Raw genomic sequence first — 114,618 nt, 5'->3', positions numbered from 1 at the left:
AGATCCTCTGTTACAAGACTCTGGAAAACAAAGTCCCCAAAGGTTTCTTGTGCAACTCAGTGAAGAGGCATGAGCACAGCCAAGCTGGAGAAGAAACTCTGCATGGGAAAATGTGTGAGTTGTAGTTCATATGTAATGGATATTGCACAAGAGTGTAAACTTACACACCTAGTAACAACACAAGAGAGGACATAATGGACAAGTCTCAGGTGTGTCGTTATTGTATAAATGAGTTAAGAGGAAAAACACACATCTGAAGATTTTAGTAAGTGTACTTTAAGATGGCAAAGCATCTTCGGGCCAACATCACCATACAGATACCACTACTGTTGTGGCTTTTGCACTGCAATTCTCAAGAAGACAATGTACCAAATCCCTTAATGCTGCTGTGATTTTTGCATTAAATTGGCAACTAGAATACCTGCTACAGATGTATGTAGGACTTCCAGACTTGTGTTCAAGACATCCTAGAGAGATATTTCTATTTATGCAGCACATATGCCAGATACCAGACATTCCCCAGCTGCTTCAGATTTGCTGTGAATGTACAGATCAACTGTGCAGCCACCATGCAAGGGATGAATGTCTGCAGTAGTCCAGGCAGTTGTTTTGGTCAGGTCCACTGGCCTCAGAAGCATTTCCATTGCCTGGAATGCCACAAATTTCCTGAGATCTCTAGTTGATCTGCTCATGCACCACCAGCCATCTGCCAGGGGCTGCCTGATTTCTAGAAATGCCAGAAAAATAGCCGGACTCTGCTTTTTCTTCTAGGACTTCCACTGCAGGAAGGAAAAGAGGGCCTGCCATTCAAAAAATTAATCTATAAGCAAACATACTGAGAACAGAAGTAAAGCTGCATTATAAATACAGTATAACCACTGCAGTCTGGGGACTGGCCCATGTGTTAAGGCAAGTTGCCTTTATACATGATCACATATTTGATCAAATTATCATTTAGTTCTTTGTTCTGATGCTATCTGTGTTTTGAATAGTATTCATTTTTTGCTTTTTCTACTGTCAGTTCCTTCCATTTCTGTTTTCATCCCTGTTTCTAAGTAGTAGCCATGTTAATGTTTGTGTGCTGATTAAAGCCCAGGCACAACTGAACGTGATAGTGGCAGTGGTATACGCAAGGTGTGAATTTTATGGTATGGGATACAAATAAACCCTAACAGGCAGACTATAATGAGGCTTAAGGTACTAGTCACCTTGGCATAACTCTAATGACTTTGGATGGATTATACCAATAAAACAAAAAAAAATGACTTTCTTAATATGAATAAAAAGGTATGCAACATCTGTCAATGGGAGCCACATGTAAGAGAGACAACTGCAGTTTTAAGGGTGGTCATTCAAAGACAGCATACCCATAGCTCTATTTTATCAGTGCTTGGGCGAAGAACAGATGCTTACAGGTTGTGCTATCATGTCCTTAGTGGGACTGTATCCTGGTCTAAGACTTGGAGAGGTCTTTAATCTCAGCTCTGATGTAGAGATCCTTTCTGATCAGAAGCAATGTGCTTAGCCTTTACTTGACTCCATTCCTCCACATTTTAAAAAATGGCTCTGCATGGCTAGAAACTTGGACTGACACTATTTTCTAAAGAATCTTAAGCTCTACTTAAGTTAGTCTTACACAAACATTCAGAAAAACCTGTCTTTTATGAGAAAAGCTGTGTTTGACTGGGATTAATTTTGCCCCTTCCTACCAGGACAGTGTCAGGCTGCATCATTTTCTTCTGAGAAGAATTCTTAATCCTCATGCAGATGGGAAGTAACAATAAACACCATCTGTTGCAAATCAGGTTACTCTCATAGCAACGAGTGAGATCAGGCTCCGTCTCAACCTTCCATTTTCTGTGCTGAAATACTCACTGGCACTTCAGCCTGTAACAGAGCAAGTGATCAGAAAGGCAGTGGAAATGAGAAATGAAAAATCTTTCTTCCTCCCCTCCTGGCAAGGTCCTTCCAGTCCCTGCCAACCCCACGAGTTTATTGCTGTATGCAGAGCTCTGCTTCTCACCCTACCTTCCTCTGGCCCCCAGCTCCTCCCAGGGGAGTGGGAGCAGCATCATGAAATGCTGGCAACCTCTCACGGCTGCTAGGTGCTGGGAGCCAGCCCCAAAAGTAAACAGCATCAGAAGGGGAGGACTTTGTATCAGTTGAGAGGTGATTTAAAGCTGTCTACTGCTGGCAGAGCTCATGGGGAAGAGGGCCAGCAAGGCACTCAATTGCTACCTGGCCTCCTCGGGCAGGACCTGTCCCCTGGCTGCCCCGTGGATGCTGTTTGTCTCCCCAGCCAGCCATCACCCTTCTCCTCCCCTGCTTCACCCCAGGACTGCTCAATGATTACAGCATGTCAAGTTGTTTAGGACAGCGGGTGTCGGAGCAGATGCTTGTCATTAACTTGTTGTGGCATCTCTCCATGCAAGGCTCTCTGTCCTGCACTGCAACAAGGTGATTTTAAAAGAGAATGGTCTGGGTTTTTCTGTTATTTTATATGGCATCTGATCAGCCCTGTCTGTTGGTAATGTTCCTGAGGTGTCCACCAGGTTCAAGCAGCCCTTAATTCAAGTGCTGTGCAGATCACAGATTGATATGTGCTCTCAGAAGATGGAAATTCACGGTCTTCAGAAGTCATTTAAAGCATCTTTCTGATGCAGCTATATAAGGAAATGTTATCTTTGCCTGAAATCACCAAAAATACACTTGTAGATAAAGGACTTTAATTTGACTCACTGCCAGGTGAGAGATCTCTTTGCTCTTTATTGAAATATTGGTGAAAAAATCTGCACATCTTGACAGTTTCAAGAAGTCCTAATAGAAATACTGCATGTGTCATTCCTTTTTCATATTTGTCATGCTACAGTTTCCAGTTAACACACCGATATGTGAGCGTTAGCACTATTAGTCACTAGGAACCAACATTTTTAATCTGCTCAGAAAATCTTACTGGCTCTGTACTGGATTTGTTAAACGCATGTGACACTCCATAAGTTGTGAGACCCAGCTAATTGCAATGAGCCACATAGAGGAGTCAGTGCTTCTGTATTGTCACACTATTGAATGTGCACACGTGCTAATCAGCTGATGTTTCTGAAAAGACTAGGATTTATGGGCACATGTGATGAACTATCCACAGGTCCATGTGTTGGTCCTGCAGGTCAAGCTCTGTACATATGATCTACTGATATTCTGAGGAAATATGTCAGCTTTTTGAATATACAATAAATACCCTGGTTGGAGCTAGTGAGAAATAACGCCAGCTGCCTAGAAATCATAGGCAAATGTGAAAGATCCTCTCATTCTGCCCAGGCAAAATGTTTAAAAGGTCAGAGACCATATCTGAGATGTATAGTAACCTGAACAACTCATAGGATGCAGGCTGTGAGTCACTGTTGCTGTCTAATGCTCTACAGTTAGAGTTAGGAACAAAACAAGGCTATGATTTACAATCCTTATTCTGTCCTTAGGCCACCTATGTCAGATTCTCACTTAGGCTACCAATTAATTTACAGATGGCAATAAATGATCAGACATGAGCTCATATTTTCTTTTGATTCCACCATTTTCTGCTTGTCCTCTGCTGTGTAAACGTAATGAATGGCTCTTGTCAGGACACTTGTGCAGCCAAGTGCCTTTGTTCAAAAAAAGTTCCCTTGACCTCAGCTACAGTATAGAAAGACATCGTAATTGCAGATGAAATTTTCAGTAAACTAGTTTATTGTGCTTTTGGTTTATATAGTTTCTAACACTTCAGAGGGACCACATATTTAAAAGCCATGCCTGAGGCTTCTTATGAATCAGATCGCTACAAGATGGATCAACAGTCAGCATCTCAAAAGCAAAGCAGGCAGAATCATGAGTAATTTATTAAAGAAGTAAAACTTATCTGTATTTTCCAGCAGTGTAATTATGTGCACTAGCTTAAGAAAATTATTTTTATTAAAAATAATATTTAGCATGCACCCTCCTGTGATATAAGCAAAGAAATTAGCAATAGAAATTACCTGTTTGGTCATTAGGTCCATCCCTTCACAGCAGGATAATTGCTGTGCAATAAAGAACACAAATAGCTCAAATAAGCTGAAATTTCTCATGGATAAGACTGAAGGCAAGATAGTACTTCTTTATACAGATTATAAGGACTTGCCTTGATGAAGTGGTCAGCGTTTGTTATAAAAAAAAAAAAAAAAGTGCCAAGAAGACAAAGCTCAGCCTGACCCAGTTTCTGAAAAGCAAAAAACATGGCTTCATTTTTTCTCTGTCTTTGAGTATATTCTGTGAGATATGGTAAGGGTGTGCTATGGAGACTGATTAGAGACAGGAGTGCAAAATAACATTTATTGTGAAGAACTCCCTCCCTTAATGATCAGACTTATTTGCCATTCTCCACTTTTTTAGCAAATATGTGTGGTCCTACCCTGTAGAGGGCAGGGTGCCCAAGGTGCACACACATTACCAGCGGCCCTGTTGGCTAAACTAACTGAGCCAAATACCCCCAAGTCACCCCACTGTGGGGGAGCTGCCAGTGTGGGGGAGGCATTTATGTCAGCTGCTCACAGGGCTCCCACATGTGCTGCTTGCTGGAAATTCTTGTTATGAATCTCACAATACAGCACTTATTTCCTTGAGTTTCTATTTCACTTTTCTTCAGCATAATGAAACGGCAGAATAGACAACAGCTGTTTTTCAGTAGTTGGATGAATCCTTGGGGACATGTACAAGGGACCAGGCAAAGACATTTGATGGACAATTAGACAATTTAGGAGCACTTCTGAGCACGAGATCAGAGTTTCACACCTCCCAGATGTGGAGGGCAGCCCAGAGTTGGACTGACAGGTGGTTTTGAGTGTGCTGTCTGGGTTACTCTCTTTAAAAGGTTGTGGCACTGAGGAAGCCCCAGAGTATATTGAGCACTACTTCGCTTTTTAGCATATTTGTATCTCAGCTAAGGAGAGCAAGAGAGCTAAAACAGAGGAAGAAAGATAAGGAAGGAGCCAGAGTGGTCTGAACTTACCCAGTAAACCTAGATATAGGTGCTGCTTATGTGCCTGAGAGTGCTGTGTGAAGCACTTGAAGTAAAGGAACCACAGGAAATTAGCCTGGAAGAGTTACAGGACATCTGGGCTTGATGAAGAAAGTAGATTGAACTCAAGGGAAGGGATAGCTCCTGTCCAAATAATGGGAGAGGCTCATGAGGAAAACAGTGAGTCTGTAAGACTCTTAAGCCTTTCTGAAGCCCACCTCTAAGTTGTTGCCTTCAAAATCCTTGGCAGTGCTGAGTCATCTGGTGCTCTGCAGTGACTATTTCCCTTGCTGCTCATGGCTTGATTCCACTTGACCAGGTAACTCTAGATCTATCTCTATTGCCTGATTGGTTTTGTGTCCACCTGATGTTTCATAAGCTGTATTTCACAAGGCTATAGTAAGTGATTCCCTACTGGGTGTCTTGCCATCCACAACAATGACATTGTTTGAAAAAGAGAGAAAAGAGCCTGGGAGAATTTTCAAGGTTGAGGTATGTTTTGAGTAGATATAAATAGACTAAATCTATCATCACACCTGCTTCTCTTCTCTAACAGTCCCTCACATCACAGGCTCTAAGTGTCACACTTGGCAAGGACAGGAGAATATAAAAGAAAGGAAGGAGTACTTCTGGCAATGTAAAAATTACAAGGTTTAAATTTATTTCTGGCTCACAGGACCTTAACTATGAGTATTTTGTGAGTTCAACCATGAAAGCACTTTGGGTCACCTTGCTGCCAATATACTCACTGCTATTTTCTCTCATTGTCTCATAAAGTATGGCAGGTGATGTTTCAGATCTGCTTTTCTCTTCCAGCTATCTCCCATTCTGCAGTATCTATCTCTGAAAATGTTTTCTCTAGTCCCTTCAGTAAATCAAAATGTTTCCAGTTCAGCTTTTTAGGGATTTTTAATGTTTTTTTGGAGGTTGTGGGGTTTTTTGGTTTTGTTGTTGTTGTTGTGTTTGTTTTATTGGTTTTCATTTTGTTTGGGGTTTTGTTTGCTTGTTTTTAAATAGCAGTTGCTACAGAAAGTCTTGGCTGGCCCCACATTCTGTCTCTGATGATGTCTAAAACAAACAAGGATATTTACTAAATTCCTGAAAGAAAGCTACTCTTCTGAAATCTCTCCCTAAGTAATTCTCAAAAGGGCTTCGATGCCTCAAAGCAAATTAACAACCTGAGATGTCAAAAAAACCCAAAAACTCTTCATATCCCAAACAGTGATTGCAGTGTCCCCATTAATGAAACAGAAGACCAAGACTTAGGCTTACAGTTAGAACCAGCTTCAGGCATAAATACTCCAATGACTGCCATGACCATGTGCTTGTAAGGACCCTGCCATGTGCAAGCCTGCCCAGTCCTGCATCCTATCAAGCTTTCCCTCTGCAGCAACTGCTAATGGGGAGGCTGTAATTAAGGATAATTGAAAGCCTCTTTCTCTTTTAAGGAAATTCAGCCTCATGTGCTCTGTGGCATAAGACTGTAGCAATACTGAAGCAACAGATGTGTTCTTGTGGGAGGTGGTGGGTTTGCAGCTCCCAGATCTCTTCAGTAGCATCCTGTGCAAAGACAGAGCCAGTGTTAGGACCTGCACTGCTCTGTGAAAGCACTGATGAGGCTTGGGAAGCAACATACAGGATGGGGCAAGGCACTGGAGGTGAGCGGAGAGAGCACGGGAGAGGTGGAAAGGATGAAGACACCTGTGGGATGGGCTTCCACCATGTAGTGGGAGGTAAATGTGCTTATTTTAGACCAACTTAGAGCCTGAATCCAAGTTTGATGGGTGGCCTAGTTTTACTTCAAGCCAGTCTTTACAGCACACATTCACTCCTCACTAGAGAAGGAGAATTTTCTTAATAACATCTGAGCTAACAGGACCAGCTGGAAGAAGACAGAGTGGAAAAGGAAAGGGAGACTTTGAACTGGTCTTCTCTGGCCTGCTTGATAGCAATAATGTAATTTGTTCTTTCAGTTCAGAGGCTCTGCTGAGAGCTTTGTCTCGTCACCATCCCAATTTGTCTTTATGACCCCAGGGCAGAAATCTGTGCTTCTATTTTTTTCATTGACCTCTCAGATTTTTTTTATTTTAATTTAGTTTATTTTTATTTTTAAGAGATAGCACGGGAAATTCCACATGCTCTAACAACATTTGCTGTTTATTATCCTCCATAATTCAGATTATGACTTGCAGCTTCTGTGCACTGGGGAAGTCTGCAGAATAGTTTCAGTTCACTTGTTAACAGTAATTATTTTTTCCAGCCTCTCTTTTGATGTAAGCTGAATAGCTTGGTCTCTAAGAGATGTAATTAGTGATTCTGCAGTTTGTTATGGAATGGGGCAATTGCATCATTAAATTCAAGATAAATCTTAACTTGGTGTTTGAGGCATTCACATAACGTGTTATGCAACAAGGGAATAAAAGCTACATGATCCTGCCCTTAAGAACTTCACCCCAGTTATTTCTGCCTCTCTGCAGCTCTAATGCAAAGAGAGAAACACAGATTTACCCTTGCAGATGAAGGGATATCAGCTGCCCAGATAGCACCAGCTGGCATGTCATTGGCTCGTGTGACACTGGGTGAAGCAGTGCAGCTCCCCCCACTCCCCTCTGCCTTTCAGCTTTTCATCTGAAAGAGTCTGGATATAACATGTGCAGTAGTAAAGACTAGAAACGATACTGATCTCAGTGAAACAAACAAACCCAACAAACCAGTCCCAGCTTATTTGGAAGGAATTTTATCTGGAACAGCCAGATCAGTCATTCAGGAGTGTTGTTATTTACTGTTTTCTCTCAGGTTGTTTATTGTCTTCTGTGGAAACACAGTTACTGGGGTGCTAGAATGAAGAGCTGCTCCCTAATATCATGCAGCTTTACCAGTTCCCTACCTTCTTTTTTCACCCCAGTAAGAAAAGAATTCAGAAAAAAAAATCCAATCACAGAGCAAAACTTTAGAGTTTTATTTAGTAATATTGAAATCTACTATTTAAAATATTTACTGTTGTTATAATTATTGTTATTTCATTCTGCCTCCAACTTTGCAAACAATTAGTGTTGATTTTAAGGTAATGATTCCCGAAGTTTATGTATAATCTCCTTGAAAATGTCCATGCTTTTGGACTCCCCTTTCTTCAGAGTCAAGTGGCAGCCCTGTGACAAGGCAGTGTTGTACCTGTACGCAGACATCCTAACACTGCCACAACGATCGATAGGATGCTGCCACACAGGCAACAGGAGCACGTTTTAAACAAACTGTGGTTCTGTCTTAGGATCTGAACTGCATGACACTAAAGAGGAGTGTCAACTATGCCAAAACTTATCACTTTTATTTATGTCCCCCCTCCCCTGAAAGCTAATACATAGCTGGATAGGTGTAGCCAGTGTTTCTTATCAAACAGCAGTTGTTCAAACCATGGAAAATGCTTATAGTAATTCTTTTACTGTTCCCCTAAGTGCACCAGCATACTTCCATTCCACAACCGTAAGAGTTTTACTACAGCTAATGCCTTGTCCTTCTGACATTATCAGAAAGCAGAGAGAAAGAGGAATAAAAATGTTCTCTTCCTTCATTATGTTGCCTTTTCCCACTTGTTTTTGTTTAGTGTATCTCTTGCCTACATTTATCTTCTGGCATTCCCTAATTGTCTCTTTTTTGCTGCCTCTTTTTACCTGTTCTCCGACAGTTTTCACTCCCTTTTCTCTCCACTCTTCCACTCTAATTCTTCATTTTAACGTTCCTAGAACGTTCTGGCCCTTTGAATACTGAGCCAGATTTGAAATCCATTTTAAACAAGGGAAATCTCTCAATTTCAGCTATAGACAAAAATAGCATAACAAGAACTAGAGATTGGCATATCTGGTGTCTTCTTCCAAAGCACAGAGCACACACTGGAATTTGGCAGCTCTGCCCCATATGTTGGTTTTTAACTTTGCAGAGATACAGTCCATTAGTGGGGCTTGTGCATGTTTCCCCAAGTCTGAACTGGCCAGAGCTCCTTTAATTGTAACACCCAGACTCTCTCATAAACAAGCCTTATTACAGCAGTATCAGTAATTCCTTGAAGATAATATCCATTGCATTTTTTACTTTCTTGGACAAACTATGTCATGCCTAAAACCTGGAATCAGTATTTGAAGGTGTCTTTTTAGAATCAATTAATTTGTCTATCTTGTTTCATGTGTCATGTAATTCCTGTTTCTTGGCATAGCCAATAGTCAAGAGAAACATATCATTCCTCTAAAACTTGCTACCACAGAGGTCAAGCCCAGCTTCTTAGAACGATTTATGGAGTATGCTTAGCTGTACTGAGGTAGCTGATCTTCTTTTCTCTTCCCCACCACTGCCTGTTCCGTCGATGGATGCACATTCTTGGGATCTATGATGTGAGGACTGTGCAGTGTGTCTCTTTCCAACTTTAGTTCGCATGATCCTTCCATTCCATCAAGGTGTGCACAAAAGGAAAAAAAACAAAACCAGTTTTTTTAAGCTCCAATTAAGCTGGGAACAGAGGCTGTCCTGGAAACATATGTGAAGGGCAGCTCTGATTGCATTCCCAGGAAGCTCAGCTACCCATAAATGTTAATTAGCTAATTGGCATCTACATTAGTGTCTGACAGCATGTGATTCAGCTGCATAGAGCACAATGGAGAAGCCAGTCAGCAAGCTAGGAAGACCTCAAGTCACTCTAAAGAAATTTGGCATCAGCACAGCATTGGAAGGTACTGTTCTACAGTGTCAACAAGCAATGACAACTTCTGTGGGAGTGAAAGGGCATGAGGGTCTCATCATATGTCAGGGAACAGGAGGCAAGCGTTGCTTGCTTCAGAAATGTTGATTGGGCCGTTTTCTTCTTTCTCATTCTTTTCTTTCACCACATCTCTTAAAAACACAGACCTCTCATCAATTTTCAACATGAGGCAGTTCCACGGAGAGCACTGTCTGTCTGTGGATGATAAAGGCCATGGTCCACCCCTGGCCTTTCCCTTTCTTCTCTCCTTAAGCTAAGGCTTAAGGACTTGCAGCTCTGAGAGAGTAGCAAGGCATTAATGCAGTTCAACGTTCAGCAGAGTTGGCACAAGAAGAGTATCAGAGACAATGGAAGTGTGACTGCCCTGGTGTTTTGACATTTTTTGGTCCTGCAGCTGCTGTAAGCTGTCATACTCCCCCAGAATCAGCACATCACTCAGTACAGGTTTCTATGTTGTTATAAAGGCTTCTGTAAAGTAACTGGATAGGGAGGTTTTAAAAGCACAGCTGTGGGGATTATTCACTCACTCAGTGCTGATACAGCACTTCCTTACACCTGAATCTACTATTGCATTTGCTTAATTTTGTTACCACAAGAAGTACCGAGTACAATATCTTCTATTTTTTGTTTTCTTTTATGTGATGAACTGCGTTGCTAATGGAAAAAACATGCCTTCTTGTCTATGATGTGGATTCTGTGCATCAGCTATCGGTCCTTACAGGTGATGTTCTTGACCACCAGAGTAGAAAACAGTCTGAACTTCATTCTTTTTTACGGAGGACAGGTGTGTGATTGTTTGCCTTATAGTTCCTGTTTCCTAGTTCCTGCAAAGCTCTTCACCTTTGCATGGGAGGTGGTCAGGAACATTGCTTTTACATGTGCAGGTGGTTCTACCTTGAACAGATGTTCCCCACCCAGGACTCTGCCATGAAGATTTGCACAGGTTGCACATGACACCAGCAGCTGGCTGGACAGAGCTTGCTTGCATAGATACTTACACCAGCCATGCGCCACACTGTCCAGTTAATTAATCCTTCACAAAGCCACCAGGAAAAAGAGCTTAAAAATATCTGAAGGTTCTGGTTGTCACTATTTCCTACTCTTTCTCAAAGCCAGAGGCATCACCTTCCAGGTCAATGCATGTGTAGGCCCAAATCCAAAGGGTAGAATGCAAAACTCCGGAGCAGCAGCTCTTTGGTGTCCCTTTAGGACAATAGAGCTACTAAAAAACCCTCCACACCAGCTACAGATTGTTTTGTAGAAGTTATTTTACAATCATCTCAGGAAATAACTTCTCTGTTCCTTGACTATTGCAATGACTTTACAGTTTGTGAGAAGCCTGGACTGTGCTGTTTTGAATGATTTGTTATAGTATCCTCACTTCTTAATTTTTTAATAAAGTGGCTTAAGAAAGTTCTAGTAACTACGTTATGTACAGTTTGGGGTTTTTTTTGTTTTGTTGTGTTTTTTCCCAGTGTGGCTTAGACACTATTTTTTCTGCAGTTTCCTTACTCTGATGAACAGCATAAACTGTCAGTTGTATAGTACTGTGCTGGGGGCACGTTCTTCAAAAATGTGAGGAAGAAGCCAGTTACTATAGAAATTATTTTGGATAGCCAAAGAAAGCTGCCTTCATATGCCAAACTTAGCTGTCTTGACAAGTCATTAATATTATGTTGGCAAACCCTCTCTTTTTCCTTTTAATCTGTATTTTTTTAATGTAGCACCCTCATTGATTTTACGGAAGACTAGTACCAGACTAAGAGAACCAGTATAAAATCAGGGCACAAAGTCACACAGATGAAACAATAAAAAGGAGAAGAAACATGAAAGAGCATTTTGTGGCAGGGACTAAATTCTTATTGCTGCCTGTAGGTCAGGCTGCCTGACACTTCCCAGATACAACTACTTTCTGTTGACTGGTTGATGTTCACCATCTGGAACAGTAAATTCCTGAATGGCACCCTGTGAACTGCGACTCTCCAGAAAAGCCTCCTTAATGGGTTATGATGTATGCAGCTATTGGCATGACGTTGTCATTTGGGCCCAACATGACCACAAAGGAACAGCCCCATGGCTGCTCACTCAACCCCCACACACACACTCTAGGATGAGGACAAAGCTCCTGGGTTGAGACAAAGGACAAGGAGGGTTCTTCACCAATTAAGGTCCTGGGCAAAACAGACTCAACTCGGGGAAAAAATAATAATTTAACTTCACTAATCAAACACACACAGGACACAGACAACACAAAGAGCAGGGCTTGCATATGTTACCCCACCCCTCCCTTCTTCCTGGGCCCAAATCACTTTGTTCCCGGTTTCTCTCCCTCCTTCCCCCCAGCGGCACAGGGGGACAGGGGATGGGGTTTGGAGTCAGTTCACAGGCTGGTGGTTCCTGCTGCTCGTTCCTCCTCAGGAAGAAGGATTCCTTACAGTCCTTCCCTGCTTCCCCACAGGGTCCCTCCCATGGGAGAGAGTCCTCCATGAACCTCTCCCTCTGTTGTAACTGGGGAGCAGTTGCCAGAGCAGAACATGTGCTGTTCCACCACAGTAGAGATTTGGAAACTCCACGAGGTCTGGAGCTGCTCCAGCCTGGGCTTTCCACAGAGTCAGGGGCTGCTTCAGGAACAAACTCCCCTGGCGCCGGGGTCTTCCAAAGCTGTGTAATCAAAGTCCACAGGCAGCAAATCCTCTGGCCACAAAATCCAAGTCCAGTGGCCAAGTTCACCCCTCCTGGCGCCTTCAGGGAATGTTCCACCACGTTTCTCCATGAGTGCACAGGGACAGCTGCCATCCCACCATGGGTTGCAGGGAAACTTCTGCCTGGGCACCTTTCCCTTCTTCCTCACCAACCACCAGCACCACCAGCACTGCTTTTCTCCTCCAGCACAGCTCTTCTCCCTTAAGTGCTTCTCTGCTCAGGTGTTATATCAGTTCTTTCGTGTGTTAATCAAAGAGGCTCATCTATTGTCCCTCTGATGGCTCCTTGGCTGGGTTTGAAACAGGGGGAGCTTCTCAGCTTCTTATTGAAGCCAGTCCTGGGGCCCTTCCCCGGCTACCAAAAAACCCACCAAACCAAACCAGAACATATGAGCAAATAGAAAAGCTGCCTGTTTCTTTAACCTAAGTAGCTGTGCCCTGGTCTTGGAAACCTGTCTCATTCAGTAACCTACCCATTTTAAGGGACCAGTGTTCCTGTGATGGAACATGACAACTTCTTAGCTACACAATTACATTAGATATATTTTTCTGAAACTCAAGGAATGCAAAGGTGAGCAGCCTTGCCAGGAGGAAAGACTAAACCTCTATATGTATTTTCATCACTGCAAGAGACAGCTGCAGTCCATGTTCGGATCTGCAGATGCAGCAGTGTATCTTTGGTTGAGGAAGCAGCCAGACTGTGCAGTCTGGCTTTACAAGGTGACTGTTCCTCTGTGCTTCAAGACTGGTGCTCCAAAAGTGCTTTCTGACTTCATCTGCCAATGGCTCGGATCTCCTAGGCAGAGGCATGAATTGCGAGAAGATTGTCACTCTACCCCCCTTAGCTTCTCCATCCCTTTCCTCAGCTGTCACCCCCACGTATGCTCACATTCGTTATGGTTCATGTTCATCCTTCAGTTTATCCATGTCCACTCATGGTTCATGGTGAAGGATGGATCCTTCCTGTTGCTGTAAATGCTGCCCACAGCCCTTAGCTTCAGCTCCCTCTGCAGAAAGCAAACAAACCCACTCACTTCAGGGATCTGCAATCAGTGACCTATTTTGGCAGGGTAACTTCAGTTCTGCAACATATGAAAGACCTGGACCTCATTTCCAGTGAATAGAGAGTGTCCAATGGGCCAATGGGAGGCACACAAACCAGAGAGAAGCCACAGCAGCCTTAGGAACTGGTCCTTACTTCTCTGAAGTGTTTGTGGGTTATATAAGCGTATAAAGGACATGCTGACTTTGGAAGTGATGCTCCCATTTCAGTTTTATTAAAAACTGAAGAAATTAGTCATGACACAAATGAACTCACTAAAGTAATACTTTTTCTAAGCATGACTTCTGAAGATGAAAAGCTGAGCTTTTCTTTCTTTCTTTTTGCATTCTCAAGGAATGTAGAAAATCATCATACAAATCCTTGTATGATGTAGAGAACATTTTGAGCTCTGATACCCTGCTCACAGTCACATTTTTAATATGGCAATGATGAGGCTTTGCTTGGATACATATTATTGCCAGTTCTACCAAATCAACTAAGTAAAGCCAAAAAAATGGGCCAGTCATAGCTGAATTCAGAATGCTGGTCTTTAAGTACACCCTGAGCTGAAATTTCTGTTACTGATAGCAGTGCTAAAAGTTGCCAGATTTTGAATAATTTTATAGCTCTTGCCTTCAAATCTTGATTTGGTACTGAACTTTTGGAAAGAAAATCTTTGAACTAGATGGCTTTAAAGTACTTGTCTGTTACTTTGGTTATCTGAATTTGCATGTCACCTACTTTTGCATTTTCTTAGGTTTTTTTGTATTATTGGGCACTTATAAACCTCATCAATTTCCAAGCTTCTGGTACCATTGCTTTCAGAAAATGTTGTGACTGCTTAGCTCTTTGGGTGAATGGAAGTGAATTGAATGTTGTTTTCATAAGGGAGTAGTTGATGAAATTTCCAGACTTTGCAGTACTTTAGGTAGGTTGTTAATTGTGATTCAATAGCAAAGAGGAAGATGAACTTTACCATCTGACATGACATGTTCCACCATTCAGTCTCATTTAAAAATCTTTCACTGCATCCTTTCAAAACACACTGTACCAGATAGCTTTGGAAAGTAGAACCAATACCTTCACACAGACAGTTCCTCTCATTGGATGACAAGAATTCAGGCCTGATGCTGTGACTAACACTTCCCACCTTATGTCCTGTAATGCAGCATCCTGTTTGGATCATTTCTTGTTTCCTTATTCTTCCCCCCATAGTTATATAAACAGCTTTTGGCCTGTCTCTTAGGTTTTGGCTAATCGTGTTCAGAGCAAACCCATGGCAACAAATACATGTAGCTCATATTTCCTTCTGTTGCTGCCTGCTTTTTACACCTGACACAAAGCCTGGCCCATTAGCAAAATCATCATTGTGTATGCTCTATTTTTCCTCCATGAGAAGTTGTTATTGTTCCTCATAATAACTAATCTCAATTGCATCTATCATGTGACTTGTTTATTTAATGTCCTTCAGTTTATTTATAGCTCATTTGAAATAATCATCAGCTCCTCCTTCATGCAGCGGAGTATTTGTGGAAGCTGGTTCACAAAATTGCCCTGAACAGGACGGCTCACACAGACTCTTGCATTAACCCTGTGTCCAAAGATCTGTGCAATGCAAGATCTGAAGAAGACTCTTCCTTGGCTAGAATTTTCTTTGGTCGGTTCTGTGTTGAAAATGTACTTTCTGCACTTCCAAATATCACTGCCATCTATGTAATCCCTTTGGAGGCTGCATTGAATACATATTGGAAATACCTGAGTTGAACATTGTTTATTTCTCTTCAGTCAATGCATAAAGGCGCTTTTGATCAACAGTTTGCATATAGTCTCTTCTTAATTGCAGGAGGATGCCAATGTGGAGTGAGAAGTTAGACTCATCTAGCTGTGCATCGTGTCTCTGACACCGGCCAATAACAGATACTTAGAAGAAGAAAATAAGAAAAAGGGCAAATATAAACCAATATTTCTTCTACTTCTTGATGCGTTAGCTGTTGAGGCATGAAGAGCTGGAGGATTTTTGACAAATAAGTTTTCTTCACTTTGAAGGCTTAACTGGAGTATGGTAACATTAAATAACCCTTGGTGGACTTCTGAATTAATTAATGTGTCTGGCAGGGTTTTTTACTCCTTTATACTTCAGACTTTTCAATACCTGTGGCAGAGTTCCATGGTTTAAGTATCTACCATACAAAAAAATCCCACTTATTTTTGTTTTATTTATACTTGCTGCCTGATATTTTGTTTGGATGCTCTTTCATTCTTTCATTATGAGAAGCAGCGAAACTCTGTTCTTCTTTTCCGAACCATTATAATTTCATAAACCTCAATCACATTTTCCCCCAGTCATCTCTTTCCCAAGTTAAAAGGATCTAAGCTATTTTCATAGCTTTCAACAAACTTATTTCCTTTGTCCATACATTTTCTAAAATTATTTTTTTCTCTGAAAAAATGTGGGCACACAGTGTCTTTATCTAATTAAGGATGGCTTCTATTTGTGAATTCCATTTTCCCCAAAGTCAATAGCTAATTTAGAGCCCATTCACTTTTACATATACTTAGAAGTGTTTTTCCCACATGTGATGATCTTAATGTTTAATCTGCCATTTTATCTTGGAGCTATTCAGCATTGTGAAATCCCTCAGCCATTTTTTTTTCTTTAGTTAGCTTTAGAACTGATTTTACTAAATAATTTTTTATCATCTCAAAAAGTTTGACACTTATGCATGTACCTCATTTTCCTGTCATCTGTAACTCTTTCACAAGTCCCAGGACATAACCTTTGGGATTCTTGGTGGTAATTTCCCTTATGAAAAGTGACTGTTCCTATCATCTTTATCCTATGTGATAAGCAGACTTTAATGAGAAGAGTTTCTTCTTTTCCGTGTCATGATAACTATATTCCTTTAAGATCTGTCTGTGCGAGTTTACTTAGAAAGGAGCTGTGGAGCAGGGGTGACCTTTGAGAGCTGAGGAGTCAGATTACAGCAGCAAAGCATCTGGGTCAGCCGGAGGGAGCTAGAGCTGCTGAAGGTCATGACAAAACAGCTGGAGAAAATACTAAGGCAACCTAAACTAAGGTATGGCTGAGAGGGAACAGGTTGGAGAGGCTAAATGATCAGCCCATATCAGGTCTTGCTCAGAAAGCTAATTCAGATTAAACCATGCTCTGTGAATGCAAAGAACTGTATTAAAATCATGTCACAGAAAAAGGATTAGATGACTTGAGGGAGAGGCTGTATGTTCCTGTTTGACTGTCAGTTTAAATCTGAATCAGGGCTGTGTTGCTCAAGACTAGTTAGTATCCTGTGGCCCATCTGAATACACTATGAATCTCTATTTACAAGCACTAGTCATTCAAATGGGGACGACACAGAATTTCCTCTGGATGTCTGCTCCATCCCTGGGCCAGTTCTCATGACCAAGCCTGTTAGTGTGTATGGATGGCACTTTGTCTTAACATGCTATATTAGAAACAAGTAATTCAGAGGGGGGAATGGCTCTTCAGAGAGATAGTGGAGGTGGGTATCTTAGTCTGTCCCACAATAAATGTTTAGGAGTCAGAGCCCAAATCTGGTTTTCTCAACAGTCTGTTGGTGATGTATGGTGAATAGTATAGTGAATTACCTGTGTCTAACTAAGACTTGGTAGCATGGACAGGAGGAGCAGCCTGTGGATCTCTCACTGTACAGCAGGGCACTGCTCTTCTTACTGACTGGAGATAAAATAAATCATCCTCAAAGTTTGGCGAATAATATGCCATATATCTACTTCTCATGAGGAGTCAGGCTGGTTGAAAATTGAGTTTCCAATGAAAAAAATAATTTAATAGTAAGACAAGCTTTCAGCTCAAGGTGCTGTGTTTCAAGGCAAAACTTTTGTCTAGAACATCTTTGTCCCGAACTTCCCTTCAAAAACCTCCCTGCCATCTTCTCTGCCTTTACCCCAGAAAATTTTCTGTTCAGTTTTCCTTTGGAACTCAACTGCAAGGTGGCTGAAGACACCCAATCTGGAAATATCCTTTCACTCCCTCTCATTGCCAATTCACTCACACTTTCCAGGCAGAAAGAGAAAAATAAAAGCTGTGTGTTCAGGTGGGATAGTGTCAGTTAGTGGAGTAGGTAGAAGGTGAGAGAGACAAACTGACAGAGGTAAAAAGGATGTTTGAAACAATGGCTAACCAAGGTACTATTTAAAGGGAAACATGAGTTTAGGTGTTTTAAAAAAAAAAAAAAAAAAAGAGAATAAAGATAAAAGCAAAAATGCTAGGACTGAGGGAGGAAAGGGGGAAAGGAAAATTACCATTCAGACAGAAGGAAAGAATAAAACTGTAGGGGAAAAAATAAAAGAGACTAAAGCCTAGAAGAATGGTATTAAAAAAACCTCACTATTTTCATGATGAGAAAGCAATTTGGTTTTATGCCCATGTGTTAGTGAATGAAGTTGGCTGTGGTGCCAATTAGTTTCTGAGGGCTTACAACTTGCCCTCGTTTTTCATTGCACTTTTCCTCTCATCTCAGCTGCAGTTTCATTTAATGAGCACAGCTGTAAGTCTCTTTTCTCTTGCTGAAGCTCTGGGAACCATGACCTGCCCTGCCACCAGCATCTCACTGGATGTGCATGGAAAGCTGTGGGGGCCATCGAAAGCAGGACATACAGTGGCTGTCTTTAGACAGAGCTTCTTCAGCACTCCCTGCACATTCCTCAGATTAAAATCCAAACTGATCAGGGTCCAACTCATCTTTGTAACTGCTGGCAGGGTCTCAAATGGCATTACTGCAATCTGGGGCTTCAGAAATGAATCATCTGGCAGGTTGTAAATTCTCGGTGTCCAGCTCTTTAATGTACTATGTATATTATAGTACTAATGTACTGTTTTTCAGAGGAGTTGATGTGCTTTCTGTAGCACATTCTGGGGAATGCGTATTTTTTCAATGAAAATTATGGTCATTTTAAGATTAATTACAGTTTAACTCCATTTAGACACTTGAGTACACTTTTGTAGCTAGAGATCATTTAGGGGGAGTTCTTCCTAAGGCCACATGATGTTGTGCAGAAGGACAAGAGCAGCAATTCTAAAGTGTTGGGGTTTTTTTTGGCATAAGGAATAAAAATTATGTATTAACCAAAGAAAGGAGCAATTTGTCATGCTTTCAGCTGCAGAGAGCATAGCAGGCATTTCCAGAGCTTCCTGAAAAAAGCAATGAGCTTACCTGTGCTGCACTGCTGTCTCTCAGCCCCCCTTTTACTCTGAAAGCAGGATACCCTATGACCAGTTTGTTTAGCATCATAAACTTCCTTAATTCCTATTACATTGTAAAATATCAAAATTCGTGGTGAGACAACACAAGTTTCATTTAAAAAAATAACAATTAGATAAAAGTGTAGTAGTTTCCTTGTGCATGAATACTGTAGCAAGAGACTTTCTGGAGAGCATTTTCATTAACAGCAACAATAATAAAAGTAATAATGATAGCAAAAGTTAAGACATGCATTTTGCATTTATACAAAAGATACATTCTGTAGGAATTTTCTTCCAAAACTGATGTTCTCCTAGTCCAGGGACATGCACTTAACACGTTATATAAATATGTAATTAAATTCAGGCAACAATGCTCTAGTTTCAGATATCATATATTTTTAAGGAGCTGTACAAGAATAAAATCCATCTGACAATAGCATTAAGAACTTGCAGGGGCAGGCTTTACTAATCTTTATTCCTGCTGATGAGCACTTAGTCACATGAGTTATCCTACTTAAACGAATGAGTGAATAGTGTAGAACTGCTGTACCTTCAGAGATAATTATTCATAATTTGGGGAAGAAATCATATCAATGCTGTCTTTGTTCCTTCTTTAACCAATGAGGATGGCTAACCAAGACATTTGTAAGTTATGTGTCCGGATTTGTAAACAGTATCTGAAATGAAGAATTTAAAACCATCTTCTTTTGGTTTTGATCCAATTTTGGGCAGTGCACAGTAAACATGCCTATTAATTTAGCCCTTGTGTTGACTCCAACAACTAACATAGAATGCATTCTGCTTATCAATAATGAAATGCTTTCCCTTGCGTTAATGGGAAACTGCCATGTAGTGTCAGATTTGCATGGCAGAATCCTGAGTCTGTTTTCCCTCTGACTTTGAGCCCCCCAAAGTTCTCTTAATGACTCAAATGGTCAATATACATTATAGGTTCTGTGTTCCTTCGTTTACATTTCAATAATGAGATTATTATTGTTATTACATACTGTGCTTCCTTGTTCAATGTGTTCCCTATTGACAAGAAGAATGGATGTTGCAGGTTCAACAGAATATTTCTAAAGTCCATGCTTATGCAATTATTTACATCTCTGTCCAGTCTCTATTACCCTTGGGTTTTTTAGATTCAGGGAAGGTAAATGATTAATCATTACATAGATTGCTAGAAACAGCAATAACATCAAAACCCTTTGATTATTTTTATCATGTAGTAAATTCTTATATTTTGATAGCTTTCCAGTGTAAGTTAAATTCTGCTCAGAACTAACTGTCAATTTCTTTTTAGATTGTAACCATGCAGGTATTACACTGGGCTTTTTTTCAGTTCTGGAGAAGTTAAGATATCTGCCTTTTCCTTCATTGATTTGCCTCTGGCATGCCATGTACTTCTCTCAGCAGAACTACTGACTTAAGCTAAGTTAACCACAACAAACACGCAAAGCTATTGCACCCACACAGCAATTTCTGCCTGGTATCACACACAAATGACAAATGCCTATTTATGCCAATCACCTAAATTCTTCTCAACAATTCGAAGCCTCTCATCATTTTTCCTTTCATAGGTAACTCTAACAACCTCTCCATTGCTGCAACAATTAAATGAGCATGCTTGCCCGTCAATGCTGAGACTCATTTTGAGTGGGCATTCTGCTCAGGTGGAGATGTGAATGGGTGTAAGTATCAAAGAAGATTTTTCTGGTAACAGTTCTCCTACATGAGTCAGATTCTACATGGGCCTGGAGGATATAGATTGAAAGCCTCTCCTCTGACTTAATTCTGTACATTTTCTCTACTTTTCCAGCCTACGGTTGTAGGCGGGCATCAGTAGCATCTGCAAAGTGTGCCAAGATTCCAAATGTTTCAAAATAAAGTAGTTAGGAAGGACATTAGAAAGCCATTGAAGCTATGTATAAAGAGAGCATTCAAATTTTGTGGCATCCAGACTCATTTGCACTTACAAAGGACCTTCAAATTAGTATTAGATATTAGTTTTTAGAACTAGCTCAATTTTTTTCAAAAATATCTGTTCCTTAACCACACTGGCCTGCTTTCTTTTGAAACGTCTCTGGCAAGTAAAAGGAAATGTGCTGATGAAAATAATGATTTTGCCTTCTCATTTGACTAGCCCATTACCTGAGTTCAGCCTTGGGGCCTGATCACCATCTGAATTTGAGTCCCCTCCTCTGGAGACATTCAAAACCCGCCTGGGTGCAGTCCTTAGTAATGTGCTCTAGGTGATCTTGCTTTAGTGGGGAAGTCAGACTAGATGATCTCTAGAGGTCCCTTCCAACTCTGGCAGTTTTGTGATTCTGTGAATTTTGTTGCTTGAAGACATCTTTATTTTGTGTTCGAAAAACATTTACAGATGGAGTGAAAAAGTACTTCTCCTGCAGCGAACACTCTTCTCTCTGTGCTACTTTCTTGTTTCTTTCACAGTGATTTTTCCTTTTTTTTTTGGGTAGAAACAACATTTAATGCTGAGCATTACCATAATGTTTTCTAAAAGCACTTTCCATGATTGAAGAGACCGCTGCTGGATTCCTCGCAGACCCACTTGGTAGCCTTGCAACAAGCTAAAAAAATAAGAAAAAGGAAAAGTAGGGTAATGACAGAAATCTGCAAACTGACATAATTCCCCACATTAATAAATATTTCAAGCCATGCCACTAATGATGCGATTTTCTAAGAATACCAAGAACCTTTCATTAATGACCTCTGCTAATGCCTTTTCCTGGCTCGAGTCGTTCCTCCCAGTCACACTAATAGCAACATGACAGACAGGCCAGTAATGGCATCCTGGGGGCCACGGCCACCGCAGGCCAGCTGGGGCCTTGTTCCAAGGAAAGAGGGCTGGAGGCAGCCCTGACCTTCCCCTCATGGTGTCCAGGGAATTGTCGTCAGCCCAGGAGGCCTCTGCTGGGATTGATCTGCGAAGGAGTGGTGCCCATGGGAGAACTGGGATGATCCGAAGAAGGGGAAAGGCAGGAAAGCCTATGAGCTGCCCTGGATTATACAGGGGACTGATCTCACCCAGGGCTGCTTCAGCAACAGAGAAACAGTGAAATAAAGTTGTAAAAGCCACTTTGTCCCCACCTTGTTTGCTACACTCAGAAATACTGTCCAACGTTTTTAACATAGTATTTACCTGTGATGTTAAATCTCCAAAGAGTACAAGGAACTAGGAGCAAATTTAATCTGCAAAACAAAGGTTTAAAAGCATCCAGATTTCGGTCATTATCACTCATCATTTCAGCCTCTGTATACAAATTAGTGGATTCTGATCTCTTCTCTTGAAACATTTCTCATGCATTTTCCTTGTACCTATTGAAAATGTAGTTATGCTTCTACCCCCATGGGGGCCACTGAGGGGTGGGAACTGTCATCTGACTCTGGGGAGGAAAGCCCTGCTGCTTTGTCAGATGCTCTGGGACATGTTCCTGTGGAGCAGAGGGGGAGGAAAAGGCTGAGAGTGACAGCAGCAGCCTGAATATGTCCATGGCTGTCACTGAGGTGGGTGGAGGGCCCTCTGGGGGAGTCTTTCACTCCTTAGGAGCTCACTTTGCCACTGGCATAGAACTCACTGTCAAACCCAGTGTTCTCTGTGCATCCGGGAATACAACTCACCAACATTTCTTTTGGAAGTGCCCAATTTTCACTAGCAAGCTTGCCAGGGGAGACTTTGGGGTCACAAGGGACATTGGGACTAACAGCTCTACCTACAAACACAGGTATTGTCAGCCATTCCCCAAACTACCGTTCCCCCAAGAGGGGCTGTGTGTTAGATCATGCCCAAGCATGGCCAGTACAGGAGGGTGCTGGCTCTTTACTGGGCTTGAGCTGATCCCAGGCTGAAGTCATATTAGGTCAGCAACCTGATGGCAAGCAACAGAGATCTCTGAGTCCATGCTTGCAGCAGTAATGTCTAAGCTGCCTGTGTGTTCCAGGGACAAACATGACACTGCTCTTAACATTTTCCAGCACTATCCATCATTCAGGCAATTATTGGCAAATAGCTGCAAGTGATGAAATACAAACGCACCTGCTGTGCATCTAGTGCTGTAATGCCTTTCATCCATTCAACATATCAGTATCTTTTCAGACAGATGCCAAACAGTTCTTGCAGGGGTGTTTTTTCAAAGAGGCTTATGGTGTGAACATCTTTTCTTGGTTCTCCAAGTGAAAAAACATAGGTCTGTAGCTCAAAATGATCAATTTTGATCTGATCAGGTTTTTTCCATCTTACAATTATCAGAATAGCTTAGAAGCAAAGAAGTTAAAAATCCTAGTAAACTGAGGTTTTCTTCCATATTCTCCTTAAACGTGGAAATAAAGGGAGGAGCTGAAGGAGCAAAGTTTATTCAAAAGTAATGCAATACAACAGGTGCTTTTGACAGACATGTCAGACATGCCTAACATCAAACTAAGGTGAAAACAGCTTTGCAGTTGTGTTGCATCTCCAAGGGAGGAAGAAATTTGAAGGACATCTTTTTTTTGCTTGCTCTATACTGAACAATTTCGGTGCTTTAACACACATTCTGAGTAACGGCAGGACAGCAGCCAATGACAGGGCATGATAAGGAACATGAAGAGTGAGCAATCAGAAATGCAGAGCTAACTCTCTTCACTAGCATGTGATTCAAAACAGTGGCTCCCATCTGCATCTGATAAAATTAATTTAATTGTAAGCCAAGGACAACACTAGTTCATTTGCTTACAGGGCATGGCCATTGCTGTTCCAACACATTCTTGAGCAATGCACTAGAGAGTATCACAGGCTACCTCTTCTGTTGTGGCTTTGGATTAATACTTTGATTAATGCAACATGTGTACCTCTCAGGGATATCAAGAAAAAAGTCAATACAGAAGAAGTTCTGGTTAGTGAGTTTCATATGTTCCACTTCCTGATACAGAATCTGACAAAAATGCTACCTGTGAAGCCCCCCCAAATGCTAAATTAAAGTAACGTTTGTCTTGATTTTGAGATTAAAAATAGTAATTAATTCCTTTTCTTTAAATGCTGCCCTTGATGAAGGTTATTTTTCCTTGCAGCAGCCTTAATCTGATAGTTTTTTATAAAGCAATGAGCTATAGCAGTTCCTCCTCTGGGTGAACTCTTAATGTTTATTAATTGTTCATGAACTAACATCAGCATTTACCCAAGGAACAGAAAAATTATATTGCTTTCCTGGTTTTACTAACAAGATTGGGAACCTAGATTTGCCAGATTCAGTGGAAGGACCAGCTGTGGTTGTGATTCCTGTCTGTCTCCCTCCCCTCCCTAGGCTGGGTTCCTTCTTGTTGCTGTGAACTCGGGAGCGTTTTGCATCAAAAGAGGGAATCACCTTCATTTCTAGCATTTCATAGAGCTGCATGCATGATTAGTGCAAATTTGGATCAACCTAAAACCATTAACAAACAGCTCTTCAGGAATAGTAATGTTTCCACTAAAAAGTACTGGTGTTTTTGAAAAGCTGATGTAATTCTCCTCCAACTAGATATAGTGTGTTAGCTTTTAGAAGAGACATATGGACTCAACCAAATACAAAAAAGCAAGTTCTTTTCTTTCCACTGCTCTACAATTAATGTCTCTAATTTCTAAATTGGTGAATCTTAAATTATGTATAGATGAAAGATTCAGATGGCCAAAGAAATTGCTTAAGCTTAAAAACAAGAAGTCAGATTGGGTTGAGACTTTCAAAGCCTCAAAACATGAGTTGATCACAGTTGTGATTGCCTGAATTAAATAAGAAAAGTATTTTTCTAGCATATAATAGAGTTCCTTAGAGAGTTTTTTAACAGTCAAAATGAATGCATTTAGGAAAGGTACTGTGTGGAAGTAAACTCCCCTAAAGACCAAATTTTTTCTCATTGAAGCAGGTTTCCTGTGGTATAATCCTGATTCATTCCAGCTGAAACTCTTTGCAGGAAAGTGTCAGTTCTGGCAATATTTTACCGTCAAACATTTTCAAAAGTGATTTTAAAAAATTTCAACATAATTAATTTTCTAATTTCAGTGTATTTCCATTATGTTTAGAGGGATTCCCTACATTGAAATAAAACCCATGGTTTGAGTAAGATAATTGTCAAAACTGGGTAGAAATATTTCAAAGTTTTTTGGAACAAAAAAAAAAATTACACAAACTAAGTTTGTTTATTTGTTAAAAAAACCCTACAAATCCTAGGATTTGACCTCTTTGACTACAATAAAAAGGAAATTGTTTGTTTGCCTTTTTTTTTTTTCCCCCATGGGAAATGTCTGGGATATTCTATCTACATCTAGTACATATGTTGGCCAAAAGTAACAGTTTCAAAATGCTGACTAATACATCCATTTGTACCTTTTTTTCCCCAAAAGAGTCTGATTAAGCTGTGCAAGAAGCCAATGTCTTAAAGTTCAGCACCACAAGGAAATTACAGGTGGTGAATCAAGCCCATGAGAGACTCTGCAACAGAAGGGAATGGGGCTGTAGCTTGTCAAAAAAAAATATAAAAATAAAGGTCTAAAAATTCCAGTGTGAATTGTATAGGCTGTTCTTAACCCTCCAGCAAAAATTAGCATCATGAAAATTTCTGCAGTTGAGAGCTTCAAGACAAGTCTCAAATTCTACTATTAAATATTAGAATCAGTGGTAGTACTGCAGAGTGCCCTAGTAGTGACTAATCATAACCTATTAATAGCAACTGATTTTTTATGATGCTGCACTTCCTCGTCTTGGCAATTAGAGGATCAGTTTGTGTCATTCAACCATCTTCTGTTTCAAAACAGCATCAAGTCACTTCCACCACCTCCTGCACTTTGGCACATTAACCCCCCTGAGCAGTAGTTCTCATACTTTGGCTATATTGATCTAAATGCGTGTGTCTTCAAGAAGCAAGAGGTGGTCTGGAGCATGATTGTTTATTGGTTTAGCCTGGTTCTGAAAACACTAAAATGCAGACACATGTATGACAGGCATATATGACAGTCACATATATGTTCCTGCCATGGCCCACAAGGCAGTATTCATTTCTCTTGGCTGAAAAGCTAATTTGAGTCATAACTGAGCAACTCCACTAGCATGGCAGAGACTAAGAAAGGTATAACCAAGACTGAATTAATCTCCATTTGTAATTGCCCATCTTACCCTGGCACCTTTCACTACTGTACTTTGTGTTGTGTTTGTGTATTTGTGTTCACAGCATCTTTAACAAACAATGCCTGCATTCAGTTGTTTGCCTGGTTAGAAACAGAAAGATGGCAAATAGACCAAACATGAGACCATCTTTGCAGGTGAACAGGATCTGTCTCTTCCTGAAGGACCTCAGTCCTGTATTCTGTCAAACATATTGATGAGTGAGCTGCTACCTGGTTTACAATATGATCAGATATGATCCTTCCACAGTGGCCTTGTGCCAAAGCTTGATTTGATTTCTTGGGAGTGCAGGTTCTTCCCCACCTCCCTAGACTGTCCTCAGCAAGACAGATGATCAGTGCTTGCATGCTGACAGTGTGGTGACAAAATGGCCTCTCAACTTCCTCACTTTCCTTTCTGTAATCTGTTACTGTCCTTGTCTGTTTAGTGACGCATTTTAGAGTGGAAGCTGATTCATTTGAGCTTAGTAACACAGCCAAGCTGCTTTCTGGCATTATCCCAGCATAATCACTATAATTCCTTCTGTTTCCAATATAGGTCAAGTTATGCCTGATTCAATAAAATACCATCTTAAAGTAAGCATCATTCGTCTTTGGGTGCATTAGTTTGTTTCATTTTGTTAATTGGTATCTATCATTTTTGTTTGCTTTTTCAAATTTTCCTTGCTCTTTAATTCTTAAATCACATGATGGATTATTAAAAAGATTAATCCCTGTTAAATAAGGTGACCATATACAGAAATTTCTTCACAGTTCAATTTCCATTCTTTCAGGTTTCAGCATTCATGCTGTCTTGGAGCTAAGAAAAGAAGCGAGAAGTTCTGATTTTCTATTATAGGCATAGAGAAGAAGAGGAAAGAGAGGGTCTAGTAGTCAAATCTGATATTTAATAGAAGAGACAGTAATTTAAAAAAAAAAAAAAACTGGACTAGCTGGGAAGGTTAGAGGGGGTCAAGGGACTGGAAATCTGGTATTTCTCTGTGTGGCATGTGGAAGACATCACCCATGTTGAAGAGGGAGAGGGACAGCTGTAAGTGTATAGGATTATACTTCTCTTTATTATTAGGTGTTTTTAAGCCTCAACTCCAAAATGGCAGACATGCAAGTCAAAGAGATCAGTAATCAAACTGAAAAGCAATATTCACAGCTTTTGTTATTATAAGTGACTCCAGCCTAAAGGAGGCCTCTCCACCACAGAGGCTCCTCAGCAAGTGAGGGTTCTATATGTGAAGATTTATATTCAAAGGAAGCAGTTTTTCAGAAAGTTCTCCATATCCACAGAAAAGATGCATGACAAAAATTGTATCTGAAAAATAACTTGGCCTGTCAGCACAGCTAGCAAGCCTGAGGAACTGGTCTTTTCCTCCCTTCCCACACTCCTCAGGCAGCTCTTGCCCACCTGCTCTGCATTTCTACCAACTGGTAAGGAGGAAGGGCATGGGGTGGCAGTGCAAGGGACAAGAAAGAACAGGGACAGAGCAAGGAGAAAGAAATGGGGGTGGATGTTTCTGAGCATTAACGATCTGACCCAGCTCCTGCTGGAATCTCTTCATGGCACTCTGAATCTACTTACATGTATTTCTGATGGTTAGGAGAGGAAACACAGGGTAGATAGTGACGTAGGAAAAGTGTAGGGCTTTAAACTCTTACTGTTCCTTACAACGTGCAAGGAGAATACATTTTTTCCTTAGGACAGAATGTATAAAATCTGTGGCAGCAGTTCTGTTTCAGACTGAACTCAGGCTGTAAATGGAGGCTGTCTCAGCTCAGCCACCTGTTTGAGTCTCTCATGCTCAAAGACAGTTCTTGTGTTTTTTCAGGTAAGACTGTCTCTTTCTAGAGTGGATCACCTCTTCCTTTTAGGGTAGAGCAAGGACACCAAAGTAGGACAAGTCCTGCATTATGCAGCTGGTTTTACTCTTGACCCTATCCCTGTGAGCACACAGACACATGGACAAAAATTCTGCAGCTTTTCCTTTGAATTGCAAACCTTGCTCTTTTGGCTTTGCTGTTGGGCAGCAGGCTGCCAGTATCACCAGGCTGATACAGAATATTGAGGCTGTCTGGGAGCCTTTGACAGTCATTCTCCAGGACTTGCACCAGATGAGAAACCTTAAGTAGCATTTGTAATCCCAGGAACTGGGATTACAAATCCCAGAACAAATTTTGCCCTGCATTGCCCAGATCATAATTCTCACTATGCTTTCATACTCTTTTCGTCCTTCTGTTTAGCCAAATAAACCTAAGAAGACTCCTGGTTAAGAGGCCAGAAACATTTGTGTTCATTTGCACACCACCATCTGGAATCATTGCTCAAATTAATTCAATTTACTTCAGTGGACTAACACTGGTGATCATTTGGCCCACACCTTTTTTCTGGGTTGGTCTAGAGAGACTTCAGCCACACCGAAGAGCAATTCAAAATTATGTGGTTTCTTACCCTGATTAAGTCTTTGAAATGACTTCTTGAGAGATCTACTCCTCTGGAGATAATAACTGTTTTATGTAAGTGTGCTGTGATTTTCAAGTGCATTCATGTGGAAAAAAAAAAGGCAAATTCCTCTCTTATCAGGGACTGCAATTAGGGTTGTGAGTTCCTGAACTGGCAGCTACTAGCTTTTAGTTACCGTAGAGAATGACTGAAATCAGAATATGAGAAAGGTTGCTGTGCAAGAGGTGATTTTAAAAGTAGTTAAGGCAGGATTCAAATAACAAGTGAAGTGGAAATAGAGCTGTGTTGAGGAAGAGAAAGCCTTGAACTTCAGACTTTCCATAGTGTTTTATATTATGCACTCCAATTCATGAAGGCCCAAGAGACTTCATAATTTCTCCAGGGTCTCTGCTCATGCAGTGGAGCTTCCGTCAGTGGCAACAGTTTCTTGTTCTGAACACAGAGCCTTACCCCAGGCACTGGAGGAGATGGGGTTACACTGTTTCATTGCCATTCATTATAGTGTGCATGTGACTAGTGCTCCAAGGTATCAAACAGTTTCCCTATGACATCAGTGAAACATGGAGGCTAGCCTGGTTTCCCGATCATACTCACCCAGCATAGACATATACATATATATATTGGCCTGAAGATGCCCCCTTCTGCCAGGGTGACTGGGCACTCCAAATGGGAAGCAGAAATATCCAGGCTTGCTGGATGCTGTAGCCTGTACCCAACATCTCTTTTGGTTGGACTGGGTGGCCTCAGTGCTGGCAGAGCTGGGCACACACCAGCTCAGCTCACCCACCCTGAGTAGAACTCTGCTAAAGACTGAGGAGAAGCTCCTAGCCATGGACAGCCACGACCAGCCTTGTGGATTGCTACAGGGGTGTGGTGATAGTGTTTCACACTTCTTAGGGACAACAAGACGCACTGTGTTGTCTTTGTTGTCTTCACCAGAGGGGAAAAAGGGAAAATTGCCAGCAAGGCACAATAGATTTTCCTCTTTTAAGATTTTCTGTCTCTGGAGCCCAGGGGACACCATCAGAGGACTATAAGGGCCATTCATTATCTCTGTGCGAGACCTCTAGTGAAGTAGTCACGAGTCAGGTACTCTCCAAACCCTGGGGAAATCTGCTGTAATTCTGTGTCCTTTCTAGACAACAGTGAGGTGTTTGCTTTTTTTAAAAAAAAAAACAAACCACTGCCTTTTTCCACTCTGACCTATCTACATAAAGGGACAGAATAAAACAGTTTTACAAAGATGTTATTACTGCCTGGATTTTTTTAGTGCTGGCTTCTTTCCCCCATTTAAGCCTGCTTTTGAGATGCCTTTTAAGTCTGCTAATGAGTAAATTCATCACAATTCCCAAATAATTTTTTTGTAATTCATTGACTTGACCATTCTGGATATTGCCACATTATGCTAAACAGTTCTTTTAAAGCAGAGATAACTGGGGAAAAAAAAAAGTTTATTTCCATAAGAATGTCCATTTTCTTTCAGGCTTTCCAGATTGATGTTTATTTTTTTTTCTTAGACTTCAAAATAACAAGGAGTAACTAACTGAATCCAAACAATTAGTCAGTTAAAAATAATAAATGAGGACAAATCAGATTTGTAACTAAACAGGGAGAAGCTCTCTGGTCTCCATCCTGCTCCTAGTCTAGTATGTAACATCTTTTACTAGAGTAATTGGGAGAAAAACAGGTTAATTTATCCATCTAGACATTCATGGTATCAACAGAGAAGTATAAAAACCACTTTGGCTGATGGTCATCTCCTTGCAAAGGTCTGAAACAAACTATTCAGATAAGTATAGCACCATCATACGTGCGCCATAAGCCCCTAGGTGCAATAAAGATCAATAATACTTGGATCACACAATTTTCAGATGAAATATTTTAAGTCAGAACTGTTGGCAGCCTCTTAAGGAAGTAATGGCTGTAAATTCACGTTATTCATTAGCAGAGTCAATACATGGCATGTAAAGAACCTCGCTGTCACTAAGCATGTGGAAAATTTTAATCAAAATAAGTATTTTCACTTCATCTTTTCACAATTAAAAAAACCCCAAACAAACAGAAAGGGAGCTTGACACTAATCTTCTAGTGTTGCATTTATTGTTAGTGGTACTGTGTGCTTCAGACAGGCAGAAGCACAATAATCAAAATGAGGCTGTTTATCCTACCAGCTGCTGACATTCACCCCTTGCTTCCCCGGTCTTCCTAGACTGAACCTGGGCCCCTCTGACAAGTGCTCCCTGGTGCAGTTGTGTGTTGAATAGCTACATCATTTCTTCTCTCATCTTCCCATCTCCTCCTGTCTCCACTGAAATGCCATAGTTTTCACAATTATGGCATCTTTGATTATTTTCTCTCCTCATCAGGAATTACACTATGTGCTGTTATTCCTCATTGATAATATCTACTTCATCTAAGTGTTAAAAGCAAGATTGTATGGTCCATATCTGGGTCATCTCTTACCTTTCCCACTGCAATTTGCTTCTCTGTAGCTTCCTCTCATCCAGCTACCTGTTTTTTCTGAAGTTGGGCTGAGGGAAAAAAAAAAAGTGTATCACTTATCTTCGTATCAGTTCATGCATCCTTGTTTCTTTTTCCACATTTTTCTCTGTTTTTATATTAAAGCACCTCAGTTCTGAAGTTCTGCACCTCATTATCCTCCAGTCAGCAACTATTATGCTTGAAACAGAATTTGGATTTTTTCTGTATAATTCCTGAAGACATCAGTTCAATATTCAGCATCCATGAAATAGGAAAATAGCAGGCTAAAAACTAGTAAGAAAGGAGTAGAAAATATTATAGAAAACATCAATAGGCCATTGCCAAAGTCTGTAATGAGCTCACATCTTGAAAACTTCATGCAGTTTTCATGAATCAGTCTTTAAAACGATATGGTAAAACTAGAAAAGGTACAAAAGAATATTAAATCATATAAAAATACTAGAAATAATTCATATATATATATATATACATATATATATATATAAATACAATAATGAACACCACAGAGAAAATCAGTGGGGAATAATTATTGACTGTTTCTTACAATGCAGGAACTGAGGGACATCAGATGAAATTATCAGGTGGCAGGTTAAAAACAAAGGTAATGCTTTACAATCTGTTCTAAAATTGTGGAATTCATTGCCAAAGTGTACTGCAAAGGGTGTTGAGAAAGCCAAAAGTACAAGTCTGCTTAAAAAGCAATTAGAAAAATGATTGAAAATTAAGCCTACCAGAGTCACTAGACAGAGAGATGTGGTTACATTCAACTCTGAAATTTCCTAAGGAGACAAGATCTAAAGGCTGGGGCCTAACAGTGGTAGCATGATGGCATTGTCCCACTAGGCTTTTCCTCTAAGCTTCTACTACTTGACACAGAGAGCATGTAGGCAAGAGACACCTTTGTTCTGCCCCACCATTATAATTCTTTCTTTCCTCCCCTCTTGATGGGACCCTTTGTCATTTTGTCTTCTCCACTCAGTCACCTTTCCTACTGTAAACCTCCCATATCCTCCCCATCTTTCACAGGAATTCCTGGGTATTGAGTCATCCTGCAAACATATAATGATTAGCCTTACACCTTTAGTGCATATGTCATAATCTGAACTAAAGCATCAACTGATTTGGGAAGGTGTCATCCTTTTTTATCATTTGTAGATTGCTGAAAATGCCTTCAGGGACAAAGAAATGTCACTGTATCTTCCAGCTTCAAAATATCATGCCCGCATCTCACAAACTTTCTTGTGGTAGGAGAGATCAGCAGAAAAGCAGAAATAGGAGAAATAAATAAATGAGAGATGGATGGATGCACTCTGCATTCCACAACGATCAAGGGAATGAGTTTTGCTTCTGAGTTAATGCAGGCAAAGATAAGACAGTGCTGGAGATGTCTGAAATCCTGCCCAGTGGAGCCTTCATAGAAAGAAGGCTCCATCATCATGCCAGAGAGGGATACTTCCAATGGAGGGCTCATAAACATGGTCCATCTCCTGTTCTGTGACAGAATGTTCATGCAACATTTGGGCACAGCATCTGACACTCTCCGTCAAGTGACTCGACACATACTGATCACCCACTGACAACATCAATCTCTTAATTAATGTGACAGTCATACATCCAGTCACTCGGAGACGGCTGTCACTGTTGGAACAACTTGTCCAGCCAGCAACCAGCTTTCACTGCATCTGAAGAGCATTTATGAAAAAACAGGGCAGAACATTTGTGAAGGAAGAAACAGCATGGATAAGGGGGACCTTGTCAGTGGCTCCCAGGTGGGCCTGATGAGTCTGTGTTTCTGTGCTGCTCCCCATCCTGTGCAAGAGGCAGAGGAGGGAAAAAACTGCAGATACAAGCACTGTCAAATAAGGAGCTTCTTCAACATGATCAGCATGCATCTTCCAGCCTGATAAAGCTAATAGGGCTGAGTGTTATTGGATCAAACAGCTACAGCCCCAGATTATCCGGCTTAACCTGTTGATCGATCTCACTTAGTACTTGCTGCAAACGCATACCCTCATCAACAAGAAACCATTCATTGACGTGGCAAATGACATATATGGGATCTTTAGGTGATGAAGGAGCAGCCAGGCTTTCCTTAAAACATTAGTGTCATCTCCACAATTATATACATTCAGTCCTGAAGAAGTGCAGATACACGGTCAGCTCTTTTGTCAGTAGCCTTTACTTATTATTTTCTTTCAGTGGAATCAATATCTCTTTACTTAAATCACCAGTCAAAAGGTGCCCAGTACTGAACAGATCTGTTTAAGAAGCTTTGTAAGATAATTCTTGCAGTATATGTATTTGGAAAGACATTTCCAAGACAGCTAAATGCTCAGATTTTTCTTTTATCTTTCACTCTGCTTTTTTGTGTTTCCAGATCAAGGAGATGTGTGGGATTTGAGCTCACAGAACCATTGTTACAGCCAACAGCTGATGATTTGACCTCTGCTCATCCTTGTAGAGTGCTAGGAAAAAAAGGAACTGAAATGAAATAAAGCTGACTTTAAAATATAAATTCAGCTACATTCATCATACTGTACGTTTAAGGTTGTGAAATGACTGAACATTCAAAAATAACCCTAGTAAGTGTCCTTGGAAAATAATTGTATCAAATTATTAATCTTCACTAAATAAATTGGTTTGACTCGTACTGCAGCTGCCTGCAGCAGATGTCTATTTTACCAAGAAGTTCAAGGCTCCAGAGAAATGTAATTTACATACCAATTTTTAAGTACTGGTAAGACTAACTGTCTTTAGGAGGGGAGCATAATTCTGGCAGTATGTTCCTGAGGTACCATCTTGCTAGGAGGTGTTGATGCTGTTTAAGATATCCAGGATGCAAAAGCAGTTGTGGAGCTCTCATGGAGAATACAGAAGCCAGAGAAGGCACCTAGTAGTGTCTGCCTAGTACTACCTAGTAGTAGATTTTGCCTTGTCTCTGGAATGCAAAGAGGTAGCTTATGTTGGAAAATGGGAAAAAAAGAGCCCCAGGAAGGGCAGGTGCAAATTTAACCAGGGACAAAGAAAGGAGAGAAGCTACAGGGCCTATAGCCACAGCACTTGGTTAACAGCATGGTGGTAACATTTCTTGGTGACCTGGTGGCTGTGCAATCCTTACTTGTGGGAAGGGTAAGCTATCACAGAGTACAGCTTGTGAAGGAAGGTTGTGTCTACAGAGCAGCATGATTTCCCCTCTTTAATGGGTAAGGAATCGCAGTCAGATGAGAATGTTCCCTTTGTAGTTGTAGTCATACACTAATAAGGATGACCAGGGTGAAAATCAACCATGCAACTGTTTTTAAGAGTAATGACTATACATAAATAAATAAATAAACCCCAGAAGAGTTTTTTTATGTCAGTTAAGCCAGTTAAACATAATGTACCGACTCCTCATTGCTCCCCAAATAGACACCAGGCAGTGATATTAATTTGTAATTTCTTTTCCATATTTGGAGCATGGAGAGTAAGAGAATTTGGGGAAAAAAAAAACAAAAAACACAAAACCAAAAACACAACAAACAACTGTAGGAAAAGACTGCTAAAATAAAAAAATCGTCCAGAAGAACCTTACAAGGAAAATTAAGTCCACAAACTCATTTAAATCCATGACAAAAAACCCTACTGATCCTAGGGAGATGAGTGGACCGAATGAGATCAGGGAGACTGATTTGGGGCTCTGTGTAAGAGAAATGCAGGGAACCAGTGTGTCCTCAGCCTACAGACTGTGAAGGAGGCTCTCATCTGTGACACCAGGCTTCCCAGAGGAACAAGCAACAGTTGCATACAGTGGGGAAGATGCAGATGTGTAAATCAGGAGCGTAATACCACATTTCTATATGTTACTTGTGTAATCTCCTCGAGGGACTAATCTTACACCTAAAGTATTTTGAAAAGGATGGTGACCCAAACGAGGAAAACTGGGCACCACAGTGAACAAATGAATGGTTTGACAGCAAGCAGCTGGCATATTTCGCATAATATCTATTTTCAGCTTCAATAGCTAAACTGGCCTTTCTCTTTCTTTTTTTTCACTAGGCTCTCTGTGTTACACAGCAACTCTGAGGGACTAATGGTCAAGTTCTCTGGCAAATATCAATGTCACTCCAGAATTTAGTGAAGACTCAGTGCCTTTTTCCCCTGCGGTTTCTCATTTGCTTCATGAAATTAAGCAGATTAGGATGTGACACATGAAGCACTGTCAGATTTACAGCAGTAGCTGAATTTTCATGAACATTCTGCTGCTTTCAGCATACATAGCTTTGCCAAGAAAACAATCTCAGCAAAGCAGTGCTCACCTAGCAGGACGACTTTTTTTAATTTATTTTTTTTTTATAAAGATAAAAAAGAAGTGTTTTGTCTGTCCCTTTTTTTGAGAAAGCAGACAACAGAGAAGGCTGATGCCGAGATGTCAGAGAAGGTGCCTGTTCAAATCCAGGCCAATGTGTTGGTGCCTGATCTTTGTAGATTTCTGGTGGCTGGTTGATGCTCTGACTGAAACACTGTGATGATACTTCAGACAAATAACAACTTGAGTGTCTGACCAGTGATAGAATAACTACAGTGACTGAAGTGATCCCTACAAGCAGTCTCTGCCACCTTAAGAAGAGTAATCCCCAAGCAAAGCCACCAGGAAATGCTCCAGGGTCTGAGGACTAGATTGCTCTGCCATGAAGTCCCAATGAGCAGCAAGTTAACTCCATACCATGGGACAATGAGCTGTAATAAACTCAGATACAGCAAGAAACAGTGGCTTTATAACTCATATGTTGGATTTAATCTGTAGGTTGGCTCTGTCAGGGAGAAGACAATGCAATAGCTGGGGCGTTGCTGGCAGCTCTCTGCAGTGGTGATTCATTCAGTGTTCCACTGTGTAGCAACCATACTGCATACATGAAAGCGCAGTGTTCTGGCTTGGGCCTTGCTCACCAGCAGTGCTTTAATGTTTCTCAGACTCCATCATCTCCCTGCGAAAAAGGATCGGAGCAGGATTCCATCACATACGAATGTTTTCACATGTTTTCTTTAAATAGTGGAAACAGGCTTTTTAAAGAAAATGTTAAGCTTCTCTTGAAATGTCATCAACTCAACACACAACAAAGTCACCAAACTGTGAAAAAGGAAGGCAGTTTGTTAGGATGTGCGTATGTGAATGAAACTAACAGACATTAATCAAATTATCTGAGATACACAAAGGAAAAAATGCAAAGGAAAAACATAAATCTGAAGTAAAAGCCAATCTGGGTTTTTTGTTGGTTTTTTTTTTTTTTCATTTTTGTAAAATTATTTTCAGCCTTACATAGAAGAAACTTCTAAATATGTCTTTCAGTTAATAGTTTTCTCCATTTTGCAGTACCAAGCAGTCTGATTTTTATTTTGACAATGTTCTTTGAAAATGTTCCTCTTTCAAATCCTGACTGCATATTTGGAGAAAAACTGGCATGCAAATAAACAATTTTTGACAGAGGATCACAAACATTTGTTCCAGTTGTCTTTTAAATATCCTATTTCTAACAACATTATGACCTATTTAGAGACTAGAACTTCTGGAATTGGTGGCTTCCATTGGTGCATCTCAGAATAGAAATTCAGAGAGTGCCGAGCCAGCAGTCATTTTCGTGCCCTGAAAGGACCGTTTGATGGGCCAAATACTTAGAGCTGGGAAGTGTTTGTCCATTTTTTTTCACTGCTGCAAATGTTCAATTACCCTCAAGAGCAAAGCCTGCTTATTTTGTGATGGTTGAACTTTCAGCCTTCACTTGGAAAATTATTTCCTGAAGGGTAACAGTTGTCAAACCAAAGGTATTTTAGAGACTAACAATTATTTTTGTTAATTAAATGAATCTCTTTCACTTTCTTCTTCCCTATCCCCTCACACATTTTCAATATTGCAGCCTTTTATGATGAGATTTTGACTTCTGAAAGACTTTTTTTTGCTGGAGTTAACTGGGAACTGGTCTCTCTTGTGGCTGTATTGATTGAACGGAGTGGGTAAACTCTCTGAATTTAACGGTGATGCACAGCCATCTGCCATGCTCAGTGACTAACATTACCCCATTTTTGTGGGAAGATGTGATTCCATTTCAGATCCTTAAGCAATTCAAATCACCATATACAGAAGAAATTTTGCTTCTTTAGCCACTTTTTTTTTTTTTTTAAATTTCCCCTAGAGAGAAGTTGAATCCCCTAAAAAATGTGATTGAGGAGGCTGCTTTTGATGAAAACATAAATGAATGTTTGGTATCTGGTGAAATGCAACAGATCATCAGTCTAAACTTAATTTGCTCACCTCTGCTACTTTGCATGGACTACCCATTTCAATAGGATTATAACTGACTACTAGCATGCAAAAAAAAGAGCTAAGCTCTTACAAAAAGGTTTAGCATGAGTTGTTGACAAATTGAACCTGATGTAAATAACACTAATCAATGCATCTTGGCAACTGCCAGATGGGATACTGTATTTCCTGATGGCTTCAAAGAGCATTTTAGAAAAAGATGCTGAAAACCAGAATGCATTTCAGCATAGAAAAGGAAAGTGGTGGTAGATGGCAAGGATGAACAACACAATTAACTGGTTTTGGGCATTTTGCCTCTTCTACCCACTTGTGGGCTATGTTTTCTGTCTCAAACATTGCTAATAATGTTAGTGTATATTTGGGACCTCTTTTCAATAGCATCTTATTTTACACTACTATTATTCTATAGTTTAATGGTTTGTTAATAATATCAATGAGGTAACTATTGACTAATAATTATCAAGTATTTGTTATCAATTATTAGTTTTTGCAACATTTAATGGTATTATCACTCTACTTCTGTGTTGGAAAGGTAAATTTACAAGCCAATACACAAAAATAATGAGCAAATTCTGGAACTGAAGAACTCTCCAGCTTGAGCTGCAATGGGAACAATAGAGACTGGTAAGCCTGTAGAGCAATAGCTGGAATATGGCTCTACAGAGGCACCTGACTTGGCAGCTGAAGCATCTTTCTAGGAATGTCTCAAGAAGGTGAACTTGGAAATCTGCAAACTAGTAGTGATAAAGTGAGGACAACCATGGCAGAGCAAATGCTATGCAAGACAGCAAACTAGGAGACAACCTGGACAGGATCCTGTTCTCTAATCACCTGCTTCATGCCTTGCAACAACATGGCTTTCTCTGAAAAAGCTTTTTTGCTTTTACTGAGCTAATCAACAAGTAGGATAAGAACTGAAATTGCCACTTACAGCAAATTTGGTTGTAGTTGAAAGAAATGCAGGTATGTTTGAATAAGTTACATGCATAGTAAGGAGCGAACATGTTATCATGGACGTGACTGAGTTGTAGGTCCTGAGGAGCAAAGTTTCTGTCATTAGCTTTGGGCATCATGTCCTGCAAAGTTAATGATCCTGAAGAGTTTTTTGGTAGAATTAACTAGCTATACAAAAAGCCTCCAGAAGCTACCACACTCCCAGTTCCAGGGACTTCCTATGTTCCACTCCCACTTTGATCAAAAGCTGAGCATAATTTACAGTGTGGGGGACACAGGTTGTTGTAGAGCATTGGCTTAAGGACTGCAGCCTTTAATGGTGCTCCCATGAGGCTCTGCCTTACTGGATCACATCTGACTGTGAAAAGTGTGCATGGGGTCAGCCCGTCAAAAAGTGCATTTTAAAACTGTGTGATGTTCAATTAAAAATAAGTGCAGCATTAAGGCACTCTGATTTTTAAGATACAGAACAGTTCTGTGCTTATGATCTACTGGATATAGCTTCTGTTCCATGCAGTCACTGGGGAGAAAGACAGGTCTTTTGCAGACCATTGCAGCATACTGTACGGACCCTCCATAAATTATTGATGAAGCAACAAATTTTCCACACATGCATGAGCAACACACCTTATCTTTCCCTTTGGAGCTTGGGTGACAGTTGTTCATAATACAGCTTTTGCTAAAATGTATTCTGCATGCACAAAATAAGGTTTTCAAAGGGTCTTAAGCCAAACAAATCAAAAGTGTTCATTATTGAAATACTCAAATTTATCTGCTAAACTTTAAATTTCAGCCCAAAACTTTTTCAGTGTTAGAAGTGTCAAAAATCACCTCTCCCTTTCATATTATGAGAAAAAGATATTTGTCCCCTCCCTCTCACTTGAAAATAGCAGCTTTCTTTTTCCCTTGAGCTTTGAGTTAACATCATATTTGGGCAATGTGAAATATCAATCCAAGAAACAGAGGGTTCAGACACTAATAAGAAGCTGACAACCAGAAAGCAAGAAGGAAATATCTAGACAAGTGTTGTTATATCTTATCAACATCCCATACACTGTAAATACCTGAGGAGTTGAAAACAAAACCAAACCCACTTATTAACAATGTTGCTTCCAACAGGATAATTGTAGGGGGGAAGAGAAAGAGCTCCACAGCTCAGTACATGGAGTAAGTATTTTAGGTAGGGCAGAGCAGTAGCAGTCAAGCCCTGCAGAGCTGATTTCCCTGGTGCCATGCAGGCAGGCATGTAACAGAAGCCTTTATTCCAGAGTGTGAGGAGCAATGTGACTTGACTGGTTGTGGTTGTATAGATTTTGTCCCAGCGAAGCAGGGACATCAGATGGTGGTGTGCTGAGATACAGCCTGATCCATGTCTCTCCTAGGAATGAGACAGCTCCTGCCTGCTTCTTTTCAGGGGCTTGGGAGGAAACTGCACACTGCCTCCAAGTTATCTTTGTTTTCAGTATTGATGAAGCCTTTTTCCCAAGTTTTCCTGATCACCTGGGGCAGTGCAATAATGGAAGAAGGAACCTTCTTGAGGCCTGTTGACCTCACGTTGGATGAACAAGCTGACTCTGACTCTCCGGACTCCTTTTAGGAGGGTATTGAGATAGAAGACAGGTTGAAATTCAGATTCTGGGCTGCATTTGCAGAACAGGGGATTTGAAAAGAATAATTTTGTAACCTGACTTAAATATTATTCCATCTCGGTGTATTTGTGCTCTCAAAGGACCAGGCACACAGAAAGGCTTAGGTCTACAACCTCCGTGAAATCAATAGGAAGTGAGGAAGCTTAGATAGGAAATATTCTCTTGTATCTGGGTCAAGGTTTGACAATGTGAACTACTGTGAAAAAATGGCACAAGATCCTGCACCAAAGGGCTTGATGTGTAAATATGAAGAGAAAGTTACTGAGAAGTGAGAAATTCAGGACTTCTCACTGCAGGCACAAGGCCTCACTCTTTTTATCCTATTAAGTTTTAATAGAATAATAGAATAATAGAATTTCTTGAGTTGGAAGGGACCTAGAAAGGTCATCTAGTCCAACCCCCCTACAATAAGCAGGGACATCTCACACTAGAACAGATTGCTCAGAGCCCCATCAAGCCTGACCTTGAATGTCTCCAGGGATGGGGCTTCCACTACCTCTCTAGGCAACCTGTTCCAGTGATCCACCACCCTCATATTATAGAACTTTTTCCTAATGTCCAACCTAAATCTACCCTTCTCTAGCTTAAAACCATCACCCCTTGTCCTGTCGTTACATGGTCTTGTGAACAGGTCTTTCTCAGCCTTCTTATAGGCCCCTTTCAGGTACTGGAAGGTCACTATGAGGTCTCCCCGGAGTCTTCTCTTCATCACGCTGAACAACCCCAATTCCCTCAGCCTGTCTTGATAAGAGAGGTGCTCCAGCCCTCTGGTCGTTTCTGTTGCCCTCCTCTGGACACACTCCAACAGGTCTACATCCTTCTGGTGTTGGGGGCTCCAGAGCTGGACACAGTGCTCCAGGTGAGGTCTCACCAGGGCAAAGTAGAGGAGCAGAATCACCTCTCTCCATCTCTTGGCCACACTTCTTTTAATGCAGCCCAGGATGCAGTTGACCTTCTGGACTGCAATTGCACATTGGTGGCTCATGTCCAACTTTTCATCCCCTGGGTCTTTTTCCACAGGGCTGCTCTCTAGTATGTCTTCCCCCAGCCTGTACTGATCACATTGCCTGTTGGTTTAACAGACCTGCTCAAACGAGTCCACAATTCATTTTTTTTTGTAGGATGTGAGTCTTCAGTGAGAGATTACCACCTCCTGAAATGCATGGAATAGAACTACAAGAAAAATCCAGATACATTTCTAACTATCATTAAACACTATAAAGGGAACTGGCTAGAGCAGAAGAGTTAGAAACTTACGATTTGCCAACTTTCAGTGGTTCAGTTTCTCAGCAAGAGCTCTTCAGACAGCCCACAACTGATTTGCAGTAGCTATAGAACACCAAAGCAGGCAAATGTAAAACTGATGTGGTTTTCCTCAGCAACCCAACTGAGAAACTAAATAAGGGCCCACTCCCACCAGAGACCATCTGGATCATGGCAATGGAAGCAGTATGAGGCGCAAAATAAACATAAAGGACCATCTGGCCAATAGTGCTGACACTGCTCAGTGGACCCTGCTATGCATGATGTGATCCAGTATGCATCTTCCTCAAAATGTTTTATCACTTAGCTGAAGGAAAATTTAAGGAATCAGCCACTGACAGTTGGTTATTTGGTCTGCAAGAGAAGTGTCAAAAGACTTCCATGACCTCTTGCACAGGATGAGAGGCTCAGGCCTATCGTAGTCTTAACCTTCAAGGCTGGCAGGATCAGAAGGAGCATATAGAAGGTACCATTGCTATTGCAATAAAACCAGAAAACTTCAAAGAAAAAAAATTACATTTTTTTCTGAAGGCAAATTAAAAGTGGATCCACAGGTTGCCAAGGATACAAAAGCCCATTTACTCCATTAGTATTTTCTAGCAACTAAGCAGAAGTGATTAAGAAGAAAATACAGCTATATTTATAATGTTCCATTAGGTTTACAGGATTAGTTCTTTCAACTGCAAACTACCACTGGTGACCTTTTTCTCAACTGCTCATAAAAACCCAGTGGGCTGATGAGACCCATTTTAGAACCGCCTGTCCTATCTCTGCCTCTCCACAACCATTTGGGATTAAATGCCTGCAAGCATGTCATACATGGTAATTTTCACAAGACAGAACCCTCACTTTGGGTTACAATAATCCAACTGGCAGTTTGTATAGCTGATCTGAGAGGAACACATGAACAAGTATGTCTTAGACCATAAGCAAGCTGAAACCGTAGGCACACTGCTCTGTGTGGGAGCCTCTATACTCCTGCCTCAGAAAAGTGACCTTATTTTCCCACACATGCATGAGAGACTAAAGCAATCTCTCTGCTTGTGGGACAAGCAAAAGAGCTATTTGTCTTTTTTCAGACTAGGCTGAAAGAGGAGAGAGTTCCACCAACAAAAGGTGCATGTGTGCATGGCAGGAGACTCCATCTTTAAAATGTTACGTTGGATTGGTAACTGCAAGGGTCATTCCTGCCTCTCTCCGTTGGTGTTGGCAGTGGTCTCCTCCCAGAGCTCTTGTGTCCAGCACGCCCTTCATAAAAAGGAAAGTTGAGTTTTTGACATGTGGCATGCCCTTAGGTAGGAAGATCCTGGGGGTGTCCTTCAGCCAGCTGTCATGGGAGCCTGCTTTTGGTGTGAGGTGTGCAAGAGTTCTGAGAAATTGTGTTTGCTGCAACCAAAAGCTAGAGCGGGCTGGGTGGGTTTCTTCAGTTTCTGGAGTGTTCCCATTAATATTTTACTGGGAACTCATTCTGAATAACCTTCTTCTGTGCTGGACTTCAGGACGGGCCTTCCCACTGCTGTGTTTTATTGAAAAATAACAAGTTTAAAGACATGTCAGTGTCCATGGACAATCTCACAGAAGCTGGGTGCCAAGGTGAATTCTACATCACCTGGATGGAGAGATCCACTCACAAATCAAAAGTTTATTTCAGTGTCTTCAGTACAAAAAACCTGTTGACATCTTTAAAGTGCTTTTTCAGTCTTAGGAACCGTTGTGTGAGAAGGTCATCATGGGGTACCGCTACCTTTTCTTTCATGGGGAACCACTACTTTTTGTTTCATGGGGACTGGACATAAAAGAAACTACATTTGTGAAAAATAATCTGTGGCTTTATTTGTGCCAGCCCAGCAAACTGAATTTGTGAGGTTCAAGTTAGTCTGTCATCGTTACCAGCAAGGAAAATTCTGCAAGTCCAGTTATGCCTTGCCATCAGGGTATTCTGGAGACACAGAGTGGCATGGATGCAATGAAAAGGATGGTTTTGCCTACAGAGCTATCATTTCTGGTAACGAGTGAGAAGAAACAAACCCAATATGATGCCCAAGTTACAGCCTAAATTGACAGAGCTTTTGGTAAAGAAAAATATTTAAAGTCCATTTGTATATAAATGTAGTAATTTTTTAATATAATCAATAAGACACTTAGGATATTTTTAAAAGTAGAAATATGGCTTAAATCTCACCCCTCAAATTTCACAGGGCTTTTCTGTTTGCTTAAGGACACACAGGAGATGGATTCTTTTCTCTGAATTTGGCTGTATGCACTACACAGACCTCGGCAGTTTTAATGAAGACATTGCAATTTAAAAATATCTGAATAGAACATAAGAATGGACTTTTAAATATTTACACAGTCCAGCTTTTATCATATTCCAGGTTGTGCTACAGTCCTTGAGAATCATAATCAGGACATTAATCTTCATTTTTTAAAAGACGGAAACATTCAGTATTATAACATCTGTAAAATCTGTAGCCCTAACAGATCTTCAGATCAACCCTACAAAAAATACAAATAATACATCCCCCTCTCACTTGCACACAATCAATCCACAGGATCTGATTACCGTTTGTTTTGGAAGCATGCTATGAAAGGATAGGCTCCATGGCTGCTGTCGCTGTTGGCAAGAAGGGAGGCAGGGACAGTCTTCTTAATGAGTGTTTGTACAGTAACCAGCACAGTGGGACACCAATAGCGATAATACTAAACTTCAATCAGAGATTTAAAGCATTCCTGTAACATCAGACAGACTGTTCTGACTGCTGCATGACCAGGGGCTTCAGCTGCTGTATGAAATCCTTAGATTCCTCCAGGGATATTTCTGAACCTTGTTTAACTAACCCAGTGAGGGTGTGGGTACTTCCACTTCCCTCGTTTTTCTCGTGCCGCCACGTTGCTTTCAAACCAGCACCAACTTGAGGAAAATGGTTACTTTACACTGCACTTGCCCCAGAAACCAAAGCACACGCTGCAGCTCCTGTGCCCCAGTGCTGGATCCAGCAGCGGGCAGGAGGATGCGTGTCACCCCAGCCCACGCAGAGCTTCCCCGCAGCCCAAGGCAGGCTCAGCGCCCGGCTGGTGGGGCCCAGGAGCCCACAGCCCTGTGCTCCAGCACCATTCCTGCTTTGCTTCGAGGGTCGCTCCGGCGCTGGAGCTACGTGTCCTATTGTGGGGCAGCGACATCAGGGACCCAGCTGCTCCCCTACCTGCCTTGAAGCCACAAGGAGCTGACGCAGCCGCGGCCACCACGTCGAGGCCCCGGCCCGCCCGGGCTGTACCTCGGCACCCCTCTCCTTCCTGGGAGGGCCCCGGCTGTCGGGGCGCCGCAGCCAGCCCTGCCGGCCCCCGCCCGCGGGAGCCCCGCACCCCGCTCCCCGCTCCCCACGCACGGGCGCTGCTGGCGGGGCCGCAGGGAGCGAGGCTGGCGCTCCTGCCCCGGGCCTGCCCGGCTGCAGCACCGCGGGCGGCAGGACAGCTCGGCCGGGGCGGGGCGGGGACCCCTCCGGCGGCGGGGGGCGGCGGCAGCCCCGCCGCAGCCCCGGCTGTGGGTTTAAAGGGGCGGGGCGGGGCGGGCGGCGGGGCGGGCGGGGGGCGGCCCGCGGCGGCCCGCGGCGCCCATATAACCCCACCTCCCGGGCGCGGACTGCCGCGGTAATTGGCTGGATGTGGTACTTGGAGATGTTGAGCTGGCTCCTTCCCCCCATGTCCCTGCACACACACAGGGGCGGGTGGTGCGGGCGGGAGCGGGAGGCAGGGCTCGGCGCTGGCGGGGCTACCCCCGGTGCCTGCCTGCCCGCTGCCGTGCCCGAGCCGTTCCTGCTGCTGGGCTGCTGCCTGCGGCCGCAGGACCCGGCCGAGCCGGGCCGAGGGGAGCGCGGGCGGCTGCTGCCGGCGGCCGAGATGATGGCGGAGGGCAGCGGCGGGCCGGCCCGGAGGAAGGCGCTGTCCCTGCTGGAGGCGGCCCGCTCCCGCTACGAGAGCCTGCAGATCTCCGACGACGTCTTCGGGGAGTCGGGGCAGGACAGCAGCGGGAACCCCTTCTACAGCACCTCATCTGACTCCCGCTCCGCCGCCTCTTCCCAGGACGAGGAGGACGAGGAGGAGGACGAGGGGCGCCCGGAGGGGCCGGGTCCGCGGGTTAGGGCGGCCCGGCGCCGCGCCCCCCGAGCGGCGGCCACGCCGGCGGAGCGGCGGCGGCAGCGGCAGGTCTGCGGCGGCCCCATCGCCGTCCCGGGCGGCCCCGGCCCTATGGAGGAGGAGGAGGAGGAAGCGGAGAAGGGGGGCTGGACCCGCTCGCTGCGAGACGTCCCACCCCCTCACTTCAAGGATGGCAGCGGTACGGTGGGGGGCGGGATGCCGGGACAGGGGACGGCGGGATGCGGGGAGGCTCCGGGCAGCCCTCGGGAGTGGAGGTGCCCGCCGGCGTGTCCGGAGCGCCGCGCCCAGGCCTGGGTTGCGGCAGGGCCGTGCCCGGCGGCGCCGAGGAAAGCAGCTCCTCCGGGCCCGGCTGTCGGCCCGCGCTGGGGCCTGGCCTCTGGCCTCGGGGGCGGCGGGGGCGGCGGGCCCGGTGCCCTCCCGGCAGCGGCCCTGCCCCTGTCCGGCCGCAGGTGCCCCGGGCCGGCCGCCCTGCTGCGGGGAGAGCCCGGCCGAGGCGAGGCCGCGTGTGCTTAGTCACAGGCAGCCCCTGCCCGGCGCTGCCCCGAGCGCAGACAGACCCAGGGGTCCCCCCGGAGCAGGGCGTGCTGCCCGGCGCCCGTGTCTGGCTGCGCGCCGGTGTGGCGGGTGGCTCCTCGCTGGCAGGTGGGGCGAGGCGGGGGACCTGCCCTGCGCTCTGCAGCAGGGCTCGGGGAGCGCGACCGGGCTTCCCTCGGGCTGCAGGGCTCCCCGTGTACCTGTCCCTGAGCTTAACCCTTCTTGCGTGGCTTTTGGCCAGAGGGAGTACCGACCGAGTGGTGAGATGACACTTCGTGACGTGCAGCAGCAGTGCACGGCAGTGAGATCCCCGTGGGCTGGCTTGGGCAGCAAGCTGCACCACGGGTTTGCCCGGGGAGGCATTACAGCGTGTCTGTCTGCAGGCCTCAACAGCCGACGTGACGGTGTAGCGGCCAGGCTTTGCAATATACAATAATAATAATCATAATAAAAGGTTATGAAGAGCAGGGATGTGAAATAAAACACTTGCATCTCAGAACAGGGTGTGATGATTGCTGTCATCCTCAAGATTACAGTTTGCCTGTCTTAACGCTGCTCGTCTTCACTGGCTGGGGTTTTGTTCTTTGGTAGTGTTTAGTTCCTTTATTTTTCTGCTAAAGGGTAAATGCACAAGAGTGCTGCTACACTTGGTGCTGAAATTTGTGCAACAGGGCAGGGAAAAGCCTATCTGAGGAAGCAGTGTGGGATGGGGGAGTAAGGTGGAGCCAGCACTGGAGCCCAGGGGAAGTTCTATCATGCTTCTGACAAATGTGCAAATAGAAGTTGCATCTACTTCTAGAAATAGCTAGACCCTGTAAAATGTTTAAATATCAAGCTGCTGTGCGTCTTATAAGAACTTTTATAAGAAGTTTTATTGAGGATTCTTATTCCAAGCATATCTAAGATCAGGTTCTGGACCAAAGGCTTCATAATACAATGCTATTTCAATGTCATCTATCACTTAATTTCTCTGCCTTTTCTGGCTTATTTCTTCATATCATTACTTTATAGTAATATTCATTTAACAGAAATGGCATCAGGACTTTAGTGCTGGTTTGGAAAAAAATTAAGTAGATGACCTATTAATTCAATAATTCAGATTTCCTTTGAAATAAAGGATTCTGATTTATGGTTGTCAGAAATAGATGCAGACATCCCTTGAGGAAAGTGTATGGATATTGCTGTGAATATTTCTTTGTAGTAATAGATGGAAAAGAAGTTGCTGCTGCCCTTTCATTCTGATGATGGTAGATGCTGCTGCTGTTCATAGCACGGTGATGTGGTTTGTCAGAAGTTCAGTTAGTGTCATGATTTGATATGTGTGAAATGTGTGCCCTCTGAGAGATTTTTATTTTGACTACTGAAATTCCAAGCTATGGAAACTACTGCATTATGTATAAGTAAGCTCTTATGATTCTAGTTTGTAGATTGACTGGTTTTAGACCATGCATATATCATAACTGGAGTTACACTAAACGTACTTTTACTGGCTCAGTTGTTACTTCATTGGACACTGTTCTGACCCAAGAGTTCAGATCCATATGTGCTGAGGAAAAGGTCTCCACTGAGGTGAAGACAGCTGTTCCTTGCAGGAACAGCACATCTTTCAGTCACTAGAGTACAAGCAAGACATGCAGTGTCAGACACTGAGCACAGGCAAAACCATATTCTCAGCTCCAAGGTGTTTGCTGTAAGAATCCTTTCTTTCTAGATTCTGAGCTTTAAATAAAGAGCTTTTCCTGAGACCAAGATAAAACTTTGGTTAGCACCAAAACTTCAGACCGCAGTTTTTTGGTCAAAATCTCAAGAGTGGCAGGTGCCTGACATCCTAGGGGCAGGTGCCTGACGTCATGTGATGCCAGAAGACAGATGTCCTTGTGGACTGGAGTCTCATGAGACTTCAGCTATGTCATTGCTGGAGTTAAATCCTTGAATCAGACTAGGATCAAACTTAAGTGTCAAGCTGTTTGGTTTGGGAGACTGCCGCTCCATGAAAGTGAAGGTGCAGAAGAGTAAAAGGTTTAAGTTAGTTAATGAGAATGAGCTAAAGCTCCCAAGAAAAAATATAAAGAGCAACTTACAAAACTGTTGTGGTCCTTTTAGCTATAAGATATACTGTATGTTTGGGGTTTTTTTTAATTTTTGGAGTAAATTACTTAATACTGGTTTTCCCTCCTCAGCCTCGATATTAAACTGATGTATTAAAAAAAGTATTGTATCCATCCCTAGAATTAGGTCTAAGCATAGTGTAACTGATACTTCAGCTCAAAAATATACTGGAGGCCCAGATGTGTTGGGGGCTGCTGGCAGTGTTAGATGGTTCAGGATGGACTCTCTCTGCAGTCAGTCACTGCGTGTGTTTGTGGTGATGCCTGCCTTGGTTATGTGGCAGGTTCTGAAAAACTTGGAAGGGTGTGTATTGAGTTTTGTGTCAGGATAGAAGTGACTGGATGGCATCGCTACTGTGGGTAGGTCAACATGTGAGTTTAAAAGGTTGATTGCATCCCTGATCAAATGTTGGATGCAGTCATTCTTTGGCATCTCTCTTCACATTCACATGAATCCACAGGGTAGAGAGGCCCCTAGGAAAGGAGTTCTAACCTCTGTCCAAACAGTACTTTAGTTCCAGAAGGAGGAACAACCTGGGGGCAGGACTTGTCCTGAGAGCAGGACAGGGTACGTTGTGAAAGTGCAGAAAGAATATGAGAAAAAATTTCTGCCAGGGCAGGGAAAGCATAATCTAAATGGAGAGAACGAGTTAACTATTAATACTTTAGTAACAAGGTGTTAAGTGCCAGTTGCTCAATGCAAATCCTTGATTTCTGATTGCTTTTGCCTCAGATTTCCTTCAAGAATGAGGTGACTTTGCATGGTGCTTTGCCTTGTTAGCTCAGTACTTTGGTCAGGAAATACTCCATAATAGCTAGAGGCACTGTTCATCCTGGTCTTTCTTTGTGGAAGGTCTTGGAAGGTGCAAATATTCCAGTACTGCTACAGCTTGATGTTCCTGAATTGGTGTAGCTTGTGTTCTCTTCGTAGAGTCCAATGCTTCGTATATTCATCTAGTTCAGTGACCAGAAAATGGGAACTTGGATGTAAGAGCACTTCCTACAGTTAGGGATAGTGTTTTAGGGTGATAACGACAGCAGGAAAATCTGAACAAATGTTAATGCTGAAGACCTCAAAGTTACAGCAAATCAGTGCTACTGTTTTCTTCATTTTCTATGTCCTCCAAACCCTGTTCTTAAGCCTAGACCCAAGGAGAAAATGTTAAGAAAGCTCATAGCTAAAAGAGCATGAAAACTCTTCAAGTTAATTCAAGAGTGTAACTAGCTTTCTGTGGATTTCCAGAGTATTTGTCTGAAATACTAAATGTGCTGTAAGTTACCATCTTTGAAAAACATGCCCTCGTAGAACAGCATGCTCGCAGGGACATAGACCATGTCTAGCAATCAGGCTCTCTTTGTCACCTTGAACAGGCTTAAATGACTATTTAAAGTAGTTTTAAAAATTTTATTTTATTTTATTAAATGAGAATGGTCTTTTCCAGAAAGACCAGGTTGTGGGAAACAGTCCCACATGGCTGCCATATGAGAGGTCATCTTCTGCATAAGGGAGGGTATGTTACCTGAGAGATGAAATGACACTGTGTGCCAGCTAAAGTCAGAGAAGCAAGGCACAGCTTTAAATTACAGGATGTGACCACCCTCACAATAAAAAAGGTTTTTCTTGCTTAATCACTGATGTCTGATTGCATGTCAGCTGATAGGATTTGACTCTTGATTGGATTTTTGTCAGTAGTGTTGTTATTTTATGAAGAAACTTTAATTTAGTTCCTTCAAGTTAGTCTCCAGTGAATCATACAACACACTACAATATGTATGGATTTAGCATGGAGTTGTTTATTTGACCTGTGTTCTGAATAGCTTTAGCAGAGCTAAACAGTGTAGTTAAATAATCAAGGGAGAGTAAAGTGATACAGGTAAGGGAAGAAAGGCTTTTAGCTGTTATTTGAATGGCTATAATTGTAACTGGGCAGAGAGTTGTAGGAGGTCTTTGCAGGATGTAGGGGAAGATCAAATGCGCAGTCTTCCCAAGTGTGTGGAAAGACAGAAGTGAAGGCAGCATTCCAGCAGCAGGGAGCCAGGAGGAAGAGCTGTTGAGTCAGGGTGGGCCATAAAAGGGCCATAGACATGCTACAGTCTAACAGTGGTGGTGATCTTGGATCAAGTCCTGAATTGAATCTGAAGGCTTTAGTCTTATAAGATTGAGGTCAATACCTAAAGATTCCAGAGGAGGAAGCAAAGCTATGAAAGCTACTTAGTTGCTTATGCCAGATTCTCCTTCAGAAATATCTGGGCCAAATTCTCTGACTGTAAGTGGATAAAGTGCTGCTGATGTGACTTGTTCATGCTTACTTAATGTCATCAGAGACTTGCATAACCAAAGAAAACACTGGAAAAAATGCATATCTATAGATTGTATTCTTGCGTTCTAAGTAGAAATTACTTACATCTTCCCAGAAGTATTGTGATGCTATCATTATGATAAATATATCGCAAAGATGTACACTACAACTTTGCAGATCTTTTATAGGATGACTTACATGTTTGAAGTTTTGCTAAATAAGCAAATTTTGCAAAGGCTCAATATCTCGTATGTCTTACAAGATCAAAATGTTCTTTTCAGTGGTTTTACTGGGTTTAGAGCACATTTTCCTGCTTCCGTCATCACTGAAGTGATGCAGGTCATGACAGCCTTATTGATTCTGAAATTTAGTGCAACTTCGTTATCTGTGTTACCTTCCTGCTTTTGCCCACGTCTTTGCTATTGAACATGTATTTGGAGAATAACCTAGTGTTGATAAACTTAACAGAAAAAGCTGTTCTTCTCTGCTTTTATACAGAGAACCAGTTTTGGCCAGTGCTTGAGAGATGGAAATCTGTAAGCACTGCAGATCAAGGTCTTCTCCATAGACACAACCTAGCCTTTTAAGAGAAAAAGTGTATTTATTCCTACATCTGTTACTGCATCTAATGAGTCTTTTTCCCCTTGCAGCTATTGATGGGGTCATTTACAATAAGTAGATTAGTTCCTACTCATGTCCCTTTGTCAGAAACAGTATAACTAGCAATTTCGTGGTCTGCATACTTCCGAGTCAACCTGGAGAGGAAATTAGCCTCTCTGCTGAGTCTAATGAGGATGCTAAGCATGGAGTTGACTTGCTAATTCTGTGTAAACTGCTAGGACACAGGAAGCTGCCCTGTATGTATGTCATATACTTAAAAGAAGCTGGAAATTTCTTTTAATTGTGCTTGTTCGTGTATATGTTTTGTTTCCTACCTATGCTCAAGTTTTTAAAATTTTGGATGGATTTAGCAGTTTGGAAATACAAGGTGCTTCCCAAAGAAGAGGTAATTGTGGATACAGCTACTATCTAGAGGTCAGTGGAAATTAATCCCTAAAATACCTCATCCTTCCAAACACTGCCAAAAATTGGACATGTTGTTAGAACACAGAACAGATGAACTGGAAAGGAATGCCTGAGAATACTAGCATTTGATGTTTCGCTTCCTTGTGGCAAGGCATCCTGATTCAGAGCTTATCCAAGCTCCCACTTCATATTCCATAAAGAACAGGATGTTAATCAGTCACTGGCTCTATCTGAAAATGAACAGACACAGAACTGAGTAGGTCTTTTAAAAACGAAGCCAGAGCTCCTATACTGAGGGACTGCAGGGAAATAGGCTTGGAAGACTTCTTAGCTTATTCTGGCTCTATGTAAGTTACTCCTGGATTATCTCCTGATTTTGTATGAAGACAACTGGTATTAGTGGCACATGATAGCAAACATGCTTTCAATTCTGCTTTCTTGGGCAGCATGAGGGATTTACAAGGCCTATGCTGACAAACTGTATTTTCCGTTAAGGAAGACAAAGAACAAAAACAAACAACTTCTATTCAGCAAAAAATACAAAGCTGTGCAGTTGAAAACTGGTCAAACTGAAGTGTAGTTGATGAGGCACACTCTAAGGATGCAAAAATCATGTCTTCTGGTACACAGGAGACTCAGAAGCAAAGAATCTTGTGTATGTCTCTATGGATGGGGGCAATTAGTGGTGTGTTGGATGGGAAGAATACTAAACTGAGATAAAAGATACAGCAAGCCTATCAGTGGGCACAAATGGAAGTGTTACTTCTAGTGGAGAAAAAGCATAAAAAAGACTTAAAGCACCTGCTGTTATAACTGTGATTCATTTCTGATTACATATGGCAGAGGTGGGTGTGTATGGAAGATTAAATTGGAGCAAAAAATGGTAACATATTTCTATTTTAAAGTTACTTATGAAATTTGCTGTTGTGGAAAGTCTGACTATCCAATGCATTTAGTCATCTCTGGGTTTTTTGAAAGGTAGGTGCTGGTGACTTCCCGGTGGGTAGTACTTGTAGGTATGCCATCTGGGTTCAGCTGTGGGTGTGTGTTTGTTCCCATTGATGTCATGATGCTGTCTACTGCTGGATGCACCCTGCTGATAATGGGCTTGGGCAATGTTCATCTTGTAAATTCATGCTCTGAAAAACTACTTTGAAGAGGGTGTATGTATTGGAACTCAGTGGCTTACAGCACTTGGGATGGAGATCTAGTTTTACTTATTCTGATCCAGTACAGGGAAAACAGTTCAACTGGACTGCAGGATGAGAGGTGGCCAGCCTTCCCCAGGGGTCAGAGGGGTGGCTCGGAAGCCTTCACTTGCTGCAGCAGCCTGGCAAAAATAAACCACTTTTGGTTTGGGGGAAGAGATTCCCAAGATTATCTTGAAAAGTATAAGATGCTCTTACATCTGTCATGCCGAGTTGTTAGATCATGGATATACATACATATGTGGATATAAATTTTTATTTAGCCTTTCAAAGGGATTCTAGCTTGCTGGTACGTGTTTGTGAATAGGAACATTAAATAAGAAGACCTTCCTAAAATAAAAGGCTTTTCATCGTTTCTTGGCCATCATAGTTATTTCTTACTTAAGAACTTGTCCTGTTATGTAGTTATTGGTTAGTTTGAGACGAAATAAAATACAATGTCTGAAGGTTTATACTGAGAGTCATAGAATCATTGAGGTTGGAAGGGACCTTAAAGATCATCTAGTTCCAACCCCCCTGCCACGAGCAGGGAACCCTACCACTAGACCAGGTTGCACAAAACCTCGTCCAACCTGGCCTTAAAAACTTCCAGGGGTGGGGCATCAACAACCTCCCTGGGCAACCCATTCCAGTTCCTCACCACCCTTAGAGTGAAGAATTTCTTCCTAATATCTAACCTAAATCTCCCCTCTCTCAGTTTAAAACCATTACCCCTTGTCCTATCAGTATCTCTTCTCTGATGAAAAGCCCCTCCCCAGCTTTCCTGTAGGCCCCCTTCAAATACTAGAAGACCACTCTAAGGTCTCCTTGGAGCCTTCTCTAGGCTTAACAGCCCCAATTTTCTTAGCCTGTCTTCATAGCAAAGGTGCTCCAGGCCTTTGATCATCTTGGTGGCCCTTCTCTGGACCCTCTCCAACAAGTCTATATCTTTCTTCTACTTGTGAGATCTGCGTAAATTCCTTGTTGCTGGCTTTGAAATTAAAATAAATTAAACACTAAGACTTGAAGTGCCTTTGAGTGATCTGTAGCTACTTTCAAGGTGCTAACATTGCTGCAAATAATCTCAGTCCTTTCTTTTAAGGGTAAGGAAAGCAGGCAATTTTAAGCATGTCATGAATCTTCCCCCATTGGGAAAAGAGTGATGGATTTTTGGAGTAAATGACATCTTGCTCTTTCCACTTGATGGGGTTGTACTTGATAAATAAGGAATGACCCTCTCAAAAAGGCCTTTCTTCATCTGCTTCTGTACTACTGGGTAATGACTCATGCTTAAACATAAGAGATGGTCTGAAGCAGGTTGTCAAGCCTCTACATTACCTGCCTGTCATGTTGCCCCATGGGGGCTCCCTCATGGCTAGGTGCTATGGGGGCTTCCCATAGGGGTCTGCCAGGGCAGGACTTGGCAGCCAGGGCCTGTCCCACTGCCCCAGTCCTGGGCATCTGGCACCTCCCTGGGGATAGGCCAAGGCCAGACTGGGATGTGGGCCTGGCTTGGCAGAGCCCATGGCTGGGCAGGGCTGTAAGGAGCTGGAGACCAGCCTAGCTAGGACAGGGACTGATGGCTGCAATGAGGTCCTGGGCCAGGGGGGGCTGGTAGTGGTCCCTAGAGCACTGACAGCAGCTCCTTGTAACCAACTCTTAAGCAAACACCATGGCTTTCTGTAATATCTCTTTCACAAAAGAGGTGTTGAGAAAGAATTCAGTGCTGACTGTTTGGGCTGCTCTTCCAGACCACTTCACAATGGCTCTGAGCTCTCCTTGCTCTGTCCCTACAGCTCGAGCTGTTGGGAGCCAGCCCTCCCTTCAGCTATGGAGAGCCTGGCTGCTGCCTGAGAGTAACTGGGAGATAATGCTGTCTTCTCATTAACTTTCTATTTCATAAGTGCCCTGCAAATCCCTTTTGCTTCAAATTGCCTTTGCCGTTTGTTTCTTGTCTATGAAACAAGGTACCAGCTTGTGGTGGTTTGGGTGCCTTTCGTGGTTGTGCATAGTTAGGGGCTACCTGAGCCTGGCAGGGGCCTGCCTCGGTCACTGTGTTCCCTGTCAGACTTACCTCTTTGTTTCTTCTCATGAATGAGAGGCAATTTCTTGAGGCAGGAGCCATCTCTGCATTGCTGGCTCTGAGTTTCACACTCTGCTTTGTGTTACACTAAATCTGTTGCAACAAACATCTTGCAGAGATTAAAATGTACAAGGGAAAGAAGCAAGCAGATGCAGAAACATCTGACTGAACAAATACAATCTAGTGCCTGTCAGGTATTCTCACAAAAATTGTCATTACGGCAGATGTCTGTTTCTGTCTCTGTTAGAATTCAATAAGGTCTGGTCGAGTATCTCAGAAAATGTGTTGCATAAAGATCTGGCAAAACCTTTAACATTCCAAGAGATTAATTTTTTAATATTTTTTTTTCTAACTGAGAATTTGAAACTGCCTTGCTGACTGGAGGCAGACATAACTGAATTTGTTTATTAAACTTCTAGGTAACATGAAGTTGAGAGGGTCTCCATGTGCACTGGAGGACAGGCTGAGAATTTGCAAGGTTCTTGACAACCTGAAATAGCCCAAGGGGGAAAAAGAGGCACAGTGCAAGAAAGAAATGCTTAGTGTGAAGGCAGCAGTGACTAACAGCAGAAGTGGAACATGGAGGGGAAAGGGAAGAATTGTTTAGGTGGAAAAAGAACTGTATGTTGAAGCTGAACACCAAACAAATGTGACTCAGTGTCATGTTGTTGTGAAAAGACACAGGGTGTACAAGAAACTATCTGCCTTATCCACTCTGAAAACTGAATATAAGGGATAAGTATAAATTGAATTATCAGACATGATAGAAACTCTCAAACAGACAGTGCAGTGCTGCGGAAGATGAGGTGTGTCACCTAAGGGCAAGTGGTGCTAACCTGTTGTAATAGACTGACAACCAGTATGTGTGCTGTATGGGGAGAGAGGCCTGGACTAAAGTACTTCCTGAAGGTCCCTTCCAGCACTCTTCTGTTTTAGATTGGTTAAGATGAATGCAAACAATAGAGAAGCTGCGTAGTAGCAAATTGTATGTTGCATTACTATGCAAAAGAGTTTTTGCTTGCATTTCCTGTGTGAGTTTTGGGAGCAGGGAGAAAACTCTGTAGCTTGCGGGAAGGAACTGTGCTCACAGAAGGCCTCCTGATCCACTAAGGTAAAACTCCCTCCTTCCCTTTGCCCCCAGTTAAAGTGGCCCAGGCACACCTGACAGTTACTTAGGGTATTGTTACCACCCTTTCTTTTATGGTAATGAGTTGTGTGCCCATGTATCTAGTATCTCTGCTCAAATGACTAATTCTGAGCCTCATTCTCTGTGTTAAAAACACTAATCTTCTTATGCCAGGGATGCCTGATACAATGCAACGTTTTGGAGGCACTTAGTTACTGCGTCATCTGGTGCCTAGGTTTGCACTTGCATTAATCCACAACTCTTCTCTCAGTCAAGGATCTGGGTAAAGAAGAGACATTCATACTCTTACTTATCCCTATTGCTGCCAATGAACAAGTACCTAGCTAGGAACAGAACAGATACATTCTGCTATCCTGTAAGTAATATATTAGAAGCTTACCCACTAAAAACAATTCTTAGGTGACCTGTCTATGACACAGTTGTCTGGATGTCCTTGATTAGTCTTTCCTCTAAAATCTATTCAGTCTTTGAGGAGTATTGAGATCAAGGTAATTAGTTTAAAGTTGCCAGATCTCTTATTTCACTTTAAAAGTCTTTGTTTTCTCAGTTCAATGTGCTACCTTGAACATGGTATTTACTTAGGTTCTTGTTACGGGGCTCCTACTATTAGAGGATTAGAAACAAGAATCTATACAAAACTGCAAGATTTGAATTTTTTGTGTTTGTCACAGGTCCTGCAGCTCCTGCTGTCCTGTACTCAGACTCATGAAACTTATTTTCGTACAAACTGTTTTAGTTGCCTTGAAAACTAAGGCAAAATCCTGGCCCTGACAGCTGAAGCATGCCTAAGTTATAATACATCCCTGAAAATTGTACTGATCTCACTTCCTTCTTCCCTTTAATTTTCATTTTATTTGGTTAAAGAGCATTTTGAATCTTTCTGTACAAGATGCAGCTGTTTCTGGTTAGATGCGAGTGTAGCCGGAAGTACGGAATCCTACATTCCTACTCGACTGGAGTAAATACAAACCATGTTGAGCTCTGTGAAGTGGAAATTAAAGGGCTAGCACCTTCCTGCTTTCAGGGACAGATGGGTATAAAATATTCAGCTATGGATATTTTTAAATTGATACTGTCAAAGTGGATCCTGAATATGAAATTGTTCTAGGAATATGAAGTGGACCTGACGCTGTTAATACTGCTGTTTAGATTGCACCAGTTTTTAACTCCTTTTCTTTTCTTTTTGGCTGTTGGCTATCACTCCCTGAATCAATGAAAAGGAACTAAGTGAGCATTAGTTTCTTTCTAAAAGCAGCTATTTGCATTGTATGATGAAGCAGAACCATTTGATAGCATTTTATGGGCCGATATTGCAGTTGAGTGAGTGAAATGTTAAAAACCAAACCTTTTCTTAAGGTCTTTTGCTGGAAGGTTGACTGAAAAGGGGTCTGAGTATTGACCTGAAGCAGCTTGACATAGAGAAGTATCCTACCAATTGTTCTAATGTCAGCCTTCTTCCTAAGATAAAAGGAAGATGCGATTCTTTCTTTTTAAGCTGAAATGGGCGGCTAAAGGGAGAATGCTTCAGCACAATACTTTAATCAGAAAAGGAGCAAGAAATGAGTATAGCAAAAGCCGTTCAAAACTTTACTTTGAAGCTTTATGTTTCTACTGGATCCTTTTAATCTGTGCTATAACCTTTTCCTAACCTGCTATTCTCTGCTACAGCATTTGGTTTCATTAATTGTATTTTGCTTCCTAGAATCCTTTGTTGTAATAAAAACCAATGTTTCTCTTACATCTTAATATAGGTCCTGTCAATACTTCACATTTCAACATCATGTTCTTAGTCATTATGAAGCTTCCTTTTTTTATTCCTCTGGGCTCTGCTGGGCACCATGTCTCCATTGTTCCTGTTAAAATTGCAAGTAGTCTGGGGCAGGGGTTCATTGTTCAATTTTTGCTGCTTAGTAAGCCCAGGCTTTTTGCAATTTTGCTCTGCCCCATGTGCCCAGGTCTGTTCCTGCAGGAGGAGAAGTTTAAAGGTCTTATGTAAAAATAGCTGATGGGGGTGACAGCCTTTTGGATTGCCCTTGCTGAAAGATGGCTTGCTTGAGTTCAGTCCTTAATAGACAGCACATTTATAGTGAGAAGAACCTGTAGGCTCTAACAGCATCTCCTTGTGATGAAAAAGTTAGTTGATGTCAAGAGACAGGCCATGTGAAACCAGACTTTTCCTGTTCTCATGTTCATAGTGTCACATAAAGATGATAGCTAGTACTTCTAACATACTAAAGTGATGGCCAAATGCCCCTGACCATGCTGCTCACCCACACCCTCTGCAGCTGATGTTCCAGATCTGTCACACCCATCACAACATAAAACTTAGCATTAAAAAGCTGGAAGGAATGGAGTGTGCAGCTCAACAAAATCTGAGTTTCAGATCTGAAGGGAGTGGTGCTTATCTATGGGTTTTGTTATCCCATGATTAATCAACCTTCTGTTTGGATGAATGTCAGCTGTCCCTGAATAGAGTTCTGAGGGAGCATTTTATTGGGACTGATGTGTGAATGCATCTGTGCTCCTGTTGCCTAGTAGAAGAGAGAAGTGGAAGTTTAGAGGCTAATGCACTGAGTAATGTGCCTAATTCTCTGCAGCAAGCATTTAAGGAATATTCTCCCCTCTCCTCCTTCTCTATTGGTGGAGAGGGGATTGAGTCTCCTATGTTTGGTTGTTCCCTTGCTTTCACAGTGTACCCCCAAGTCCCTTATCCCCCAGACATTGGTTCTAGAGCCAGGAGGATGTGGCCAAAGCTAGGTGATAAATTCTATAAAGAAAAAAGTGCGGCTATTGCTTTCCCTCCCCTCTTTGAGACTAGCTGAACTCACTGTTCTGCCTACTGGTGGAGCTTAAATGCTTCCTAAAGAGAGAAGACACACAAGTACATTTGAAGTTTTGTTTTATGTGACCACTGTTGTAGACAGTCATTTCAAGTTGCCTTGTCAGTAATTTAGAATGGGGAGAAGAATGTAAATTACCTTTAAAACTCAAGAAAAAACTTAGGTGTTCTAAAAAGTCTTTAAGTGCCTCTTTTTTATTGTACCTTTAAGGACTCTGTATTATACTTCTCACTACTCATTCTTTTATAGTTACTCCTGGTTTTGCACAGACTGCATCACTTGAAATTATTGTATTTCTGTTGCTAACTTGTTAGGAGCAACCTTGGGCCATAAGAAAAGTATGTACTCTTGCATCAAAACCAGGCACTTCAGTGTAGGGTTGCACTGGTGCCTGAGAATAATTCAATCATTGTAGCGTAAAGTTGAGTATCTGCCTCAAATGCTCTCTGCTGGACTGAAGCCTTAAGAGACCTTAGAAGAGATTAGTGTTTATCAGTTAACTCCCAAACTGTAGCTTCAAAAATTTCTTAAGAAATCCTTTTTGAAGTTTGATGAACAGTACAACCTGTTGGCTTTGACTATACAAGGAACTTAAGTGCCTGACATTGTTACATGCTTAAAACAACGGCAAGTTGTATGACTGGATTGCTCCCTAAACAGCATTTAATTAGCTTTTAATAAACATTTTATACACTTATAAAAGAAATAAGTTTGTTACCAGATCTGAATATAAGTGGTAGAAACTAAGACCTATGATCAGAAGGAAAAACTCATGTTCCCTTAAGAACACATCAGTTGCAATTTGCTTGTCAAGATTTGAGAAGAACAGACAGACTCTATTGAGCAATAGTTGTAAAGCCCTAAAGGGAGGACAGTATGGGTGGAGAAAAGACTGCAGAGGATTTTTATGATAAAAAGACATTTACCTCTTTTCCTACCACAGACTTGCTTATAGGATTAAGAATTTGCATGGCTGACTGCACAATGAATGTGTGCTCTGGAGACTTATTTCCACTAGATAAAATCACAAGACTGTTAAACATCCTTTTGATTTGGGAGTGACACAAATTAAAATACTGAAAAGGTGAGTGTTGAAGAATTTTAATATAGTACATTATGCTTTGAATCCAGAGAAGTATATAAATACATGCTTAAATAAATGCATATGTGGTACTACTATAATGATATAGTCTCATAACATGCTAATAGCAGGCTGACAGGAAAACTGTTACACCTATGCAAAACTACCTGTGGCTGATGCTGCCACTCCCCTGTTCTTAGAAGAAAACCAGTTTTCTAGGGAGTGCAAAGGGAAATTACTCCTTTTCAAAGCAAACTGGTTATACTGGGATAAAACCTACAGGTTGTTCAGCTGAAGCTTATAGCATTTAAGCACATGCTCTGATAAAGTGAGGGTGAACTGTGTCTGTTAGGTTGCTTTAGTCCTGAACGCTGTTACTAAAGAACTCTTAAGAGCGGTGTTCTCCAAATGTTTTTTGTTCATGCACCCCAGTCAGTGGAAGTTTTCTGAGCAGTACCTCCTATCTATAGGAGGTATAATTTTTTGTAAAATATATACATGTACTACTGTATGAATATACTACATACATTATAAAACATACACAAAACCAGAAGTTTTAAAATGGATGAGACAAAGATGAAATAAACAGTATTTAAAAATGTATTTTATTTATTAATGTTACAAACAAATACTTTCTTCCAGCACCTCAACCAATTGTCTTGTACACTCCCTAGGATGGGCACAGCCCAAGTTGGAGACCACTGCACTAGGAGCTATGAAAGCATCTTGAGGTTCACATGTGGGCAAGCAGACAGTGCCTGTCAAGCAGGGCTGTGGTCATTTCTGTCCAGCTCTGCCAGACTACTTCAGTCCAGGCCCAAAGAGAATTTCTAGAGTATCTGGCCTCTCTCTGCCCGGCATGCTACCAGACCCAAATCTAATATTTAGCTGTGATGAAAAGTGGTACGTTCATCTGCTTCCTCTGTCTTCTCTCCCCTCCCCGAATAAATTTTATCTAGCTTGCATAGAGTGCTTGAGGGTTTTATGACAATAGGTTATAAAAACTCCGGGCCCAGCCTTACTAATGATCTGAAGCCTTTTTTTCCACTAAAACATAGATGGGAGTTACAGCACTTTGGACGTAGTGGAATCTGGCCCTAAGGGAGGAATGTAATAAATTCTTGATGTGGAAGGGAAAATGCTACCTATTGAGGGCTGTTCACAGTTAGGAGGAAAGGAGTTGTGTCAGAGATGATAGAAGAAGCTGATGGGTTTGAATGACATGCAGCAGGTCTCTTTCTTAATTTTTTTTTTATGAGGCGGTCAACATAAATAAAGGATGAATGCAGAGAAATGCTGCTTAAAACCTTTGTGAACATGGCAACATGCAGATGAGAAAGTAGAAGAGCAGTACAAAGGAGCAAGTCTGTCTTAATACAAAGCCAGCTTTAGCAGTTGAGTGTGGAAGACTTAGGAAGCAGGAGGCTCCCTGTGGAGATGCATATTCTTCTTCTGTATTTGCCTTGCTGTTCCTTCACACAGAGCCAAAAGAGCAGGGAGAGACTTAGCAATCAAAACTTGAGGTTCTCTGATACTCCTTTTCCTGGGGGATTCCATATTCAAGGAGCGCTTAAACACCAAATCAGAAAATGAAAGAAGGTTTGGAAACAGATGAGCATTCTTGATGCCAGAGCTGCAATGCTCTTATCCTAGCTGGAGCAGCAGCATAGGCTGATCTCACCTGACAAGCAAGTTGACACTGAGGTTTCTGATAAATGAAAACTGACTGAGGTAGTGTCTCGGTGAGGGCATGAAGGAAGGTCTCAGCTTTCTACAAAACACTGCAATAAAGAAGCAGAGATGCTTGGATGTCAGAGGCAATAAAAGGAAGAAGTTTTGCTATGTGAGAGCACTGACTTGCTTAAATAATCCTCAATTGTTCATTATTTAAGTGGAGGCTGTGAGGCTTCTAGAGAATTGAGTTTTCCATGTAGAAAATGTTGGGGTGCTATATACTGGTGTGCTCCACACAGATGTTGGGCATTTCCTTGCCAGCAGGGACTGGCCAAGTCAAGAAAGGGAATTGGAACAGCAGCTTCATGTGAGTTGTTTCACATCTGCTGTGGAATTAAATTTATTTTGGTGGTTGGCTGACTGGGCTATACAGAAGAGTACATTTCTGCCTTTGCTCACTTGCAGAAATTAGTACATCACCTTTTTTGTTTGTCTTTTGTTGTTAAGCCTATGGAATTTGAATCCACACTTTTAAGGTTTTGAAAGTTTCCATTATGTTGAGGAAGGTTGAAGAGGGTGTAGGTGTGGCATAGTCATACCTCTGGATTGGAGGAAAAGAGGCAGGGAATACAACTTTCAGCACTTTCATGTAATATTAAACCATTTTAAAAATGAAAGAGAAAAGTCTCCAGCAGCAGACTTCCTTCACCAGTGGTTATGGCGTTCAATCTGTGCTTACCTGCTGGTTAGGTATTCCTTGCCAGAAAGGGTTTAATGGAATAATGATGTATGGAAGTATGAGTCTAGACATCAGTACTGTGTTAATTCACATGGGGCCAATGCTTGGGAGCAAGGGAGAGAAGTGGAACAGGAACCAGAGGGGGTTGGGACATCTAATTTTTCTTTAAGAGCAGCCACAGGCTGGCCAGACACAGATCTTTATTCTGTGACTTACAACTGAATAACGTGCAGTTGGACACACTCCTGAGCAACGCTGACCACCTGCTATATCTGACAGCTAATCCTTGTCTTAAAACACATATCCCTAGACACAGAAGTTGTAGACTTGAAGAGTTCATACTAACATAACCCTCATCACTTAAGTGAAATGCCAAAAGAACAGGAAACTTTGAGGTAATGCAGTGTCTTAAAACATACAGCAGGAAGGTGGGGGTGGAGAGGAGGGGGGAAGCAGCGGAGAACTGGAGCCTGGGGAAGGTCAGGGTCAGGTAACAAGCAAGCAGCTGGGGAAGGCTGGAAATGTGCAGAATGGAGCAAAGGAAAACAGTGCATTGGTCCCAGTGCCAGCCTGAGACGCAGATAAGCCAGAAGCACAGATGATATGATTAGCCAAAGATAGCAGAGCATATCAGTCACAGAGTAAAACATTCAGGGAGGCTGACTCCCAATTCAGGAGGAGGAATTCCTGAGGTCCAATTCAGGATCTCAAGAAATACTTGCTCTGGCTTGGTGGGCAGGCAGTTTGGAAGGGCAGCACCACTTCTGTCTTTAAGTAGCAGTCAAAATTCACAGCCCTTATTTAAATAGGAATTTTTCCAGTTACTTGTCACCAAGTAAATACACTATCATATCATGACATCTTAAGCCAGCCTGATATGAAAGCAGCAGCTTACATCTTTCCCCTTTTAGAAAATCAATCTATAAGTAGATAAGAGCACACAGGACAGGATATAAGACCAGGGCTTTTTGCATTACAGTGCAAAAAACATACTCGGAAATGTCCTTATTACTGTTAATAAAACAGTACCTTAAGCATGCCATTGACTCTATCTTTGGCCTCTAATCAGTCACAGAATTTTGTTCTAGAAAATTTTTTCCAAATCATAGAGGATTTAGCTCTGGTATAGTAATCCAAAGATCTGTTCTGAAGACTGTGCACTTCTTCTTATAGAAGAAGAATTTAGCTAGGAAACATGAAGCTTCAGTCACTGAGGTCTTGAGCTATAAATGTCCTAATCTGTGGTTACAGAATGAGAAGCTCTTCTTTCTGTTGAGATAATGCCCAGAAGCCTCTGTAGGAATCCTTGATATGAAGTGCTTGGCACTTAGCAACCAGAAGGACACGCTTTGCAGTGGTGGTTCCCATGTTGCTCATTTAAATTTACCTTGCGGGTGCATCCTATATAATTATACCTGCAAGTACAAGAAACCAATGTTTGGGTCTGTTTTTTTATATAGCAGAAAGATTTATTTGCTTTGTCTTCCACTCCACTACTTAATGTCCCAGATTTCATCACCAACAATCTTTTTTTTTTTTTTTTTCAATGTGAGCATACCATGAAGTTCTTTGAAAATCTCTGTTGTATGAAAACTATGTTGCTGCTAAGTTCAAAATGAGAAATACAAGCTACTTCCTCCTTTTGTAAGCTGAGGTATGTTCTTACAGTGATTAAATACTACTAAGTCTTTCAGCTTTTATTGGTTCACACATTGGCAGCCCCCAAGAAACATGTAGAAGATTATCTCCAAGTGTAGCTGTGATCTGGTCTGCTGGATGGCTACCAGGGAGCAGTGCCTGTCTGGTGACCGAAGATCTTTTCCCTGCCTGATCTCAGAGTACAGCATACTAATACTGTGTTTGAGGAGATGAACTTTGGCTCCAAAATAACAAAGCAACTCTCCTGAAAGGCTGTGGAGGAAGACACGATACTCTTAATTGAAAACCTAGTTCCACGGCCTAGTTCCTGCCTTCTTCTGCCCCAGCAGCTGTGCAGCGCAGCGTGGGGTGAGATGGCTGCCGGGTGCTGAGCAGTTTCGCTGACTGCACACAGGAACTGGGCAGAGGTGGCAGGAGCAGTGCCAAGTTGCTGAGGGACTGCTATTTCTAGATCCCACTCTGCCTTCACTGCAGTGTTTAGCTCTGAGTCTTGCTCTCTGCAGATACAACTCCCTGAAAGCCTTCCCTGGGGGTACAGTGGTTTGTAAACATGTCTGTGTCACCCTGAAGTTAACACAGGTGGTACAAGTAGTAAATCAACTTTTTTTGCAGTGATTCTTTTTTTCTCTCTCCTCTTTCCCCTTCTTCCCCTTCCCCTCTCTTTCTTCATTTTGTAGCTGAAGAAATTATCTCATTTCTCAAAACTGGGAAAAGGAAGCTTATTAGGAAGCTTAAGCAGTTGGAGTGCTTGTGGAGTGTGTCATGTATCCTGCATGTAGTAAGAGGATTAAGGATGTTCATGTGCATGGTATATAGAAGTCATTTATTGAACTTCCCATCTGCTTGGGCTTGGCTCTTTTGAATTCAGATATTCAGACAGCCTGTAGCACTGGTCACTTCTAAGGACAGAACAAGGATGGAAGAAAAAAGCAGCCTAACAAGAGAAGCAGGAGTGGAAGAGCAAAAAGGAGAGGAAGTGCACAAAGTGATACTGTGCATACGTAAAGGAGCCCAGGCCTTAGCAACAAAACACATTTTCTTCAGCTTGTAGCCCTAAAGCACCAGTGAGGTTCCTTTGTCAACTAGTCTGGGGTGAGCACAGCAGAGAAACCTTGTCTTACTGGGCAGTTTGTGAAACTCATTTAGAAGTCCATGTGGATGCTTTCCTACAGAGAGCAGTAAAATTCAAGGGAGGCTGGTACAGCGCAAAGGAAGCAGGTTTGGAAAAACAGCCTAAGTATCATTCCCATATAGTTCCTGGCACCAGCCTCCTCTGGCAGATTCTGGGTTTTGAGCTCTTCTAGCTGGACTGCAGCAAGAGTGCCCACCTCATCACCCTCTCCCAAGTGGGTGCAGTAGTAGCTGCTTAGTTCTGTGCATGGGAAGTATCATTGGGGATGATGTGCTTGCTCTAACAACTATTCTCTGTCTTCTCTAGGAAGAGGCTGTAGCTGCTGGGAAGCGATTACACAGACCAGTGCTGTAGCTCCCTTAGCTCATGTGGGATGGAGTTGAATCATTAGGAAATTCTGTACTGAAATGAATGTTCTTGTATGAAAATATTGTCTCTGATGCTTTACTGAACTGTCTGGATTTCCAGTTGATAAATACCTTTCCCTTTCCTTTTCCCTTTCCCTTGTTCCCTTTCCCTTTTATATTTTTTTTGACAAAGTAGAAAGCCATTTCACCACAAGATTTGCTCAAAAACAAGAGTTTAATTTTACATTGGCATATGTGTGTGTTGCATGTAAACGCAGGAGTTGATGTGAGCATCTCATTACTTGGGTCACTTGCTTATTAACTTTTACTTACAAAAGATAAATTAAATGTCCTGATGATTTGCCTGGAAAACATACTAGACTATTTTCCCTTCTTCAAACAGAAAATCCCTCCTTTTGGAGGCACGGTCTGTATAGCAAATATTGCTAATGCTTATACAGGTGGATTTTTTTTAATTGCTAGAAAGGAGCAATTAGCATGCAAGTAATTGTATTTGTGAACAGTGTGCTCTTGAACAGACCAGGATCCTGGGAGAGAAAGATGTGAAGATTAATTGCATCTGCAAAAGTTGCTAGTACAAGGGGCTCCCCCCCAAGGGACCATCCCAAAACAACCTTCTGAAGTTTAGTTACAAGGGTCACCCTGCTGACAAGAGAAGTTTTGCTGACATAAAACTATCCATACTGCTTTGTAGAGCTATTTCATAAATGTACACAGCTGTGCCTAGGACCAGATGTGAAACTGCTCTGTGAAAAAACAAAATCTGTATTATAGGTGATGTATGAAATCAACATGTTGATGGTTGTCTCTGACCTAGATACGCTCAGTGTCAGCAGGACTGTCAGGAGCAGCCAGTCTGCTCTGATGGTTGCGTGCAGTAAAATGTTAATGGAGGACTGCAGTAGCAAAAGCAAGTGCAGTGGACTATTACCATGGAAGCTGCTGCAGCAGGAATTCCTCTGATGAGGGACAAGTGGGCTCAGTCCCATAGCCAAGTGAATAATGTGCAAAGGAATATGTAAGCTGACACAATGTTGTACTGTTTCAGCACTGACACTGCTGCCTGAAGTCGTTTGGCTTTTGAAAGTTATTTTAACCATAAGGCTGTGTACCTGTGTTTGGGAGGTTCTGTTGGATGTTGATAATGGTGTTTGGATTGGTAGGTTGTAATATTGCACCACAGAAATGAAGTGAGTATATAATTAAAGGTGTCAGCATTACCCACAGTGGGCTTTTTATTCTTTCTGCTTCACTTGTCACAGCTTGAAGGCTTTGTAGCTTTAAAACATGATGGTAAACACAAGTAAATGCTCTTTTAATTGAATGTTTTTGGCTGTGGCTTGAATCTACAACAAGCCACACTTCCATGGAAGACTGCCACAACCTCTCTCACATGTTCTCATTCTTGTACCAGTGCTGTTGGTGGTACAGCATTTGGTCAGTGGGAAGAGCATAAAACTTGCCTGCTTGATCCCCTGAAGATGACCAGAAATGTAACTGTCTTCATATGGTGTCTCATCACATGTGGTAACCTGTTGAGTGACAGCCAAAGTCCTTTACCCTTGGCATCCCAGTCTTGTTTTTGGTGCCTCACTGAAGTTCTTCACCTTTTCTGGGCTGAGCTGCCAGGTAGCACACAGCAGCGTGGGGCAGAAGGAATGGGCAGGGCACCTTCATTATCACCCCGGGCCTTGGGAGGCCACTGTCACATCAAGTGGGAAGGCTGTCTTGTGTTGGGTGGGAACAGGTACATTGCTTGTCCCTACCTATCCCTGGTGGGCATGCTAGACTTGACTCTCAAGGGTTTTGCTATGATGCTGAAGAAAGTTAGATGAGAATCTGGATCCAGTCACAGCAGGGAAACAAGTTGAATTGCAGCAAGTTTCCTAGTTTACTAAATACTTTGCTAAATTTTACCATTTAGTTTAAATTTTACTGTTGGGTTTACTTAATAAGTTCTTTATTTAACTTGTTATAACTCAGCGCTGTCTGGTGTGGAGGCCAGGGACTCTTTTGGAGTGAGTGCAGAGCAGTCAGCTGTGTGCTGGTTTTCAGTCCCTTTTCATTTGTCCTTGGATTGCTTTTAGACCCAGCTTTTAATTCTCTCTATGGATAGAAGTCAGACTGCAATGTGTGGATCATTTTATTGCTGACGCTGTGAGGAAAACAATCCTTTTTAATGCTGGGGAAGGAAGAGAAGCCATTCACAGAAGCCGTTTGAAACCATTTTTGTGACTATGGTTGTTATGTGCAGACATGGAGGCAAAGATTTACATACAGAGGCTGCAAAAGTGCAGGCAAATCACACATTGCTAAATAGCTTGGAATAAAAATAAGTGAAACCAAATGTAGAGCAAAAGCGTGTGCTACTGAGTGCCCAGGCAAGAGTGCAAAGTAAGTTTCTGGCAGAAAATGACCTAGTAAAAACTTATTCAGAAGAATGGGCTGCTGGGGAGAGAGAGCCCTTATGGTCTAAGAGGAGAACCATCTTTTGAAGGAGCATATTCCATTTCTTCTTTCTCATGTAAGAAAGCCAATATAGTGTCTTTTTGGAAATTGTTTGGGTTGGTTTGGTTTTTTTTGCATCCTCAGATGTTGGGTCTGAGCTCCAAGCAGCTCTACAGTGCACATTATGTTTTGATCACTTATATAGAATTCTTGTGCTAGTCAGTCCTAAAGAAGATACATTTACCAAAACAGCAAATTCAAGCATCTACTTGCCTTAAAATACTGGTTAGAACCATGAAACGCAGCTGGTATAAATTAGGATGACTCCTTTGATTTGAGAAAGTAGACTTGACACCGAAGCTTTGATTGCTTTTTTTAATGAAGATTAAGGAAATCATGCAGTATGATATCCTTCATTACAGACCATTACAGGCTACTTGCTGCCTATTTCCTACAGGAGAGCAGTATCTGAAATAAACTGGAATACAGTGCAGAACTGTTAAATGCACTTACTTTGAGCTGTCTCGACTGCCTTGTCATAAGGCTGTCAAACTGGCTGTGGTTTGGGAATGGTCTGATTTCTTCCAGGCCATTAAGAACAGACCTGATACGAAAACTGATTTTCTGGCCAGCCAGATAAGCTCCTGTGCTTCCAAAGCTTACATGAGGGCACTTAACATGAAGCTGGAATTCTAAAAAATCTCACTTGGGGAATATTAAAACATTGTTTTTTATTTTCATGCTATTTTTTCAGCTCTTTGTATTGGTCTCTGCACATTGATAAGGATGAAAAATTCTTTATGTCTGTCATATGTCATCAATTGACACTTTCCATGAAAACGTTATTTTTTTGATGAATGTGTATTTTCTGACTGAAATCTTCCATCAGCATATTTTTATGTTCTCTAAATAAGACCTAAAAATCATGTTGTGTACTTTTGAAAAGGTAACTACTCAGGAATATAGAACAGTCTCTAATTGGTAGGACTTAGGAAAAAGGAATTAATTTGCTTTTCAGATCCTCTTCTTTGAAAGCTGTGCCATACGTCAGAGGAGAAAATACTTCCCAATTGCCAAAAAACCTCCCAGGTTCTGTGTAGATTTTTCTTATACGTGTCTGTATATAATACACCTACATTTGCTGTCCTCATGTGTGACTGTGAGTTTTTAGATTTTTGCTCAGAGGGCAGTAAGATGCCTTCTAAATTCTTTAAACTGATGCTTCTATCACTCTTTTGCATGATTCAAGAATATTGGGGTCTGCCTACTAGCTAATGAAGTTAAATTAGTTTGAAAGTCAACCCTAGATTAGCTCAGTACAAGGTTTGTTTCCAAACAATGCAATTTGGATTCGCATACATAATGTAATACCTGGGCCTGTCAAGGTAACAGGAGGTTTTATCATGAACTTCGGTTACACTTTCAATAAGAGCTCTGTCTTTTGCAAAGAAGAGCAAAGGGAGAATTTTATTCTGCTACATTTTCTTCTTACACATCTGATTTTTCCTGCCCAAAATGTCAATGCTTTTGACCTTAAGATTTGTATGTTATTTTGTAAGCACTGATAGGCTACAGTAGGTTTTGAAACGTTCCATCTTTTATTCTGAATCTGTGAGCGCTGAGCTACTAAATAACAGGTTGGTGATCAGAACAGGAAAAATGGAAGAGGATAAATTAGCCTGTTAAAAATGTGCTCAAATTATTTAGTCCTGCAAACCAAGTAAGTAAGGAAAAATAGTTAATTCTTTTGGAGTTCTCATTTTTTTCCTGACATGCTGCACAATAAGAAAGGCTAGAAACACTGGTGCAACTGGAGCAGGAGGAAGAATGTGACTGATGGAGACCCAACCTAGAGAGATCAGAGGAAGAAGCGCAGGGGCTGCCTAAAGGGTGGCCACAGAGAAGTTGCACGTGAACTTTTTTCTCAAATCACTCTGTTTTTTTTCTGCACTGTGTATGCTTGCTGAGAACCTAAGCATGCAGCCAGCTCTCTCGCCAGGCACCAGACCCAGCGAGGCTTCTGCAGTTTGCCCTGAGCAGAGCTGAGCCAAGCTGGGCTCCGCAATGCGCGCAGGCTGAGGGCGAGGTGCCAGCTTCTGCTCCTCAATCCTACCTCCAGTATCGAAACACAAATGGCTTTCCCTGCTTTCCCTTTGTTTCTTTTGAGTCTATTTTTAAATTTTAAGTAGCTCTGGCTCCGGGGGAGACATTCCTACTGAGTGCAAAACCAAAAATGGAATGAATGTGGTGAAAATATGTTGTAGTAGCTCTGATGACTTGCAAGGTAATTGCTGCTGATTGCACATGCAAGTTTTTGCTGGTAGGCAGGGTGAAAAGGAAGAAGAGTTTGTGTGTGCATGATACATCATAACAGAGGAAGTTTATGTTATCTTCCATGTTTTGCAATGGCACATAAACAAGCCCAAAGTGCAAGTGCTGGCATGTGTGCTGCCAGAGGGCACAGTAGTGCCCTATTCCCACCCTGTGTGCACAGAGCAGTGGGTCTGCATGTTTGGAAATGCCAAGAGTGCTTTGGTGCTCTGACTCTATAACTTATATTGGAAATCCCAATTTTTTTAAAAAAGCAAAAACCCCTATGTAAATAAATATATTTTCCATGCACACACTTTAGGGCAGAGGAGAGAGAAAAATCTGAATTTTACAGTCATAGTTGTATATTCACTCTGAGAATATAAGACTAGGCAAAGCTACTATTTTATTTATCTGAGTAAAGCTTTGAAAGGTCAGTGGTGCATATAAGGAACAGTGACCTCTCTTCATATCAGTATTTTCTGGGTAAATGTCATTTAAGTAAATGTAAAAATCCCTAAAAAGTACAAATTCACTATTTAGGTTTCTTACGCAGTTGGCTCTATATTTGAGATATGTTTATGTACTTAGAACGTAATATTTAAATAATTTATTTTAGACTAGTCATTAACTATGCAAAACTCAATTAATGTTAAAAATTCAGTTCTCTTCCTGCTGAAATTCAATGTTGTCACTCTTGTTTTATGGCATATCAGTAAATTACAGTTGTGCTCGCTTTGCCATAAAGGCTGCTTTTTAAGACAATGAGATTATACAGGGGCTTTCAGAATTATATTTGGTCAACAATTAGGTTGATGTTTGAGTCAGTAAGTGATTCAGCTCACTTTTTTTAGAACTGTGTGGGTTCTGTATGGCAAATGGATACAAATCTTGCATATTTATTTCAAGAAGGAGAGCAGATAGGAGATTGTGTGGCTAGGGTAGGATTGCTGGGTAAGAAAGGATTGTCCTTATCCAGTATACCTGGCAGTTTTCCATAATCACTTTTCAAGGCAAACTTGCAGTTACTGAAAACCTAATTATACACAAAATAACCTTTGTTAGCTTCTGAGTGCTCTGGAGTTCTTAAATATGAAGTCCAGCCTCTTGTCCATATCCACCTGTCTCAAGACTGACGTATTTCACTTTTTGAGACTTAATGCTTTAGGGATGCATTTTGGTTGCCGTAGGCAAGATTGAAAATGTCACCCCCAATCCCAGCTTCTGCTTCTAAAGGAAAAACTTAAAAACTACCTCTGTGCTCTACCTGGAAGGTTGCCTGGGCACTGGAGTTTTATCCAACAGCTACTCAAGACTTCCTGTGCAAGTAGGAATACACTCCAAAAGCCGTATCTACTGTAGAATGTCAAAACTTGATTAAGTTGTAGGGAAGGAGGAAGTGATGTACTGTAAGTCATTCATACAGAATCATTTGTAGAGCATTTTATGTCAGCTATAACCATCTAGTGAGTACTAGCTGAATATAAATCTCCTGATCAAAAGAGGAGAACTCTTTCTTAAGAGGCTTTATTATTGCAATAGCAGTTATGCTTAAATAAGTATATCTATGCTAGTCCCATAGTTTTCACTTGATAATGGAAACCTTTTATCATTTAAGCTGAAATTTTCTGCTCAGTCCTTACCACAATGTGGTTTATGTGGGGCTCTTTACTCTGGTCTTCCTATGTAGAGGAATGTGCTTTGAACTGAACTGTTTCCCTTCCGGTTTCTCAATCTCTCAAATTAAAATTGGTAAGACATCTTTAAATATATGTTTCTTTCCTCACTACAGCTGGGAAATAAAAAATCCACTTCTGTTTATTTTTCTGGCATTCTTTGCAATCTGAAGCTTCACTGTTTCAATGTCTTGGTGCTATTTTTGCTGTCTTTCTAACATCTTGAGTTCACCAGAGTGCACCCAAACACTAAGGCTTAAGAGTAAGTCCAACCACAGTATTTGTGTAGTTCCTTATAGTACTATTTCATGCAAAATGTCTGCAAGCTGTAATCATTGCTGTAACTAAGGGTGTGAGCTGAGATACAGGGGTAATGGAAAATGTGACCTGACCAATCCATTAGGGTATATTTGCAGAGCCACATGGCAGAACAGCAAATCTCCGAAAGCTCTGATTCAGATGGGAGAGCTGATGCTGAGATCTGAGCAGCCATGTAGTGCAATGAAGACTCGATCTTTTTAGGCAGAACTTCAAATGAGGAGCTGTGTGCCTTCTGCTTTTGACCACAAAGACTGTTCAGGCAGTCCCAGGGCTGAAGGGAGGCTGTTAAACTAAGGTGCAGTATTTATTGAATCCAACTCTTAGTCTGGGGTTACAATCATGACACTGTCTTTTCCACAGAGACATAGAACTGCTCTTGAGCACTGGCCTGTCCATTGAGTTTATCCATTCTGCCCCTCTCAGATGTATTGGTTTTCACTGCTTCTGGATGTCCCTGCCCCCACAGCCCTTACTAAAGCACTGCCATAGGGTGGGAGCATGAAGAAGACCACTTTTAAAATATAGCTTAATTAGCTCATGAAAGGGATTAGAGGAGAAAGAGCTATAAGGACTGGTGTTTGCGTCCCTGGTATTGCAGGCTCCATGTTCCTAATTTGGCTTAATGTAATCTGGTGTTTGACTTCGTAACCTTGTTACACTGATACAGTGCTGCCAACTCTTAGAGCCTCCTGTTTTCTTTGTTTTGATTCCCTCCTCTTCTTGTAGAATAGTTGAAAGTAGCAGAGAAAGTGCAAAATTGGTGAAAAGTTAGAGTAATGACAGCATGGGACTTCAAGGCTTATTACATTGTGGGAGGAAGAGGACTGGTGTATGCACTGTAATGCTAAAAATACTCCCTGTGATGTGGGATAACACTAGCCACGTTACGTCTTTGGCTTGTTCTGGTGATATGCTGTCCTGGGGATGTCACAGTGCAGGAGAAGGCTCCAGTGTGGTGGCAGAGACACAGAACTCAGAAGTGCATAGGCATGATCTGCACAGCTACATGTCTGAAGCAGCAGCAGATTTGAAAGTCACAGGATTAATGACAATTAACTAAACAGAAATTAGAAGTGCAGAAGAAAATGTGGGATCAGGTTCTAGTGCCCAGGAATTATGTCAGCTGGGATAAGGGCAGCACTCTCTCTGGAGGGCTCAGACACCTTCTTTCTGGGCTATTTTGAGGGAGGCACTGCTTTGGCACGCATGTGACAAATCAAAGACTATGCAGGAAAAGGCCAAAACAGCTGTTGAGGATGAAATGTTCAGATAGTGTGTGAAAAATATATGCTACTTGGCACACCTGCATGCCCTCTAAGTCTTGGTACAAATGAACAAGTGTACAGAGCAGAGGATGAACTAATCAGAGTGTGCTGTACTTGTGCAGTAAAGGAAGAAGACAGAGGAAGTAGGGTGGAAGTTTCCTGATGAGATCTGTCAGACAGTGGATATGCTTTCAGAGGAATTAGCTGATATGCCATCACTTTGGCCTAGTTTTCCTACTTTAGAAAAGTTAGTTCTGCTTTAAATTGCTGGTGTTGCATGTGTTTGCAATGATCAGGAGTGAGTTTATCTTCCCTTCATGCTTTTGTCCTAGGTCCAACACGAAAAATGCCCCTGACTGCCAGTGCCATGGACTTTTTTCAACTCTTTGTCCCTGACAACGTACTTAAGAATATGGTGGTCCAAACCAACATGTATGCCAAGAAGTACCAGGAGAGGTTCGGTAGTGATGACACCTGGATTGATGTCACCTTAACAGAAATGAAGGCCTTCTTAGGCTACATGATATCAACCAGCATCCACCACTGTGAGTCCGTTCTCAGCATCTGGAGCAGCGGCTTCTACAGCAACAAGAGCATTGCACTTATCATGACACAATCACGGTTTGAGAAGATTCTGAAGTACTTCCATGTTGTGGCCTTCCGCTCGAGCCAGACAACACATAGCCTCTACAAAATCCAGCCTTTTCTGGACTCTCTGCAGAGTGGCTTTGACTCTGCTTTTAGACCTTCACAAGCCCAGGTAAGAGTTAGCCTATTGGCAGGGAACATCTAACCTAGGTGCTCTAGGTTGTCTTGCTATGCCTGAAAGTGCAGAGCACAGCTGCCTGTAGAAAGAGCTGGGGCTTTGCAGTGTGAAGCCAGGCTGTGCTGCCTCCATGAAGCAAGAGAGAAAGTGGCACTATCCTATGCCATTTCTCAGCACCATATGACTTACAGCTCTGTGGTGCAGGTACCTGACGTGTTTCAATAGGAATGATACTCTGAGCTGGAGCTGTTTGCTTTAGTGGTCTAAACAAGTCTGCAGACTTCTCAATGGGCTTGACACCAGCGGGTTTTGTTATTGTGAAGATGGGTTGCAAGTTCCTCCTGTGAGAGAGAGCAGAAAGAGCACAGGTGGTGAACCTGGGCTGGATGGAAAACCTGGAGCTGCTCCTGCTATAGGCTAAGGGTTGGATGTAGGAGCTGAGCTTGCTAGGAATGTCCAGCTCTGACCTTAGCAGTAGGTGCTTGCCATGTGGTCCAGCAGCATGGCTACCTCCTCACAACTGGGCAAAGGGAAAATAACCAGGGCGGCAGGTGCCCTTGCTCACTGCAGCTGTCAGCTGCCCTCAGCAGCACTGCCTTTGCCTTATGCCAGTCCTGGTTTTGAATGATGGGTGATACTCCCATGGAAAAACTTACTGATGTGTGGATTTGCAACCACAGTGCCAGTGAGCTGGAAATATTTCTAGACTACCAGGAATAAAAGTAAACAGGATTCCAATGAATTTTAATTTCCAGATACAATTAGGGGTAGAGCCAATCTGTAGGAAGACTGCTCCATAGACTGGGAAGACAGTATAGGGATCTAAATATAGTAACTTACGTAACAGCTAGTTGTCTGACCAAAGCTGTACAGTTGAACAATTTTATTTTTTTTAAGTGCAAATAAATCTTTTCTTGTACCAGTATAAACTCTATTCTTTTGGAGCTGTTGCTACTGGTCATATTCAGAAGTCTGGAAAGAAAAAGGAATAAGCATGAAATATACTTCCACTTGAAATAATTTCTCAACCAACTCCCTGTTTTCAGATATAAAATGATAAAGATTTCACCTAGACATTTGGAAAGGGTGTTGTGTCCATCATCCTCTTTTTCTTCCTGTTTCCCCTCCGAAGCATCATATTTTTGCCTGGTGCCCAAAATTAATGAAGACATAGATGCATCATAACCATTGAAGTGTGCCTAAAATAAATTTGGAATGATTACAGGTTTCTTCTAATTTATAGACAATAAAAGTCATACCTGTATTATTCAGGACAACAGCTGTCTAAAAAACTGTTACTGTAGAGAAGGGAGGAGTGTTCTCACTCTGCCATGCCAGCAAGGTGCAGTTCCGTTGAGACAAAACAGGCAGTGATAGACATGCTATTGCTGGGACAGAGCTCTCATTCAGATATGAAATCTAATCCTTAAGGCCACTGACTTCAGTGGGCGGAAGACAAGGCTTCAGAAATGTGATCAGTGTCTAATGTAAATGCTGATAATGGTGTGCTGTGGGACATGCTGTGAGTGCAAATCCATTAAAGGATAAAATTTGATTTGCATGTTTATCCCTTCTCTCTTCCCCCCTCCCGAGCAATGTTTGAGAACTGAATTGACAAAATCATAGCATCCTTATTTGCAGTGGCAAAACATTTAAATCTCCACAAATAAAATGTATGCTTATGCTGAGCTTGGTAAGGAGATGGTACTTTAACAAAAAATACGAGGGGAAAAAGTAGTGACAGCCCAGTTCTCTTCCTTCCCTCTCCACTTCTCTGCTCTCTTGTCAGTGTTTACATCAGTCATTTTTATACAGCATGTTTCGGTGGTATTGAGCAGAACATAAAGAACTAAAATACAACTACAAAAATAACTCTGTGAGAGAAAAAAAGGTTTTGAATTTGCTGTTAAAATACTCTAGTGTAGAGCTGGTAGCCTACTGGAGAGTGTTCCAGGCCTCCTCTTGAAAGGAGCCTTGTGCCATTCTCCTGGGTGCCATAAGGCTAGGCTTCACACTACCTGTCTCAAGAGACTAGGACCCCATCTGCTAAGAACATCAGGAAAGACCTCTCCCTAGAAATTGTCTTGAGTGCAGATTAGCAGACTATGGTAAGCATCAAACTCAGAATGTCAGGCCCAGTGAGAAATAAGAGAAATAATTAAAAATAATAACCCTGTTGCACAGGAACAAAGGGAAAAGACAAGGGGAAAAACACATTCAGATGGACTTCTGGATGTGCTGCCTCTGAAAGCGTTTTGGGAAGAGGGGCCCAGTTTTCTGTAATCTGTGGTACTTGAATATGAGACTTGTTGTATCTGGGTGGCTTGTGCCTGAGCCATGATGTGTGCTGAAGTTTTAGGGTAACATCTTGTAAGCAGCATCAAGCGGAGGAATGACTTGGGCTCCTTGCTATTGAGTGCAGCAAGGCTGTTCATGCTTGCAGGTAGACTTGTTACTGACTTTCTTCCTCTGTCAGGGTGGTCTCACAGAACATGGGTTAGGAAGATGCTATGTTTAACTCACCCAATGGACAGAGCCAACAGTCTGCATCCAGCAGGCATTGCAACATCTGCTTTCACAGTTATTTCTTCTATAGATTTGCACTTTTCTTTTTGGAGAGCTAAAAAAGATTCTTCAAGATCTTTTCTGTCAGAAAATATTTAGGGTTTTTTTTCTCATCTGTGGCTCTTCCAACCATGACGATTCTGTGATTCTGTGACTCTCCCCAAAAACGTGCATGCAAAAATGACACCACAGTTTCTATGAAAGGAAACAGAGGAAGAGAGAACTGTGCTAATATACCAAAACAAAGAAAGCAATCTAGTGAATTATAGTTATTTTGCTAAATATACTGAGGAAACAAAAGGAAAAAAATATTCTCAAGCTCATGAAGGTATTGAAAGCCCAGAACATTGTAATTGTGTATCAGCAGCTCTAGCTTCAATTTCAAAAGTAAAAAAAATTGTGTTTGGACCTAGATTGGATAGGAATGACAGGAATATTTTCTGCATCCTGTCCCTCCCCAGCAACTTCTGTATAAGTAACTGCTGCCTCTACCTGAGCAGCAAGAGGAGGAGTTGTGCATCAGTTCCCAGAATCATCTCTTTGCTGCTTGGCTTTTTAGTTGTGCTACTGTCTATAACTTGAAGCCTGAAGACAGGGAAGACACCCTGCCTGAGCTCAGGAGATATACTGCAACAAGTTCAAGGGTACTTACCTGCCAAGGATATATACTGAATTCCAGAAACCAGAGGAGGTCAGGAAGATAACATCAGTGCTCAAATATCCTTCTGTGCCTGCTGAGTATTTATATGCTTATCAGCGGGATGTGACTAGACAGGATTGCTGTCTCTGGCTGCCCCTGACTGGCATGGGAGAGGCCAGGAGCACAACTCCAGGCACTCTTCCTCTACTACCAAAGTATCTTCTCTTTGGCATCTTGGAACCAAACAGTTTTGCATTTGCTCAGTGAAATGTCAGCAGGGAACAGTCGTCTTAAGTCCTTACCTCAGGCAGGAATGAACTCCCTGGCAAAAAGAGAGGTCCAACTCCAACCTCTTGCTCTAAGGGCATGGTGCTGAAGTTTGGCCAGTTACTAGCAGGCTTGTTTGTATTTTGCTCTTGGTGGTATCATAGGGTACAGCTAAGCACTTTCAACATAGTTCTTGAAAACCAGCTCACAGCATTAGACCACAGCTTGTTTGAAAATATCGGTCGATCTGCTCATAGATTTTTTTGTGTCCACGTGATTAAATCTTGGACATTTCCAAATGTTAAGATCTTGCTCCAGTCATACCTTCCATATCCCACTGTTCTTGTTTTTAAAATGATTCATTGTGAGTTACAGGTTCTGACCCCAAACCAGGACTGTTCTGTTGTAGGGCTTCTGTGGGCGTAACACAAACATGTAAGTATTCAGAGGACATCAGCCAAGTGTGAAGCATAGAGCAAAAGAAAGACAGACAGAGGAGCAAGAGTATTCAATAGCAAGGTAAACTTCTGATATCCTGTAACTCTTGGCCAGTTGATCCTCTGGTGAAAGCCAGATTTTAGGCAGAGCTTGACAGCAGAAAATGATGAACCTTCTTGGCTATTTTTAAATTACCTAATGTTAATGGAGTGCTGTAAGAATGGATTTTATTCTTTTCCTTTATGGACAGTCAGTTGATGACAAATGGGTAGAAGAGCATGAAATCATGGTTTCATCAAAGATGGGAGTTAACCTTTGAATGATAGCAGAGAGGATCAGTAAAATGTGGACAGGCCAAAAAGGACTTTGAAAATGAAGAGAGAGGATCTGTCTGATGTCAGAACTGAAAAAGAGCTATCAGAGAGAAATAAAGAAAAGTGACATGGCCGATGTGATGGACTAGGAGAATGGCTTCCAGCAGCAATTCATCAGGCAGGATTGCCTTACCTTGAGGCCAGAAGGAAAACTGTTGCAGGATGGCAGTGGGTTTGAATGAAAACATGACTGGGTGGGTGGGTTGTTACTTTAAAATGAGAAACATTTTAGAGCTGTTACTCAGAAAGCATGAAAAATGCAGGCACTGCCAGGCTCAGAATACCTTGCAAGGAGCTGGAGGTAAAGCCTGACATTCACATTCACTGGCCAGTGACATCTGCAGCAGGAGGAGAGGGATGGCTGCAGTGACCAAAAAAGGAGAAATTAAGGGGTTATCTTAAGGGAAGGGAGATGGAGCATAAATAAATCATAACTGGCAGTAAGATACGCCAACAGAGATGTCAGATACTAGCAGAAAATTTAGTTTAGACAGGAGGAGCTTTGGAGTAAAGAAGCAGAAGCACAAGCTGCTGTTGCAGAAGAAATAGCAGAAGCTGTGTGTACAGGTGCTGTTACCCAGGGTACTCTGTTTACAACTGGATGGTACCCACCAAAAGCCAGACACAAGGTAAGCTGGGGCAGTTTCTCCAGGAAACAGGCTGAAGAGACTGCCTATGTTGGGGATGGCCGTGGAGCTAAAAGAAGGTGAGCTATCTCAAGGATGTGTTGGTTCATTATTGAATGCAATGGAGTCTAGGAAGTCCAAGTACAAAAAAGCTTGCGGCTCTGGGCTTTGCCTACAAGCCTATTTGGGCTGTAGCGAGAGCAGGATGGGTGTAACTGGAATGGAAAGAGCTTTGGAGATAAACTAAAATGGAAAAGGAAAAAAGGCACTCATGACAGTGGCTAGCTGTTTTGTTCAGTGAATGAAAGATGTTATGAGATGGACCAGTTACTGGAGAGGCAAGAGTCCAAGATGGCCCTCCAACACTTGGAGTGCATATACTTATTAAAGGGAAAACAAAGAGTGAAAGCTTCACAAGATCTACCAGCGATGAGGATGGCTACAAAGAAGAGAAAAACAAAACAAAACAAAACACAAAAAACACCCAATGAGATAGCTGTGGGGGAGCAAACAACTAGATGAGGAGCTTCTTAGACTGGAACACAACTGGGGATTAAAGAGAAGAAAAAGGAGCCAATTTCTATTAAGAAATCCACAAAATACCTTGCATCAAAGGAAGTCAGAATAGGAAAAGGGGGGGGCTTGGGGAGTGAGTCAAAGATGCTGAAGAGGCAGCCAGGAATACATGTAGGAGTCAATTAAGCTTGAAAGTAGATTTTTATCTAGGAAGATGAGAAGCAGGAAAGAATATGCCATGAGGGCAGTAAGACAATTCCTGGAAAAGCAGATATTGCAGTGACAGCAGGGATGGGGAATGGGAAAAGGAGCAGATACCACTTTGCATAGGGATTTGGCAAAGAAATGGATTCGAGATTACAGAAGGAGCAAGGAGACTGAGAATGATGGAGGGTGAACAAACTGATAAGACTGACCAGTGGCAATAGGGCTAACTTTTGTCATAAGAAAACCATACCAGTGCCGGAAGCAACAAACTGCCCCCTTTGAAGACAAGACATGGATCAGCTGTTCCAGCAGTAGACACAGCCCATACAGTGCCTTGCTTGCAAAGTGCTTTATAGCTGTTGAAGCAGTGGTTGAGCATGGAGGGGAGACAAGTACTGTCTGGAGGAAGCAAGAAGAGCAAGCTCCATGGTTTTTGTTTTCGTTTCCCTGTCCGTTCACATTCCTTCTGCAGCAACAGCAAATCTTGCCCAACTCTGTTTCCATTTCCTCCTTCCCAGCAGTTCCATAGGGACTTTCTGAAGCACTAGTCTTCACATGGAGAAACGGGAATGAGTTGAATTTCTGGGATAGGGGAAAGGATGGAAAGCTCTGGATTCTAGGGGAAGGTAAGGCTGAGAATGTGTAGGGAGAAGAGAAATACAGGGAGAGGTTTTTTGGAATTCAGATTTGCTTTCTAAGTCTAAGAATGACAGAGTTTACTGTGTCTTAGAAGGCAGAAAGAGTGGTAAGAGTAAGCAGGATGCAGCTTAATGACAGGGGGTAAAAATATTTCTTCAATAATGCTTGTACAGCCTTTTATTTCTGCTGCTCTCCATCATACAGCATGGGAGATCGTAATAGTTGAATCACACCACTCTGCAGGATCTGGCAGGTAAAACTGCCTTTCCAGAAGCTGAGGAGTTCTTAACAGCATATCCAGCTCCATCCCAAGGGATGTGGTCCTCCTCTCTGTATGGAAGAGGCAGGAAGGCAAAAGCAAATGAGGACACGACTAATATTTGCAAAATGCTGTCAGAATTCCTGGAGGTGGAAGTGTGAAATTCCCCAGGTAGCCTTTGGAAGGAAGAGTGGTGTTTTGTGCGGACCTTGAGAGAGGCTCCAGTAGGGAAATGGGGCAATGGCTCCAGTGGGGAAATGGGGCAGTTTCAGCTTTAAGAATAAATAGCTTTGTGTGCAGCTCTCCTAGCTTGCATCTGCATTTTGGTGTATAATTTGAACATCTCACAAGAGTGCTTTCAGATGGTCCTCTGAATGTTTTATGAGCTGTTAAGAAGTGGAGTGTGTATAAATGAAAGTGTGCAGCCGCCACTGTGTGGGGAGGGCACGGATGCCTATTTTGGGCTGACAGAATGATGTTCAACAAACGTCTTGTATCCAGGAGGCCAGCAGCTGCTCATCACTGGTACTTAACTGCTTACCCACCACACCTCTCCTATGAGCAGGGCTGCCAGGTTTAAGGCCGCATTGTTCTCATTTCCACCACCAGCTGCATGCAGATGTGCAGAAAAGAACACATGTAGATGTGGGAAGGGTTGGTCTGAGGGTGAGAGCCTCTTCATTGTGGATAGCCTGTCTCCTGGTTACTGGAAAAGATCATAACCCATCTGACTAATTTTACATGTGTCTTTTAAATGGTATGAATTATGGTCGGCCAGGATTGCTCTCCCCTCATGTACTAGGAGGGGAGCCTGCAGTAGCTTGCTCTGATACAGATGTAGATGTCTGAATTTGGTCAGCATTAATCAACCTTTCAACATTTTCCAAACATTTTTACTCTCACACATGAATTGCTAGACACCTCAGACACTAGTCAGGGATTCACCTGTTATGCACAGAAACCTGTGAGCTGAAAGAAAGTAGGGCTGTTTTTCTATAGGTAGCTTCCCTAGTGTAAAAACCTAACAACTTTGCTACAGAATGAATGGACAGAAGTGTAACAACACAGCTGTAAGGAACAGTGAACCACTTGTATCATCTAGATACAGATTGCAGAAATTGCTTCACTTTCAGTTTTTCATTACTTTCTCCAATCTACCTTGTCCTTTTCTATTCCCACCACTGGTCCTTTCTTTTTCTGCCTCCTTTTGTCAAGTTTTTCAGCTTGTGAGGCAGGAGAGACTTCCCTGAAGCTGCTGCCACCAGGAAAAAATGTTTTCTGTCACTTCTCTGCCTCCTTAAGTGGCAACAGAAAATATCCTTTTCTCCCTTAACTTCTCTCCCTCTTTGCTGTGTGTTTTCTTTTGCTGTAGCCAAGGAGTGTACATTACAACATATTGTAGGGGATGATTGAGTGGAATACATTCTGCCAAATGAGATGAAGCTGATGATGAAGCTTAGAGAAGGATGCAGCTAATAATCCCCACCCTCTCCACATCCCCACCTCATTTTGGAAACATGTTGAGCTGTAGCTAATAGTGACAGGTAGAGGCCACATTTTGGAGGGATGTTAAAATGAAGCTGATAGTGAGAAGTGAGAGCCATGCCTTGCAGTGTTTGCAAGCCATGTATAGAGCACCTATCCACACAGGAGTGTGGCTGGCCAGGCTATTCTTTTTTTCATTGGATGGTAGCATCGAACAAAAGTGGTTTTGCTCTTTTGTATGAGGTGGTGAGCACAAGCACAATGCAAGGATTGTATTTCCCCTGAAGCAGCAGTAAAGCACCATTTTCTCAGCTGTCATGTACTCCTCTGTTTTTTTCCTCCCCCCACCTCTTTTCTTGCCAACTGCAGGTTCTACATGAGCCCCTGATTGATGAGGATCCTGTTTTCATTGCCACATGCACAGAGAGGGAGCTGCGCAAGAGGAAAAAGAGGAAATTCAGTCTCTGGGTCCGGCAGTGCTCATCCACTGGTTTCATCTGCCAGGTGGGTTTTATCTCTTCAGATGTCTTGATTCATTTCCAGGAGGCCCTTAAGCGTATTGCAGGACCAAAGGCAGCAGTCACTTCTCTTCATTGCCTTGCCCAGGACTGCAGTGTGAATATAGCTGGCCTCTTACTCCCACAGATACTAGATCTGAAGGACAGTGACAAGTTCCTGATGCTCTGTTTGCTCTATGATTTAACTGAGGGTGCCTGACTCTAATAGTATCCATCTGTCTGCCAGCCCTAAGCTAATTAAATTGAAAGGGAGTTAAAAGATCTGCCTGTTTGTACATCCTAAGTTTATCTAAATGTCTAGGTACTGTGACTTCTGTAATTTTTAATGAGTCGGCTTCTCTTTCTAAGTATAACACTGCATCTGTGGTAGCCAGTGGTATCCAATAGACTTAATCAATATGTGTAAAGATGTCCATGTTTCTGTGAAAAACATATTAGCAAGGTTTCCTATTACTTCTCTTTCACACCTCTATTTCTCTACCAGAGAAATAAAATTTGATGTGACTTCAAGGTAAGATATGAGCCTGAGTAGGAGATGTGTTAAAGGGGTTTTTTTAGTGTTGTAGAGTATTAGGGACAACTTTTCTCATTCTTATATTCCTCAATTGCTGATGTGTTTTGGGAGCTCTTGAAAAATCTTGCCTTTTTTTTGATACCTAGAGATGAAGGAACAGATATTTTCCGATATATTTATTTATTTATTTTTACTCAAGAACTTCTGTGAAAACTTGTTGTCCTGCATGTTCCTGAGCAGTGGTTCAGAGGTACAGATAGGAGGACTGCCTCCTCAGGCTGTATGCACGTCAAAACTGCAGGGCCTGTGGGTTTGCTGCAGTAGAACATTTGTTCATTGTGAAGTTTGATCCGTGAATCACTGGGACTGTTTGAGTAGCTATGCAAGAAAAGGGGCTCACTGGGAACAGCGGTTTGCATTTTCAGCACTGCTGTTCACTCTAAGAAGAAAATTAGGATCATACACCTTCCATCTAGGTTTTAAAGCAGTTGTTTTGTCTGATAAAAAATAGATTCACCTTGTGAAGCATCCATGGAAGTTTTCACTCTCAAGGCTTTTGGAGAGCCGCTTGCTACACAGAGGCAGTGTCCTTGATCTCCAAGGTGAACTCCACCAGTCCCACATTCAGCTTATTACTGAAGTGTAATGGGTACAGTGAGCACAAAGTTTGCTGATCTCTCTTGCCATTCTTCCCCAGCCAACTGCCACCAATGAATAGTTCTTCAGACATGCCAGAGGTTTCCGATTCTGAGCTATAATTATGTTGTGCCTCCCATCCTGTCCATTGAGAAAGTAAATTAATGGAATGTCAAATTAAACAGAATAGATGCTCAACACCACCCTAATCCTTTTGCTCCCTTAATGAATTAGATACTCATGCTTCACTTGCATCCGGATGACATTCAGGATTATCTTAGCAGCTGCCTTCTATTTTCATTCCATGACTTGGCTTTAATTATCATCATGCTATAATGATTGGTTGGGTAAGAGGGACTCTAGTGAAGCATGAAAAAAAGTAATATACAGCAACATGAATGTTCATGCTAAAATAGAAAAACCTGGTCTGGGGAGAATGGGGATCTTCAACTACAATATACTTGAAATGCTTCATTCAGTTATATGTCACACTTACGAGGGATCTTGCAGAATGCAAAACACTGATTTGGTGATTATTTAGTTTGTTTACTGTATTAAAACAGAGGGTGGTTTGGTTTTGTTGGGTTTTTTTGTTTTTTTTTTAAATTTTCTTCTGTGTTTAACATATGGAAATAACTGATCTAAGCAAGAAGAAAATCCGGTGTTTTCTCCTCTCCTGTGCACACTTTCCCTCCATCTCTTCAAACTGGTATGGTGAAGGAAGGACTTGTTGCCTGATAGTTAAGGACTGACTGATCTATCACCTGTCTGCTGTCAGAAAAAACCTTATAGCACCTGCTTGGATATATGCAGAAATTCTGTAGTATTGTTGGAATTAATTCCCTCCCTCATTGTTTCTACATTATGACGTTGAGGTAATTTTATTCAGGATCTAGTATTACTATAAACACTTCACAAATCAGGCTAATTCAGTTGCAAAAGTCTGAATTATATGTGTGTGTATACATACATATATATACATACATATATATATATATATACATAAAAGGTGAGGTAGCCCAGGCAGAAGAGGGAATGTGAGCTACATATGACTGGCTCTCAGGACTGGAAGGAACCTCAAGAGCTGAATGATGAGCCTGATGTTAAAAAAAAACCTTGATTTGAGGGTAATCACAGTTTTCCCAGTATCTGCTTTTCCTGCGATGAGAAGAATTAGTTGGTTTGTTTTCCTAATGAAACAACTCCTGGTTGGCAGCCTATAGAGCAGGTGTTAATATTGAGTTTTAGCTGTTTAACTCCCCAGGTTCCTCCTGGGGAGTCTGCTTGTTCTCATGAGCAAAACTCTGAATAATTTTTTGTGTGTGTGAGTAAATAGTTCTGTTTGATGGCTCATCATTTGCTTTTTTAACAAATGGTGTTTGGTGGAAAATTCAGCCCAATAAGCCATTCATAGAACAGAAGTGGCATAAAAACCAAATTTTGCTTGTGGATCTAAAAAGGTGCATAGGCTTATTTATGCATAATATAAGTATTGTAGTTATATTAGACTACTTTTCTGTCTTCTGTAATACAGATAACCTGACTCCACCCTCACAGTTAAGTCTCTGCTTTAAGATGGATGCATAATCTGGTATCATATATCTGCTTTGGACTTTCTCAAGCAAAGCATCTTGTTGCAGTGAATAGCTTTGTTGCCAAGTATCTTTTCACAGTCAGCTGGCCAAGTGGGGACATGCAGGAAGGACACATAATTCAAGCAAAGTAAATACGTGTCTACAGCAGCTGGGAACATGAACAAAACCTTTCAGAGGGTTAGAAAGGCTCAAGGAGAGCTGACTCAGGTGAAGTAGACAGCTAAACTTGATACTGTTGCCTTTTTAACCCATGCTTGATGCTGAACATCAAGGTGGCAGCAGCTGCTGCTACAGAAGAGGGCTTGGGCCTTCTTATTTCTTTCTAATTCGGTGACAACAGCAAACTCAACTTGCAGGACCTCAGGTGTCCCTTTCTTCTCCATCTCCTCATTTCCCTCTAATATATTTCCCTAGAGATGTGTTACCACTAATACACTTTTGAAACTAGTATTTTAATATCTTGATTGCAGTTTAAATTATCACAGTAGCTTAGAAACGTTTATTTCTTCCTTAGAGTATTTGCTGAATAAGCCATCCTATTTAAATCAACACTCTACTTGTGTCAGTTTTTATTCCTCTCTTTTTCTCTTGAAAAGTCTGGAGCACTTGCTTATAACAGATATGCATAAATATGATTGGTAGGACTCTTTCATTTTAGATATAGCAATAGGGCTCATGAAAAACTGCTGAGAGTTCCCAAATATCTGATCAGGGCTAGTTATTTTGTCCTGGTAGAACATAATATGCTCTCTCTTTCCTTTCCTGGTGTGCCTCATAAGGAAGGAACATGGACATGAAGAATTGTTATGAAGTGATGCTTAGTCCTTGCATCCTTCCTTCACAGTAAGATTTTCTGGTTATTTTGCAGAAGAAGGAGGAAGCACAGGAAGCTGGTGCCATGCACTGAACCTCATGGGGAGTCAGGCAGGATGAGCTATTCCCATAACTCCTCGTCCTGAACCACAGGCCCGTGCCACAAACATAACCCTAAAGACACTCCCTGACCCAAAGAGTCATCAATCAACAAATGGAAGGCAGTGTGCAAGTGACAGAAAGCACTGCAAAGGGACGATCAGGCAATATTAATCACAGTGATAGGCAGTAATGGAATTAGCTCATCAGCCTAATTGTTTGCTTTAAAAACTGTGATATCACAGTGGAGAAGAGATTACTTTATGGATGTATTTATCCTTTCCTGTTCCTTAGAATTAAATTTGTTCTCTGAGGCTGTTCTGGACATTCTCCCCTTCCCACACCCCTTCCCCACTCCCAACTGTATGGGCTACACTTGCTTTTATTCACTGGCAGAAAGTTATTGCAATCATGCATTTCATTTTTACTTACTTACCTGTGAAATGTGTCACAGATTTATTAAGTTCTTTAGATCCCTGTGCTGGGACTGAATTTGAGTTTCTACCTTCCATTGCTTGCTCTGAAGAAGTCATGAGTCAGAACAGATAAAGGAAAAGGATTGTGTCTTTGCAGCTTGAGTCTTCCCACATAACTGTATGATCTGTAACTTGTGCTGTAGCAGAATTTAAAGAAGGCAACCTGGATCAGGGTGGCCCCTGCCTAAGGGGGTAAGGAATGTCTCTCTCCCTGAAGAGTGGCAGTCTCAGTAAAGGGAGATAGATGTCTGAGTTTGCTCTGCAGATCAGTGGCAGAGCTCTCAGTTGCAGCAAAATAACCCAAACAATGTAAAAATTGTGCTTTTTATAATAAATGCTGTAGTTCATTCTTGATTTCAAGCAGGGTAGGTACAATCAACTTGGATACTTCATAGTCCAATTGATTTGACAGAATAAGAACTTATTTCCAGAATTTAGGGAAACTGAGATGGTGCCCCAAAGAATGTATAATTTCACAACACACCACATAAGTGCATTCAGTCACTGGGAAAGGGAAGGGTAAATAAGCCTGAGTTTTCTTATCAAGGTCAGAGTTGCAGGAGAGTTAGCCATCTGTACATTTGTTTAATAAAGGTGCTCAGAAATGTTGGTGTTTCAGCCTGTTTAAGTTCTGTTTAGAGATTGGTCTGAGCCCTTGGGTTTCTTTAAACAGTGTCCTGATAATTTCTCTGTTGCTGGAACAGTTGCATCTGGAATGCACAGATGTAGCTGCTGCTGCTTAGAGGAGGTTCTCAAGGTTAGGCTGATTGCCTTCATTTGTCAGTTACTGCTGGCTGGAAAATCACATCTGCTTTCTTCCTCTGGCTCCCACCAGGCTCTGGCTTTTTAATATATGCAGTTCTGTATGGTCAGCATCTGACAATCTCAGATGTCAATTAAAAGTCAGTTATCCTCTTGCTCACAGGTATTAAGTGGGAAGATAGGTTTGAGGATGTGTCTGGGCCAGCCTGATTAATTTCTGTGGATTTTGCAATCTTACTAGATGAATGGGAAGAACAAACATTGAAATGTGACACAAGGCAAAGATCTCTCCCAAAGTTTACATGCAGTCCTAGTGTCTATTTTCAGGTGGTGTATATTTTAGTTCCTTTCTGTGATGTGTGGAGTTTCTGAAGAAGAGGAGGGAACTGGAAGAAGGCTGATGTGGTTGAATCAAAGAGTTAGGCAGAGCACTGTCTGTGTGTCAAGATACAGGTAAGCAAGGCCAAAGGGAAGAAAGATTACTGTTATAATTGAGAAGAGAGCCAGACAGTTCTTAGATATTTGAAAGAATAGGAAAGGCTTTATCATAGATACATTACATTTTAACAAAGCTTCTTGACTTAGATGTGGCTGGTCTGGGAGAAGCTATAGAGAGAAGCCAGAGTTTGGTGACCTACAGATTGTATGTTCACCAGACAGGTAAGATGTCCTAGTATCCCCAGTGATGATGCAGTCACATGGAGGAGTGATTTCAGGGGAAGGAAAACAAGGAGCTTTATTTTTAGCCATACTGGTCTTGCATTGTCAACTGTACCAGCATCTCTCTGCCAGTCTTACCATGATCTTACTAGAAACTTTGAAGAACATGTACATGCAAAACAGAGATTTGCCAATCCTCCGCACAGAGATGTTGGCTGAATCCATGTGTTAATGCAGATTGGAATATTTCAAAATAGGAGGCAAATGGAGAAGAAGTGGTGACTGAGGAAAGACCTTTGTAGGAGCAATAGGAAGAGAATCTCAAACTAATGAAAAGGTCTGGTCTTAGCAAGAGTACCATCAGTAGTGCCAACAATTACTGAGGAAGAGCTAGACCTAAGAGCTGGCTGAGAGGAGGGAAAGAGCTGTTGAGAAGCAGGGAAAATAGGCTGCAGAAGATTTGGGATGGCACTGGAGGGGAGGATCTCCCTACAACGATGGTAATGGAAACAGAGATGAAGTTTAGGATGAGAGAGGAAGACAGTGAGGCAGGATCTAGAGAGTGATGCTAGGAATGAGTAGTTGAACATTTGGCTGTGAAGTCTATAGAAAAACAAAGGTTTTTTTTATAGTTATTCAAGAGCCAAAACGTATGACAGTACATTTCTTTGCCCTCTTGCTTTTATAACTGTTTCATCTAAAAACCTGGCTTTTGTTTTGTGCCTGTTTAGGGCCTACCCTTTGTGAGATAGTTTGCAGAATGTAGCCTTCAAAGTCTTTCTTCTGTTTATTACTAACTGGCCCTTTTTTTCCTTCCAAATGTCATCTATTTCATTTGAGAATTGTACCCTGGGGTGCTTCAATTATGTATGAATGTGGAGTATTTGGGATGTGCTTTTCACAAGTGCTTTCAATTTACTGTCTGAGCTTTGAATATGCACAGAATCGCTAATATTTTAGTTTCTAGGGCACTCTTAAATGTGCAGTCAAGATGCAGCTTTTGTTCCTAAGTACTTTTTTTTTCCACCTAGTTTCTAGTGAGACGTTATGAACCTTCCACATGAATTTCCATAGAGTAAATTGCCAGCACAGAGCAGGGAAATTCCTGTAGACTTGTAGCACAGATGTCTACCCAGAGACCTTCCATCCTCTGGTAGCATTCTCTCCAGCAGTCTGACTCTAGCCAGACATACTTGGTTTGAGTTTCTGAATTGACTTTCCTCTCTTATCTGTCAGCATGTGAAATCTCCTGCTTAAAAGTGTGAGTATTTTCTGGTTGCCTCTGTGTAGGCAACCACTCTTTCCAGAACAGTTTGACTGTTTTTCTTGTTTTGCAATAAACATGGTCTTCACCCGTACCCTGCCACTTGGGCATTTATCACGAGCTGATATCAGGGGGCTACCGGCTGTCAGGTGCTTCCGTGACTTCCCCCTGATGTGGAGGGCTTGTTGAATGAGACCGAGGGTCACGCGTGGCGCTGCCTCTCCCAGAGGAGCGGCCGCTGCGGGGCCGTGTTTTAGAGGGTGGTTAGATACACCCCCGCCGCGCCCACACATTGCTGCTGAGACCCATGTTTACGTCACGAATTAATCGGTTTATTAAGGGTTAGCACAAACTGAGGGATGACGCTTAGGGAAGATGTAAATGGCTACCAGGGATATATATATATATATATATATATATATATATATATATATATATAAAAATACATATATAATATATAATATAATATATAATATATAATACATATATATGCAGGAAGAAAGTGTGCTTTAGGGAGGTAATGCAAAAGATCCTGTGCTTTTAAGGCGTTCTCTCCGAGAGGGTTGAGGACCAAAGGGAGGAGGGAAAAGGGAGGAAGCCCGACGTCAGTCCTGCTTAAGAGGTCGCGCTGTGTGTGCGGGTATGAGCAGAGGAGTGTTTGTGTGTGCGTGCGTGTGTGCGTGCGTGCGGGGATGTTCCCCTCTGGCCTGTCCCCGAGGCTCCGTTCCCAGCGGCAGCATTGGTCGGTGGTCCCATCTCGGAAGGCAGGACGGCAGGTCCGTGGTGTCAGAGGGGCAGCCTCTCAGCAGCGGGGGCACCGGCCGCTGGTTTCCCCTCCACTGGCAGCAACACGGGGAGGGGGCTCCGGCCCCGGGCTCGGGACCCCGGCACGCTCGGCGCTGAGGCTCAGGCTGGACCCGGGGCAGGCAGGCAGGGTCCCAGCACCAGTGCCCGCAGCAGGGGGGTGTCCCAGGCAGAAAGCGTCCGAACGGGCCTCAGGGAGGAGGGAAGGGCCCACCTGCTGCACTCGCTCCCTTTGATACCCCCTGACCCACCTGTCCCCTCAGTGTCACTGTCCAGAGCCAGTGAGCGTCCATGAGCCCCACGTTAGGGCGGTGACTGCCAGGGGCACAGGGTGGCTTGTCGCCCATCCTTTCTGTCCCGGACCACGTCTGTTGGTTTGGGTTCAGTTGTCCTTGAGAAGCAAGTCTGTTTTAGTCCCTTAGCTGGGGATAATCAGCAGAAGGCCTGCGCTGGCTTAAAAGACATTTTGTTTAGACTTATGTGGGGAAGAAAAGAACAGTTTCCCACAGGTATATTGACTGATACCTACTTTTGCCTTTGTGATGGGAGGAGAAAAAAGCAGTTGTAGGTGGAAGGAAAGATGAGCCAGAGACTGTGAAGGTTTTCTTAGTGACAGGCTTTTCAAGGGAAGAGACTGCTGTGATGCTGAGACTGAAGGCAGAAGAGAGGAGAGTCTGAGGAACTGGTGTGAAGAGAGAGCTGGTATTGTGTGCACAGGATTGAAACCTGTTGCATTGAAAGTATTTGGTGCAGTAGCACTGCAGTAGATAGAGAGATGGCAGAATTGAACACGTAGCTGTCCTGATAAGAAACAAGTAATTGAGGGATGACTAGAGAAAGCTCTGTTTCTGTCCCAGCACTGCAGGATAAAGAGCTTGTAGTTGCCTCCTAAGACAAATGATGTCATATCTACAGAAGTTATCCCTTTGGTGCTGTAGATCAAATGGATCAGTAGCCAGTAGAAAAGGACATACAGTAAAAGTGATCTCTGCAGATACTCAAGAAGTATTGTTTTGACTGTCACCCACAGAAGCATGGGAGGTTACTGCCAGCATCTCCATCTGTTGTCCAGCAGCAGTTGTCAAGACGACTTCTAGTGATGTTTTGCTGTTGGAACACATGGAAAGGGCACAAAGCTTTAATGTTGTCACAGGGCAAACCAGGAGCCCTGGTGAATGGTTTAAAAAATATTTTTGGGGAGCAGCTTCTGACTGCGCCTTTGAAGCTCGTGCAGCCATTTTCTGGCATTTCTGTGCTTTTTCTGAAGACTGCTAGCTGTTAAATACCACTTCAATGCACTACAGGATAGGGGGGACTGCTGTGGACTTCAGCAGGCAGGATCTTAATTATTTGAAGTAGAAAGAAATAAGTTGGATGAGAGGTTGTGGAGAGAGAAAATAAAGGCCATATGGCATCCTAGGCACTTGCAAGGATGTATGAAGCTATGGCTTTGCCATTTGTCTGTACCCAGCAGCTGTTTCAAAGTACCCATTATACCTTCCAACATTATGCTGCAGTCACCCATCTTCCCAACAGAACTGAGCATGATAAAGCTTTGAATGATCCTTCTCCAAAACAACAAGAATTGTGCCAGGAAAAAAGGGCTGTGCTTGACAGGAAAAGAAGTGCCCAAGAAGAAAAAAAGAGATATATTTAACATTGGAGGAAGAGTAAAGGTTCAGCAGTGGATATGGATGTTTGGGTGAAGGGCACTGAGGAGATGAACAGAGAAAAAGGAGATGAGAATCACAAGATGGCCATTACAAGAACCCTCAAGATAGAGGAAGGGTGCTAGGTGCACAGGGAACTCTGCTAACAAAACCTATGGAGTGTGTAGCATCCTGGTATGAAAATAGTGATACCTCTGTGGTCAGTTGCATGGTGGGCATGCTTTTTAAAGTTGCAGACCCAAACCAGCCCACAGTGAGGGACCAATTGGTGCACTAGCTATGCCAGCACACTGCCTCATCCCTTGGGGGTGGAATCCTATAGGGAACACAAAGTGAGTGTGGAGCAGGACAGGCTCTTGGTTCGAAGCATTTTTATTCTCTGAGCCTTGTAATGAACTTTCCTATATGGAGGAGTGTGTTGGTAAGTGAAAGGTATACATATACAGGAAAGCAATGCTGCATGTTTTGGGTGGTTGAGGTTTAAAGCAAGTTTAACAAAAGCTGGTTGTGGACACATCACTCCAACAAGCATGGCAAAATTCCTTTCCCTGCCCCCAAATACTCAGCAAGTTTCAGCTTTTTCTCTGACGAGTAAGATTTTTCTGGAATTCCTAAAAGAACCAAATGTTTCAGAGCCAAAGTCGTGAAGGCAGACCTAGGCAAATTTTTCAGATAACTTTCATTTTTATGTGTTTTTAAAACTTTACAAGTTCCGTGGTGCTACAGTACTGTTTGAGTGTCTAAACACAGTCTCTGCTTCTTGTCATTTCTCTTTCCAGCAGGTTATCTCTGCCAACTTTTAGAACAATGTGAAGGTCAGATGTCTAGTTCATTTTAATAGGTGTTCAACTTCAGTGAAAGTTATGCTTGTACAATACTGTCAGTGAAATAAAATCAAAGGCTTGTGTACAAAGGAAGGCTTATGTGCTTTCTTCCTCTGCATCACAATGTAGAAGACTCCTCTTCTAGAGGGATCACTTGTAGGAATAAAGGAATAGCTTTACTTCAGTGCCCTTTCAGTTGATGGGTATACTAGCTGGACTGGAGTTAACTGGAGTTAAGCTTTTTTCAGTGAAGACCAGTGATAGGACAAGGGGTAATGGATACAAGTTGGAGCATAGGAGGTTTAAGATGAACATCAGGAAAAATTTTTTTACTGTAAGAGTGACAGAGCACTGGAACAGGCTGCCCAGAGAGGTTGTGGAGTCTCCTTCTCTGGAGACATTCAAAACCCGCCTGGATGCCTTCCTGTGTGATGTACTCTAGGTGACCCTGCTCTGGCAGGGGGGTTGGACTAGATGATCTTTCGAGGTCCCTTCCAACCCCTAGGATTCTATGATTCTATGATTCTATGACTGTGCTTGGTTAATTACAGCCACATGACTAAGGGGCACATGTTGCTGCACTCTAACACAAACATGTATGTGCACCTACAGATGATGGTGACTCTTTTGAAATGCATAGCATTGTGAGCTGCTTGCTAAAGCTACTGCAGCAGGCCACAGGTGAGCCAGGCATTTCCCTATTCGCAGCAGTATATTGCACGGTACTCTGCTTGCTGGCTCAGTCTGTTTTGGTAGGTTGTCTCCAAATCATGACTGAAGTAAAGGATATAAAAATTAGTGCTGTGCCTGGAGAGTTTGATGAGGATGTTCTGGCTGGTCAGGTATGTGTATGGGTGGCCCCTCTCATTTATAGGGTGCACTGGCATTTGGGTCGCAGCTTAGTGGTTGCTGCCAACAGAAGGAAATCTGGATGTTAACTGCAGTGGAACTAATGGTCCACTTCATTCTGGTCACCTTGCAGGAGCCTTTTTTGAAACTGAAGCTCCTATGCTATCCTTTTGTTGGCAGCATTAATGTCTACACAGATTCAGCACAGCACATAATCTCAGATAAGACTTGAGTCTTTTCCTGCTTAGCAAACTGTCTTTAAACTGCACAACAGTGACAAGAACCTCAGAAAGTCCTTAACTGAGGCAGAGGGTGTTGTCTTTATTGGTAGCTGTACCAGCTAGCCTGAGCTGGCTTTAAAGCGACAGCCCTTTGGAAGAGGCTTTAAGATATTAGCAGTTTATGAAAAGTGTCTGCTGTCTTGATTCTCAGCTTGTCTCCAATTCAGCTGAGCAGGTATGTTGACAATTGCATCTGCTCCCTCTGGGTTCCTCATAACCTTCTGACTTTTCTTCCCATTTCTTGTTTAAGATTTATGTCCATCTCAAAGAGGGGAGTGGTGCTGATGGGCTGGATGCTTTGAAGAACAAACCACAGCTCCACAGTATGGTGGCCAAAAGCCTTTGTCAGAATGCCTCTGGGAAGAACTACATCATCTTCACTGGCCCAAGCATTACCAGCCTGAATCTCTTTGAAGAATTTGAGAAGCAAGGTGTGTATCAGGTGACTCACTGGGTTTTAATGATGACAGACCTAGGGACCTTCCTGTCACTGAATTAAATAAACTCCCAAAAAGGGAGTTCCATTCCTAGATTAGCTGGTCATCTCTAACAGAAGATCTCATTAATGAAAAGGTACTATTTAAGAGGATTTTCTAAGTTGCTGTTTTAACCTCCCTCTTTAAATCGTCTTGAAGTTCAAAATGAGGATGTAAAAACATTTTTAATGAGGGTATTTAAAGCCCTTGCTTTTGTTCTTCACCTTAGAAGTATGAGGCCTAATCTCCTGTATGGCCTGGGGGTCTTTTCAAGGGACTTCCTAGCTGCCTGTGATTTTTCTGTTCCCCTTGTGAAAGATTAAGTATAGGATGAATCCTTAAAAGTGTGCCTTAGAAGTTCTTGCTAGTTTGATACCTATTAAAGATGTGACTTCTCTGATGACATTTCATGCCATTATAAAAGCCATAGCATGGTTCACTGTTTTTGCTGGTATAAACATGCCTTGGAAGGACAGTTTTTAGTTCTGAAAGTGTAATAAAACCCTACATTAGCAAAAGCACACTTGCCAGCCGAATGTCTATTGATATGGCAGTGTGGCTTTCCCAACCAGTTTCTTGCTAGTGCAGAGTAATCCCAGGTCATCCTCTCTGTCACACATCTCCTCACCTTGGATGTGGAAAAGCCACGTGCTACCTTGCTTTCAGAAATGCTGAAGAATTGTGACTCCCCTTGAATTGCAGGCTCTTTCACTCTGACAGTCAGTTGTTATAAGTCACCTCTGTGTAACTCTTGGCTCATTCTTCAGTCAGCACAGCCTTTCAGAGTCAGTGTGGTGTGTATAACAGATCCTTCATAGCAGTCAGACCAGAGGCTGCCGTTATGCATCACATAGGAAGAGGCTATGGGGCTCTTTCCCTTTTCAACACACTGCTGACAACAGAGTTTTGCTTTTGCCTTGTTTTCCATTGCACAAAATTAAATCTACCTGGGGCATTGTATTAATGAAATGTGGCCCAAAGCAGTGGGAAAGACTTGGAATTGAGACAATACCTTGATTCTCATTTAAAGTATGAATGCCAGTGAGTTGCACCGGTGCTGTAGCTGAGCACTTCAGACTGTACTGGCACTGGGGGTGTCTCTGGTGAGTTCTGTGCAAGACCTAGGTAAGCTGGAAGCTCACAGAGTACAGTGGATCTCACAAACAAAGCTATGGTTTCCCAAATGCTGCAAACAGCCAAATGGAAAAGTCAAGTATATTTATAGTGCACTGGAGTTTTTCCTCTGAGCAGAGACTGTTCTTTAGTAAATGACTGTTTTCACAGCTGATTATAAGCCTTACAGTTTTAAGACTACCAAAGCAATGATGCAAAATGTCTGTTAAAAAAATGTAGAGGATAACCAATATAATCCTACTACCTGAGATATGTCAGGTTTAAATGTAAAGACTAACAGACAAAAACTTGACTGCTGAGTCGCATCCTTTACACTCAGCTAAGGAAGGATAAAGACTATATTGGTTGACCCAGTTGGGCCATAACCCCAGTGAAAAGATGCATGAACTACTAGAACAGCTGAGTGTTTATTACTTACAGATAATTTTAATTGTTCACAAGAGTGAATTATTCATGGGCTTTAGACTGAACAGATCATTCAAATTAACACTTTCTAGCAGGTAACAAATTCAGTAGTGCCTTTTTAACAGATGTAATTTTGACTAACTATCTGATCAAATATGCTAATGCTATACTGAGATTTCAGTTTGGCTTCTGATTTGTTATATGGCTTCATGAGTCTTTTTATGGTATTCGACAGCTGCCTCCAAAATGAAGTTTCTAATCTGGTTCATGCTCTCACCTTCCTCGGGGTGAAGCTATGGAGTGGGCAGGGGGGGTGAACAGCAGGTTTGTGGTTTTGCAAAATAGCATGGCAGTCCTGTATAAAGAAGATCAAGGGGAGGCTCTGAATGTTGCTGTTTAATTGGGATTGTCTGTGTTTGCCGTGGTGCCCTAAGGGCCACCTCAGAGGTTAGGTAGGAAGCTGTTGGATTGGAAGGACTGTGAGACACTGGGAGAGGTGAGATCCTGGAGGTGTCAAGCAGTGGTGAAGTCAGTAAGAGCCCTGGAAGAGATGGTATTTGCTGACTCTAATGCAAAGTAGCTAATGGATTGCCAGCACCTGCTGGGATCCCACTGTGTTTGCAGTACATCTGGGGACATGCAGGCAGAGAAGGACTCAGCAGAGAGAGCTCTTCCAATGTATCACACAGTCACTCTCAGCAATGACCTTACTGCTTTTTTGGTGTATGGCCAACTAAATCTGAACAGAGCCACAGCACGACCAGGAAGTGTCACAAAAACCTGTTGAAGAGCATCTGTGTTCAGGTGCTCATGACAGTTCAAGACCCATTCTTAAACTGATATATTCACTTTTCAATAAAATTTAGTTGCTGGGCTAGAGCAGGATCAGTGGTAGAATGATCCCATAGAGAACTGAAAAACAGGAGATTTAAATAAACTAACACTTAGCAAGTGTAAACGTTTTGGGAACTTAAATTGACATTTAAGGGAGCTAAATGAAATTCTGGAAAATTTAGAAAGAGGTATCTACCAAAAATACATTATTTCCTCTCAAAATTATTGATGAAAAGGACCTAGGGGTCCTTGTAGCCGATGAGTTGAAGACGAGTCAGCAGCATGCCCTGGCAGCAAAGATGGCCAGCACTACCCTGGGCAGTGTTACCAGGAGTGTAGCCTGTAGACCAAGGGTGGTGATTATTGCCTCTTACTCAGCACAGTTTAGGCAACTCTCCCCCAGTACAGGAAGGGCGTTGATAAACTGGACTCAGTTCAATAGAGGGCCACCAGCTTGACCAGGGGCTGGACCATATGGTCCATAATGGGGATTGAATTGTGCTTGTTCAGCCTGAGAAGAGAAGGCTTCAGGGAGAGAACAAACAATAGCCCTACACTACCCTGAGGAGGTTAGTGGCAAAATGGAGCTGGGTCTTCACAGTGGTGCATTGTGGAAGACTGAAAAGCAACGGACATAAACTCAAACAAAAGAAGAAATTCAGTCTACATGTGAGATTTTTCCCTGGAGACAGTGGAGCAGGATGCCCAGACAGGTTGTGCAGTCTCTGTCCTTGGAAGTTTTCAGGCTCAGACAAGATAAAGCCCTGAGCAGTGCTATCTGACCTCAAAGCTGGCCCTATGCTGAGCAAAGGATGGGACTAGAGACCTCCTGAGTTGCCCTCTTACCTGAATTAACCCTTAATCCATAGGATCCTATGATCTTATTGGAGACTTTTATAGAACCTTAACTATCATTTGCTTTTCCTAAACCTGACCCACAGATGCATTACTGCAAAAACCAGTGTTCTTTATTGCAAGCCTGCTGTGTAGCAATTACACCACATTATACCACAGCAGAGAATTTAATTAAGTAATTTAAAGGGATATTGGTGAACATGAGATCTTTGAAGATACCAAGAGCTGAGAAGACTTCAGAAAGTTAAACAGGGCACTTTGTTTTTTCAAAATCAAAAACCTGAATAGACATCTCTTTATTTTTCAGGGAACACACAAAGCATTTCTTTCTCTGGCCTCTAAATAGAACCGGAAACCTGCACTGAAATGCCCCAGACCCTCTGTTCTGCAAGCAGGCAACTGTCATTGTTATCTGCTGTGACATTAATTCACAGAGCACATTCTTTCTTCCCCCTCTAAGCATTAGTATTGTTCCTTCCAGAGGACAGGACCTCCTAAAGCCCTGTGTCCCATTCTTCCCTTGAACCATATGATCCTCAAAACTCCATTTTGTACTTTCTGAACCAGCAGGAGCAGCTGGCTCTGTCCCACAGTGTCTGGGCCTGGCAAAGCTGCGGGAGTTAGCAGCCTGTGGCACTCCCACAAGCTTTGCAGGTTCCTGCTACTCCAGCACATGTACTAAAGCAAGATCCCATCTCCTTCACACACCAGGCCCCCCAGTTGCCCTAGTTCTGACTTGACCCAGCATTGCATGCAGGATAAATGATTGCAGATCATGTATTTTTGCCTGAACTGGCTTGAGCCTGGTCTCCTTTGCAAATGGTACTGTAATGAAGATGTGGTGAAATGGGCTTCAGCACAAGCTCTCTGGAGCCTGGAGACCCTGGGAGTGAATCTTGGACATCTACACCATATTTCCTCATATTTGCTAAGCTAGTTTAAGGTGTATGCATTTATATTGCAGTTACGGCTTAAGAAGACCATGGGAGGACAACCTGTCTTCATTAACTCCTGTGTATGTGGCAAACACCTGTTGTGATTCTGATTTAATTTCACACAGAAATGTCATTAAGCCAGATGGGCAAAGTTTTTATTACTTCTATTGCTGCAGTAACTGAACAATTAAAAAAAAAATTTACAGATCAAGGGTGACATCCATAATAGGAAATGCTAGTAAATCTGCAGTAGAGTTGCACTGTTCTAGGCTATACAGCAGGAAGGTTACACAGAGTGTTCCTGAAGGAGGACATGGTTACTGTTAGTCTGTATGAGGAGTAAAACATCTACTGAAACCTTTTTGCAGGCTTATTGCCTGAGCTAAAGGAAGGGCTACAGTTAATTATCATGGGATCACAGAAATGGCTGTTGCTATTTTGAAGCTCTAGCACAATAATGCAGTTATTAGCTTGGTTTTATACCATTTCAGTGTTAGAAAGAGTATCACCCTTCAGTGAGTCATAAACTTTAGGCAGCTAAAGAAATTCTTCTTAGGGTTGCTTGTTATCACAGCAGGAAGATCTTAATATTGGCTAGAAGAAAGCTTTCTAAAAGTTTGCTGTGTTAATGCCAAAGTTTGCAAGTACATGTACTGCACTGTTTATGTAGAATAATTTTGGTTGGAAAAGACCTTTAAGATCATCAGGTCCAGCCATTAACCCAGCACTGCCAAGTCCACCACTAAACCATGTCCCTAAGCACCATATCTACATGTATTTAAAATATCTCCAGGGATGGTGAGACTCAAGCACTTTCCTGGGCAGCCTGTTCCAGTGCCCAACAACCCTTTCAGTAAAGAAATTTTTCCTAATACCCAATCTAAAAACCTCCCCTTGCACAACTTGAGGTAATTTTCTCCTGTTCTATCACTTGTTGCTTGGGAGAAGAGACTGACCCCCACCTCGCTACAACCTCCTTTCAGGTAGTTGTAGAGAGCAATAAGGTCTCCCCTCAGCCTCCTTTTCTCCAGACTAAATAGCCTCAGTTCCCTCAGCTGCTACTTATAGGACTTGTTCTCTAGACCTTTCATCAGCTTCATTACTTTTCTTTGAATACACTCAAGGACCTCACTGTTTTGTATCAAGAGACAAAAAAAAGCTCCTTCCACTGGAGTTGCAGTTCCTTCTATATTGATTGTAAGCCTGTTGCCCTCAGGCTTTTGTTGTTTGTTTTTTTTTTTCTGAAAGGAACTCATGGATTTCCAGGGATTGATACATTCATTGGAAATAAATGATGGAATGCACATTTCCTCCTTCAGCATGAAGTTACCCCATTGCTGTGTTGGTTGATCTTCTTCTGACATAAGTGTCTTACTAAATTTCTGATGGAAGAGTCTTAGCTCTTTGTAGACATGCCCACAGCAACTGGACAAATTCACAGATATTAGCGATTTTTATATCAGTATTCCTGTAGTGTACATGGGCTGTTGAGGGGATGCTCAGCATGTCAGCCACTGTATGAATCAAGGACAAAGGCTGCAGCTGCACTCGAGAGCTTTGGTCATTCCAGAAAGACAGAGGCAGAAGAGCCACATATATGGCAACCCAAGAACAGAGATAACATGGTCCGGGGAAGCTAGACACTGTTATCCGACTTAGCATTTCCCCTGTAAGGATATCCAGTTATCACACCTGCAGAATTCTGCATGAGGAAAAATTTGATCAAGCAGACATAGCTGATAGATGAGCTTTAAACCACCAGAAGCCTCAGCTGCCATATGAAAGATGTGCACAGATGTCACCTGCTTCCATGCCCATCTTTTCTTTTTTAATCCAGTCAGTGAGCTAACACAAAATCAGGGAGATGGAGCAAATTTCCATCCAAGATTTCCTTGAGTTCAATTAATTTGATCAAGTAGATCTGCTTCTCTTGGAATGACAGAAACAAGCTATTAGTATTTCACAACCTAATAACAAATTCAAGCAATGTCATTATTGATGTTGTTTCCAAATCTTCTTTGGGCCTATCTGGCTGCACTGAGATGCATTTTGTGATACTAGAATTTATTCATTGCCTCATTCACATATGAAAAGGTCAGGAAGCTGTGAGCAGCAGAATGTCACCTGTTGAGCCTCTGATGTCTTTGCAGGACAAGTTCAATGCTCACTCAACTAGGGCACTATTTGGCTTAGCTTCTTTCCGTAACATCTGTTTTTATTGAACTTGTATTTCCATCTTCTCAATCCTTCTGGCACATGCATTTTTTTAAACCAACCAGTGGTTTCCGTGGTTCTTAATTGCTTAAACAGCATTTCCTTAACGAACTGGATGATGCAGGATGCAAAGGGTAATGAGCTGAAAATCAAGAACTGGGCAGCACAGTGAAGCAGTATGTTCAACCAGAGTTTGTCAACTATGTATATTGTGATTAAAAGCATCATGGGACTCATGTAGGAGAATTTATTTCAGTTAGCATCTAAGATGCTGTAGCTTTACCTGCCTCCCAGAATTTATTCTCGCAGTTAAATGTCAAATACTCTCTTGGACCATAAATTCGGATTTGTTCCATAATGCATATCACCATTTGTTTGGGGTTTTTTAGTCCTATTTTAAACATGTTGTGAAGGCTATTAAACCAATTTTAGATGTTATTGTTGGGAAGATACCTGAATTCTTCTCCTTGTCATCCTTTTATGATGACTGTGCGGGAGGTGTCAATACATTTCAGCAAGAGAGCAGGCTTTCTGCACTTGTCTTGGTTTCCAGAGACATTAATGTAGGAAACAGATATTTGATATTACAGAAGAAGGCCAGTTGGCTAACATATCTGTTGGACTATAAATCTGTAGCACAAGCTCTTTCTCTAGTCAGGTAATTTGGACTTGTTCCACTGCTCTTGCTTTCTGGGTCCCTGCAAAGGCTTGCTGATAGGGGATGGTTTTGTTCATGTGCAGGGATTTACTGCTGTGGGTTGCTGAGTGCCAGGAAGAGTGACTGCACAGGCCTACCTCCATCCATGCTGAACAACCCTGAATCTCCCCAGTCCAGAGGACAGTACAGAATAAGAATGAAAGGAAACATGTCCTTGATCTGCTGGTACAATAAAGGGCACTTTCGTTTTCTGACCAACGCCTATTCACCAGTTCAACAAGGTAAGCAAGATTCCTGCTTCTCATCTGGAAAGTCCACATGCTTTATGTGGTGAGGCAAACTGAGCCACTGGGTTTGATAATAAGCCTGAACAAAGAGCTTGATTGTAACAACCTAGACAGTAGCAGTAGTGATGGCTTCCCCTGTGTGTCTTCCTACAGCTATTCTTGTTTTCCCATACGAAGATTAAAAGCCAGAAGCCTCCTTTGCCTGAGCTGGTGGAGGCAGTATCCTTTTAGGGATAAAGACTGTGTCTTCACTGATGGTCAGAGAAGGGAAGGTGTTTGTTGTATAACACTATAGTAGCCCTATTTGCAAAGCATCCTGCAGGATTGCTGTTACAGAAAAACTAATAAACATCATGATGTACTTAGAACTCTGAACAGATCCTACAATTAATCTTATCCAGTAAAAACTTAGTCACAAACATCTTTTTGCCAGAAGTAAATATGGTTAAGGCTTCCTGTTGTACACTAAATTGATTTTATCAGTGGATTAAAAGAAACAAAGACAGGTAACTTGGATAGTTCAAACAATTGCAAAGAACTTCTTGATGCAGAAATCTTTTCCTTTTCAGAAGTACATAGATGGTTTAAAGAAAGTTTGAAAACTTCTGTAAGATGCAGTATGATTTGCTCTCTGGAATTCGTCTTTCAGTGAAAATATAGTTTGTTTTCTTTTCATTTTTATTATTCAGATTTATGTATAACTGTCTGAAACAAGAATAACCTAAACCTTTAAATGTAAAGCCATCAATTCAAAGGCATCTTGTACACTCATGTTCTGAATCCCAATGTGTGTACAGGCTACAGAAGCAAATTTAAGGTTTTGAATGACTGTATGGTAGGTAATCTGAGAAGCTGACTTAGTGTGTTGTTCAATGTCTTGCCGGGAGTCTCATTACTTTAGCAAAACATGGCTGATCCCAAGGAATTCTGCCAGGCACCCCAACAGAGCAAGGACTTGGTGACTTGGATGGACTGATGTCTGAGCACAAATGCTGAAAATATGTACATGAGGGAAACAGGACACTTCGAGGACCCAGTTGAAGCCAATCCTTGGAGCAGTTTGCTCGCCATGAGGCACATTCACCGTCAGGATTCGTGCTGTTTCCCTTATATACTTCTTTGCTGGACTTAGATTATTCAGGCTGCACTAATTGGACAAGAGTTTCCACTATATGTCACAAGACAGAGAGCCTTTGGTTATAATTCATAAAGATTACTAGAAAAATACTCTGTTTGTAAATGTCAGTGTTAACTGCTCTGTTAAAAGAGAGAGCAAAAGCAGACTCTGCCCTGGCAAGCATCCTTTATAGGCAGCACACACAGCTGTGAGCTGTTGCTCTTGTGACTGACCTTGGGTCTGTTTGGCCATAGATGGGATCATAGGGTTCATGTGAGAGGCAGTTTAACATCCACTGGTTAGGACCTGTGTGTGTGGGATGGGCAGGACCTGCCCAACAGATTGCTCACCAAATGCTGGTTGGGGCAGTTGACATAATTCACAATGAATCAGAGCAGAAACCGGAGACTGGCTTTTTAGAGAGTGGTTGCTGGAGGGAAGAGAGTCTCTAGTGGAGAGCTGGGAACAGATGGAGACTCAGTAGGAAGGCAGGAGACCAGATTGCCTGCCTCTAATCTGGCATCTCTGGAGTCAGTGCAGAAGGCTAGCTTAAACCAACTTGAAACTGGACCACAGAAGTCTTCTCTAAGGCATGTAAATACAGAGAAATCTATCCTCCTTGAGGCAAGACTGTAGTACAGACCTGTGCAGAGCACATGTGTTAAACAGGAAAGGAGGTCTGGGCAAAGGGGAATAAAACCCGTGCAGGGTAGGTGGACAGAGATTGGTGCCAGTGGGAATGCCTGACATTCCAGGGTGTGTGTTTGCACTTGGTTGTGCATAAACGGTGAGAGGGGTGGAAGAGGCCAGGAAGAGAAAATCTTAAAAACAGAAGGCAAGAGGTGGTCAAAACAAAACTTAAGAGATGGATGTAGCTAATGAACTATTTACTGCAATTTAAAGGAAGGTCGAGAAGGTAAATCTTGTCTGTACTCTGAATGCAAATCCCTCCCAAGCCAGAGGCACCAGGAGGGCAGTACACTTGTCAGAGCTGATCTATGAATGCTGTTCTTAGATGCAGCAGGTTATTTATTATGGATGTTTTGAATCAGCATTTCGTAATAACATCATCTCAGATGCTAAAGGATGAGTCTTACTCCTTTAGTCTTGTAAAAATGTCCTGCTTACTCTGCTATCAAGTATGAAGTTTCTACCTAAAACAAAATTCAATGAGTTTTTAAATTTCTCTTAAGCTTTAATTTGAGTTTAATATTTTTCCTTCTGCCTGTATTATAGAAGTACTGAGAATCCAAGCGAGATTGGGACTCCCAGAGACTAAAATGTTACCTTATTCTAAAGCACATGAGGCGTATGCTGGCCCAAACCTTCCCACCTTTGGGCCATGGCTGCATTTTTAAATTTCCACTCTAGGTCTGGTGTCTGCTTTCCCAGCATCTCCATTACTACGTTCTAGAAATAACTACAAACCTTTTTGCTTTCATATGTGGCAGGATGGAGTAGGCACTAACCTCACTTGCTGCACAACAGGATGATTAGAATTAAATCTTTAGCAAAAATTGGTTGAACCCAAGGTCTTTTTAAGAAGGAGCATCTTTCTGAGAAGAGCTTTCAGAGCTGCTCTTCACCAACCAGCTCTATTTAAAAGCCAAACCTACAATGGCTAAGGATGGAAAACCAAGCTTGGGCCACATACACAAGGACTAAAGAGCTGCAAATGACACATTGGCAGCTCACAAGTCACTTGTGGTAAGAGGAGAGATGTTGTGGAGGCATCATCATTGTATGAAGCAGTTGTTTAAGTCCCTGTGTGGCTCTTAGCCCAGGAAGAGCTGGACTAAGGAGTGTCTGCTGACAATCTCGTTTCCTGCAAAACTCAGCTTGTGAGATTGGCCCAGAACTGGCAAGTCTGAGGAAAGAAGCATAATGTTATAAATTATCTTTAAGGATGAGGAAGCTTAGGGTTTTAACTTTAAATTTTTATGTGTCCTATGTGAGACTACATTCAGGGGGTTCTGTCCAAGTATGGTGAGAATGGGGATGGGACCAGAGGACTCTGATGGGAAGATCTTGAACATTAGATCCTGTACAATGCTGCCTGTCTGCAATTCTGCTGAAGAACTGCAACAAAACTAAGTCCTGATAAAAAGCCATATAGCACTTGGAGCATACAGTGCTGCTCTGTTACATTATGTTATGCAATCTCAGTGCTTGCCAAGGTGGATGCTAGTGCTGGTACCGGTGAGCCTACATTTTTAAAAAACAGGATTCTAGCTCCTAAAATCACAAATTGGCTTAGAATAAATGTTTGAGGCAACAAACATATGCACACCTTTGTCTTTCTGGTCTTCGTTTGGAGTGGTTTTTCCCAAGCTTTGCCTGATGAGCACCCAGCTCAAAAACTTTTCTTTTTTTTTTTTTTCTTATTTTTTTTTTCAAAAAAAAAGGTGATAAAAACCCCAGGACCTGATGCCTGCCTGTGTTGGCAGCAGTGGGCACCCCTCCCAGCGTGCAGGCAATGGCAGGCTGCGGCTGCAGCGCAGGCGGCGTGTCCCCTGGGGTGCTGCCAGGGACACAGCCATGCTGGGGGAGGACCAGGAGAGGAAATGGTTCATTGGATGAACCCATGAGTCAACTGGCTTAGGGCCACTTGCCAGAGACCTGCAGCTAGGAACCACCCAGCTCCAGCAGTTGTGCTCCCTGGAGAGGTGGCCTATGGCTACAAAACAAGTCTAGGAAAAGCTATAAAAATAATGTGCACATTAAGCTGTTTCTATTATGTGTATATATATATATATATACACACATATATATGTATCTTTTATGTATAGCTTTATATAACAGAGGAATGTTATGTGGAATATAATAGAAAGTGAGAGGGAATATATAGTACCCACATAGCTGTGACTGCAATGCATTGTGTTTTTTTTAAGAATTGTGAACATGAAGCAAATTGCAAAAGAAATTCAAATCCTCCAAAGGAGGAGAGGAAGGAAGAAGAGAGGAGAACAAGAGGAGAAAGAAGGGGATTTTTTTGGTAAAACACTGGCATCAGGAGCATACTTATTCTTTACTGACCTGCCCAGGTGGGATGGCAAGTGATTTTGCAGCACTGATACAACAGGCTGGTGGTATAACAATGAAAAAAAGAGTCAAATCAGTATCTCTGTCTTGGTAACTTTCCATTTTTAGGGCAGAAACTGTTAATAAGGTTTATTTTATAATAAATCATATCTAGAAACTGTATCTTTTAATATCTAGAGACATGCTGTGCATTTAAAACTGCTATGTTTCTAATTGGTGCAGGAGTTATAATTAAGAGAAAAAGTGGAGAAATTCCATGCCCACTGGCAGTTGAAGCCTTTGCTGCTCACCTTAGCTATATCTGCAAATACGACGACAAATACAGCAAGTAAGTAACTCTGTGTGTTTGTATTTCTTTCACTCCTCCTCTGTTTCTGCAACATTTGAATTCTCCATGCTGAGCTACAGCTGAGGGCCCGATCCTGCTCTCATGGAATTAACCCCTGACAAAACTCCCGTTTCAGTCAAACATCAGAAGCTGCCTCTGCACAAGAGCATTGCTGCATTGCTAGTGTAGTTTTGGCTCTATCTACCTATCCACTAGTCAAAAAAAATCTCAAATTTATGTTCTTAGCATCTTGTAAATAATTTCTAAGAAGTGTTGGGAAGATGAGCCAGCAGTCTAGTGTTCTTGGCCACATCAAATTGAAGGCTAAATAGAGAATTCAAAAAGGGTCTGCCAGCCCCACAAGTCTCTCAGGCTAGCTCAGCTCTCCACCCCTATCAGCAGATGCTATTTAGGTTATTATCTGTCCTGGTGATATTTGTGTCACCTGGAGCCAGAAGAAAAGGACATTCAGTTGTGGATGATTTAGATGAGATGGGAGAGGAGAATGTAGATATTTTGCCTCCTGAATTCTATTTGGGGTCTTCAGCGTTAGCAATTAATGTAGCAGGGAGAAACAGAAATGAGTAAGAAAAGCAGTGGTGAAGCCTGGCTGTGTGAAGAGCAATGAGGTGCAGAAGCTTTCAAGAACTAAAAATTGAGGAGAGAGGGGAAAAAGCAGCAGGGATTTTCCAAGCAAGCTCTGGGCAAGGCAGCAAGAATTCAGTAGCAAACATGAAAGAGGAGGAGGTGGTTGCTGGAGACCAATGTTGGTATCTGATCTGAGGAAATAAATATGAAAAAGAGGTGAGGTAGTAGATTTAAATGGTTATTTGAAAAATGAAAGTAGAAAAGTGGGAAATCTTACAAACAAAGAGTGAATGTTCTGGCAGCCCTAGAATTAGTCAGAACCTAAATATAAGTTTGTCAGTTCTTTCTAGTTCTGCCTTATGGAGAGGTGCTCCACTTACCAGAACTGCATGCTCTGGCTCTGCCCCCACATCCTCCCACCTGCTGTTGACAGCAGCAGAAATTATTCTTTGCTTCCAATAGAGATAAACATCAGCAATCTTCCCTAAACTGTAACGTAATGTGCCTGAGGCTTTATTTTAGTTACAAATTGGAGGGATTCAGACCCACAGCTCCCATCACGTGGATGTTTGTCACGGGTAAGCTTCAGGAGTCTGTATCAGTGCTTTTACTTACATGGAGTGGTTGAGGAAGGAGTGTGTTGCTGAGGTTTTGCTTCTGAAATCAAGGAATTCTGTTCTTTTAGACACTACTAGAAATTTCCACAATTGTGCAACTTAAAAGTTAATGACTGTCAAATACATTGTACCAAATTTCTTAAGGTGATACATGCACTGGATATTAAATCCTGGGCTTGCTTCTCCTTCAGGACTGCAGAGTCTTTGTCTGGGGTTATTTCTTTCATGTCAGATGCAAGTTTTTTGGCTGAACAGTGCTTTTCCCTCCCCTTCTCTCTTGGATTTCTAGGTATTTCATTTCTCACAAACCAAACAAGACCTGGCAGCAAGTGTTCTGGTTTGCCATCAGCATTGCTATAAACAATGCCTACATCCTCTACAAAATGTCAGAGGCCTACCACGTGACAAGGTACAGCCGTGCACAGTTTGGGGAAAGACTTGTAAAGGAGCTTCTGGGCTTGGAAGACATCTCACCCTCCCATTGATGCATTGTTCTTGGTGGTGTAGGCAGGGGTGGAGGGTGAGCAGAAGATGACACCACACCTGGAACTGCAAAGCAAGGAACTTGTGACACCACCAGTGCTGTCCTTATCTGAAAATGCCAAGTAATGCCACTAGAGAGGCGGAAACTTTTTTCCTAGTAACAGAAAATGCCACTGGAAAAGCTGACACAAAATCATAGAATGGTTTGGGTTGGAAGGGACCTTAAAGATCATCTAGTTCCACCCTCCCCCTTGCATGGGAATGCCCTGTGGGAATCTGTATGCCACAGAAATGGACTTTAATTACTCATCTCTCCATACTATTTATGGAACAAAAAAACCCCAAGGGTCATATTGCAAATTTCCCCTTGGGCTAAGAGCTGGTCATAAGCTGACATAACTCAACAGTCCTAGGTGAGCATTCCAGGAAACTCTGTACCTTTCTCGGAGTTACTCAATTCTGGGACAAGCAATGTAAGTCTGCAGTAAGGGCTGTGGCTGCAGGTGTCTGCCACCTTCCCGGGCATCACAGCTCTCCTCCCAGCGTGCTAAACAAAGCAGTTCAGATACACGAACACTGAAGCAAGTGTGTTGACAAACAAAGCCTTCCCAAGCAGGCAGCCAGGAACTGAGGACCAGTTAAGACTTATTCTTGCCATCTTTTTTGTTTTTCTTTGTTTTTATTACTGTCATGTAAGATGATTTGAGCCCAGTTAGAACACAGCAAAATTAAGATAAACCAAATACATTAGGGAATTTAAAATGGAAATACATGACAATTATTTTCTTTTTTAACTGTGATGAAACATTTTATACACAAACAGGGAGTAATACTGTAGGTGTTAATAGTCAGTAAACCAGTAAGTAATACTGCCTCTCATCTTTACTGCCACGGTCAGTGTACAGGTGAAAAATCAGAGTATAACAATTATATTTTTTTTCTTGAGTTCAACTTTATCTTGAACTTTGCTTAAAAATCAAATGTAATGGACTGTTAAGTTTTTAGGAGCAACTATTTCTTTTCCTTTTGTACATGTCAAGACTTTTTTGGCCCATTTTAGAACTTAATTTGGCACACAGTTGGCAGGAAAAATAATTCACTAATAGCAGTGTGTTTCCCATTATCACTGTCGGGCGTTCTTGTTGGAATTCTTGTTAGAATTCAGAGTTGTCACAGTAGGTTGTAATTAATCAGATTACATGGTTAGCAAAATAACATAGCATTGTCTTTTACAAAAAGCAAGAAGACCAGTTGCAACTAAAATTTTACCAAAACAGAATGAACCCAAAGAGTTCTCCTGTCGAGTAAAGCATTGTTATGAACTGGTACCCATGGCTGAAATGTTATAGTTTGGTGTTGGTAGAATCTGAAAGCTGCTGAAGCTTTGGAAAACAATGCTGGGAGAGAGAGGTATGATTGAAAAAGGGGAGATTTGATACTGAGTTGAAGTACTGCCCTGCCCTCTACACCTTATTGATTTCAGTCCACAGGTCAATTAGCAAAAGCTCTGTATTCTAAAGGCTAGCACTAATGGATACAAACAGAATTGCATCAACTTACAGGGCAGGAACCATGTTGCTCAGAGGACCAGCTGGTTTTAGGTCTTCAAGCCTGAAAAGTTTTACCAAAAAATGTCTTGGGTTGATTCAAGAGGAATGGAGTGTGTGGGTGATTGATCAGTGTAAACCTCACCAGGTTATATGTGTCTATCTCAGAAGAGACAATAGGGGGTAACCAACACAAATTTGAGAACTCCCCACATTGGATCATGATGTGATGTGCAGATGCATAGCATGTAGATCATCACAGAGGAAGAATCCAGCAGGGGTTAGTGAATTACTGACTAGCCCAAAGGGCATCTTTGCACTGACATCTTTCTATTTCCACCCAAGTCTTATTTTCTTGGAGTAGGCTTTGGCAGATCTCACCGGGCTGCAGGAAAGGACTTGACTGACTCCTCTGTGGTTCTGTTTGCAATAGAGCCTGGAGACTGTCCCACAGAGCCTACTCTGCCCACCAGCTGCATGATGTACAGAAGTGGGTTTCCTAAGCACCCTTTTCCACTTCTCAGTCCACAGGGTCTCTATCCAGGAAACGTGTGAGGAAGGACAAAACTTTGACAATGCCAAGCTGCATAGGAGCCCAAGGATGAGTTCCAAACTTCTTGCCCCTGCAGAGAATGAGTGTGTGCAGTAGCTGGTCCTTGTCAGTTGTCTGAGTATTCAAAGGGGGAGATGAGCTAGTGTGAGGCATGGAAAACAAATATTCAGCAATATAAGCCCATAGTTTTGTTGGTTTTTTAAGGAAACTTCACAGAGGTATCAGAAGACAAGTGGCATTCTTAGTGTTAGCTCCCTGCTTCAGATAATGCCAGTCCTGTAAATTTTTGTGGAAGTCAAAAATGGGGCAATAAAGAAGGGTCTGACTAGAACTTCATTGATGGGGCAGCTTGAGTGAACTGTAGCTGTTGTGTTCCCCTGCAGCTTCCTTGCATTCCCCTGCAATGCTAGAGCATTTGCAAGATGCACATGCCCCCAGCAGCAATGGGGAGGTTTGCAGGACCTCCTAAGAGCCACTTGGCACTTCTGAGGAGTAAGCACAGCACTCTCCAGGTATGTCACAGCCCCTTGAGACAGATCTGGAGCCCTTGGCCAATTGTCATGTTACCATGTGTGCTTAAAGGCTTGGAACTAGACTGTCTTGTACAGAAAAAATGCTGTTTCTCTTTCAGGTGGCAGTAGGTCAAAAGCCTTGAAATATTTAACTTTCCACTAATGTGTGCTGTTAATTATGTGGATTACTTGAGCTAAAATCATGAGGTCCTAGCTTTTTGCCTCAGGGACTGGGTCCTGAGTAGTTTTCCCTAGAATTGGTGTTGACAGGGGATTACACAGTGGCTGACTATTACAGGGAAGATGCTTTAGTCTCCTTTTTAAAGGAGAAAGGTGAAGACAAAAATTATAGCTTTGCAATGAATTTCATTTTCTTAGCCTTAACCGTCCCTCATCATCTTGAGCTGGTGCCCTAACCATGCACAAACATTCCATAAATGAGCAAAAATATTTATATATATTTATATGAATGAAATTCCAGAATTTTAGCTTTTGAAGCCAACAAGCAGAAGCCACCAAAGCATAGTGTACATCCACAGGCGGTTGTTCTGTCCATTTCTCCATTTATTGACTGAGATCAGATAAGTCTGGGGGAAGTTAAGATTTCTTGTGTTGAAAAAAAGCATCTTGCACTGAGCTCTGAGTTACTACAAATAAGGCAAAGCAATTGAGGAAGAAATTGAATAATTTTCAAAAGGTAAAAGTTTGTTAACTGCAGCTCAGCTTCTGTAGCATTTCCTCCACTGCAAACTGGCTTACTCAGATTTTGTTCTCCACCTGCTTGTAACACTAAAGCTTTGCCCTAGTTAAAGGAAAAAAAAAAAAGGTTAGTCTCACAGTAGCACAAGGATGCTAGTTACAGTGTATGTGTGTGTGAATTGTGAAATGGCTGTGAAATGATAGCAAGTTTGGGGGGGTTTCATTGTGTTTTTTTTTAGCCTTGAGACAATCTGGGTCAGAGACCACAAAGCTCAGCAAGAGGTAAAATCAGTGGAAATGCCATCCAGGTCAGAGAGGACCATTTCTAAATTTTTCCAGGGAACAAAAAAAAATATCAACAAACAAAACTGTTTGAAGCTGAAGTAGCCAAGGGAGCAGCAAGGCTTGTTTCTCTCCTGCTGGGTTGAATTTTCATTCACACATACTTCTGTAAACTGAAAATTACTTATTTATGGTATGCAAACTTTGTTTCAAAGAACCAAGAGCATCAGTAGGACATACTGACCACCTTCTATGCACAGTACTTTGAAGAACTGTCTGTCCTGCCACAATCCGTTCTTGGAAATCATTTGTTTTCCCAGTGCGTAGTGTAACACTTAGTAAAGCTTAGAAGCCACTGTGAAATGGTTTCCACTGCTGTTGTCTCAGTTAAAAAATGCTTGAAGGGCTTGCAGAAACTCTGCTGCTTTTTACTTCAGCCCATTTATGTACTTGACACTAGGGCACAATTTAAAGACACCTTATCTCCGTTTTCCATTTCTGTTCTCTAGCCCCAACCTTTCTACATTTACAAGGTAGTTCAAGAATCCAAATTTATAGAAGTCTCAGTGTCCCTAAAGGCTACAACTTTGTTTGCTTTGAACAATTCCTAGAGAAAAATGAACTTCGTAGCCTGTCTTGAGCTGGTGGGTAGTGAAAGAAGCCTCCAGTATCTCAGTCTTAGATGTCTTAGTCCCCAAGTTCTGAGGGATTATGCTGTGCTGATAATTCTATGCCTGTGTGCTGCTTTCCATGCAAAGATTGCAAAGTGCTTTAACAACCCCAGCACTCATGAGACTTCATTAGCTCCTCAGATAGGAGCTTCTCCTCCCCTAATCAGGCATGGAGGCACAGCACAGGTTAAGGGGGTGATGCAACTGTAAAGTGGAGTTTGTACTGCTGCTGATTAAGTCCAAGTCCTACAATTTCAGTGACTTGGTTCTTGTTTGGATGCACTTTTCCAAACTAGAAATCAAAGCATGCCAAATGTGGTCCCACCCTGATATAAGGTCTGTGGGACTTTGATTCATAGAGGCCTGTATGGAGTAAGGAGCCTGTGCTGACAAAGCCAGATTGCATTGAAGGTAAGAGAAAACTGGATAAAACATGGCAGCCCAACTTGCCTAGAGTAGCTTAGAGGAGCTAAATGAAGAATCTGAAGCTCTGCAATACTCCAGTAATCAATGTGAAATTCAGACAAATAATCGCTAAGGCTGACTTGAGAAAACTCACTGAGGCTTAGATGGAATATGAAGTCTTCCATCCATCTCTGTTGTGCAGTTTGCCATGGCACTTTCTTGTTCCTAGGACTAATGTAAGATTAGTTGTTTGTAAAACAAGATCTCATCTCAGTCTGCTTGAGAAAAACATTCCAGTGTCAAAGGAACTTTAGCAATGTTTCACAAAGGCAAGGAACTCTAAGCTCAGAACATGGGTGTATTTGGTCTGTCATTAACTAGGATCACATCATGTCTGCCCAAATGCAAGCCTATCACCAATGCTACTTGAAATGTATGCCTCCTTGTGACAGTTCTTCCCAAACCTACCTTTGTTTCCAGAAGCATTATGAACTGGAAAAGGCCCCTTATCATCTCACTGTTGGGGAACAGTTGAGAATGTCTGTGCTTTGGACAAAAAGAGTTTCTTCCTCTTCTTTTGATAAACTTAATAGTGTCTTCAGAAATCTAGATCTGGAGAAGTTTCCTGCCCAATGCTTTCCTTTGCTTCCCTCATTCTATGGGTTTAGAGCACATCCAAATAACCTGCAGGTTCTTGATCAGTCTGGAAGAGGTGACAACACAGAGTGGCCTTTTAGTTTACTTTTATAGTATTAATTTGCTGATCCTTTCTGCTATTTTGCAAATCTGAAACGGAACAGGGTATTGTTTCTGAAGCCTGTACTAATTGCAATCACTGTGAAAGTGTTGCCTGCTTTGCCCCATTAATGCTGCCCCACCAGGTTTGTACAGACCCAAGACAGGTATCACTACCCCCACTGCTCCCATTGTAATGGCTGCAACATTCCTTAGCTCTGAATCACTGTCAGAGAGGGGCCTTTGATGTGTTTGGGTTTTGGGTTTTTTTTGTTTGTTTTTTTTTTTGGGGGGGGGGGGGGCGGTGTTTGACCGCTTCCACTCTGATGGCTCTGGTGAACAGCTGTTAGGTATCACAAAAAGGCCTTAAGTGGTAAATCCCTTTTGTATCACTCTTCTGAAGTAATAATTGCTTGTAGTAGATGTCAAGGTGGTCCACACAATGCGTAGTGCAAAAGTTTTGTCCATGAAAACATCACTCTACAAAAATGCTCATTTGATGTAACTGCAACAACCCTTGAATGACTGGGGGACCTGGATGAAGAACCTAGTGGGAAAGGACCATAGTACTGTCCTGAAGGCCTCAACATGCAGGACCTGACTGGATAAAACAAAGAGAAGCATGATGGGTGCAATTTGGGATCCAAGCTCCTTGGACAAACAGACTTCATAGTCAAGCTAGTCACATAGGTTTTAGTTGGGAAAGAAAAATGCCAGGCCAGTACAGTTTGCTCCCAGCCCTGGCAGCTCTTTCTAAAATAAAGAAAGTGGCAAATGCTTTCTTGCTTCCATGCTTCAAGTATTCACAGCATGTGCTGGCCTTCAAACAGAGCATTTTGTCCTGTTTTCACTAGTTACCAAAAAAAGCCTTGGAACCGAAAAGCAAAGCCCAGTACACTAGGTTCATCTGTCCAGACCCCAACTCACTTGGTAGCAAAGTAACTTTGTAGTCCTGTTCTCCAATTAATCTATGTCAAGATGTATGCAAAACATGACTGCTGAACACACCTCTCTATGAAATGGAGCTACACATTTGATGAGAAAAAAAAAAAGGAGGTCTGTTGGACTTTTTTTTGCAACCTGGATTTTTCTTCTAGTTATAATCCAAATCTCTGCCTGGCTTTACAGTACTGACATAAAAAATAAATTGACCACCCTGGTCTGGAGTGAGATTAGAGATAGCAAAATTTCAGTTTATGGCAGAGATTAATCAGATCCCATATAAGTGAGGCTAATCAGCACAGTCTGATAGAAGGACAAGCTTAAGGAGAACAGTGGGTTTAAGGAGGCAGAGGAAATTTTGGAGGTTGGGTGTGCAGAGAGAGAGAAACCAGGTGATCCCTTCTAACATCTTTCCAGCATGTGTGCCCAACCTCTCCTTCTGCCTTTAACACAACCAGTCTGCAGAGCTGCTTTAGCAACACAAACACTGCTTTAGCCACATCACTGGCCTCACTCCATCCCTTTCCTTGTATTAGACCAGCTCAGTGGTCATTGGCCATGGAGTCAGAGCACTCCTGCATGTCAGCACTGCATGGAAGTGGCAGTCCAAGGAAGTGCCACCTTAGAAACAGGCACAGTGAGGATTCTGGAAAAGGCATCTTCCCCTCTACTTTC

General features: G+C 42.1%; 1 protein-coding gene and 1 long non-coding RNA gene across 2 annotated transcripts; one reads left to right on the top strand and one right to left on the bottom strand.

Annotated features, from left to right (window-relative positions):
- Window positions 1-19,135: 19,135 nt before the first annotated feature.
- LOC127382547 (uncharacterized) lies at window positions 19,136-44,293 on the bottom strand. Its single transcript, XR_007888977.1, has 3 exons — window positions 44,228-44,293; window positions 30,825-30,892; window positions 19,136-21,350 (listed from the first exon to the last, which is right to left on the bottom strand). It is a non-coding gene; the product is annotated as an uncharacterized LOC127382547 (long non-coding RNA).
- A 465-nt stretch (window positions 44,294-44,758) lies between these two features.
- PGBD5 (piggyBac transposable element derived 5) lies at window positions 44,759-113,262 on the top strand. Its single transcript, XM_051615187.1, has 7 exons — window positions 44,759-45,357; window positions 73,410-73,837; window positions 82,229-82,363; window positions 93,875-94,055; window positions 101,219-101,416; window positions 105,804-105,909; window positions 107,404-113,262. Exons 1-7 carry the CDS (start codon window positions 44,922-44,924, stop codon window positions 107,597-107,599), a joined length of 1,680 nt encoding a protein of 559 aa, XP_051471147.1. The 5' UTR covers window positions 44,759-44,921; the 3' UTR covers window positions 107,600-113,262.
- Window positions 113,263-114,618: the final 1,356 nt, after the last annotated feature.

Source organism: Apus apus, chromosome 3 (assembly GCF_020740795.1).
Source record: "Apus apus isolate bApuApu2 chromosome 3, bApuApu2.pri.cur, whole genome shotgun sequence".
NCBI classification, from domain to species: Eukaryota; Metazoa; Chordata; class Aves; order Apodiformes; family Apodidae; genus Apus; species Apus apus.
This window is presented reverse-complemented; position numbering and strand designations above follow the sequence as displayed.

Coding starts and splice junctions, on each gene's coding strand:
- PGBD5 (XM_051615187.1), top strand. CDS start 44,922: ATGATGGCGGAGGGCAGCGGCGGGCCGGCCCGGAGGAAGGCGCTGTCC. Junction 82,364..93,874: donor CCACTGGTTTCATCTGCCAG/GTGGGTTTTATC, acceptor TTCTTGTTTAAG/ATTTATGTCCATCTCAAAGA. Junction 94,056..101,218: donor TGAAGAATTTGAGAAGCAAG/GTGTGTATCAGG, acceptor GTTCATGTGCAG/GGATTTACTGCTGTGGGTTG.